This window comes from Nomascus leucogenys, chromosome 15 (assembly GCF_006542625.1).
Source record: "Nomascus leucogenys isolate Asia chromosome 15, Asia_NLE_v1, whole genome shotgun sequence".
NCBI lineage: Eukaryota > Metazoa > Chordata > Mammalia > Primates > Hylobatidae > Nomascus > Nomascus leucogenys.
This window is the reverse complement of record NC_044395.1, coordinates 96,645,137-96,789,315: the sequence shown is the minus strand read 5'-3', so window position 1 is coordinate 96,789,315 and position 144,179 is coordinate 96,645,137. Positions and strand designations below refer to the sequence as shown.

Below are 144,179 nucleotides of genomic sequence, written 5' to 3'. Positions count from 1 at the left end.
TCTTGAATTGTAGCTCCCCTAATTTCCACGTGTTGTGGGAGGGACCCAGTGGGAGATAATTGAATCACGGGGGCAGTTTCCCCCATACTGTTCTTGTAGTAGTGAATAAGTCTGACAAGATCTGATAGTTTTATAAAGGGAAACCCCCTTCACTTAGATCTCATTCTCTCTCTTGTCTGCTGCCATGTAAGACATGCCTTTTGCCTTCCATCATGATTGTGAGGCTTCCCCAGTCATGTGGAACTGTGAGTCCATTAAACCTCTTTTACTTTATAAATTACCCAGTCTCAGGTATGTCTTTATCAGCTGTGTGAGAACAGACTAATATACTGTTACATGAGGCAGCCCTATGTATTGTTGAAGCAAACTACACATGGGCATAAATACCATCTTCAAGGCAGGCTGCCACACACACTTATAATGGTTCTTCAATAAGTGTATTTTGAGTTAATAAATTGTGTCATAATTTTATAATCCAACTTGTAGAGAGCCATCTTATTTCCAAATATTTGGGGAAGTTTTACCTTCCCAGCTCTACTTTCAGCTGTGTAAAAGTATATCCTATTTCATTTTTCAAATAGGATGTGAGAAACAGCAACCCAGGAATGATATTGTCTTAGTTCAATTTGTGCTACTATAACAGCATAAACACTGACTGGGTAATTTATAATGAACAGAAATTTACTGGCTTAGTTCTGGAGGCTGGGAAGTCCAAACTCAAGGGGCTGGTATCTTGCAAGAGCCTTCTTGCTGTGTCATCCTATGGTGGAAGGGCAAAGAGAAGGCAAGAGAGAAAGAAAGAGATGGAGAGAAAGACGGGGCCAGACCAAACTTGTCCCTTTATAAGGAACCTACTCCCAGAATAACGAATTCACTCACATGATAATGGCATTGATCCATTCATGAAGAGTGTCCTTCCATGACCCAAATACCTCTCATTAGGTCCCACCTCCCAAAACCACCACATTGGGGATCGAGTTTCCAACGCATGAAATTTAGGGGACGCATTGAAACTATAGAAGATATGGAGACTATCTTTTTATTCATATTTGATTTACTTATAAGAACAAGTGAACAAAATATTTTAAATTATTAGGTTGGTACAAAAGTAATTGGCATTTTTTCCATTAAAAGTAAAGGCAGAAACCACAATTATATTTGCACCAATCTAATAGCAGCTTTTCAGGAAACCTGATCATTGTGGTTGCTACATATAGGTAACTTTACTAATAGGAATATTCAAATCTTTCCATCTGCGTACGACTTCCTAGTTTGCAAGGTATCTTTCCATATGACCTCATTTGAACTCATATAACAGCTCTGAAAAGAAGACAGGATAGATTTCATTACAACTCTATAGATAAGGACATCTGACCAGGTCCCAATTTCAATGAGAGGCAGAAACAGGAGTAGAACTTTGGCTTTCTTATTTCTAGTATCAGGAAAGAATTCAAGAAAGAACTGTGCATAAAGTAGGCTTAGCTATGCAGCAGAAAAGACAATCCCAATATCTCAATGGCTTAGAATAACAGGCATTTGTTTCTTGCGCTCGTAAGCCCAACGCAGGTGGGTTGACTTTCCAAGACAACTGCCCTTCATACATCAACCGAGTTATACATCTCTTCCCTCTTGTAGCTGCCCTTTGCTCCTTGGTTGCACACAGGGAAAAGAGTCTTGCAATGAAAATAAAACGCTTTGACCTAGGAATGATATGCATCCTTCTTGTCATAGCTCACAGGCCAGAACTAGTCACGTGGCCCTGCCTGAGTGCAAAGGGAAATGGTATTTGTAAGTTTCCTGTGTGCCCAAGGCATGGACGAGCACTAAAACTCTCTCCTATATTGAATAAATTGGATTTGAAGAAGTAGGAAAAGGCCCCTTGAGGGCACTTATGAAAATGATGTAAAGAAACATACACAGAATACCTCATCTTTTTGAAAACCTGGTGCTGGGGTCTCTCACAATAGATTTTTATTATTTTATCCTGACAAAAGCCTGGTAAAGTAGACATTATCCCCTTTTTTATGGTTTTTGGTCATTGTAATTCATGGAAGTTATGTAATCTGCCCCAGAGCTCACATTAAGAAGTGGAGGGAACTCTGATTCTCTTGCTCTTCCTTTTCTCCAGCTCTCAATTTCATATAATGATCTTTTCTTCCATCCCATAAGAGGTTTAATTTTTAAGAGGAGCTTCTAGGGAGGGATACAAAAAGGCTGGCAATGTTTTATTTTTTAAAGCTGGGTGGTGAGCACACAGATGTTTATGTTCTTTTTATGTCTTAAGTATTTCAAAATACAATCTTTTTAAAAGGGGGTTGATAGAAACTGAGAACCAGTGATAAATTCTTCTTAAAAAGAGAAGCATTTTTAATGAATATTGGCAGCCAGAAAGTAGGACATACAGTACTCGTAACATTTATTGAGCCCATGCTAGTGCTAGTTTTGAGTTTGTTTGTTTGTTCCTTGAGACAGGGTCTCACTCTGTCACCCAGGCTGGAATGCAGTGGTGCAATCATGGCTTACTGTAGCCTTGACTGCCAGAGCTCAAGCCATCCTCCCACCTCAGCCTCCAGAGTAGCTGAGACTACAGATGTGCACCACCACACCCAGGTAATTTTTAAATTTTGTGTAAAGATGGGGTCTCATTATGTTGCCCAGGCTGGTCTCAAATTCCTGGCCTCATGTGATCCTCCTGCCTTAGCCTCCCAAAGTACTGGGATTATAGGCATGAGCCTATCTGTGCCTGGCCAGATAGTTTTAAATAATTTCTTTACATATTTTATCTCATCCTTCCAACAACCCTGTGAGGTAGATACTATTATTATCCCCATGTTAATACGAGATGAGAAAACTGAAACAAGTACAGATTAAGTATTTTACTTAAGTCACACATCTATTAAGGGAAAAACTGGATTGTAACCAAGCATTCCGGCTTCAGGATACATACACATGACTACTATCCTGGAAAACCTCCCCTAAGAGGTGGACGATGAACCAAATACGCAGAGGTGGGTGAAAATCTTTTGTGCTTCTCCAGCAAAATGCGTGCTACATTCTCTAGACGTTTATGACCAGTTAAACAGGGAATTTAAAATAGTTTTCCCATAACAGAGAAAGACAAAGGGCTGGTGTTCTTGGCAGGAAATTCAAAGAAATATTTAATGCAAGGGCTGACTCCCTTGGACCGGATGAAGGGGAAGAGCAGGTAATAATAGAGGGTTCTATGGATCGCGGAAACTTTCTGGGCAAGGAGGGTGGAACTGGGGAGGCGTTTATGAATTCCTGAAGGTCAAGCGATCTAGCCCAGCTGGGGTTTTCTCCTGCTTGGATAGGGGTGCTATAAAAGCGCAGTTTGGGATTACTACTGTCGCCACTGCTCACCAAATTAAGTTATTCCGCGAGTGATCTTCTCGTCGCCATCCTCACTCCAACACACACCCATTGACACACTCGGGTTCGGCTGTGTGGTGCAACGGAATTCCCAGGTGGGACGCCAGAGCAGAGAGCCAGGCGGCGGGGCGGGGGCACAGTCCGCCTGGAGGATCACCGCCAGGGGGCACTCTCTCCGAACTCGGCCGCTCTGTCTCCTCCCCGGCGCGCTCCCTGCCCCTCGCTCCCCGCAGCCAGCAGAGAAGGCGGAAGCAGTGGCGTCGGCAGCTGCGGCTTGGCCTGCGGGCGGCCAGCGGAGATGGCGAAGGCGCCCTCTGGACCCAGAGTTTGACGTCCAAGCAGCCTCGTCTCGGCGCGCAGTGTCTGTGTCCGTCCTCTACTAGCGCCTTGGCTGAGCGGAGTCGTGGGGTTGTGGGGGAGCCCTGCCCGCCTGGTTCGGCCTCCCAGCGCACTAGAGCGGTGAGTCTGCTTCAGGCGCCTCCTCCTGGCGGCCGCGGCCTCGCTTCCCAGCCGTCAGGGACGCCGCCCCCGCCCCTTCGCTCTCGGCAGGTCGGGGACGCAGTCCCTGTCCCCTCGTTTCCCACCAGTCGGGGACGCCTCCCCTGTCCCTTCGCTTTTCCCAGGTCAGGGACGCCGCCCCTACCCCCTTGCTTCCCACAGGTGGGGGACGCCGCCCCTGTCCTCTCGCTTCCCGCTGGTCGAGGACACCGTTCCTTGCCGCTCGCTTCCCGCAGGTCGGGACGCCGCCTCTGTCCCCACGCTTCCCACACAGGTCGGGGACACCGTTCCTTGTCCCCTGACCTCTGCTCCCCAGGCCTCCTCTTCCTCGCTCACTCCACCCCCTAAAAAACCCCGCGTCGCCTTCCTCAACCTCGCTCCCCTCAACTCCGCTTTTTCCCCTTCCCAGATAAGGAAATTTTCTCGTGCAGTTTTCCGCTCCTTGGAGCAAACACCTGCTTAAATTTTTAAAAAATCCTTTACGTTCCTGGCGACTCCGTCTGTCACTGTCATGGGAAAGCTATTTTTGGATTCCCTGTTGAACTCGACAGCAGCGAGTTTAAAAAAAAAAGGCTCAGATGACATGAATGTTTCCTCCCCCGCCCCTACACTCGGTAGTTCGAGCGATTGCTCCAGAGGCCGGGTTGATAAAGCTGTTCCTAGTATTTGGCTTAAGGGAAACTCCAGCTGAGTTAGGACTGTCTTGAATGTGAACAGAAAGCACCTAAAGTATTGGCAGCTTCGCTGTATGGTATTTGATTGTTTCTTTCTCTGAGAGCAGATAATTATTACTGAACGTCTTGTTACACAGGTTCCATGTAGAAACGAGAAAAACTGGTAAAGAAATTCTGTGTTGGCCTTGTGAACTTGGCCGCTATCATTTCATTCATTCTCCTTTGATTACTAGGGAAGGGAGAGGGGCTTTTCAGATTTTGAGGTTGAGGGTATAGGTAGGAACAATGTGGCCTCTTTTGTGACTCTAAGAAGGAGTCCGTCATATGGTGGGTACAGGATCACATCAGAGTTTCAGCCTGCATGCACCACAGTATTTCAGAATTGTAATATGAGCTCTTCTCTGTGATAAATTTGGGCATGTGATGCCGATATACTTTTGGCCACTTAGATTTGGAGAGAAGTTCAAATCCTTGCCTCCTGGAGCAGAGTAAATAGTGCCCAGTAAGGGGAATGCCCCTTGAATTTGGATTCAAAGTTAAGGCACAACAGTTGACTATTTTGCAGCATCTCTTGGCCATTGGAGTACATTTGTAGGTCTTCACACTTTAGAAATTTAAGAAGCCGGTAAACAGTTTCTGTTTCTAAAGCTAGTAGCAAATTAAAGATAATTTCTCATATTTTCTTTACATGGTTTTACTTTAATAAGTTACAAGTTTACTCATGTGTGAATTTCAGTTGACTTAAAATTGACTCATTTAGGACATAACTTGTTGACTTCTTTTAACTTGGCACATACCTCCTTAGCATCTGCCTTGGAGGACAAACTTTTTGTAGATTATCCTACTTCCCCCTCCCCCAAGACATGTTACAGTATTCTCTTTTAATTATAATGTACACCCAGATACTAATTTGTGAATTTACGTCATGATTTATGACAAGGCTGTTTTCAATACTACTCATTTTACAGCTGAAATAAGTTAGCAGTAGTTAACATTCCACAATCTTTAAGGTAGTGCTTATCATACTAGATTTCGCAACTGCAAAAGGGAATTACAATCAGGACACTCTTAACATACAAATTAAGGAACAATTTATACTTTGTTCCATCCCTTTATTAATTCCTGTAGAAAGCCACGTAAGTATACTAGTAGAATAGAGGCTGTAAGAAATTTTTATTTTAGGCCTGGCATAATGGCTCATGCCTGTAATCCCAGCACTCCGGGAGGCTGAGGCGGGAGGATAGCTTGAGACCAGCCTGGGCAACATGGCAAAACCCTGTCTCTACAAAAAAATACAAAAATTAACCAGGCTTGGTGGCACACACCTGTAGTCCCAGCTACTTGGGAGACTGAGGTGGGAGGATCACTTGAGCCCAAGAGGTGGAGGCTGCAATGAGCCATGATCGTGCCACTGCACTCCAGCCTGGGCAATAGAGCAGGACCCTGACGAAAAAAAAAAAGTGTGTGTGTATATATATATATATATATATATATATATATATACACACACACATACATATGTATGTATATATATGTATGTATATGTGTGTATGTATGTATATATGTATATATACACACAAATACATATAATACCTGTATACATGTACATATGTATAATGTATATGTATTATACATGTATAATGTATATGTATTATACATGTATAATGTATATGTATTATACATGTATATATGTATAATATGTATATACGTATCATACATATATACATGTATAATACATATACATTATACATATATACATGTATAATACATATACATTATACATATGTACGTGTATAATACATATACATTATACATATGTACGTGTATAATACATATACATTATACATATGTACATGTATACAGGTATATATGTATATATACATATATGCAGGTATTATATATGTATATATACATATATGCAGGTATTATATATGTATATATACACATATATGCAGGTATTATATATGTATATATAGATATATGTATTATATGTATTTGTGTATATATATACACATATACACACAAATACATATAATACATATATCTATATATACACACTTTTTTTTTTTTTGTCAGGGTCCTGCTCTATTGCCCAGGCTGGAGTGCAGTGGCACGATCATGGCTCATTGCAGCCTCCACCTCTTGGGCTCAAGTGATCCTCCCACCTCAGTCTCCCAAGTAGCTGGGACTACAGGTGTGTGCCACCAAGCCTGGTTAATTTTTGTATTTTTTTGTAGAGACAGGGTTTTGCCATGTTGCCCAGGCTGGTCTCAAGCTATCCTCCCGCCTCAGCCTCCCGAAGTGCTGGGATTACAGGCATGAGCCATTATGCCAGGCCTAAAATAAAAATTTCTTACAGCCTCTATTCTACTAGTATACTTACGTGGCTTTCTACAGGAATTAATAAAGGGATGGAACAAAGTATAAATTGTTCCTTAATTATACACGTATTATACATGTATATATGTATAATACGTATCATACATATATACATGTATATTATGTATATATGTATATATGTATTATACATGTATATATGTATGTGTATATGTATTATACATGTATATATGTATGTGTATACGTATTATACATGTATATATGTATAATGTGTGTATATGTATTATACATGTATATATGTATAATGTGTGTATATGTATTATACATGTGTAAATGTATAATGTGTGTATATGTATTATACATGTATAAATGTATATATAAAATATATATATTTTACAAAAACATATTCTTACTTATATAAAATCAAAGTTCTATCTCCAGCCTGCTTTTGTAGCAGCTCCTATGACACAGTAGGAGGTTAAAAAGTAAAAAAAAAATCCTGATAGAGCACAATATTTTCTGCATGCATGCCAGATCATCTTTTATTTACTTCTGTAGCTGACACAAAGCACTTTTTGTTCTTCTCTTAGTGTTAGTTATCATTATAATTAAGTTAGAAAGGTGGTTTTTCCTTAAGTCATTGCAATCCTTAAAACTAAAGGGACAAAATGTTTTACCAAAGAAAGAGGAAACAAAATGCTAAGTGGCAGTCAAGAATTGTTTTTAACTTAATTTTCCCTTTATGTCTAGTTACATGGAACTATATACTATGGACTTAAAGCATGACTATATGAAAAAGTTTATTTGGAAAATAGAAAGCTTCTGAATTGCTTCTTAAAGCATGGAAAGTAATGTGAAACTTGAAGGCAAATAGATTTTGAACATGCTCACTTTTATGTGTCACACTGCATTCCCACAGTGGAGTTCCTTTTAAGGAATTATAACTGATTAGACAGATTTTCTTAGGAACACATTAGCTATAAAAGGTCTCTTCAGACCTAAAGACCTTCAAGCCTTTTGAACTGGACTGGAAGCAGGCAGTGTATAGACTATCCAATAAACTACATTTTAAACTGGACCTTTGGGCAGAAAAGAAAAGATACACCTAGCTTCATAATTTCTGCCTTTGTCTTCTGGCCAGCACTTGGATATATGTCATACAACCAAATAACAAATACTAATTTCTCAAAAGTGATTTTACTTAAAAAAAAAAAATGGTTCAAGACTGAAATATACCTGATGTTGTCAAGAGTAGAGAAAATGGACTCTTGCATATATACTGTGCTTGTGTGAGTGGGAATTATGATGTCTTTGATACATATTGGATAACCAGCATTATCTATCAGAAAACTTAAAAAGTTACATACCCTCTGATCCAACAATTCTACTTCTAGGAAATTTACCTAAGGAAATAATTGGACACAAAAATGTACAGATATACCTCATTTTATAGCACTGGTTTTTTGCACTTCACGGATACTGGTTTTTTTTTTTTTAACATTGAAGATTTATGTCAACTCTGTGTTGTGCAAGTCTTTCCACGCCATTTTTCCAACAGCATGTGCTCACTTTGTATTTGTCACATTTTTGTAATTCTTGCAATATTTAAAACTTTATTATGTCTGTTACAGTGATCTGTGATCAGCGATCTTTGATGTTACTATTGTAATTGTTGTTTTGGAGTACATGAACCACACCCATATGAGATGGTGAACTTAATAGTGTGAGAGCTCTGACTCCTCCACTGACCAGCTGCTACGCTTACTGTCCCTCTCCTCAGGCCTCCCTACTCCCCTGAGACACAGCAATATTGAAATTAGACCAATTAATAATCCTACAATGGCCTCTAAGTGTTCAAATAAACCAAAGAGCCACATGTCTGTCACTTTAAATCAAAAGCTAGAAATAATTATGCTTACTGAAGAAGGCACATCAGAAGCCAAAATGGGCCATTTAGCCAAGTTGTGAATACAAAGGAAAAGTTTTTGAAGGAAATGAAAAGTGGTACTCCAGTGAACTCACTAATAAGAAAGTGAAACAGCCTTATTGCTGATATGGAGAAAGTTGTAATGGTCTGGATGAAAGATCAAACTAGCCACAACATTTCCTTAAGCCAAAACCTAATCCAGAGCAAGGTCCTAATCCTCTTCAATTCTGCAAAGTTTGAGAGAGGTGAGGAAGCTGCAAAAGAAAAGTTGGAAGCTAACAGAGATTGGTTTATGAGGTTTAAGGAAAGAAACCCATCTCCATAACACAAAAGTGCAACATGAAACAGCAAGTGTTGATGTAAAACTACAGCAGATTATCCGGAAGATGTAGCTACGATCGTTGATGAAGGTGGCTACACCAAACAACAAATTTTCAGTGTATACAAAACAGCCTTTTATTGGAAAAAGATGCCACCTAGGATGTTCATAGCTACAAACAAGTCTGTTCCTGGCTTCAAAATTTTAAAGGACAGGCTGATGACTCTCTTGTTAGGGGCTAATGCAGCTGGTGAATGTGAGTTGACACCAGTGCTCATTTACACTTTTGAAAATCCTAGAGCCCTTAATAATTATACTAAATCTACTCTGCCTGTGCTTTATAAAGGTAACAACAAAGCCTGGATGACAGCATATCTGTTTACAGCGTAGTTTACTGAATATTTTAAGCCCACTGTCAAGAACTGTTCAGGAAAAAGAGATGCCTTTCAAAATATTACTGCTCATTAACAATGCACCTAATCACCCAAGAGCTCTGATGGAGATGTTCAAGAAGATTAATGTTGTTTTCATGCCTGCTAATATAACATTCATTTTGTAGCGCATGGATCAAGGAGTCATTTAGACTTCCAAGTCTTATTGTTTAAAACATGCATTTCATAAGGCTATAGCAGCCATAGAGAATGAGTCCCCTGATGGATCTGGGCAAAGTAAATTGAAAACTTTCTGGAAAGGATTCACCTTTCTAGATGCCGTTAAGAACATTTGTGACTCATGGGAGGAGGTCAAAATATCAGCCTTAACAGGAGTTTGAAAGAAGTTGAACTTGAAAGAAGCCCTCATGGATGACTTTGAGGGGTTCAGGACTTCATTAGAAGTCACTGAAGATGGTAGAAATAGCAAGAGAACTAGAATTAGAAGTGGAGTCTGAAGATATGACTGAATTTCTGCAGTCTCATAAAAAACTTGAACAGATGAGGAGTTGCTTCTTATGGATGAGCAAATAAAGTGGTTTTTTGAGATGGAATCAACTCCTGGTGAAGATGCTGTGAACATTGTTGAAATAACAAAGGATTTAGAATATTCTACAAACTTAGTTGATAAAGCAGTGGCAGAATTTGAGAGGATTAATGCTATTTTTGAAAGAAGTTCTTGTGGGGTAAAATGCTATCAGACAGCATCACATGCTACAGAGAAATACTTCATGGTAGCAAACTTCATTGTTGTATTATCTTAAGAAATTTTCACAGCCCCCCCAACCATCAGCAACCACCAACCTGATCAGTCAACAGCCATCAACATTGAGGCAGGACCCTCTACCAGCAAAAAATATTATAGCTCGCTGAAGGCTCAGTTGATCACCAGCATTTTTTAGCAATAAGGTGTTTTTCAATTAAGGTATATACATTGTCTTTTTAGACATAATGCTATTGCACACTTAATAGACTATATAGTGTAAACATAACTTTGGGAAACAAAAAATTGTATTACTTTATTATGGTATTTGGATTATTGCGGTGGTTTGGAACTGAATCCAAAATGTCTGAGTATGCCTGTATATGGGAATAAAATAACAAAGGATATATACCCTACTGTAATAATAATAAAAATAACAAAGGATATATACCCTACTGTAGCATAACAGCATTATTTGTCCTCAGATTTGGAAGGTATAAAGGGGGCCCTATACCGTATTTTATGACCCAGCTGTAGTGACTAGTTCTGCTATTTTCTGCTGTCTTGGCATTGTTCGCTTCCTTTTAATGTGTATGAACCTTCCCTAGGAGTCCACATCAAATACAGCAAGGCTATGGGGGCTATTTTTAACTTCGGGAATACTGTATCAAAACTAAATAAACCACAGCTGGGCTCGGGGGTTCATGCCTTAATCTCAACACTTTGGGAGGCCAGGGCAGGTGGATCGTTTGAGGTGAGGAGTTCCAGACCAGCCTGGCCAACATGGCAAAACCCCATCTCTAGTAAACACAAAAATTAGTTGGGCATGGTGGCGGGCGCCTGTAATCCCAGCTATTGGGGAGGCTGAGGTGGGAGAATTGCTTGAACTCAGGAGGCAGGGGTTGCAGTGAGTCGAGATTGTGCCATTGCACTCCAGCCTGAGCGACAGAGTGAGACTGTCTCAAAAAAAAAAAAAAAAAAAAAAAAAAAAAAAAAACTTAAGTAAACCACATGCCAAATTTCTTTGCAGATTCTTTGGAATTCTGTCAATGTAGTGTAGTAGTGCTGGACAGACCATGTTTAATAGTAGCTGTGGCCAGCACTTTAGTGTAATAAAATAAAGACAAATAAATTTTAAATGCGGCTTCATGGACAAATTGGTCAAAACATGGATAAAATAGTGTAGTACAAAGTGCAAAGCTCCAAGGTCGGGTAGACTTGGGTTCTGATCCCAACTCTGTTACTTATTAGTTGGGTAGTCTTAGGTAAGTTACTTAACCTTTTAAGCTCCATAGTTACCACTTTGAAAAGTGGTGACAACAAAACTCAAATAAAACACTACATAAAGTTGTTGTAATAACTCATTCTTACTGCCTGGCACTGTTGTAAGTGCTTTGCACATATTAACACATTTAATCCTCTCAGTAACTCAGGTGGATTTTATTGTTAGAACCATTTTACAGATGAGAAAATTGAAGCACAGAAGGGTTGTATAATTTGCCCAGCTCATAAATGGAAGAAAAGAGTTAAATTCATATCATTCAATTCCAGCACCTGAGCTCATCACCACTTGTTAGCACTGCCTTTCCAGCCGGAATAGTGCCTCATTGTAGGCGGTCATCAAGTGCTACTCAGAATCTTTGAAAAGAATAAAAAGGTATTTGTAGTGGTAAAAGGATTGAGTACTACTGTCTTAATCCCCAATTTGGTGAAGTGGCAGCCAGGAATTTTATATAAAAGTGAGACAAGCAGGAGAATATAACTGGAGGCCTACATTCTGTTGCTTGAATGACATCTGGCACATACTAGAAATTTTTTTCAAAAGTAATTATTTAAAATACAGATGTGGTTACATGGGCTGTGAATTGCTTTTAAATATTAGCTTCTCTCTTGTAAATACTATAATGGTTTAGAATTTGAAGGTATCTCCTCTGCTCATGAAACCAATAGTTTTCCATAGGCAAACAAAACATCACTTGTTTTTCCAGTCATTAATAATGAAACATAGTCGACCTGACCGAAGGCAGAAGGACATAAAAATACTTATTCAATTCTATTTTTAATACCTAATAGAAATCTCCACACTGAGCATTTGGAACTCCTTACAGAATTTTAGACCTAGAAGAAGAAACCAAGATCTAAATGGTTAAGTAACTTGCACTAAATCACACATCTAATAGTGGCACATGATCACCTGATTCCTTGTGTACTGCTTTTCCTGGCACTGAGCTGCTAGCCATACTATTCCCTTCAGCTCAGGATACTTGAAGGAACTTCAACAACATGGATAAGTTCTTTAGCGATGCTTAGTGAACACTTACTGTATGAAAAATCTTGTGCTAAGTACTGAGGAAATGGAAATTAAAATATTTAGCTCGATCACAGGAAACAAACATGTAACAGATAATTGTGATATAAAAGAGTATTACAACTGAGGTGCTTGTCCTTTTTTAACTTTATATGCTGTCATTCTACTAGATCATGAACTTCTGAAGGGACCCAGCTTTCTTTGTGTGCTCCAAGTGATTTGCACAAATAATAATATATATATTTATTGAAGGAGAGAATCAGGTAACTTACAATAATCATGAAAAAGCTCAAAACACCTTTAAAAGTTTTCTGTAAATAACAATACAGCTGATGTACATGAATTAAAAAGTGACTTGTATAGATAAGCTATGATATATGTGTGGGGTGTGAGTGTGTGTGTTACTTATAAAGGCATTTTTTTCTTGCTATTTCTACAGAGCAAGTGATAATCAAGTTACTATGAGTCTGCTAAACTGTGAAAACAGCTGTGGATCCAGCCAGTCTGAAGGTGACTGCTGTGTGGCCATGGCCAGCTCCTGTAGCGCTGCAACAAAAGATGATAGTGTGGGTGGAACTGCCAGCACGGGGAACCTCTCCAGCTCGTTTATGGAGGAGATCCAGGGATATGATGTAGAGTTTGACCCACCCCTGGAAAGCAAGTATGAATGCCCCATCTGCTTGATGGCATTACGAGAAGCAGTGCAAACGCCATGCGGCCATAGGTTCTGCAAAGCCTGCATCATAAAATCAATAAGGTACGTGAGCATAAGAAACAGTGGTGTCCTATAACAGAACCAGATGCAGAGAACATTGTTACATAGAACATGGAACATCCCAAAAGTAGTCTTACACATAAAAAGCTACTTAGGAAAAAAGAACAATGGACAGAAAATTGAGAAAGTTAGATTCTTATCCCAGTTTCCACTGTTGTGTGAAAAGTGACTTGAATCTCCTCCTCTCTTGACCCTTGGATAAATAAGTAAATAATTTGCTACTTTTACTTAAAGCAATTCTAATGCAGACTGGGGAGTGACTCTATGCTTTAAAGAAAATAGTATTTTTTAAATGTACCTTAAATTATGATGCTACTAGATAAGGATAATCTCAACCACAGAAAGAATACTGACCCTGTAAGTGATCAGTTATTGTGATTTTAGGCATGTTAAATCTTGTCTATTACCTAAAGTGTATGGTCAACTGTAAAATTACCAGTATTTTTAAAGAAAGTATTAACTGAAGGCTCTACCTTCATAATATATCCAAAATCCAGTCCCTTCTCACTTCCTCCCTCTGCTACCACCCTGTTGTGACTCACCACCAGCTCTCTAACAGGCCTCCTGCTTTCTATTCTTGTCTTCTTCCAGGCTGTTCTCAATACAGCAGCCGGAGTGAACCTAGTAAAATAAGTAAGATGATGTCATCTCTGCTCAGACCATTGTAGCAGGGTATCTGGGAGTAAAAGCTAAAATCCTTCTAAGACCCTGTATGATAGGCCCATGATTCATCTCCTGACCCCTTCTCTGCTGCACTCTTTGTCCTTCTACCCGTTCATTCCCTCTTTGCTATCCCTTGAACATGTCAGGCATGCTCCTGCCTTGGTGAGTGGCTTTAGCTCTTCTGTTTGCAACACTCTTGCCACAGCTAACCCCTTAACTCTTCCACTTTGGCTCAAATCTCACCTTCTCATAGGTCTCACCACCCTATTTATACCACAGTGTGGTTCCACCCTTCTTGCCGAACACTCCCAATCTCTCCACCTGGCCCTACTTTTCTTTTTTCCCTTAGCACTTTCTGCCTTCTAAAGCACCAAATAATTTATGTGTTTATTGTCTGCCCCACTGGATGATAAGTTGCTTGAGAGCAAAGTGTTAGATCTGTTTTATTGATTTTTCCCAAGTTCTGGAAATAGTGCCTGACCCATAGTAGATTATCAGTAAATCATGGTAGCTTTAACTGAATGAAAGTTACCATGCAATTTCCATGGAAATAGATACATTTTACTATAATTCAAAAGTACATGGGAATTTTTTAGGTGACGAAGGAGTCCTATACAGGACAAAAAATTGGATGAAGGGGGGCAGATTTTATGTTCTTCAATAAATAGCCACCTAGTTATATTAGTGAATTCATTATAAGTCTGTCCTGGCAATTTGTTAGTCTCCAGAGTTTTTATCTGCCAACTTTTACGTTAACTTTTCTATAAAACTTGAATTTAAGAGTAACTACGTCCATACTCGGGACTTGGCTTAATTTAAACCACAAAAGATAGTGTCTGTTGTTTCAATTTTGGGGAAAGATGTATTACATAGTGCTGACTTAACAAGATCTATTTTGGGTAGATTTTCTCAACCTCGACATTATTTTATTTTATTTTATTTTTGAGATGGAGTCTTGCTCTGTCTCCCAGGCTGAAGTGCAGTGGCGCGATCTCGGCTCACTGCCATGCCCAGGAAGGTAGCTAATCTTCAGCAGCTTTTTAATAGCAAGATGTTCATGAAAGTAGTGGGACAGTGGTCTGAAAAGGAAATACAACCCACAAGAAGTCTGAGGCTTTTTTTTTTCTGTCTCCCTGTAAGCTTTTTAAAAATGAACACTTAGCTCCAGTGTTCTTAAAGGAACTGCTCTGAAATTTCTCATTGAGTATGTTCATTCAAGGAATCAAAGTGCATCTCAATACAATCCCATTTTCTTTTTCTGAGGATAGTTTTTTCCATCATAAGAAAGAATAAACCACTGAGAAGCAGGACATAGAGTTCCTTTAACTTTCTGTAACATTGGACCCTAGACATACAAATAAAGGAAACTTTTGTTGCCTGTTAGCTGGAGTGTTATAGTGACTATTTCAGAGTAAACTTTAAAATATGACCTCATGGAGGTACTGCTAACTGCTTAAATTTTTACTTATGACTGAGCAATTGCGTTATAGACATGTTATTAGTACTGTGAGAAGCATATTCCGTCTTTCTAGTGTATTGTATAGGCGTGACAACACAGAGGCCAGACTGCCAAAATTCCCATTCTTTCACTTCATTTTACACCAATCAAAATATCTTATTCGGCTAATTTTCCTCAAAAAGCTGGAATCTATCCCACCATATAAAAATCCCTTAGCTTTTGATAGGTTATCAATATGCTGCTAGTTGTACTCATTTCATAAAAGAACAGTTTGTAAGCTGTCCATAAAAGGACAGTTTGTTTTGGTGACCTGCAATATAATGTGTTAAATTGTTTTTTCTTATGAAACAGTAAATGGAGAATTTATATATGGTGAATTAAAGTTGTTTGGATTTTCTAATGCGAGTATTTAAATCTAATTGTGTGTATTTTGTTTCTGTTAGGGATGCAGGTCATAAATGTCCAGTTGACAATGAAATACTGCTGGAAAATCAACTATTTCCAGACAATTTTGCAAAACGTGAGATTCTTTCTCTGATGGTGAAGTGTCCAAATGAAGGTTGTTTGCACAAGATGGAACTGAGACATCTTGAGGTATTAAAGTTCTTTTCTAGCTCTTAGCACATGTATAAAAGGAAGTTCCTACAGAATAGGGACTTTTCTGTGTCCATCTGTGTATTGCCAGTACCTAGCATATGATGATTGGTTAATAAATTCTTGCTGAATTAATGCCAGCCCTTTAATTATTGAATATAAATGTAAGTAGAACCCAGAAATATACTGTTTTATCTACTCTGGCTTTGCCCAGCAGTAATTTTTTAAAAAAATCATTATTGTTTCATAAGCTTTTGGTGAGCTTTATCTGCAGTAAACCTGAGGAGCATTTTAAATACAGGTGTCGGCCAGGCACAGTGGCTCACGCCTATAATCCCAGCACTTTGGGAGGCTGAGGCGGGCAGATCATGAGGTCAGGAGTTCGAGACCAGCCTGACCAATATGGTGAAACCCCATCTGTTACTAAAATTACAAAAATTAGCCAGGCATGGTGGCGCGCACCTGTAATCCCAGCTACTCAGGAGGCCAAAGCAGGAGAATCACTTGAAACCAGGAGGTAGAGGTTGCAGTGAGCCAAGATCATGCCATTGCACTCCAGCCTGGGCCACAGAGCGAGACTCCGCCTCAAAAAAAAAAAAAAAATTACAAGTGTCACGTTTTAATTTTACAATTTCATTTTTGTCATTTTGAAATAAGCAGTAATTCCCAGGTAATCACCTCAGTATCCTCATTATACTTTTTTCTCTCTGTTTTTCTAAATTGTGCATTTTTATTATGAACTAAATGGAATACTCCTATTGTTTGAGATTAACGGAAACAATCAGATTATAAAATAATTTGCTTTTATACTAAATAGATCAATTATTAGCTTGGTGATTTTTACCAGAAATTAAATATTAGTGTTATATTTGAAATTAAATGTTTAAGACAGATATGCTACTTGCTCCTTTTACTTATTAGCTCTTAAAAGAGAGTGGCCTTTCTGACACAGTAATAAATTGATAAATAGGAAATCTGACTTCTTTCCAACACTCTTTGCTAATTGGATGCATGGACTTGAGAATTCACATTCTTTGTATAAATTTGCAATCCACGACCATTTTAAAAAATTCACTAAAGATGTTCATATTGTGAATGGTTCTGTGGTGTGCACTAGACAAAGTAGGTTCAGTAGCCTGCTGAAAGAGAACAGTATATGATTAGGAGAGATTATATGTAGAAGACTTCAGAGTTGGCTAATACTAATCCATTATTTTTTTAATTATAGGATCATCAAGCACATTGTGAGTTTGCTCTTATGGATTGTCCCCAATGCCACCGTCCCTTCCAAAAATTCCATATTAATATTCACATTCTGAAGGATTGTCCAAGGAGACAGGTTTCTTGTGACAACTGTGCTGCATCAATGGCATTTGAAGATAAAGAGGCATGTACTAACTTGGATTTGTTAAATTCACTACCTCTTAAAACATCGTTCTTAAATGTGTACTCGAGGGGGTTAGCAGTAGATAAGGATGTGACTCCAACTCTGAGTCTACATTATCAATTTTGGGAAAAATGATTTCTAAGAAAAAGAAGGTTCAATAAGCCATCTTAGTATATAAGTGTAGAATTTGTATTTGCATGTCTTTCTTAAAAAAAAAAAATTTATACTAGTTATCACTATTGTAGATATGCAAGTAACAGAACTTCTAGGAAAGGCATATGCCGATCAGCTTTCCTGTGTGATAGTTTAATAACCAATTTTGGATTGGAGACAAACAAGTAGATTAAGATAAGATGTACACAAAATTATTTTGAAAAAGAGAATAGGTTGTTATAACTATTACGAAGAATAAATCAAACTCACAAAGTATGTTTCCTTGATGATACTTCATCGTGCTGTGTATATAATGTATTTACTTCTCACTTTGTATGTTAAATTTAAAAGTTTATCCTTTTTTTTTTTTTTTTGGAGATGGAGTTTCACTCTTGTTGCCCAGGCTGGAGTGCAATGGCGTGATCTCAGCTCACCACAGCCTCAGCCTCCTGGGTTCAAACGATTCTTCTGCCTCAGCCTCCTGAGTAGCTGGGATTACAGGCATGTGCCACCTTGCCCGGCTAATATTTTTGTATTTTTAGTAGAGGCGAGGTTTCTCCATGTTGGTCAGGCTGGTCTCGAACTCCCAACCCCAGGTGATCCGCCTGCCTCGGCCTCCCAAAGTGCTGGGATTACAGGCACGAGCCACCACGCCAGGCCAAAAGTTTATCTTTTAAAAAGAAATTTGGAGTGCCTAACAGCATCATGATTATAGGACAGTTTTTATATTCAGAAACTGAGATAGATTAAGTAGACTTGTATTAATAGTGCCAATAAAAAAAACTAACACTGAAATCTAAGCCCTTGATCCCTATCCTGTGTATACTTTCATAAAATAACCTACATATAATTTATGTTCTTTCATTCTATTACTTAGATACTTCCTTAAACTACAGTTTTTATAAATTCATGTTGGCAGTTTTTCCCCACCTTGAGATCAAGCACATTATATCCATTACATTGATAAAATATTCAAAAAAAGTCAGCTAACTTGGTATAAATGTAGAGAAGTCTCAGTCGTAGAGTAAAATGACAACTGTTTTTTTTTTTGTTGTTGTTTTTTGAGACGGAGTTTCACTCCTGTTGCCCAGGCTGGAATGCAATGGTACAATCTCGGCTCACCACAACCTCTGCCTCCTGGGTTCAAGCGATTCTCCTGCCTCAGCCTCCCAAGTAGCTGGGATTACAGGCGTGCACCACCATGCCCAGCTAATTTTGTATTTTTAGTAGAGATGGGGTTTCTCCCTGTTAGGCTGGTCTCGAACTCCTGACCTCAGGTGATCTGCCCTCTTTGGCCTCTCAAAATGCTGGGATTACAGACGTGAGCCACCGCGCCTGGCCCGAAAACTCCTTTCTAAACTTTAGTAAATTAGATTGACTTAACCTGGAAGGCTAATTATTTCTCAGCACATCAACTAAAGTCATTATATTCTAGAAAATAAGGCTCACCCTTCTGGGGCATATGAGAACCTGAGCACCAAACCCTCATGTCCTAATAAAAGATTTGTTCTTTAACTCTACTGACAAGAAATTTTAATTAAATCATCATGCTGCTGCTGAAAATTTTTGGAAGAAGATTACCTTTGGAGAATTATAGCCTCGGCAGATGATGTCCAAAGTAGATACAGGTGTACCGCCTCAGGATAAAAGGAAGGGATTTGAAAAATTATTTTTTATATACTACCCTGCTCTTTTAAAGAGCTGGAAGGTCGAATGAATCTCATTATTACACTGGGAAAGAGAAAGAAAATAGCCTTTATATATTACTTTCACTGACTTTTGCTTTGTACAAATTGATGTCCTTATTTGTTTATAGTGAAAAATTGCTTTTTATCAAAATTAGTTGTTTTCACTTTTTCAGATATTCTCATGCTTTAATTATATTTCTCTAATAAAATTCAGATCCATGACCAGAACTGTCCTTTGGCAAATGTCATCTGTGAATACTGCAATACTATACTCATCAGAGAACAGGTATTATTCATTTTCATAAATTATTATTTTCATAAACAGCTTAAAGAAGTGAATTGGGTTTTTTAATTGAAAATTTAAATCAATAAGGCAAAGAAATACAGATTGAAGAAGTATTAGAGCTGTGTGAAAATTTTTTATATAAATTAATATAAGTAATAAATACTTTCAGTGAGAACAAAACATCAAGCCCTTTTTAAGAACTTAAAATTCCTAGGTAATTAATGTAATACCTGTGCTTTTGTATATTCATAAAAGTTCCCAACAAAACCAATTTTAAGATAAAAATAATCAAAAGTAAGGGTCCCCATTTAAAGAAAGAAAAAACTAAGATATATATATATTTACACACTGTGAAATGAGTATCTCAAGTGTCCAGAGATTGGCTGAAAGAATAAGAGGGAACAATGAAATAAAGGAAAGCAGTTCTGTTCAGTAGGAGAATATTATTTGTAGCTGTAATCCCTGAGGCATACAGGGAAGTTTTCAGATTTTCAGGACCTGTAGCCCTTCTGTTCAGTTGTCCTGTAGGCCACTGACCGGGCATCATTAGAAGTGGTAATTATAATAGAAAATTATATGGTGGGTTTTTTTTGTTTTTTGAGATAGAGTCTCAGGCTCACTCTGTTGCCCAAGCTGGAGTGCACTGACACGATCATGGCTCACTACAGCCTCAAATTCCTGGCTCAGGCGATCCTCCTACCTCACTCCCCCAAAGAGCTGGGACTACAGGCGTGCATCACCATGCCTGGCTAATTTTTTATTTTTTTAGATTTTTTGTAGAAATGGGGTCTTGATATATTGCCTAGACTGGTCTTGAGCTCCTGAGCTCAAGCAGTCTACCCACTTTGGCCTCCCACAGTGCTGGAATTACAGGTGTGAGCCACCAAGCCCAGCCCAAAGATTGTTTTGACTATTAGTAGAGAAAGGAAAATTCCATCTGATTGCTATCTTCTGACATTTGGGGAGTTACCCACAAAATATGAATATTAACCATTAAATATTTATATACCCATGAAATCTGTAAACCCAGAGATCATTATTGATATACCTTACTGAGAAGCAGCAAGCAAAACCTGTCACTGGACAAGTTTGTTAACCTTAAAATGTTTTCATTAGTTTGTTAACAGACTCTTAATTTTTCCAACAAAGCCTTAATTCGAAGGTGTTAAACTTCTTTTGCTTAGGAAGTCCTAACTCGTTTTCCTTTTTGCTGTCTTTTAGTATTTAAAGGAAACCATGCAACAAATTAAAACCCAGCAAAAGAAAATACAGGAAAAAACCCTAGGCTAAGAGGCAGAAAACCTGGGTTTTAGTCCTAGGTTTAAACTGTATTAACTGTGGTTTTAACTGTGCCCTCTCATCTTTAACAAGTTGACATTCTAAATAGATCTGGGATCAGCAAACTGGCCTGCCAGCTAGATCTGTCTCACTACCTGTTTTTGTAAATAAAGTTTTATTGAAAGACAGTCATGCCCATGTGCGTATGTCTTGTGTATGACTACTTTTGTATGACAATGGTAGAGTTTAATACTTGGGACAGAGGCAGTACAGCCCGTATTTACTATCTGATCCTTTACAAAAAATTTTATTGGCCCCTGTTCTACACTGTTCCCTCTTGAGAAATGAAGGGTTGAATTATAATAAATGGTCTCAGGTACTTCCTGTTTGAAATATCTACAACTATAGCTACATTAAATTTCTAAAGGGAATTTGGCACCTCTTTGAAAAAATATGATTGAGTATAATGGATCTTAGCTTAGAGAATGTGTCTTAGAGTCCCAAAATCCAGGACTGAGACTTTCTTTAGAGCTTTTATTAATGTGTTTAAAGTACCTTCTAACATCTCAGTCTCCCCATTGTAGCTGAAATATGCCCAGCTTAACAAAAGTTAAGAAGAGTTTTGAAAGGTGGTCAAAGATGATTTTTGAAAGGTGGTCATGAGGTAAGTATGGGTGTAGTCAGTGGCTTCAGTGCATGCAGTTGACTGGTTCCTATTAAATGGCCTAGAGCATAGTGGGAGTCTTAATCCAGTTTGCATTTGTAGCTATTGTCAGGTGTTTTTTTCTGTAAAGTGCCACTAGAGGGTGCCAGTTCCCAGCAAGAGGAACAAATTCATTTTCTTGAAATGAATTTTGAATAATTGGAGGGGATATTATGAGATGTTGATATTTCCTTTCTCTATAACTTTTGGAAGTAGATGTTCTTTTAATTTTTGTGGGTAATGGTTTATGCTGCACCTATTCAACTGCCAGTGTGGTACAAAAGCAGCCATTGACAATATAGTTTAAATGTGATCGCATCAAACTAGAAAATGATATGCAAGGAAGAGATTTTTCAGCCTTTGTTTTGGATTTCAGATGCCTAATCATTATGATCTAGACTGCCCTACAGCCCCAATTCCATGCACATTCAGTACTTTTGGTTGCCATGAAAAGGTAAGGTTTTTTTTTTCTTTTAATTCTTGAACATAAGTAAAAAATACTCAGTTACATCATGTAGTGGAGAATAACAACAAGAATGTAGATGTAGTTGTAAAGCAGTGTAATAAGTTATATAACAGAGTTATTCGTGGATGCTGTGAGCAGAAGCAAAGGCATACTTAGCAATGCCTAAAGCATTCAGACAGACTTGACAAAACATGATGCTTTGGGCTGAATCTTGACAGGTGAAATAGTTTTCCAAGAAGACAAGGGAGAGAAGACCAGTGAGAAAGAGTGAGCATGGTGATTTGAGGAACTAACTACAAGTAGTTTGTTGTGCTAGTTCAACCCAATAGCAATGTAGATGATTTGAGGTGGAGGTGGAGGTGGGGGTACTAGTACCTGAGCTGTTGGAATACCTAAGTGAAGACAGCTTGAATTATGGTGATGACCGTGAAGATAGACCTAGGAGCCAGTACATATTTAGGAGAGAAGATCTGTTGCCTGTGTGACTAAATAAATGTGATGAGTGAAGGAGAGGGAGGCATCTAGAATGACTCTTGGTTTCTGGCCTTTGTCACTGGGTAGATGGGAGGGCCATTCAGCAAAAAAAGAGTGAACACAGGAAGAACTGATTAGAGGTAGAGTTTAAAAAAAAAATCTGTTTTAATGAATTGAGTTACAGATAATGACTTCACCCAGCTAGGGAACAGGTGGGATGACTGACATGCATTATGTGCTGTCTTAAGCCCCAAAGAGAAATTAGGACTCAGGGTATTGCTTTGGGGAAGTGACTTGTGATAATGGAAGGTGTGATTGAGATCATATAGAGTATGTATAGGAAAGAGAAGTACACCAAGGAAAAGAGCCATGAACAAACAGTATAAGAAACAGATGAACCAGGCAAAGAGACAGTATTATTATGGTCTCCAAAATTAGTTTCAAGATTCATAATCAGTACTGTCAAATGTCTGAGGTGGATCATTGTTTATGATATGTCTTTCTTTTTGGAGAGTGCAGTTACACTTTTGCTTTTCCATAATACTTTTTTTTCCTGACTTATATGTAACAAACATACATTTAATAATTTAAAAAATAAAATGAGCAAAATGGTATGGTTATATTTTGTGGAAAAATTCTGTATTGTTGTGCTTAGAGAAAAAGACTTGAAAGAAATAAAATGTTAATGGAAGTTAGGTGAGATATTAGGTAACATACTTTCTTTTTGGTCATCTATATTTTCCAGGTTTTTTAAAAGACTATATGACCTTTTATAATAAAAATTGTTGTATTATGAATGTTTTTCATATAATAGGGTGTTCTTAATGACTTTAGAATAGCATGGTGCCAGGAAAAATTCCAATTTGCAATAGATTTATATACTGGGAATTGCAGACAATATAGGTAGACTATAGTCTTGACTTTAAAAAAAAAAGAAAATAATATTAACTAGAGAGAGACAAAAGATCTTCGGAGAGGTTTGTCCTTTTTTAATGGGAAAGCTTTTAATAATTGTATTCTAAAGGAAAGTGTTAGAGGAAGAGATGTTTGAAGATGAAAAACCACTGAGTAAAATCTCTGGGGTGTTGCAACAGGTCAGGTGACATTTAGAGCACAGGTAGAATGTTAATCTTGGAGAGGACAGGCATCTCAGAAAAGAAGGATGTGTGTAAAGACTGACATTTTTTGTAGGTGGGAGGGAGATTTAAATGAGTGAAAGCTGGGAAAGTAGTCATCAGATAGTCTGTTTTTCAGTGAACTAAGAGGCAGAGTCGCCTCATTGGATCAAGAATCTGTTGAAGGCAAAGGAAAATTGTAGAGAATTGAAGGAAGTGGTGTGACTACTTGAAAACTTCTTATTTGACCTGGCCAGGTCCTTTTCCTACTCCTCACGGTATCTATTCCCAACCTAAGGCTTGTGCTTGATTTTTAGATGCAGAGGAATCACTTGGCACGCCACCTACAAGAGAACACCCAGTCACACATGAGAATGTTGGCCCAGGCTGTTCATAGTTTGAGCCTTATACCTGACTCTGGGTATATCTCAGAGGTCCGGAATTTCCAGGAAACTATTCACCAGTTAGAGGGTCGCCTTGTAAGACAAGACCATCAAATCCGGGAGCTGACTGCTAAAATGGAAACTCAGAGTATGTATGTAAGTGAGCTCAAACGAACCATTCGAACCCTTGAGGACAAAGTTGCTGAAATCGAAGCACAGCAGTGCAATGGAATTTATATTTGGAAGATTGGCAACTTTGGAATGCATTTGAAATGTCAAGAAGAGGAGAAACCTGTTGTGATTCATAGCCCTGGATTCTACACTGGCAAACCCGGGTACAAACTGTGCATGCGCTTGCACCTTCAGTTACCGACTGCTCAGCGCTGTGCAAACTATATATCCCTTTTTGTCCACACAATGCAAGGAGAATATGACAGCCACCTCCCTTGGCCCTTCCAGGGTACAATACGCCTTACAATTCTTGATCAGTCTGAAGCACCTGTAAGGCAAAACCACGAAGAGATAATGGATGCCAAACCAGAGCTGCTTGCTTTCCAGCGACCCACAATCCCACGGAACCCAAAAGGTTTTGGCTATGTAACTTTTATGCATCTGGAAGCCCTAAGACAAAGAACTTTCATTAAGGATGACACATTATTAGTGCGCTGTGAGGTCTCCACCCGCTTTGACATGGGTAGCCTTCGGAGGGAGGGTTTTCAGCCACGAAGTACTGATGCAGGGGTATAGCTTGCCCTCACTTGTTCAAAAACAACTACCTGGAGAAAACAGTGCCTTTCCTTGCCCTGTTCTCAATAACATGCAAACAAACAAGCCGCAGGAAATATGTAATATCTACTAGTGAATGTTGTTAGAGAGGTCACTTACTATTTCTTCCTGTTACAAATGATCTGAGGCAGTTTTTTCCTGGGAATCCACACGTTCCATGCTTTTTCAGAAATGTTAGGCCTGAAGTGCCTGTGGCATGTTGCAGCAGCTATTTTGCCAATTACCTCTTTGTTGTACTTTCTTGGGCTTTTGCTGTGGTGTATTTTATCGTCAGAAAGCCCAGACTCGAGTACTAAACTTTTAATAATAATGGACTTTCCTTAAAACTTCAGTCTATTTTTATAGTATTATATGTAATATATTAAAAGTGAAAATCACTACCGCCTTGTGCTAGTGCCCTCGAGAAGAGTTATTGCTCTAGAAAGTTGAGTTCTCATTTTTTTAACCTGTTATAGATTTCAGAGGATTTGAACCATAATCCTTGGAAAACTTAAGTTCTCATTCACCCCAGTTTTTCCTCCAGGTTGTTACTAAGGATATTCAGGGATGAGTTTAAACCCTAAATATAACCTTACTTATTTAGTGTAAACATGTCTGTTGAATAATACTTGTTTAAGTGTTCCTTCTGCCTTACTTACATATTTCCTTGAGGTTACAAAGTAGCATCTTCCCCAGAGTTTATAATGCTGAGAACCATGTGGACATCAACTGCTATGTAACCCTTTTTGTCTATTCAGTGCAGAGTGAATTTCACAGCTCTGCATATATCTTCATTTGTTTAATGCTTACAAGACAGGAGATGCACACATACAATCAGCAACAAAATTTAAAGTAACCCAAGTAGTCAGCATATGTGGCATCTCATTGGTGGTGACAGAAGCTATGTGAGCCAGAAGCTTTCAGCTCTTTTGAATACCCTCTGGTTTAGTTCGATTAAAAAGAACAAAATTGATTTCCTAAAATCAGAATTTTTTAAAACTTGGGAGATGATTGGAGATAACCTAGGAAGTCACCAAACTAAGATTAGAAGTCATAGTGGTTGTATCACAACTTAGCTTGAGTATGTTGCTGTAGCCTAACAACTGCAGGTTCTGAGAAGGATCCTGTGGAATCCTGGAAGTAGCCAGATTTTCCTAATAGGGAGAGATGATTTTTTTGTGTGCCATCATGTATTTGTTAAAGGCATGTATATAGATATAAAATATCGTGGAATCTAGTTCTCAGGGAGACCTGCAACTAGTATAAGCTTATAAAGGATCTAAAGATCCATCCACCATTTAAAGTTGTCTGGTAATGAGAGATGACATTGTATCCCCCAGAGAGGCCAAATCAGAGTCCCCAGCCAGGGTTCTAGATCAGCCTTAATTTCAAGAGAAAGCCAAGGACCTCATCTGCAGGGGAGTGTGGTTTTCAGCCCCAGCGAGTGTCACTTTGAACTTTCCCTTTGCTTTTTTCTCTCTTCTCCCTCCCCACCCACCCTTAGGTTCCTGATCTGGTGAGTTTGTTATGGAGTGAAAATAAAAGTCAAGCAGAGACCTTGTTTCCCGTGCCACCATTAGTACCACAAGCTCATGGCTAGTTACCACATTATTTCCTGGCAGTTTGTGTCCCTCAGCTCTGCCTTCCAACCAGCGCCTGAGAATCACTGCATACCACCCTCTAGGTAGGGAAACCTACACTGCTGCTGTTCCTGTGATTGTTTTACAATGAATAAATAATTGTCAACTTCCGTTTAAAAACTAAACCGTATTATTTTTGTATTTGCATAGAAAAAGCCTGAAGGAAATATACTAAACTTTTTGTTGGCTTATTTTCCTTTGCGCTTATATTTTTTACATTTTCTACAATAAGTGTGTACTTTTATCAGAGAAAAAAAATGTTGCCACAAAACATTCAATCTCCACGCCCCCAGCTCAAAAAAGGAAATGATATTTAAAAGCTTCCTGGTCAGATTTCTATTAAAAGCATTGGCTGTGCATTAGGTACAAAGAGGAGTCATTTCCTGCCTTGGTGATACTATTTTTTTCTACTAAAGAGTCTTTAAAAAAAAAAAAAAGTTGTTTTGCCTAATTTCAGCTTTTAGCAAGCTTCCCATCTGTAAAATGAGTTGGACTAGATTTTTCTACAGTCCCCTCCAGCCATAACATTCTGTCTCAAATTAAGTTCCAACCAGCAGAACATTGACAATACTTAACGAAAGTATTTTGCCAGTAGAAAATGTCTTTAACTTACTCTTTGCTGACACTGATACTTTCCTCTAATTTAGTGTCTGTCAGCTGGGTCACATCTTAAGTAAAATGAGCAATTTTAACCCCCAACTTTTGGCATTTTGTCATAAACCAGCCACTTACTTTATGCTGGTCATTCATCATGACTACAAAGTAGAATAGTCAAGCTGTCATTCCAAATAGAAAACTTTTGACTTCAATCAGAATTAAGCCTTAACCTGGAAAGTTGGTTTCTTCCTTACATTTTCCCAATCTCCTACTCTATTCTTAAACATGCTAGTTTCACTCAGTTGGGTACACAAGCCTTTGGGTTTTATGTTGTATGTTACTAACCACCTTTTAACATTTTTATCTTTTGGCATCATTCTGGGACATTACTAAATTAAGAAATTGTTTCTTCTTTTTCCGGAGATGTCCAACCAAAGGTTTTTGTTTTGTTTTGTTTTTTGTTTTGAGACAGTCTCGCCCTGATGCTCAGGCTGGAGTGCAGTGGTACAACCTCGGCTCACTGCAACCTCCACCTCCCGGGCTCAAGCGATTCTCCTGCCTCAGCCTCCCAAGTAGCTGGGATTACAGGCACCCGCCACCATGTCCAGCTAATTTTTTTGTATTTTGAGTAGAGACAGGGTTTCACCATATTGGCCAGGCTGGTCTGGAACTCCTGACCTCAGATGATCTGCCTGCCTCAGCCTCCCAAAGTGCTAGGATTACAGGCATGAGCCACCACGCCCAGCATCCAACCCAATGTTGGATGAAACTTGCTGCATGTCATACATTTTGCTATTGGCAAACAAGTCTGAATGTTGATTTGAAGTTTGGTAGTTTATTACCATCTATTAGCAGCAAAGACTGTTTATTGGTGTACTACAATATGATTTAACTTTTATTTTGGGGACAAATAGTAGAAAAAAGTGAAAGAATGAAGGCAGGTGTTTTTTATCCTAATGATGGAATAATACAGAGATATTGGACGATCTCTAGCAATTAATTTTTGTGACCCATATAAAATTATACAGGTCACAGTATAATTCTCCATTACTGTTTTTATACCAGTAAGTCTTAGATAAACTAAGAGCATGCTTATGAATTATGTGTACAGTTAGAATGCATTATTTTTACAGAGGAACAATTGCTTGTATGTACTAACTTGTATGTACTAACAATTGCTTGTATGTTCTCTTCTTGGCTTGCCTCAAGTTCTACTCATTATTTTATATAAAATACCATTAGGCTGGGCACGGTGGCTTACGCCTGTAATCCCAGCACTTTGGGAGGTGGAGGCTGGCGGATTGCTTGAAGCCAGGAGTTCGAGACCAGCCTGGCCAAAACGGCGAAATCCCATCTCTATAAAAATACAAAAATTAGCCAGGTGTCATGATGCATGCCTGTAATCCCAGCTTCTTGGGAGGCTGAGGCATGGGAATCGCTTGAACCCGGGAAGCAGAGGTTGCAGTGAGCCGAGATCACGCCACTGCACCCCAGCCTGGGTGACAGAGTGTGACACTGTCTCACAAAACAAAACAAAAACATCAGATTCTGTTTGTGATGCCTAGTTGCTTACAACCTAAGCAGTGCAATGCCTTAAGGAAATGAAAAGGAGCCCTAAGTAGTCATTTATATTTTTATTTTGAAGTGTGCTTTTTCTAAACTCCCAGATTGACGTGATGGACTGTAAGTTTCTCCGTTTCTATCCTTGTGCTTGTAGAGTGTACTTGGCACTTACAAATTCCCAGTATCCAGAAAGATGATCTGATGAAATCAAATTGGATGGATCTTGGCAGACTGTGACACTCAGTTACAGCCTTCACTTTCAGTCAAAAACGGACACTTGGAAGGAGATGCCTGGTTGTTTCACTAAATGTCACTTGTGTCTGTAATATTTTAAAGCTTTTTCCCCCACAGGAAATTCGGGTTATAAAATCCCAAAAAATAACTCTAGGTGGGAAAAACATTTTAGGAAATGAGAGATGTGGTGCTGCTTTTCCTCTCTCAGAGTGCTTTCTCAGCAGGACACTAGCCCTGCCTTTAAGATGGGGAAGCTGGGGCATGTGCCTCTGCTCTTAATGTCTGCAGCTCTGAAGGTAGGTGCTGTCCCACTCGGACAATCGCCCAAGCAGTAGTGACCATAGTTCTCTTCTATGCAAGTCCCCAGGAGAAGGTAAACTCTGTGTGGAATGGGGATGTGTTCTGGTTGCTGCCGAATCCCCGCTTCTTACCACAGTGCCTGGCACATTGCACACACTCAAATACATAATAATGAACATTTATTGAAAGCAGCAGTTGAAGCTGACCAATTTCTGGTGCCTTAATTGTCATGTAAATTTTAGATGGTAAGGCGCAGATGTTACTTTTTTTCTTCAGCACTTTATGAAATTTCTCAAACATGCAGAAATGTTGAAAGACTTGTATAGTGAACATCTACCACCTAGAATCTGCAGTAATATTATGTTACATTTGCTTTATCACTTGATAGATGTTACTTTTAATGAGACTTCAAGTTTGGTTTCTCTAAACAAAATATTCTAAAATAATAACTGAACAACTTTAATCAATTTGTCTTAAGTTCTTTGGGGGAACTTGGGACATTTGCTTCGTAACTGGAATTGTAGCCCTCACTTTAAGCTAATTTTAAACTTTGTAAATTTGTTATGCTGAATTTCAGTCTTATTTATTTTGCCTGAAGGGGTATTTTTTATAATGGATTTATTTGAAGTTCCTTGATAAATTGTGCAGAATATTCTCGTTGTTATTTTTGCACTTGATAAATTATCTAATTTCTGTGGTGAGAATGTAATTTGGGGCCTATTTTGTTTATACAAGCTTCCAGAATTATGTTCTCAGAGGGATGAAAAGGTATAATTTAGCATATACGTCACTAAATTAGGAGCTAAGACAGATTTTCTCCTGACTGACCATGGGTCAGTCAGTTTTGTCTTCGTGTCCTTTTCCCTGTAAAGTAGAAACTAGAATTTGAAATTTAAATATTAAATAATGGGTAACATTCATTAATGTGTGAATCTATTAAGAAAGACACTGTGAATCCAGGGAGGCTTCTCATAATTCTATAAACTGTATGACAAGCTGTGGAATGAAATCTGACTTTTGAAAAATTGAAACACATCCAATGGTCTTATCACAAAGCCTGCTGTTCCTCAGAACTTAACTATTGCCACGGAATTTGTAAGCAGTTATCCTAATCCATCTGGACTCTGAAAATACATCCTTTACGAGAGGGAGTGAATGCAAAGATAAGGGTGGAGAAACACTAATCATGAAAAGAATGAAAATCAGTGTTCAGTTTTAAGAGCAGGTTGTATTGAAGGAAGGGATTAAAGGAATTATCCAGATTTGAGGCGGCACATCTTCCACCACTCCCCGCACCATCAGCATGCACAGAGCGCATAAAACAAGCCCTGCTCCTAATGGCAGTGAAACCTCGGATGGCCTCCATCACGTCAATACAACTGAATTGCTGGGCTGACTTAAGAGTGAAGGACTCCATTTTAGTAAGTAGAGAAGTGTGACCTTTCTAAACCCAGGTTATGAATGTGGATTCACACTTATCTCACAAAGGCACCTGGAGTTTTAACTTTGTCATGTCTCAGTACTGGTTGCAAGGTATGACCAAAACTTCCTTGAATGGCACCTTTTTGAATATTAATTTAGAAGAAAACATGCCAGACTGACATACCTACCCCCTCCCCACTGTTATTACTTCCTTACCAGCCCTATGGACTGCATCGATGTCTACAAGAAAGCACTCTTTGTTAAAATGAAATATATATATTAAAATATGATAGTCCAAGTGGTTTTTTTTTGTTTTTGTTTGAGACGGAGTCTCGCTCTGTCGCCCAGGCTGGAGTGCAGTGGCGGGATCTCAGCTCACTGCAAGCTTTGCCTCCCAGGTTCACGCCACTCTCCTGTCTCAGCCTCCCGAGTAGCTGAAACTACAGGTGCCCATCACCACGCCCGGCTAATTTTTTTTTTTTTTTTTGTATTTTTAGTAGAGATGGTTTCACCGTGTTAGCCAGGATGGTCTCGATCTCCTGACCTCGTGATCCACCCGCCTCAGCCTCCCAAAATGCCCGGATTACAGGCATGAGCCACCGCGCCCGGCCCAGGTGGTTTTTAATGAGATAACTATACTTTGGTTTTTGCTTCATAGTTGTTCTATTTGGGGGACTGTGTAACTCACTATATTGGAAGAGAACAGTTTCAGGCACTAGTTTTCACTTGAAATAACTAATACTTGCTCCTTCAGGAAATGGTAAGTGAGGTTTCATTTTATTCCTTGGTGTGGGCTGTGGTTTCTGCCCTGGGGCCTTTAAGACTGCATTTTACAAAACAAAATTAGGCCTAAAGAGAGAGGAACTTCCATAACTACTTTAGGTCCAGTGAGAAAAACAGATAAATTGAAAGTGTGAAGCCAGGTAACATGAATTTATTCCCAACAAATAGAGGCAGAAAGGGCTGTGGCTGTCTCTGCCTTCTCCCTAGTTACCAAACTCCCCGATTGGGTTTTTAAGCAAAGCTGCCTCTATTGTGGAGCTATTAACAGCATTTTTAGGAAAACTTTCTGTGGGTCAACCCCTTTCTCTTCTAAAGTAGACTCAACTTCCCTAAATGGAGTACAAAAGCTGGTAAGATATGTAATTACTTTATAAATGCCACCTTAATTTTTAAATTAAAATTCCACTGTTAATTCCAGAGTAAGCAATAAATTTTTAAAAAATATTCCACTTATTATTTTTGGTTAACTTCTCAACACTTCTATCTTCTAGTCTATTCTGTACATGTCTGTTACTCTGTTGTCAGATTTTTAAAATTAACTGTTTTACCAGGGCCAGCAGTGGCAAGAATACTTTACCATGACACTTGTAACCTTGTCAGGGAATGATGCATAATCACAATAATTTTTGCTTCGCCTGGGTAGGGTTTTGCATATTTCCATAGAAAAGCAAGTCTGATTGTCACAGAACTTATACTCCTGAAAGGTAAATTATAAAACCACACTGAAAAATAGATTCCCAAATTCTGAAAAATAATTGTTCCTGTCCTTCCCACTTCCCCACTTGTTCTAATCTGATTGGCAGAGACTGAATTTTGTTTTTAATGTGAGTATTGGGGGTGGGGGACACTTGTCCAGGGAGGTCCGGCCTGTCTTGATCCTAGCTTCATTTCCCCCCGGGTCACTTAACCTGAAGCTAAATAGATAAAGTAGACAAAGCCCCAGCAAAAGTGTTTAAAGTAATAGTGGTGACTCAGCACTTTGGGAGGCCCAGGCATGAGGATCACTTGAGGCCAGGAGTTTGAGACCCCAATATAGTGAGACCCCACCTCTACAGGAAAAAAAAAAAATTAAGTAGCTAGTCATTGCCTTTATAATAAGTAGGAACCTGAAAGTAAAATTTATTTCAGCCCTAATGTGGTATTCCTTTGGAGCCATTGTGAAAGAAGAAAAGGAAAGCTCAGGTTTTCTGAATACAGCTGGGCTAATAGAGTTAAATTTGACTTTTTAAAATGCCTTTAGGGTCAGTTTTTTGCAATTTTTTTTCCTTTGGCTCAGAACCCACAGTAAAATTATATAGATTGATCATAGAAAGAAAATTAATACGCATACTAACTCAGCTGAAACAAAAGGTTTATGAAACACTTCCTTTTACCACATTCTATGCTTTCTGGTATTTTCTGCCCTTTTTTTTAACTTCTAAAATGTAGTCCAGGACACAAATGAGTTTATAAGACTGCAGTTTGCCTCTTGAGTCAAGACTGCCCGGAAGGTTAGAGGCCAAATTTGTTCACACACACACACACACACACACGAACACTGTCAAGGATCTTTAGTCCACAGGGGTCAGCCTGACCTCCCAGGACCCTATTTTCAGGGCCCCCCCAGTGCAGCCTTGCTCTAATTCCATGTGGTCTGGGCTCCAGTCCATCCAGCCCCTGCAGCCTCGCCTCTCAGGGCCTGGTCCTGTTGCTTCTGCCTCTCCCTCCTTCCCCCAATCTGAGGTAATCTCGTTTTCTGGAAGGAAAACCCCATCTCCTCTCTTTTCCCCCAACATTCGGGTCCTCTCCCACTCCACTTCTCTAAACTCTTGGAAGAACTTGAGCTTTAGGAAAACAAAGTCCAGAAAGATTTACAAACTCCTTTGTTGTATTTTGTTAGTTTTGCCCCTGCCTTCCCTGAGGCAATGAGATAGGGTCTTAACTGTTTGAATGAGAGCAAAAGGGAAAAGAGGGTTGGGACATCTCAAAAAAATTACTTTCAACACTGAACATCTCCTTAATTAGACTGTGCACTTTCAAGAAAGGGCCAGACTTTCGTAGTTGGGAATCAAAGATACCTATTTTTGGCCCTTGTTAAAGAATAATTTTCAAAAAAGCATAATGACTCTCAAAACAAATACCAAATGAGCTCATGTGAAAGGTTTTATTTCACTCTGAGGAAATAAGGCACATGTTGTAACTGACTCAAAGGAGATCCAAAGAAAAGATACTCTTATGGACCAGGAATATTGAAATAAATATGCAAATGGAGCCAAAACTAGCTTCTTCCACACTGCAGGGAGAAAGTCAAGAGAACCTCCTGGATAAGACAAAATTTGCATTTCTGGAACAATTATTTTGCATTGTTATCAGTTATGTACAGTACGGAGTTGTAAAATAAGCTCCTTTAGACTCAAAACCAGATAGCCCTGTTATTCTATTCCAACTCTCATTTTAAGCCTTCTTAGAATCAGCTATAAGCTGAAGAGTGTGCATAGACTAGACAATGCATAGTGTGCACAAATTTTTCGCAATAATGCAATTCAGTGTTTGAATTATAAATAAATAGGTTTTTGGTGCCCATTTCAGCCTAGAATTGGACTTCTCTTGTCGGTTGGTGTGAGATGATAGCTGCTTATAGCTCCTACAAAACTCCAAACTGGAGGACATTGACAAGGCAAGAATAGAGCAAACCCAGCTCAAGAACCACGTGGCAGTAGGTGGCAGCAAAACTCTTTCTAAAGAATGCAGCCTTCAGGAAATGCAGCCTCCAAAAAAAAATTGTAAAATAGGATTAACCTCGAGTCCTCGGACCTTTAAGGAGTCCATAAATCCCCCTGAGATTGTATGCAAAAGGTTACACTTGGTGCATTTTTCTAGGAAGAGGATTATTAAATTTTTGCTCTAAGTCTGGTGAAAATTACAAAGCACTTTCCGCAAATATTGGAAATCTTCTGTCCCAACTGTCATATTGATGAGTTAGCCGCCAAATCAGCTTTGAGTTAGAAACAGCTGAGGAGTTATTACGTCAAGGCATATGAAACTGATATTTTTTAAGGTCAATTAAAAAGTCAAAATATCAGCCATGTCATGTGATTCAACCTTTTATACAGATTCCTGGTGGTTCCCAGCCCCACCTGCTTTCTGATACAGCCAATAAGTGGATGAACACCTGAGATCACCTACCACATCCAAACTGAAGTTTACGAAAATGGGTTGTTGGATTCCAGCCCATCCCAGGCCTCAATGTTAAACTTCAGCTAACTCCATCCACTCTGAACAGTGTGAATCCATATGGCCTTAGATCATCACCAGCACCTAGTTTACCAGGCGATGTTCTCAAGTTGTCTAGTCTGAGTACCATCAGCTTCAGAATCTCCTGAGGAGCTTATTAAAATGCAACCACCAAGGCCCACGTCAACCTCCCTGAATTAGACTCTGATGGTGGGAGCTGGAAGGGGGAAGAATCTACATTCAAACAGGCTCCCAGGTAGCTCTTCTGCACCTGAAGAGTAAGCACAGTAGATAGGAGGAGAAAGTATGAGTTGAGGTATATCAGCTATATCAAAGTGTAATTGATAAAATGTTAAAATCGTGACTCTCATTCAAATATAGACATATGTCAAAGGTTTTATTCAGCTCGTTAGCTTATGATGGAGCCATTAGCTGGGAAAGCTGATTCTTGCAAGAGCACTCGAGGAAAAGGGCTTTAAATAATCCACCAGGAAAAAATATTTTCAAAATGAAAAAAGTTAAAATTAGATTGCTAGGTTACGGATGAAACTGGTTAATGTCCTGCAGGCTAATAAAATCATAACCTTTGGAGTTATCTCTCTTACCAGAAAGGAAAATACAATTAACATGTAACTTCACAGTATCTAAATAGCAAAGTCAAACACAGATACATTCTTCTAGAAAATTAAATGATCCTTGGGTGGACTTGTTAAATACTTCTTCAGTGTGACATTGAAAGAGCATGCCACTCAACTTTTTGCCTTATGTTCAGGTTTTAAATAACTCTTTTATACAGTGAATGCAACAGAACATAAATGGGTGGACTCTACAACTCTGGGTAAGACAATTCAGGCAGTTCAGGCTGGAGCAGATACATTCAAAAGCAAGAACCAATTCAGAGGGAGAAGAAAACTGACTAATACAGAGAATTGATAGATAACCTCTTGGATTTATTTTAGACACTTAACTACAATCATTTCCTCCTCCTTTTTTAACAAGCGATTTGTCCTCTTCGTGGTGTTTTATTTATAAGCTAGCCATTCCCTAATGATTTCTCTTAGAAGTTTATCCTAAAAGTTTACTAAATTTTTGAACTTTGTTCTTTTGTTTTTAATCTAAAAATTTGGGTGCTGTGTTTAAACATCAGAAATGTCCTCTGATTTTTATGAAACAGTTACCAATCTGGGGGATTAAACTGTGACCATCAAGAAACATGAATCTAAATAGAAAAACCATGTGTTCCAAGCCAACCTCAATGTTTTCTCATAACTTCTTTTGCCTTTAGAGAGAGATATTAGGAACGAGTATCTCTGTTGTAAATAAACATCTAAAGTTCACCAACTTCATTTCATTTTAATTCCTTCTACTAATTTCAAGTAAAATTAAAATACAGTAATTTTTTGTAAAGTAATCTTGATGGTTATCTCTAAGTAGGATTACAGACGTTTATTTTCTTCTTTGTACTTTTCTGTATTTTTCTTTACCTTTCTGTATTTTTTAACCCAAAAAATAACTTAATTTTTTAGCTAACTTTAATTAATTAGCTTAAGTTAATAAATTAACTTGATTTTTTTTAAAACCTACTTCATTGATCAAATTTACCATTCTTTAAGTTATTGATAATATCAACATCTACCATTTATTGGCAATTTAATTTTTTTAAATTGATGTTTTATTTTAAAATAACTATATTGAGGTATATTTTACATATCATAGAATTCGCCAATATCATTTATACACCAATATTCATAGCAGCATTATTCACAATAGCTAAAATGTGGAAACAAATGTTCATCAGTGGATGAATGGGTAAACAAAATGTGTTATATATATGCAATGAAATATTTCAGCCTTAAAAAGGAAGGAAATTTTGACAAATGGTACAACATGGATGAACCTTGAAGATATTAAGCCAAGTGAAATAAGCCAGATACGAAAGGACATATTTTGCATGATTCCATTTATATGAGGCACTAAGAGTAGCAAAATTCATAAGAGACAGAAAATAGAATGGTGGCCGCCAAGGGCTAGGGGAAGAGGGGATCGGGGAGTTAGTGTTTAATAGGTACAGAATTTCTGTTGGGGAAGATGAAAACATTATGGAGATGGGTGGTGTTGATGGTTGTACAACAAACAACATGAATGTACTTAATGCCACAAAACTACACTAAAATATGGTTAAAATGTTAAATTTTAGCTTTTGTGAGTATTTTACCACAATAAAACACACACATACAGAATGAAATTCTGATACATGCTACAACTTGGATGAATCTTGAAGACATTATGCTAAGTGAAGCCAGGCACAAAAGAACATATACTGCATGATTTCACTTAAAAGAAGTACCTAGGGCAGTCAAATTCAGAGAAAGCAGAATGGTGGTTGTCAGGAGCTGGGGGAAGGAGGGGATGTAGAGTTATTGTGTAATGGGTAGAGATTCTGTTTGGAAAGATGGAGAAAGTTCTGGAGGTGGATCATGTAGTAATGTAAATGTACTTCATGCTACTGAACTGTACACCCAAAACTGTTAAAATGGCAAAGTTACGCTATGCATATTCCACTGCAATTTAAAAAATAACCAGTATCAGGTGTACAATAATTTTTAGTAACTTTACCAAATGGTGCAACCCTCAGCATCAATTAGTTTTAGAACATTTGCATCCCTGCAGTAAGATCCCTGATGCCCATTTACATTTAATCCCCATTGCCATCCAGAGCCCCAAACAATTAGTAATCTACTTCTGTCTCTATAAATTATATTCAGCTCCCCTGGACATTTCATATAAATGGAATCATGCAGTAGGTGGTCTCTTGCGTATCACTTCTTTCATTTAGCATGTTTTTGAGTTATGTTCATGATGTAGCATGTGTCAGCAGTTTGTTTCCTTTTGATTGCTGATTAGAATTCCACTGTATAGATATGCTTTGTTTGGTCTATCCATGCATGTCTCAATTGATGGGCATTTAGGTTGTTTACAGTTTTGGCTATCATACATACTGCTACTATGAATATTCTCATGCAAGTTTTTGTGTAGACATGTTTTCATTTCTCTTAGATAGATATCTAGGAATGGAATTGCCAAGTCATATGGCAGTTTTAGGTTTAAGTTTTGAGTAACTGCCAAACTGTTTTTCCAAGTGGCTCCACTATTTTACATTCCAACCAACAATATAAAAGGGTTCTCATTTCTCCATATCCTTGCCAACATTTGTTATTGTCTATCCTACTGTGTCCATTCTAGTAAATGTGAAATGGTATCTCACACTTGGATTTGCATTTTGCTGATGACTCATGATGTTGAGCATCATTTCATGTGCTTTTTAGCCATTTGTATATTTTATTTGATAACATGCCTGTTCGGCAGAAATAAAGATGTTCTTTGAAACCAACGAGAACAAAAACACAACATACCAGAATCTCTGGGACACATTCAAAGCAGTGTGTAGAGGGAAGTTTATAGCACTAACTAACTGCCCACAAGAGAAAGCAGGAAAGATCCAAAATTGACACCCTAACATCACAATTAAAAGAACTAGAAAACCAAGAGCAAACACATTCAAAAGCTAGCAGAAGGCAAGAAATAACTAAAATCAGAGCAGAACTGAAGGAAATAGAGACACAAAAAGCCCTTCAAAAAATTAATGAATCCAGGAGCTGGTTTTTTGAAATGATCAACAAAATTGATAGACCGCTAGCAAGACTAATAAAGAAGAAAAGAGAGAAGAATCAAATAGATGCAATAAAAAATGATAAAGGGGATATCACCATCGATCCCACAGAAATACAATCTACCATCAGAGAATACTACAAACACCTCTACGCAAATAAACTAGAAAATCTAGAAGAAATGGATAAATTCCTCGACAAATACACCCTCCCAAGACTACACCAGGAAGAAGTTGAATCTCTGAATAGACCAATAACAGGCTCTGAAATTGTGGCAATAGTCAATAGCTTACCAACCAAAAAGAGTCCAGGACCTGATGGATTCACAGCCAAATTCTATCAGAGGTACAGGGAGGAACAGGTACCATTCCTTCTGAAACTATTCCAATCGATAGAAAAAGAGGGAATCCTCCCTAACACATTTTTTGAGGCCAGCATCATCCTGATACCAAAGCCCGGCAGAGACACAACCAAAAAAGAGAATTTCAGACCAATATCCTTGATGAACATTGATGCAAAAATCCTCAATAAAATACTGGCAAACTGAATCCAGCAGCACATCAAAAAGCTTATCCACCATGATCAAGTGGGCTTCATCCCTGGGATGCAAGGCTGGTTCAACATATGCAAATCAATAAACATAATCCATCATATAAACAGAACCAAAGACAAAAACCACATGATTATCTCAACAGATGCAGAAAAGGCCTTTGACAAAATTCAACAGCCCTTCATGCCAAAAACTCTCAATAAATTAGGTATTGATGGGACGTATCTCAAAATAATAAGAGCTATCTATGACAAACCCACAGCCAATATCATACTGAATGGGCAAAAACTGGAAGCATTCCCTTTGAAAACTGGCACAAGACAGGGATGCCCTCTCTCACCACTCCTATTCAACATAGTGCTGGAAGTTCTGGCCAGAGCAATCAGGCAGGAGAAGGAAATAAAGAGTATTCAATCAGGAAAAGAGGAAGTCAAATTGTCCCTGTTTGCAGATGACATGATTGTATATCTATAAAACCCCATCATCTCAGCCCAAAATCTCCTTAAGCTGATAAGCAAAGTCTCAGGATACAAAATCAATGTACAAAAATCACAAGCATTCTTGTACACCAATCACAGACAAGCAGAGAGCCAAATCATGAGTGAACTCCCATTCACAATTGCTTCAAAGAGAATAAAATACCTAGGAATCCAACTTAACAAGGGATGTGAAGGACCTCTTCAAGGAGAACTACAAACCACTGCTCAATGAAATAAAAGAGGATACAAACAAATGGAAGAACATTCCATGCTCATGGGCTGGAAGAATCAATATCATGAAGATGGCCATACTGCCCAAAGTAATTTATAGATTCAGTGCCATCCCCATCAAGCTACCAATGACTTTCTTCACAGAATTGGAAAAAACTAAAGTTCATATGGAACCAAAAAAGAGCCCGCATCGCCAAGTCAATCCTAAGCCAAAAGAACAAAGCTGGAGGCATCACGCTACCTGACTTCAAACTATACTACAAGGCTACAGTAACCAAAACAGCATGGTACTGGTACCACAACAGAGACATAGATCAATGGATCAGAACAGAGCCCTCAGAAATAATGCCGCATATCTACAACTATCTGATCTTTGACAAACCTGACAAAAACAAGCAATGGGAAAAGGATTCCCTATTTGATAAATGGTGCTGGGAAAACTGGCTAGCCATATGTAGAAAGCTGAAACTGGATCCCTTCCTTACACCTTATACAAAAATTAATTCAAGATGGATTAAAGACTTACATGTTAGACCTAAAACCATAAAAACCCTAGAAGAAAACCTAGGCAATACCATTCAGGACATAGGTATGGGCAAGGACTTCATGTCTAAAACACCAAAAGCAATGGCAACAAAAGCCAAAATTGACAAATGGGATCTAATTAAACTAAAGAGCTTCTGCACAGCAAAAAAAACTACCATCAGAGTGAACAGGCAACCTATAAAATGGGAGAAAATTTTCGCAACCTACTCATCTGACAAAGGGCTAATATCCAGAATCTACAAAGAACTCAAACAAATTTACAAGAAAAAAACAAACAACCCCATCAAAAAGTGGGTGAAGGACATGAACAGACACTTCTCAAAAGAAGACATTTATGCAGCCAAAAAACACATGAAAAAATGCTCATCATCACTGGTCATCAGAGAAATGCAAATCAAAACCACAATGAGATACCATCTCACACCAGTTAGAATGGCCATCATTAAAAAGTCAGGAAACAACAGGTGCTGGAGAGGATGTGGAGAAATAGGAACACTTCTACACTGTTGGTGGGACTGTAAACTAGTTCAACCATTGTGGAAGTCAGTGTGGTGATTCCTCAGGGATCTAGAACTAGAAATACCATTTGACCCAGCCATCCCATTACTGGGTATATACCCAAAGGACTATAAATCATGCTGCTATAAAGACACATGCACATGTATGTTTATTGCAGCACTATTCACAATAGCAAAGACTTGGAACCAACCCAAATGTCCAACAACGATAGACTGGATTAAGAAAACGTGGCCAGGCGTGATCACAAGGTCAGGAGATCGAGACCATGGTGAAACCCCATCTCTACTAAAAATACAAAAAAATTAGCTGGGCGTGGTGGTGGGCGCCTGTAGTCCCAGCTACTCAGAGAGGCTGAGGCAGGAGAATGGCGTGAACCTGGGAGGCGGAGCTTGCAGTGAGCCGAGATTGCGCCACTGCACTCCAGCCTGGGCGACAGAGCGAGACTCCGTCTCAAAAAAAAAAAAAAAAAAAAATGTGGCACATATATACCATAGAATACTATGCAGCCACAAAAAATGATGAGTTCATGTCCTTTGTAGGGACATGGATGAAACTGGAAACCATCGTTCTCAGTAAACTATCGCAAGGACAAAAAACCAAACACCGCATGTTCTCACTCATAGGTGGGAACTGAACAATGAGAACACATGGACACAGGAAGGGGAACATCACACTCCGGGGACTGTTGTGGGGTGGGGGGAGCGGGGAGGGACAGCATTCGGAGATATACCTAATGCTAAATGACGAGTTAATGGGTGCAGCACACCAACATGGCACATGGATACATATGTAACAAACCTGCACATTGTGCACATGTACCCTAAAACTTAAAGTATAATAATAATAAAAATGCCTGTTCTGTTCTTTTGCCTCTTTGATTGGGATGTTTGTCATCTTTTTAATGATTTCTAAGAGTGCTTTGTTAATTCTGAGTGCAATCCTTGAACAGGTATGTGTTTTACAAATACTTTCTCCCAACCTGCTGCTTATTTTTTCCGGTTTTTAATGCTGTTTTTTAAACTGCAAAAGTTTTGAATTTTGATGAAGTCTAATTAATGGTTTTCTTTTATGGACCATGCTTTTGATAGCATATCTAAGAAATATTTGACTAAGTCAGTATCTCAACAATTTTCTTCTAAAGTTTTATTGTTTTAGCTCTTACACTAAGCCTGCAATCTATCGTTGATTTTTCTGTATGGTGTGAGGTGAGTATCTAATTGTCCCACCACTAGTTGTTGAACAATGTAGAACAGTTCTCCAATCAATTGCCTTGCATCTTTGTAAAAAAAAAAATCGACTATAAATATAAGGATTTATTTCTGGGCTCTCAGTTCTGTTTCATTGATCTGTCTATCTTTGTGGTAGTAGCATTTTGTCTTTATTACTGTCGCTATAATAAGTTTTGAAATTTAGAAGTGAAAGTCCACCAACTTTGCTCTTCCCTTTCAAAATCATTTTAGCTATTATAAATATTTTGTATTTCAACCTTAATTTTAGGATCTGCTTCTCAATTTCTGCCCAAAAAGCCTGCTGAAATTGTGATCAGAATTGCATTGAATTTGTATATCAGCTTGGGTACAATTGCCATCTTTGCAACACTGAGTCTTCCAATTCATGAACATAAAATGTCTCTCCCACTATTTACATCTTCCTTAATTTCCCTCAACAAAAATGTACACTTCTTTCATCAAATTTATTCTGGAATATTGTATTCTTTTTGATGCTATTGTAAGTGGAAGGTTATTCTTAATTTCATTTTTGGACTATTTATTGCTCACATATAGAAATACATCAATCTTGTATCCTTTGACCTTGTTGTATTATAGTTGTCTTTTCCTTCTAAGAGGGGCTTGTGGGTGTGTGTATGCCTCAAGATTTTCCACATAAAGGATCATGTCATCTGAAATAAAGACAGCTTTGCTTTTTCCTTTTCAAACTGGATGCCTTTGTTTTTCCTTTTTGCCTGACTGCCCTGGCTAAAATCTGCAGGACTATGTTGAATGGAAGAGGCAAGAACGGGCATCCTGTCCTTGCTGCTGATCTTTGGGAGAAAGCATTCAGTCCCTCACCATCACGTATGATGTTTTGCTGTAGGTTTTTGCAGATGTCCTTCATCAGGTTGAGGAAATTCCCTCTATTCTAAGTTTGTTAAATTGTTTTGTTTGTTTTTTTTTATCATGAATGGTGTTGGAATTTTGAAGTTTGTTTTTTAACTCTATTCAAAGACATCACATGCCAATTACAGAAATTAGGAACATATAGACAACTAAAAAGAGCAATATAACATTCAACACTCATGATTTTACCTACTCAGAGAAAGCCTAAACCTTTTCTCTGCCATATGTATGTATATGTGTATGAATACGCGCGCGCGCGCGCGTGTGTGTGTGTGTGTGTACCTGTGTGTGTGTGTGTATTCCTTCTAATCCTGCAAGGTAGGCAGACATGATTAACTATAGTTTGCAGAAGAGAAAAAGACTTGCCAAAGGCCACACAGCTAGTTTAGCTGGGCATGAGAAAGGATCTGACTGATGGCAGTGGCAGCAGAGTGACAGAGAAAAAAGAAGGTGGGGTTTAAACCCTAAATAGTGACCCCTGATTTCTCTGTGAGCTGGTTCCCTACCTTGTGCCCACTGGCTTTCTGGTGGCAGGTTTTGGGGCTGAGCCTCATGGCTCTCACACATTGTGTTGGGGGAACCCACAGAAGGGATTTCTCTTGAGTGGAGCAACTTCCCTGTGGGAAACCAGGGGCTCTGAGGGGCTGCCCAGCAAGCTCTTGCCTTTCTCAATGACTGTAATTCTGCTTGGCAATTGATACTACATTTTCCAAAGAGTGGAGGAGTTTACATTGGAGTTAAAAGCAAAGTCTCTGGAGCTGAACTATGTCTTGGTCCACATTCTGGGGCTGCCACTTATTAATTACTCCATGGCCTTGAACAAGTTAACTTACCATCTCTGTGCCTCAGTTTCTTCATGTGTAAATATTAATAATAATAGTATCTACCTCACTGGGTTGATATGAGGGTTAAAGGAGATAATATAGAGAAAGCAAGGATTATTCTAGCAACTGGCTACAGTAAACCCTAAATAAGTATTAAATGTTATTATTACAATTATTTGCCACAGAAATATCCTTGGAGATCTCAGAAGCTTGGAAAACACACAGGTTTTTTGGACTCCCCCTACATAATTCTAGTTGTCCATCACCACAGCAGATGCCACAAACTTAGCCCATTTTCTCTGGAGGCTTTTCCAATTGCACCTGCCCAGATAGTAAGAGGAGCGGCAGTTGATGGCAATATTCTGAGAGAAAGTGCCCCTCTGGTAGCTCAAGGGCAGATATAAGACTCCATCCCCAGACTGCCCACTTTAGGAAGTGCTTTATTTCGTGGTTTCCTCCATGTTCCCCCACCCACCCTGAAGATGGGCCCATTTGCTTCTCACTCTCAGGGCTCCCAAGCCCCTTCTGCATAAGCCTGCTGCCTGTCCCCTCTTTCAGCCATATTTACATTTGGGGGAAAGACCATGGTTAGAGGTTGCTTGGGAAAGATTATCTGAATTTTTCTGCTCTGGCCACCCACATATGCATGCATGGATTCAGCCCAGGGCAAACGAGTCTCTCTTTATCCCCAAGAACTGCTGAACCCTTCCCCTTCAACTCCAAGGGAAGGACTTAACAGAGGTGAAGTCTAAAACCATGTGAGATGGTGCTCCTTAGAAGCAGCTGGTTGGATCAGGGATGGATTCATGATTCTTGAATCAGACCAGTCAGATTCTTGAGAATTTGGCACAAGAAATTCAAAGAAGCTAGGCTGTGGTCCGTGAATTGGAAGGTTCCTTAGACTCAGATTGGGATAGCCTTTTGGGGATCATGTGTACCCAAAGGCAGAGCATTTACAAAGAAGTGTGTGTGTGTGAGAGAGAGAGAGAGTCAGACAGACTACCTTTTTCAGTCCAGAGTTCCAAGAGTCCCTGCAGAATGTCCTGCCCTTGGGTTAAATAATACTCCTGTGTGCACAGGACCTCTCCAACTAGTTCAGGCAAGCATACCACAGGCAGTATGGTGCTTAGAGAGCACAGCAGCGATTAAAAGCTCTTTGGCAAGAGATCAGACAAAACTAGGTTTGAATGCTCGCTCTACCATTTTCTGGTTGTGTGACCTTAGGCAAGTTGCTCAAGTTGCTCAACGTCTCTGAGCTTTAATTTCCTCATCTAGTAAAATGGGGATGATAATATTTACTTCATAAAATTGCTCAGAGGACTACACAAAACAAAGAATATGAAATAGGATGGTGCTTGGCATATAGTCGATGACCAGTAAATGATAATTTATGTACAGGTTAAGCATCCCAAATCCAAAAATTCAAAATCTGAAATGCCCACAAATCCAAAACTTTTTGAGCACCAACATAATGCCCAAAGGAAGTTCTCACTGGAGCATTTTGGATTTTGGATTTTCTGATTTGCGATGCTCACTTGGTAGGTAGGTATAATGCAAATATTCTAAAATCTGAAAAAACCCTGAAATCTGAAGCACTTCTGGTTCCAAGCATTTTGGATAAGGGATACTCAACCTGTATTACAATTCATATCTTCTCTTTGAATTGACCTTTTATCATTATGAAATTTCCATGATTCTAAATTGGTAACACTGTTTCTTTTGCTAGTGTTTACATGATATATCATTTTCCATTCTTTTATTTTCAATCTTTCTGTGTCCTTATATTCAATGTGTGTCTCTTATAAACAACATATTATTTTTTATCTTGTTTTACTAACTTTGTCTTTTCATCAGAGTGTTTACTCCATACATAATTACTGATATAGTTGTGTTTGAGTCTACTAGCTTGCTTTGGGGCATGACCCTTACTCCCAGACTGTGGCCCTTTGGGGGTCTCAACCAAAGCCCAGGATGGTTGCCAAAGCCCTTCCACCTCAGTAGGACTTGAACCTCTAGCTCCTCAGCATTATGTGGCAGCTGAACTTGGTTCACATATTTAGCATCCCAGTTGTTTTCCTTTCTGCTGATTTCCTCTAGTTCTCACTGAACGCGTGCATCCTAGGAGTCGGTCAACAACTTGAGGGGAACTTGTGTGCATATTTCTCATTCAGCCCTTCCTATCATTTTGCCTTCAAACTCCAGCAGCTCTGGCAGCTTTAAACTCTCCTCTTAGCCTAGTCAGACTGCTGCTTTCTGCTGTTTACTCCCTTGTACCCTCACCCACTCCAGGGACTCGGGGAAATCCTCTCAGGGGAAAAGCCAGGAAGAATGTGGAGCTTTCCTCATGTTTCCTTTCTCTTGGGGATCACAGCCTCTCAGGTCCTGCCTGCACTGGATGTTCTCCAGTTCCTTTCAACAGTTCCTTTATATATTTTGCCCAGCTTTCCTAATTATTTTATAAGGACAACTAATCTGATACCAGCCATTCCCATACGGCCAGAACCAGAAGCCTCATGCCATTTCCACTTATTGAACCCTTCTCAAAACTGCTCTAGACCAGGCAGCAAAAGTTTCTGTTGGCAGTCAAATGACTTAATCCTTACTTCAGCCTACAGAGAATGAAATGACCTCATAATTTGGACCGCAAACAAAGCTATCTGAGATATTTAACTGATATCAGACTGAAATTTAAGCACTTGTTAAGAGTTATGCAGTCCTGAGAATATAAAAGAATTCAGAAGTCTATTTGGTTCAAAGTATTTACATGGCTTAGGATTTCTCTCAAAAGTCATTAGACCTAGGCTAGAATCACCAAGGAAATGAAAAGCCAATCTAATGAGTGACTTGGTGAGAAATGCATACTCTGCTGAAGGTAACTGAAGAACTAGGCAATTGTACGATACAGGAACAAGGGCTCCGAGGTCACTTCTTTTAAGCTATGAAGTCATTGACTAAGCAACCACAAATAGGACCCAGTGTCTCTTGGGGACTCAGACAAGAATCAATCATGCTCCACCTATAAACTCAAGAATGCTGAGAAGCAACCACCAAAATTACTGGAAGGGATATAGTTTTCTTAGGTGGGAGGAGAAGAAGCCGCTCAATGCCTGCAGCTCTGGGTCCCACACCCAAAGGAAATTTCTGGTAGTGATTTGCCTTGGTTACCTGGAATGGTTATTATCTTCTTTAATGGATATTTTTTCAACCCTGGTTCATCAGTCAGTGCCTAGTCAGAGAACAAAGGCCACATCAATTAACAGAGAGAATTTAATATAAAGAATTATTAATCAAAAATTGGACAAATAAAATGGCAAAGAGGGGACCCAGAGGAATCACAGAGGTGGTAACTACAGGAAGCAACTACCACCCTTAGAACTGGGGAAACAAAAAGAAGCGTTAGGGGTTATTGAAATTTAAAAAGTTAGAGGAGGGGCCCCAGACGGCTTCAGAATTCTGAGGAGGGGCCCCAGGCTGGACAGCGCTTATATCTCTAAGAGGAGATGTTGAGGCTGGTTCTGGGAATGTGGATAAACTGCAAACAGTAACTCAACACTGCTGCTGGACCCAGCTGTCTGTGCCAGGTGATGTGGACAAAGACAGGATGAGCCCAACTCCTCTCCCTCCACCAGTCCCCCAGGCTCCCTCTAGAGCCCTCCATTGGCAGAACCTACCAGGGACCCAGCTGACAAAAGCAGCAATGTGGTCTGCAGAATCTCAGCCACAGCATCATAAAAAAAGGAAAAGGCTCGAAACTGAGAGACAATATGTCTCCAACACTTCAGGAAGGTTTAGATTTAAGGGTAGAAGTATTTAAAAGAAACAAAACTATAGCATTAATATTTTATATTAGGAAGGAATATGTGCCTATTTGGTGTTTCAGAATGTGATGTTTAAGCGAATAAAGCCCATTAGACTGACAGTTTTACAACTCCACTTTAAAATGTATAATTGAGAATTAATTTAGACTTGAGATTTTTTTAATGGTGACATCTAAGTTTAAGTAGAGTATAAAAACATTTAAGAGCACTTAGATTTATCTTTTAAGTTAAATTTATTAGCTTCTATAAGAGTTTAAAATTTGGGATGATTTTGCTTGTGGTCAGAAAAACCAAAGCACTTAAAAAATAAATATATTAAATTTCTAAATCTGTTTTAAAATGTTTGAAGTGCTGAGCTATGCTTGTAAATAAGAGCAAACATTATTCAAACACTCCTCCAAAGTTATTGCCAAGATCTGCTAGACGACTTATAAAATAGAAGAATATTTGTAAGCTGAATTTAAAAGCATAAAAAAGTTTAAACTTTGCATCTGAAATGGAATAGATTCTAAAGACAAAATTATATTTATTAAATTAAACTTACTAAATTATTACTTTTTTAAAGACAAATTTTAACATAAGTTTTTTTTTAAAGCCCCAAAATCTTTTCTACATAAGAAATTTACTGCCCAGGATACCAGAGTCCCTACGCCATGATGTTTTCTAGAAATGATTGCAGAAAAGCAAGAGATGCAGCTTTGTTCCTCAGCTTTTCTAGAAACGCTGGAACATCTCTTACCTTGTAGCAAGCTGAGGAGATTATGCACCTGGCTTAGCTGTTCTTCATTTTCTATCAGGCTAGGGTACCTCCTAGAATAGAAAGGGATGACCACTGGACTTGTGGTGAACCTGAGGTCAAGTCCCAGCTCCATTGCTTAAAAGACTCAAGGCTCAGTTTGCTCATCTGCAAAATGGGGGTGATACCTGCCTTGCGAGGTTGTTGTGACGAACAGCATAGTACTCGGCCCTCAAGCTAGATTCCTGAATGCAGAGAGGGTTGGGGCAAGGAGGCTCTCGCCTGAGCTCACTGGCCTGGGACACTCCCTCTTCTTGGCAGGAGAGCTTCTTCAAAGAGATGGCCCTATGGCAAACAGGTGCTCTCACTGTCCTCAGGACTGCCAGGTCCCAAAGCAGTCTCTTACCACAGACAGAAAGAGGGCAGGCCAAGAAAATGAGCTGGCTCTGGGGCAAAACATCAGCCCCGTGAACAGGGTTAACTCTCTGCAGGGAAGTGGCAGACATTGGCTGGAGCAAAGACGAGGAGTTGCAAGAAGGGCTCAGACTCCCACCTGTGTTCACTGGGTCACCTGGCCACACAGCCTCAGTTGGAACATGCTTGGAGAGAGCTGCATGGGGAAGATCCCTACCTAGAGAAAAAGGAGAGAGGTAGTGTCCTTTCTGCACATACCTGGGAGGGGCGGGGTGGAGATCAGAATTACACCATCCCATTCATGTATTCAATGCACATGACTTAGAAACTTCTCTGTATTGTGAGGCCCTAAGCCTGCAAATATAAATCCTACACATTCTTGCCTTCCTGGATTAAGTCCCTGAGAATGTATAGAGGTTGAAGTGCCTGCTTCTATCCGGAGAAGTGGTGGGGAGGGCCCCCAGGAAGAGAGAGCAGTGGGAGCATGGCAGGAGGTGTGGAGATGGAAGGCAGCTTCCTGGGACAATGAACAGTCCTGGTGAAGCTGTTGGTCTCCAACTCGAGGGAGTCAAAGAGCAGCCAATGAGGCTGGGAAGGTAGGTGGGGCCAGCTTCTGAAAGACCTTGAAGTCAAGTTCAGGCATATGGATTATATTGAAAGCCAAGGAAAAGTTTTAAGCAGGGCTTGCATCTTAGATCAAATGGGAATGTCCATAAGGGAGAGATGGAGTCTGTACACAAATGCAGGAAGTACCAAGTTGTATAAGTCCAGACTGGGGATGGTGAGGGCCTGACAGAAGGCAATGAGGCAATTAGAGATTGGAGCCTGGGACTACAGAATCGTGGTCTCTGTGGGAGTCTAGGCCATGGCGGGTGGAGGTCAGGCCATAAGGTCCCCAGGCCATGTCACCCAGTCTCCCCTGGACACTGAGACCAGCACTTGTATGCTGCAGTTTCATCTTCCCAGGCTCCCCAGTACATCCCTTGGCTGGCCTTTCTCCTGCTGGGAGAGAGATTTCAGCAGAGGAGGCAGCAGAGCAGTACCCACAGAAATCTTCAGTCCAGCTGAGGAGGGATGGAGACAATAAGAAGCATGCCAGAGAGGACACGAGTGCATCTCTAGCCAGCTGAGGGGCTCAAGGACATTTAAGGACTTTCAGAAGAGCTTCAGCCAACTTACCACTGCTCCTTAGCGTGAAGGCAGGGTGAGCCCCTGGGGTGGACACTTTTTGTCCATCTTGCTTTCCTTCTCTTTTCCCATCAGATTCCACTGGGCTGGAGGACAAGGAGTTTCCTCAGTAGCTAAGCTGTTCTTTCAGGAGCTTGCTACCCACAAAGAGTAATCAGTTGAAAAAGCAAAAACTAAGGATTATGTGGTAATCATTATTCTGTGGGGCAGAATAAAGACTCCGCCTCTCCCATCAAGGATGTCCACATCCTAATCCACAGTACCTGCGATGTATCCTACAAGGCAAAAGGGACTTTGCAGATGTGATTAAAGATCTTGAGTTGGGAGATAATCCTGGATTATCTGGATGGGCTCCATGTAATCAACAAGAGTCCTAGGGAGGCTGAATGTAGTTTGGAGTGATGCTGTGTGAAAAGGACTCAACCCACCATTCACTGCTGGCTTTGAAGATGGAGGAAGAAAGCCGCAAGCCAAGGAATATGGGCAACCTCTAAAAGCTGGCAGAGGTAAGGAAACAGATTATCCCTTAAAGCTTCCAGAAAGGAATGCAGCCCTGACACCACCTTGATTTCAGCTGAGACCCGTCAGACTTCCAACCGATGAACTGTAATAATAAATGTGTTGTTTTGAGCTGCTAAGTCTGTGATAGTTATGGCAGTGATCGGAAACAAAGCAGATCGTAAGGCTGGCTCCTTGTCACTCAGCTCTTGGATCAATTGACTTGGAGAGTGACCTCCTCTACCCACAGTCATCCTTTCTTCACTCTCCAGTCACTGGCACTTTGCCATTTCATCCAGTGTTGTTTGGTAGTTGTGATGCTTGTGTTGACCTGATTTCCACCCTTCCTCCCTGCAGTGTAAGCTCCATGAGAGCAGGCACCTTGGTTATTTGTCCATCACCGTATCCCTAGTACCAAGAAAAGTGCCTACACACAATGGAAGCTCCACAAATGTTTGATGGGTAGATGGGTGGGTGAATGAATATGATGGTCACTGCTATGTCATGGGCACACTAATGACGTGAAACCTATTGAGGCAGAATGCTCAGTGGTTATTTACCATAGTTATGACCTGCAAAGGCTCAACCAAGACATACACAGTCTCCTTTTACATCCTACAGGATTACTAACCAGTCATACCTCTTCAAAGGCTCTTATTAAGTCTTTAGAGGTCTCAGACTGTTGCTGCTATAGGCCTCCTAGAAGTATTTATGCAGAGTAAAACATTATAAATTTACTCTGCCAAACAGAATCAGAGGGGAATATATGAGATCATCCATGAGTACATATGGTAACTGTTCCCTCTAGGTCAAGTAACTCTGGGAAGAAAGGCCAAGCTGGTTTTAGAAAAAGTGTTGGCTTCTCAGACTTTTTTTCAGTATTTTCTAGCTCCACAATCTGTTTCTCCAGGAAATGAGTTGCCAGTCCAGTCCAGGATTGCAAACAAAACCCAGGGAAGACTGGCTGAGCTAAGGCTGCTGTCTGACTGTGGAGTAGAGGCAACAAGAAAAGAGGAGGCAGAAGTAGGGGCAGGGAGTTTGAGGGAAGGATGCATCAAGATCTAATTTGGGGGAAAAAAAAAAAGATCTAATTTGACTGCTATACTTGCAAATTCGATCAAGACACCCTTGGGGCACCCAGCATAAGAATAGGGTAACATGGACAAAATGTTATTTTGAATCTGTTTTGGAAACAGACAACATGAAAGGTTTCTGTGAGCTCACTCGAAGAGTCATGATTGCTTCCTGTCATCAAATGTCAACCATAAGAAAATCCTAGCATAAATAATGAAAATGAATCTAGGAGACAAAAAGTGGTTAAGAACACCCCAGCTGTCACTCTTCCAACAGCTCTCTGATAGCTAACATGACCATAAACATCAATAAAATTTTTATAAGTACAGTCTATTTACTGCACAAATACCAAATGTGTACATCGATGGTAAAGTTGTAAACTGGCTAACAGTCATCAGCAATTAAGTACACTGGGTCTATACTGACACTCCCATTCTCATTTTAAGAGCTTATATATTTAATTGGTGACTGCTCTCCTCATCAGGGACATTTAAGACATGGAAAAGGCATTTATATACACATGCACGCATGCACATGTGATTAACCTTACAAACTGAAAAAGTAAGCCCAAGCATGATTAATTACTTTGCCTGGATCAATAAATACTAGTCTCAAATGTTAAGTGTACTAATAAGGACAGAAGCTATCAGTTACATAAATCATCATGTTGCTACCTACTGATGCTCCATTTGCTAATGCATGTTAGTCAATCTGCAGACTTTATCCAACACATACATAGAGATTTTTTTTTGTTTGAAATTCTCAGCAGATCACTTTTGGACATTTCTCTCCCCTCACTCTTAGGATGAAAATGAAATAACTCTTAAAATAAAATTTCTGAATTCCCAGCCATCAAGAGCACAATTCTAATCATATTTCAAATCTTCACCCAGAAGGGAAATGCCATCATGAGTTAAATGAGAAGGTCTCATCACCATGGCAGCTTAGACTGATCACCTTCTCTCAGCACCCTCTTGCCATATTGGAAGCCAAGGTGGCTCATCTCTTTGAGATTTCATAAACACCAACAGGAAGGGTCAGAGGGGGAGCCTTGTCTTTTTTTCTGGAGCTATTATCAGTGAGACCGACAACTGCAAAGAGGAGGATAGGGATTCAAGGTGGATAAAAGCCCCCAGACCTGGAGGGAGCAGTAGAAGGATGCAGCACCGTGCCAAGGCCTGCTGCCCCCAAGTGCTTCACATGCTAGAAATTCTCGGCATTTGTTTAACCACAGAGAATAAACATCCTTCCAAAAGGTCCTGCTCACATCTCCCCTCTCTCCCCGCACTGTAAAGCATGGAAACATTCATTTTCCATACTTCCTGGAGAATCCTCTGCCTATGAGGCAAACTGGGTCTCCCTACCCCAATGCAGCTTTTCCTAGAAACCATGAAATTTACAAATTTACGCAAGCCATTGTGGATTCAAGTCCAGCTGCTTCTAGAGCTCTGTGACCTAAGAGCCCTGCCCACCATGGATCTCTTTATCCTGAACCACTTCCAGTCTCTTTTCCCAGGAGCTCTGCTTGTGTTTTTAGTGTGAAGACTCACCCCACTGGAAATGAACAGTGCAAGATCCTATGTGCAAAATTTGCAAACATTTTTTTTGAAACGATACACATTTTAAAAATTCAAGTCAAATCCAGGTACAGGCCAGTTGGTTGGTATCAGTTGGCCCCTCACACCCACCACAGGAAAGCATGATGAGAAAAGTCGGTTTCTGAAATGAGAGAGACAAGAGGCACCAGCTTCTTATCTGGGGGTGAGTTCCTTAAGCTTGAGAGGAAGCCTGAGAGGGAAATGCTGAGGCTCAATGAAAGACAGGGCAGCTCCAGCCTCTCAGCCCTCCTGGGTCAAAAGCCAAAGGCCTCTGTGCAAGCAGCACATAGGATCTGGATGTAGGTGAGGATAGATCCTCACCCACCAGTGGGGTAACTTTCCCAGCAATTCTGAAACTAAAATAAGGAAGGCACATTCCCAGAGCCCTGCTGAGTAGGGGCTGCAGGCTATTTTCACTCTACACAAAATGGGGGAGAGGAGTTCCCTCTCCACTAATTTTTCACCCATAAATCTCCGCATCACAAGGAACCTAAAGGGGAACTCCAAAGGCCAACACATCCTTGGTGGTTGTGTGTGTGGTCCTGACAACCTCCTGCTCCAGAAATGCCAGGGGCATTGGATATGTCATTGTGAGCATCAGGCAGTCCAACATCGGAGGGGGGAAGGCCCAGAGATGAGGATCTGAGTCAGGCTGGCAAGGCTGGAGTCAGAAAGTGACCATTAGGCAATTGGTCACTACAATTGGTGGCTACAAAGAAGTGGTCACAGTCACCAAAATAAAGAGGTTTACAACAACGGTTTTGACCAGGACAGTGCCCTAAAAGAAATAAGGCAGCATCGCATACAGCAAGAGCCCCCCTCGGTAGTCCACAGAGATGGAGGGGTCCTCATGCTGGTTGCAGAACAGGAGGTGGAAAGGCCTGGGGGTGGCGACTTAGCTGAGGGAAGCACAGTTCAGCTCCGAGCCCTCCTGGCTGCCCCTGGCCCCCTCCTCCAGTCCGTCAGGGCTGTCGGTGATGTTGGGCTCACTGGAGCACTGCCGGTGGGGTGGGGGGAAGCTGGGTGGCAGGAGCAGGCACTTGTCCTCACTGCCGGCCTCCTCTCCCAGGCCCGAGTGCATCATGGTGGCCATGGCCAGCAGCTGGATGTCCGAGTGGGCATTGGCCACCGTGTGCCGCCGCACACTGCCACACTTCTCCAGGTAGGCTTCCCCCTCCTGTTCTGTCAGTGGGGTCAAGACCATCTCATTCAGTGGCCGGCTGACTGTGGTTATCGGGGAGGCATAGTTCAGGACAGTCACCTTGGGCCGGACCCTGGAGTGCCGCCTGGCTGCAAGAGAAAAATCAGCAAAGACTGTTATTGGGGAGGGGGTATTGGTGCTCAAAAGCTCCTAATCCAACGGGGAAAAGAACAAGGTGGTGGCTCAACCTTTAGGAGCAGCTCTTAGGTGCAGCCCTGCTACAATGCAAGGGAGGAATCTGGTGATACCTAAATGTTTCTCTTGCAACTTTACCTGTTTATGCCAGATCCTGCCTATAATCAACACTACCCCACATATTAGGTGGTCACCAACAGACTTTCCTTGACAGATAAGAGTCAAGGGAATCTGGTATGTTTCTCAGCTGCTGCCCAAGCTTCATTGGATTTGCCCTAAATTCCCTTTCAATCAATGTCCTCTGAGGACCTGGGCATGGGATGGCCAGCTTCCAGAAGAAGCACCCTGGCTTCCTGCAGGAGTGGCCTCTCCCAATGCCAACAGGTGACATAAAAGAGCCGTCATAAGCTGAAATCCAGAGGAAGAGATAACTGGGGAGTTACCTCAGTTGTCAAACCCAAGGTAGCAGGACTATCTTGCAAATCATACAGAACCACGACTATCAATGGCCCTCATCTCCTCCCAGGTCAAGGGTCTCAGACCTATGTTCTGTTCAAGTCAATTCTCCTGGACTCAAACAGCCTTTAGCATCATCAAAGAACAGGCTAGGTTCCATGGATCACCCCAAGGAGGCAGACACAGGAAGGCTGGATACTAATTATAAAACTGCTGCTTTCTGGTTTTTTTTTTTTTTTTTGAGACAGTTTTGCTCTTGTTACCCAGGCTGGAGTGCAATGGTATGATCTCAGCTCACTGCAACCTCTGCTTCCCAGGTTCAAGTGATTCTCCCGCCTCAGCCTCCTGAGTTGCTGGGACTACAGGCGCCCACCACCATGCGCAGCTAATTTTTGTATTTTTACTAGAGATGGGGTTTCACCATGTTGGCCAGGGTGGTCCTGAACTCCTGACCTCAGGTGATAAAAGTGCTGGGATTAAAGGTGTGAGCCACCACGTCCAGCCTAAACTGCTGCTTTTGAATTCTCATCACGTTCCAGAAGCTGTGCTAAACCTAGACATTTTATCTTTTGAATCCTCCCCAAAACTGAACCTAAGTCATGGTATAGTATCAGTTTCCACTTTCCAGATGAGAAAACTGAGTCTCAGAGAGGGAATAGCTTACCCAAGGACATATAGATAGAAGGTAGTTTAAGCTGGGACTCAAACAAGGTCTGTCTCTCTCCAGACCCTTGCTCTTCTAGCTGCCCATCCAAGGCCCACAGGTAACTAGGGTAGGTGAAATACCTTAAAGGAAGGATGAGCCAAGTGGAGGGGCTTCAAGGGCCGGAAAAAGCACGCCCATCTGGAGATAGGAAACTTGCCTGGAGGATGTACACTGGAGATGGACCTTTAGGATGGCAGAACTCCCAGAAGCGGGAAAGGGGTGACAGAGTTCTGAGCAATGGCAGCAGCCCGAGAAAGCTGCTGAGACAGGTGCACCATCAGGTCACAACCTGGCTGGAACAAACTCCAGGAGACAGTGGAGAGGTGCCCGGACAGGCAGATGGAAGCACCCGTGGTACCAGGTCACAGCAGAGCTGCGGGAACGCAGTTAACATCGAAGGTCATAGGGCAGGATGGGCTGTGCTCAGGAAGCTTCCTTGGGCACAAGTGTGGCAGAATGGGCTGGAGCCAGCGAGGCCAGCAGCGAGGAAAGCCAGGGAGAAGGCTCGGGTATTATATTCTATAATAAATAGGGATCGCATGTGAAATTATCTATTATTATTATTCTATAATATTATACATATATATTATAGTTATATATAATATATATTATATGGTTTCTATATATTATAGTTATATATAATATATATTATATAGTTTCTATATATTATATTATAGTTATATATAATATATTATATAGTTTCTATATATAATATATATATTATATATAGAAATTACTATTCTATAATAAATAGGGATTGCATATGAAAAAAGGTAATGCTAACATCAGTGTCAAAGTGAGAGGTGATCAGGAAAGGAAGTAGATTTGTGGTGATGAGGGTAAGGTGAGGAGGATGGCCGCCGGAGACACTACAGGGACACTACAGAGATACTACAGAACCCCACAACTAAGAGATCGTGGGAGTGGGGCAGGGAGGAGGAGCTGTGGGACGGAACAAGGGAACGGCAGACTTGGGGGAGGGGCGATGGATGGGGAGGATGCAGAGGAGGCAGATCGTGAGACCCAGCGCCGGGTCCTGGCCACATCACATCTGAGATGCTGAAGGGGCAACCTCATCGGCCGACAGACATGCAGTTTTGAGCTGGAAAAAGAAGTTTTTATCTAAAGACAGAAATCTGGTCATTTTCAAATAATATTTAAGGACAGTGAGAAATGATAATATTTGGTGACAAAAGCAGAATATAAGCAACAGTATTATATGCATTTTGTCCCTTTTTAAGCAAAACTGGGGTCATACTGGGTGTTGTATTCACCCACCACAGCGATGCATAAAAATTGGGAAAGGCTACATCAAAATACCTAGTTACCATCTCTGGGTAAAGGTATTACCTGGTGATTTTTAAAATTTCATTATCTTTTTATTGATACATCTTTAAAATTTTCATTCCATATGTGGGCATTTTACGACAAGAAGAAAACATTTTAGGATATGAAAATCAAAGTCCTCTGGAACTTAGTAATGTCTGGGGCCCTCTGAGTAAATGTGACCTCTCTGAAAATGAAGATGGGGTAAAGGACTACATTATTCCCATGTGTACACCTATGCTGGGTGGATAAAATGAGGGGGGCTAACAGCACTACTTTCAGAGGGGCTAAAGTATTAACAGCTAACACACAGGATAGCACTTAAGAATGTTGGGTGCTGATCTGAGCATCTTGTATCTGTGAATAATTAAATCCTCTCAACCCAATGAGGTGGGTACTGTTATCACCACTGCCACTTTACAGATGGGGAAATCAAAGCACGGAGAGGTTAAATAACTTGTTCAACATTGCAAAGAAGAGGCAAAGCTGGGACTGGAGCACAGATAGCAGCCTCCAAAAACCAGGTGAGCCCCATTGCCTTTCCAGAAGGAAGGAAACCCTAGGGTGGGTCAGAGAGGCAGGAGAAGAACCAAAACACTCAGGTAACTGAAGCCTGGGGAGTAGAGTCCCAAGAGAGGAAGCAAATCTGACAGCGACACCCCAGCTCCCAGGGCCTCTGCTGTCCCACCTTCACATGGGCTGCGCTAGGGCAGAAACCTGCACAGAGTTTGGAATAGAGTAAGCACCATGACAAGGCTGGGTCCCTTGGTCCCAGAGAAGTCCCTCAACCCATGCTCCTCTTGAGGCAGTGCTGCCTCCTCTGCCACCTAGGCCTGGTATCATGTCACGAACTGAGCGGCTCTGGACCTGAGAGAGGCAGAAGTATGGGATGGTCCAGCCACTGCAACCGGTCTGGCCGGGATAGAGTGAGTTTGAAGGCACGGCCATGGGAGAAACACAGCTTCAGAGGGCTGGGGGATGGGTGGGTTCTGTTCTGGGCCTTCTCTTCTTTTCAGCCTCCCTTTCTGCCAGTGCACACCTCTCCCCAGCTTCCCAATCACACACATCATTTCACCTGTCCCTGCCTTCCACAGTGCCCATATCTCTGACACCCTGAAGACCCAAGAGAAAGGTGTTCCCTCTGCCAGCCAGGCAGGACAATGCTGTGGGGAGAAAGGGAGCGGGGCCCGATGGTATCAGTATTTCCACCACACTCAGACAGGAGGGGGAACACCCCACTTTCCAAGAGGAAAGCAAACCATGCTGTTCACAGACTGGCCATGGGGACACGTGGCTCATGCTGCTTTAGTTTACTCTCTGCTCTTCCAGTGGATCTGGAGGGCCCTAGACATGTGTGTCAGCCACTTCCAGAGCCCATGCTCCCGGAAGGAGATCACAGCAAGACCTGCCCACATCCGTCTGCAAAGCTCACAGCAGCTCCCATCATCGGACTGTTGTGTGTGTGTATAAATAATGAAGAGAATGAAATTCTAACCCTTTGGACTAAATCTTGAGTCTACTGACTCAGAAGCCCAAGGGGCCTATTTGGTGGTAACAATAACAATGTTTCAAAATCAAAGGATAATACATAGAATTTAGAGTGTAGAGTGTGTTCCCACCCATGATCTCGCTGTTTAGTCCCAATCTCTCTCCAAAACAGAGTTGTTCTCAGTATGCCCACTGATAGATGAGGAAGACTCAGGCTCAGTTCCGGTTCTCTTGGGTTCTAGATGGCAGTGCCCAAACTTTCCCCACTACATGCTGCTGTGTCTCAGGGGACTGCTGCTGCCCTCAGAAGACATGTTACTTGAAGCAGCCCACCTGCTGAAGTCAAGTAATAGCAAACACGGCCCCCCGGCAGATGCTACACAAGAAGCTGACACTGGCGCCCCTCTTTGGAGATAAGAGACAAAACGCCAAGGAGCAACCAAGAATGTGCCAGGCATTGGCAGCGGTTCTTTCTGAAGCATGGACGCTCGCACTCTCCAAGTTCCACATTTCTATAATGTTCCGGCATTCTTATAATAACCTGTATTACTTTTATGATCTCCAAAATCAATAACTATAAAACAGAAGCACCAGAAGAGTTCAAAGCAGCAAGGATCCCATTGAAAAACTGTCCTTAAAAAAAAATGCCCTTCATTTCTCTCTCACTGCTGATAGAAGTACACACTTCAGATTGCTGTTGGGAAACCCATGTTGGGACCCGAACCCTACAACCAGTCTAGCAGGAGACGGGACGAGACCTGTCTGGGGAGCATTTGCTGCATGCAGATGTCTGGGCCTCTGAGACTGGGTACCTACCTGCCAGGAGGGGTTTGTGCAAAGGGTAGGGTCAAAGAGGTAGACAGTAGTGACATTATTTCTAATGTTGCTAGAGATTTCAATGTTTTATTTTGTTTTTTGTTTTTTTGAGACGGAGTCTCGCTCTGTAGCCCAGGCTGGGGTGCAATGGCACGATCTTGGCTCACTACAAGCGCCGCCTACTGGGTTCACGCCATTCTCCTGCCTCAGCCTCCAGAGTAGCTGGGACTACAGGCGCCCACCACCACGCCCAGCTAATTTTTTGTATTTTTAGTAGAGACGGGGTTTCACCGTGTTAGCCAGGATGGTCTCGAACTCCTGACCTCGTGATCCGCCCACCTCAGCCTCCCAAAGTGCTGGGATTACAGTGTGAGCCACTGCGCCCGGCCTCGATAATGTTTTATAAGAGTATGGGGGACTCCTCTCTTTGGGGAAGGGGTATCTGGAAAGATAGAGTATTAATGTTAGATTTGATAACATGGCTGAAACTTGGAAGAAAGGCTGGGACCAGAGAGGACAGAGGGTAAATCGAGAGAACAGGAAATCAACTTGCCTGGCAGACACATGCAGCATCTTTGTAGGAAATGAGAATTCGTCTGATGATTTCCACAGGTCCCAACCCACAGGGATGAGCCAGGGAAAGGTGTCTCCAATGATCCTTGGAGGGCCCAGGCAGCAAATGGACAAGAGAAGCCACTCTGGCTGCTCACAGGCCAAGAGCTGGAGCCAGAGTGAGGGGGGCTGCCCTGGAGGAGGAGACCCCAACACCACCTGTCCCCACCTTCAACAAACACTACTACCTGTACATGCAAAATGCTGCACTAGCTGCAGAGAAGAAAAGAAACATAAATCTGATGTGGGGCCCCCAACAGGGGCTTGAGCCCAGCACACTTGTGTACCTCCATGCATGTATGTTCACATGTCAGGAGAAAGAGTTCTTAGGAGCAGCTATTGGCTGAGCGTCTGTGATATGCTAGGTACTGCACCAAAAAGGAGGCGCTCCACTGATGGCTTCTAGCCACTTTGCAGAAGAACCTCAAGTTGAGATGTGGAATAACTACAGTCATAGTTAGTGATGAAACCAGGACTCAAACCCAGAGCTGAGAGCACAGGCCCAGCTCATGACCCACACACACAAATAACTGTTAGAACAGGTCAGTGTGACAAATGTCAGGTCAGAGATACAGATGACAGCACCCTGGAAATTGAGAGGAGAAGAAGAGAAGTCACAAAGAAAGCCTATTTCAGATGGGCTGTGCTTCTCTAGGCTTGACTTACAGACTGAACCACTCACTCACAGGAGAGGTCTGTGCCAGGTCCTGGGATGCAAAATCCCTGCTCTCAACGAGCAAGCTCAGCGTAAGGGAGCGGCTGAGAAATAGGACATGGCAATACAGCAAGGCAAGGCCAAGGATGTGGTTTGGGATCCAGGGGAGGGATTGGAGAGGTACACACAACCTCCTTGGGGAGTGATTCCACGGGCGCCAGGCCGCCTTTAGCTGGGCGTCCATAACACAGCAGGCAGCTCTACCCGGCCCTTCCCTGAGACAGGGCAGCTTCTTCCTCCTGCTGGCTCTGAATGGAAGGACAGGGCCTCTGTGCTCAGCCCTCTGTGGCTCAGAAGTTGCTCCAGGCCACACAGCTGAGCCCCAGCTCTTGTAGTTTCCAAGGCCCTGCTCTCTCCACAGCTGCCTCAGCCTCTCTCCCCCTGCTGATGACTCACAGAAGAGGCCACAGCTCTTCCTTCTACTCTGGGTGGAATGTTTTCATTCCCAAGATTGGGTGTGGGCAGAGCCAGGACCACAGGGACCGCAAGGCTGTGTTGAGTCCCCCGGGCAGACAGCGTTTCCTTGCTAAGTTCCCGCCAGACTTCAGAGCCAAGCCTCAGACAAGTGCGTCAGCTGTGTCCCCACTGGGAGGTCAGGCCTGCTGGGCCCCTCGGGAGGCCTTAAAACTGAACGCCAGGCCCGGGGCTGGCAGACAGCGACCGACACTCTTGCTTCTTGTTCTCCTCCCCAACCTTTTTCTTCTTTGCTCCCGGGAAGGCAGGGCCCTGTCACCCAGGGAAGGGAATCTCCCACTAAGGGACTGATTACCCTGTGGGTACCCCCTGGGGCTCCAAACCAGCCCTTCCCTTGCAGTGGTGCCCTTTTAGCGGGAAGAGGGCCGGGTCCTGCCATTTCAGCTGGCATCTCCAGGCCACCTCTGCCTCCTCCTCTTCCCTTTCACACGGGGTGAGACCAAGGGGAGGCTTTATTCCCTCCTCACTCACCAGGAGCCCTGCTGAGCACTGGCATTCACTGGCATTCATCCCCTGCACCGGAGCCAGCAAGACCAGCTCCTTTCAGACCCCCAGAGAGAAGCAAAGCCTGGATAAGGCCGTCCTCGGGCCCTTTGTTGGGGACTTGGTTCTCAGGCTTTTGATCTCCCAGGCTCCCTGGCCAGGCCCCACCGGAGCGACCGCCATAATACGGCCATTGTGACCCCAGCACACCAAGCCCGTGGTGGGCGTCCCTCTCCAGGCTGGCACCTGAAAGCCGTGAATGCTGGCTTGTCACGCAGAGAAGTTACAGTATCCTGAAAGAGAAGGGCCCTCCCCCAGGGAGACACAATGGACGGAGGCCTGTGGGAGGCCAGGGCCTTTGTGTGGGAGAAGTCGAGCGTGCTGCTGAGTGTGTGCTTGGGAGGGCCCTGCAAACATCAGGGAAACAGCCTGGAGGCTTCAGGGACTTGAAAGACAGGGCAAAGGCCAGCCTCTGAGGAGTCGGCCTTTTAAAAAAAGTTTCACTATCCTCTTCCTCCTCCCTCACCAGCTCCCACTGTTGCAGACAAGTGGCTGCTTTGGAGAGGGGGGCACATTCTCTCACTCTCATCATGGGCCTCTGACCCATGCATACCCAGGGGTGAGGCCGGGCTGGCAGGAAGGGACACCTCCCGAGAATCCTCGTGCAGTCAAACACAGATGCAGGCGCGTGGGTGCAGTGCGGAGCCCCGGGAATAAACCGCTTCTCTGGCTCTGGTCACCTACCCTGTGGGTGACCTGGAGACTAAAAGCACAACAGTACCTTGGAGGATGGAATGAGTTACGTGCCAAAACCCTGGTCAGTCATCCAGTGTGAGTGGCGGCTTCTGACGGGATGGGTGGCCCCCTACCCCCGGCCCACTGCCTGTGACCACGCCCACCTGCGACCACGCCTACCTGCGACCACGCCTACCTGCGACCACGCCTACCTGCGACCACGCCTACCTGCGACCACGCCTACCTATCCTCTGGCCCAAGTGAGCTGCGGCAAAGCCCTCCCATACGTAAAGGGGTTTATCACCCCCAACCCGACTCCTTAGTTTTTACTTCAGCCAGCGATCTCAATGCTCCCCTCCCACAGGCAAAATAAACCTTTTACTAAGGGGTAGACGGAGGCCCTGAGAGTCCTCTCTTTATCTGGAAAGCAGTGTCCCCGGTCAGGATGGGCACCGCTGTGACCACTTTAGCTTCTTAGTATCCAGAGACATGGGGTGAAATGTCTGGCTTAGGATCCCTCTTGGGCTAAGGAACACCTCCTGGGCTGTCCCTTAATAAAGTCACCTCCTCAAACTTGGCAGCGGTCAGTGGGGGTGGGGGCGATGGTAGAGCATGTGGGGCAGCTGATAAAGTATCCACAGCTTGAGGCATTGGAATCCTGGCTCCATGTGACCTTAATCCTCGCTTGCTTCACCTGTAAACCTGGGAACAGCAGTGTCTGCTCCATGGCCCAGCATCCAGCACCCCCAGCACCATGCCCAGGACGAGGTCTGTGTCCAGTAGCTTCCCTTGCCATCAGCTTCCTTGCAACGCTGAAGCCCTTTCAGTTCCTCTAACGCTCCTTCCTCTTGCTCACCTCCTGTCCTCCAAACCCTCCCAAGGTCCTCCCCTTGGCCTTGGGATAGTCATCCCTCTCTGTTTCCTCAGCTAACTTATATTCATCCTGCAGGTCCCATCGCACACATCATTACTTCCTCCAGGCAGTCTTCCCTGATTCCCTAGTCAAGATGAAGTCCCTGTGCCCCGGGACCCGTGGCCCGTGTACTTTCCCCCTCAGAACATGTGTACACTGATGAGACACTGCCTTGTTTGTGACTTCTTCCCTGGGCTGTGTGCACTGGAGGGCAGGGATGGGTTGGCTTCATTTACGGATGTATCTATGGCACCTCCCAGGGTGCTAGGACAGGGTCTTAGTACACATTTGCTGAAATGATCATTTACAATTAACCAAAAGAGGGTCACATCCTTCCCTCCCTGCCCCTAGTGCGACAACTCTCCAGAGGCAGGGACTGTCCTAGGTACAAGAATAAAACCTTGAGTCTTTGCTTTATAATTTGGCAAAAGTGTGCATTATTCTTATTTTAGTTGGAAAGCTAAAGCTATCCCCTCTTAGAGTGAGTCCTCACTGAACAAATGTCCCAATCGACTCTTGTTCCTGGGATAGGACACCAGAATATGCCACCACAAAATATGCCTCTTGGGCATAAGGATTTATGAACCGAAGGCAGTTAAGAAGCAGACAGAGGAAGCTCTCTGTCCTCCCTCTATTTGCTTAAAGGCAGGATATAGATGTATAAAGACAAACGGTATCCCATCCCACTTCTACCAGGGAGAGCAAAGGTTAACCACTGAAGACAATTTTAGACCCTTATCAGCCAGCAATGGCATCAGAGAAACCTACATGAACAAGCCTCACTAACCAGCGCTTATCTGCCATCTATTTCCCTTGCCACAAGCTGCCACTTCTGAAGACTCAAAGTTGTTTTTCTTTGCCTTGTCACTTCTCTAGAAATTTATTTTTTGTTGTTGAAGATGCTATATAAGCTGGAATTCAAAGCCACGTATTTAAGAACTACTAACCCCCTGGGTGTGACCCATGTTTGTATGAAACATACAATATTAATAAGCTGCCGTTTTTCTCCTGTTAATGTGTTACAGGGGTCTGTCTGTTCCAACTAAGAGCTTAGGAGAGTTGGAAGAAAAACTGTTTTTCTTCCTCTACACTGGCATTAGGCACAAACAATGGTGGCGTTCCTGCCACGGCCCAGCTAACCTGCTGACGTCCTGACAGCTCCCTGGATGCCCCCGTCCCCCAAATTTGGTGAGCTGAGCCAGCAGGAAGGTGGGCTCCAGGGAGACCGCAGCCACGTGGCGCCCAGCTCAGAGTGGGGCTGCAGAAGACTGTTTTCCTTCAGTGTCACTGAAACTCTGGCTCATTGCAGCTCCTGGGAGGAATGAGTGAGGAAGGGAGGGAGGAGGGAGAAGAACCAGCAGGCAGCAGGCTAGGGCCAGCACCCTCCGATCTGTGGTGGCTGTGGTTAAGCTGGTGTCTCCAGAAAAACATGAGCAGGGTGGTGAAAACTGCCAGCTGGCCCTGGCTCTTGCTGTGGTAGAGAGGCCTAGGAAGGGGCAGGAACCTCACTGGAGGACACTCCTTTCTTTGAAGCTCAACAACTACAACTCCATTAAAGCGAGAAGAGGGGGCATCAGGTTCCCAATTTGAGTAATCCATTTCCGCCTCTGCATCTCTCTGTGGGTGCTGGTTCCCCTGGCCCCAAAGTACCATTGCTGCCATCATCTAACATTTTTTGAGTGCCTACTATATGCCGGGCACCATTCCTGGGGACAGAACAATGAATAAAACGTTTCTGCATTTTGAGCGTTTATATTTCAGACAATAACTGGGTTTATTATTATTGGAAGCCTTATCATACAGCTATTTCTACAAAGACTGGTCTGAGAGCTATTTTGTATTATATTATAGAGATATTTGTACTGAACCCATCTAGACTGCAGTGTCACTGAGAGAAGGAACAGATCTGATTCATCTCCAGATTTTCCAAGGTGCCTGGTACAGAGCCTGACACTCACTGATGCTAGGTTTACAGCCATCAAAAAAAGGCCCCAACAGGATTTGTCCCCAAATCCAAGAGCCCCTCTCCTTGCCATGTGGTGGTACCTACAGAAATGGAGTGAGAGACAGCAACTCGGTAACATCTGGCCATACACACAAGTTGGCCTGACATTTCCAGTTGGTTTCAAAGGGAAATCCATCACAGGCGGTTTCTCTACTCAACCAGAGGGAGGGTGTAACAAAGCACAGTTTCTGGTGTCAGATACAGAAAGATTAATGTCCTAGGCACACCAAAATAATCAAAGCCACTGATCAAAGATATGGATCAGACAAGCACCACCACAGAGGCACAGTGTCGGTCCTTGGGGAGGAATCATCAAGGGGGAGAAGGTTACTGCAACCTCCAGAGGCCAGGAACGTGAGTGCTTAAGATGCATGGATTTGCACTGACCCGCACAGGAAGCAAAAGGCTGTGCTCAGTTAAACAGTGCTGGTATCAGTGCTCAGTTAAACAGTGCTCAGTTAAACAGTGCTTGTATCATGATCACTGCGCCTCTTGACAACTTGAGAGCCGCACTCCTTACCCAGCGTGTACGTGGGGCCTGAGAAGCTACGGTCCCCGCTGATGCCGAGGAAAGGAGAAACCACTTGCTTCACCAGCTCCTCCAGTTGCAAATAACTCTCACTTGGGCCTGTGGGCTCGTGAACACTCTGGAAAATGAACAGCCAAGATACACAAAGGTCAGTGTTCATTGCCATGACGAGCAGGTTCGCACTCAACAAATCCTGATTGTCCTCCTCCAATGTACAAGGCTGTGTTGCTGGCAGGCAGCATCCTTGCAGTTAGAATGAAGGAAACTGAGGCCTGAAGCCTTAGTCACTTGTCATGGGTCACTGCAATTAGAACTGTGCATGGTTAGTACCACAGCAGCCTCTCCCATTGGGCCACCAATGCAGTGTGGGTGTCCCACCTCCAAGGCTGGGATCTGGCTGGTCTCAAAGACAATAATCCTACCCATACTGTCATCGTGACAGGTTCATAAACAGCACAGAGACATTTAACATATATTAATGCACAGAGGTCTCCTGACAATGCAAAGAGGAAGGTGCTCTTATTATCCCCCTTCTATGGATGAAGAACTAAAGACCCAGAGAGCTTAAATACCTTGAGTAGAAAAACACAGCCAGTAAATGGCAAAAACCCTGGACTGGAACCCAGGCTATCTGGCTCTGATCCCCTCTTCTGCCACTTGCTAACAGGCTAGAAAAGAAGAGAGGAAAGAATACGGAAAAGTTCAGGGCTATAAGAGAAAGGGATAATTCCTTCTGAGCCAGGAATAGTTTTAGCACCAAGATGAAGAGCCAATTAAAAACCCTGGCATGACAGGAGTCCTCAAAGCGAAGCCCTGAGTAAAGAATGGTCAAAACCAGAAAGGAGCCAGTAACCAATGTTTTCTAGAAAACTGGCAGACTCCTGGGGAGTTCAGCTTCTTGCTGGAAAGGACTCAAACATGCTGTCATGTTGAGGGGCTGCAAAGAAGCAAAGACCACCTGGCAGGAGAGGGGACTGGCCAGGAAAGAAACAAATCTTCGTGGGGCTGTGCCCAGCCCAAGGGGTTAACAAGCAAATTCTTGAAATGGAGTAGACTCTAAATCACTTTCACTTTCACAGTAGACTCCACTCCAGTGCGGTGTTGCAGGGATTGAAGGGGAAGCTGTTCAGGTAATGAGACAGGAACGGCTGACTCCTGCATTTTGGCAATCCCAGGGGGAGAGGTAAGCTGCTAAGGAAACAGGCTCTTCCTTGGCCCCTTTTTGGTACCATTACACCGAGATGGGTGCGGCCAGGGGCTGAGGGAGAGAGGACACAGCTTCAGGAAATACAAGGAGGCTGAGGATGGGGCTACGGTGCAGATTTGGAGGTAGAAACAGGGCCAGAAGAGATGCAGAGAAAATGAGTGGCTTCTCCCCCAAACCTTCCATACATGCTAAACAGGGAGGGACCACAGAAAAAGGAGAAGTGGCAAAAGGTGAGAAGAAAATGGATAATGAACACGTGATTTGGAGCTGGATGGTTTTCTCTCAGAAAAATTGCTGCTGAGAACTTGGCTTGTTCACGGCCCTCTAGGAAGGTGCTGTCCTCAGCCCTTGGCTTGGCTGCCAAACAGCTATGGAATTTGTGTGGTCCAGCGGAAAATGAAAATGCAGGGCCTCGTGTTCAAAAATCATTAAGAATGTCAAATGGTGATGGGAGAAAATAAAACCAAGCTCAGGGTCCTTTGAACATAGGCTGCACACCCTGCCTGGCTGGGGCCCCTGAGAATGCACCATTCTTACGGTGGTCTCAGGACCTGTCTGCATCAGCTGGGAGGAAACAGATCTTCACACTGGTCAATATCTCTGATTCTGCCTCTCACTGGGGCAGTTTGAAGGCAGAGCACATGGCCCACTGTAGGAGTATTTGTACATCTTGGGAAGGGTGGAGTTGGGTCAGGGACATTGTGGAAGAGTGACAGAAAAGACAGAGCTGAAGGCCTAAGAGCTCTTTTCTCTGTAGCAGGGTCAGGTAGTTTTGAAAAATATCAGCCCCAGGTCTCATGGCACTGTGGAAAGTGCAGGTCTAGGGAGAGAATGGACAATTCTAAGTACCAAGGCCTAAATTTCCTGTAGCAGATATGGCCCCAGGGCAGTGCCACCTGGAAGTTCCATTCAGATCCAGAGGCCGTCGCCCTTGCTGCTCAAGATGGACGTGGGCCGGGGAAAGATCCGGGTTCTTCACAGTCACACCCCTGCCCCAAGCCCAGGCTCTAGAGCTCCTGGCGAGGAAGAACATGGGCCAAAGGCACCATTCCCAGGAAGCCCGCAGGGGAAGTGATGCCAGATGCCCTGCAGGAGACAGGGACGATCTTTAATGATCTGTAGGATGCCTGTGGGGCATTTCCGAGTACCCTGGGAGGCTGCAGAAGGGAGGCAGTAGTTGCCTAGAAAGGCTAAGTGGAGGTAGGAAGACAAGGGCTAAGGGATGGGGAGCAATCCAGCTCTCTTATAAATGAGTACAAGACCTTGAGAAAGGTCACCACCTTCTCTGAACCTCCATCTCAGCTGTGAGATGGGAAAAATAATGGTATAGACACAGGAGGAACCATTCCCTTGCCTGACTTTCTGGAAATTCACCATGATCCCAGAGCTTCTTTGACTGTACTTCCCTCTGCCAAGAGAATAAGCCCTACATGACGGTCACCAACATGGGTGTGAGGTCAGGCACCCAGCATCAGTCCTGCTCAACCTTCTACTGGCTGGTGCTATATTCCCTGGACAGTGTTTAATTAATACCTATTATGTGCCAAAGACTGTGCTGGGTGCTGAGGGCACAAGGGCAAGGAGAAAACATTGACCTGCCTTGATTAGACAGGGGCTTGAGGAGCCCAGAAGACAAAGTGTTCTGAGCAGGAGGAATGGTGAGCACAAAGATCCCATGGCAGCCAGGAGAAGCCAAGAAGACCAGAGCAGTGGGGAAGTCAGGTTCTAGGCAGGGATGGAAGGGTGGGAGATGCTGAAGGCCAGGGTGCAGACTTGGGCTGTTTTTCTAAGATTGATTGGAAACCACTGAAGAGTTTGAGGCCGTCCCATGGAGAGCAAATGGGGGCGGGGACCAGAGTGCATGAGGGTAGATTCTCCTGGGCAAGCAGTCTCACCTGTCTTTGGGGACTCAGGGGTATGATGACAGCTTTCTCATATGGTTGCAGGGCTACCTGGCACAGGGCCCGGAATTTTGGAATGTGATAGGCGTTTTTCATTATAGACACAGGCCCTCCTGTTCCAGCAGCAACAGGTGAGAGCCTTCACCTGCAGGACTGGATCAATTCTCCTTCCCACAAAACCAAATAAACCACCACCGCCCAAAACAAAGGAATCACTTCTCAGCCCTAAACTGTTATAAACTGAAATGGGAAGATGGGAGCCCAACTTCCCGAATTTTCCTATCAGAATCCCAAAGGGCTCATTTTCAAGACCCCTTATTCAGGAAGCATATTCCAATTAAGGCTTCTCAGACCCGAGCCCCACATGCATCTTTCTATCCCTCTCCTTCTCCATCTCTTCCATAAAAATACTTGACCTGGCATTCCGGCCAATTACACCCACCCTCATCCTATTAGGCAACTCTTCCTCCTCTCTAATTACAGGAAAGGGGGAGAATGCCCAGAAGGATGGCCCAGCTTCAAGGACTGAAAAAGAACACCAGCTGGGGGATGTGGGGGAAGGATTGGGGCCCCAGTGCCTGACATTCTATAGCTGCTGTGAGGGCAGCAAGGGGTCACCACTAGCCTGATCAAGGATGAAGCCATCTTCCAGCTTCAGAGGGCTCAGAGCTAATGCTGCAGCATCTGAACTTGTTACAGAGGTGAAGAGGCATAGTAGTCACCTCTTGGGGCTGTCCCTAGCCAAAAACCCTACTCTTTGAGAATTGTGTGTCCCCACCCATAGGAATGAGTTTGCCAAGGCCATGTTTATACTGCTTGATCTTATTCAAGGGTCATGGCTGATTGGGCAAAGAGGAATCATCTAGCCCAAGCTGGACCAATTAAATTATTTCCTCTGGGGAGGAAGCACGGTGTGCATAATTCCAAATCTTATTGCCTCTTCCTAGCTGAGGGACCTCAGGCAAGCACACAAACTTACTAGGTTTCATTTTCCTCACCTCTAAAATGGGAATAACAACAATGCCTACTTCATACAGTGATTGTCTGGATTATCTGATTAAGGAAACAACACACTTAAAGTCCTTGCCCTGTGCCTGGCACATAGCCAAGGATCAATAGGTGTTAGCTCAGATTCCTAGTACTGATTTAGAATTGGGATTGAGTGACACTAGGCAGCCACTGGGCAGTCTCTTACTGGAGGCACATCAGCTGTGAGGTGTCACATTCGATCAGGTACAAACCAAACACAGAACATAAGCCTGCAGGGAGAAAAAGACCAAGCCCAGGAAAGATAGGACAAGATGAAGACAGACAAGGCAGCCTAGACAGACAAGGCTAGCCCAAAGTAGAGACTAGGAAGTAGAGAGAGGATGGTGGTTTCATGGCCTGGGACAGCCTCATTCCTGGTTGTAATCCTTCCTGAAGTCCATGTGCCCTGGGAGCTTTTCAGGGAGTTCCTCATCTGCTTAAGCTAGGCCGAAGTGTATTCTTTGCTGTGACTTGCAACTTGTGGCTCCCTGGCATCACTGGAGAGGGGAAAAGGGCATCTACTTCCTGAACGAAAGACTATGCTTCCCTCACTCCCCAGTGTAGTCCTGGCACCAAGCACAGCACCAGGACCTAACAGGTGCTCGGTGAATGCACCTCAAATGAACAAATGAATGAATGAATGAATGCACAAGGGCCAACAAACTAAATAGTAGTAAGCCAAGCTAAGGTGCTCTGGTCACTAGGTTCCTTCCCCCTCAATCTCTTCCCTCACTCCCTCCCTCCACCTTGGGGCAAGTCTCCAGCACAGCCTCACCTGCAGGATGAGCAACATCTGGACAATGGACGAGGGCAGCTTGGACTGGGCCAGCAGCAGCAGGTCACCCAGCTTCACCTTCAGCAGGACCAGGTCTCGGAAGCCCAGCAGGGAGATCTGGCGGATAGTCAGCTCCTGGCCCTAGAGAGGACAGAGAGAGGGCCAGGAGGTGAGAGCTTACTGAATCTGCCACCAACCATGTGGGGTTCAAAACAACACGTTTATATAGCACCAAAGACGGGATGAGGCGTCTGCAAGGGCCAGTGTGTCTTTCAAAGAGCCAAAGACCTGGCTCCTCTAGAATTAAAAAATGTTGTTAAGATAAGGCATGACTCAACCTGCCTACCTAAATGACCCAAAGACAATACAAGACACATATAATCAGGGCCACACTATTATAAGTGCTATGAGTGGTCAGGAAGGAGAGAAAGAGCAAAATGGGAGAAACAAAGAGAAGATCAATACTACCTCCCTACATTCAAGGCTGTTTTCTCAACTTCATCTATAATATATCTGAACACCTGTCATACAAATAAAGAAGGAAAACACAGGACCTCTTAGATTGTTGTATAAATACCGGTAATTTAGGAAGAAAAATAAACAGGAAAGTAGGAGGAAAGGGATTTGTTCAATTGTGGGGATGGAGTAGGGAGAAGAAGGTGAAAATAATAACTATAAATAAGCTAATATGTATTAAATTCTATGGGCCAGGCATGATTCTACATAGTTTAGATATCAACAACACATGTAATCCCCACAACCACCCTTTGAGATAGATACCATTATAAAACCCATTTCACAGATGAAACACCCAAAAATCCAGAGAGTTACTATAATTCAACCAAAGTGGAGCTGTGTTTCAAACCCAAACTTCTTGATTTTAGAGCTGCTCAAGTTTCCCGAGCCCAAAAGAGAAAGGAAGGTGCACTTTTCAGACTCTCCTTTGCACAATACATACAATGCGCACTAAAAATCGGTTGTTCTTGGTAGAGCCAAACCCATTTCACAGATGAAACACCTGAAAACCCAGAGACTTCCAATAACACACCCAAAGTAGAGCTGGGTTTCAAACCCAAACTTCTTGATTTTAGAGCTCAAGTTTTTCAAGAACAAAAGAGAAAAGAGGGTGTATTTTTCAGACTCTCCTTTGCACACATACATACAAATGCATTCTAAAAGTCGGTTGTTCCTGGTAGAACCAAAGACATCATTAGGGTACCCTCCCAAGCTGACCAAGGTTTAAGGATGTTTTATATTTCCTGCAACTCTGTAGAGTTTTATAGAAACATGGTCAAGAGTGGTTTTGCTATCTCCATATCCCCTGGCCCCCACCAACATCCAACAGATACACAAAATCACCACCCGTACCTTTCAATAACATAAAAAATTATAAATAGAGCTCACATTATGTTGGGTGCTTTAAATAAGTTATCTTATAATGAGGGACTTTGATTGGGTTTTATTCATTCAATATCTTTTATAAGTTGGACAGTTGGTACTACCTCTGTTGGATGGATTGATGGACAGAGATGCTGAGGAAACAGGAGAGAGCCAGCATTCGGCAGCATTATTCTGGCCAGGTCCTGGCTCTTTGTCCTGTGTGATGCTGGAAGCAGGGGGGACATAAACAACTTTTTGTTCACTACCTTCCAGGGAAGTGAACAATAGAACTGTCTGATTTAAACTATAGAATGTGGGAAGAGAGAAAAGGGAAGACTGGGGCAGGCAACCTTCTAGAAATTAGAACAGCAATTCTGGTAGGAAGGAAAGACTGCAAGGCAAAAGGAAACAATTCTAGGACCTCCTGCTCCAACAACTGCCAAATCGCTTTCCAGAACTGATTATCTAGGAATTCCCTAGAAGGTCATCAAGGCATCCCGCAGGACTCTTCATTCCCCCGAGCTGCACTCCAAATAGACAATTATTTTGCCCTGTTGTTTTTGGTTTTGTATTTACATTATAAAACATTTAAAGGCAAAGATTAAAACAGATCAGAAAAGGGGCTTAAGGTAAAGTTACAAGTCCTCTTCATCTAATCTCTTATTCTCACTCCACACTGGTAACTGCTCCTTGAGGTTTTATGTTCTGGATTTCTCCAGAAAGTTCCTATATCCACAAAATCACATATAAAACCTTTAAACCTACACAGAGATTATACACCTCCTACTGTTCTGCAGCTTGCTTTTGTTTCACTTTGTATATTTTGGACATCTTTTCATACCAGCACATATTGACCTCCCTCACTCTTAAGGCTGCATAATATCCTACCACTATATGAACACACTCTGTGTAACCAACCATCTCCTGACCAAGATGCTTTCATTTGCACACGTGTGTGTGTTTCAAACATATTTATCCATGCCACATTGGGCATATTTTATCAGCATATCCAGATTATTCTCCTGCAAAGGAAAATTACTCAATCCAAATATGCCTTTAAAAAGTCTTTAAAAAATTCTGCCATGTTGCTCTCCAGAAAGATTGCATCCATTTGTACTCCCAGCAACAGTGCATAAGAGAGCCTACTGTCTTACGCCAACTGGGGGAATGATTTCCTAAGTAGCATGACTAGGAAAATACCGGTCATAACCCCACTTAGGCAACTCTCAGGAGCTGTGCCTACACTTCCATAACAGTGCCAGTCTATGGAAGACACTGAACAGTCACCCATTGTCAACTCATCTGCTCAGCCCATGACATGGGAAAAACTCGTCCAAATAACTGGATTACCTGCTGTGATTCCAACACATTTTATTGTGCAGAGAATAATAATGATAATGATATTGATGATGATGGCGACAATTCTTAAGCCCTTACTGTATGTCATATGCAAAATTAGGTGCTTTTCATGTATTATCTCACTTACTCTTCTTAACACTCCTGTGAAGCAAGTTTTATTATTTTCTAGAAGAAAACCAAGGCTCAGAGAGGCAAAGTTACCTTCCCAAGAATATCAAGATGATAAGTGGCAGACTGACGATGTGAACCCAGGTCAGTGACATGGTTTGGATATTCGTCCCCTCCAAATCTCATGTTGAAATGTTTTCTCCAGTGTTATAGGTGGGGCCTAGTAGGAGGTGTTTGGGTCATGAGAGCGGATCCCTCATGAATGGCTTAGGTGCCCTCCCCTTGGTGATAAGTGAGTTCTCAATTAATTCACATGAGAGCTAATTGTTTAAAAGATCCCGGTGCCTCTTCCCCCATCTCTTGCTTCCTTCTTTCATCATGTGATACACTGGCTCCCCATCACCTTCTGCCACGGTTATAAGCTTCCAGAAGCCTCACCAGGAGCAGATGCTGATACTGTGTTTCATATACAGCCTGCAGGACTATAAGCCAAATAATAAACCTTGCTTTTTAAAATAAATAAATAAATAAATAAATAAATAAATAAATAAATTACCCAGTCTCAGGTATTCCGTTATAGCAATGCAAAATGAACGAATACAGAAAATTGGTGCTAAGCAGTAGAATGTTGCTATGAAGACACCTGAAAGTGTGGGTAATGAGCAGAGGTTGGAAGAGTTTGGAGGGCTCAGGGCTCAAAAGATGACAAAAAGACAAGGGAAGGTTTGGACCTTCTTTGAGACTAGTTAAATGGTTATAACTAAAATACTAATAGAAATATGGACAGTGAAGGCCAGGCTGAGGTGGTCTCAAATGGAAATGAGGAAGTTATTGGGAACTGGAATAAAGATTACCTTTTTTATGCCCTAGCAAATAACTTGTCTGTATTGTGTCCATGCCCTGGGGATTTGTGGGAGGTTGAACTTAAGAGTGATGACTTAGAGTATCTGGTAAAATAAATTTCTAGGGTGGGCGTGGTAGCTCACACTTGTAATCCCAGCACTTTGGAAGGCCAAGGCGGGTGGATCACAAGGTCAGGAGTTTGAGAGCAGCCTAGCCAATATGGTGAAACCCCATCTCTACTAAAAATACAAAAATTAGCCAGGCGTGGTGGCAGGCACCTGTAATCCCAGCTACTTGGGAGGCTGAGGCAGGAGAATAGCTTAAACCCAGGAGGTGGAGGTTGTAGTGAGCTGAGACTGTGCCACTGCACTCCAGCCTGGGCGACAGAGTGAGACTCTATCTCAAAACAAACAAACAAACAAAAATTCTAGGCAGCAAAGCATTCAAGATGTGGCATGGCTGCTTCTAACAGCCTAAGATCAGGAATAGGTGTAAAGGAATGACTTAAAGTTGGAACTTATAATTAAAAGGAAAACAGAGCATAAAAATTTGGAAAATTTGCAGCCTAGCCATGCAGTGAAGAAGCAAAAGGCATTTGCAGGAGAGAAATACAAGAGAGCTGTGGAACAATCACTTCCTAGAGAGATTTGCATGACTAAAAGGGAAACAGGTGCTGATAGCCAAGACCACAGTTTAAAAAAGGCCTTGAAGTCATTTCAGAAACCTCTGGGACAGTCCCTCCCATTACAGGCCCAGAAGCCTAAAAGGAAATAATGGTTTTGGAGGCCATGCTCAGGGGATGCCCAGTGCTACCTCAGGACACTGCTGCCCACATCCCAGTTTCTCTGGCTCCAGCAGTGGCTCAAAGTGCCCCAGGTACCATTCCAGCTGTTACTCTGGAGGGAGCAAGCTATAAGCCTTGGTGGCTTCCACATAGTGCTAAGTCTACAGGTGCACAGAGTGCAAGAGAGAAGGAGGCTTTGCAGCTTCCACCTAGATTTCAGCAGATGTATGGAAAAGCCTGGGTGCCCAAGCAGAAGCCTACTGCAGGGGTGGTGCCCCCACAAAGAGACTCTACCAGGGCAGTGCCAAGGGGATATGTGGGGTCGGAGCCCCTGACACTTCCTAATGGAGCTGTGGGAAGGGGGTTCCTGCCCTCTAGACCCAAGAAGGGTAGAGCCACCAGCTTGCACCCTGAGCCTGGAAAAACCACAGGCACTCAACTCCAATCTGTGAGAGCAGACCCAGGGGCTGACACCCTTCAAAGCCACAGGGGCAGAGCTGTCCAGGGCCTTGGGAGCCCATCCTTTGCATCAGTGTGCCCTGGATGTGGAACATGGGGTCAAAGACTATTTTGGAGCTTTAAGATTTAATATCTGCTCTGCTGTGTTTCAGACTGAAGTGGGGCCTGCTGTCCCTTTCTTTTGGCCAAATTCTCCCTTTTAAAATGGGAATGTGTATCCAATGCCTGTGCCACCATTGTATCTTATAAGTAAATAACTTATTCTTGATTTTACAAGCTCATAGGTGCAAGAAACTTGCCTTGAGTCTCAGATGAGACTTTGAACTTTGGACTGAGTTGATGCTGGAATAAGTTAAGACTTTAGGGGACTATTGGGCAGGAATGATTGTATTTTGAAATGTGAGAAGGACATGAGATTTGGAGTACCAGGGGCAGAAAATATGGCTTAGATATTTGTCCCCTCCAAACCTCATGTTGAAATGTGATCTCCATTGTTGGAGGCGGGGCCTAGTAGAAGGTAGAGTCATGGGGATAGATCCCTCATGAACAGCTTGGTGCCTTCCCCTTGGTAATGAGTGGGCTCTCACTCTTTAGTGAGTTTTCACTATATTAGTTCTCACTCTATAAGTATGAGAGAGCTAGTTGTTTTAAAAAGTCTGCCACCTCCTCCCTATCTCTTGCTTCTTCTTGCCGTGTGATACACTGGCTCCCATGTTGCCTTCCGCCATGAGTGAAGGCTTGCTGTGGCCTCACCCGGGGCAGATGCTGGCAACTACACTTCTTGTTCAGCCTACAGAACCATGAGCCAAACAAGCCTCTTTTCTTCATAAATTACCCAGTCTCGGGTATTCCTTTATAACAACACAAACAGACTAACACAGTCAGTCATGAGCTAACTCTGCATCTCATGCTTTGAACCACTTTGCTCCTCTTTGGTGCTGCTCCCCCTCCCACATTTCTTCCCCAGCTTATTCTGCTGCCATCACTTCTTCACATGAAATACCTGTAGTCATTTGGGTCTAGACTGGGCATGGGTAGTTATAGCACTCACCTGGAGAACATGATGGATTTTGCCTTTGGGACTTCTAAGCCCATGGTTAAACATTACACTCTCAGAAGAAAAGGCCTGGATTTATAAGCGACCAGCAGGGCATACTGAATCAGTTCCTAGTACCTCCTGTGTTTAAAGGTGAGTTGAACCAGGCCAAGGACAGCAACATGCCACCAAGATTTATGTTAGAACTGGCTCCAATATCCCAATCTCTCAATATCTAAATTCCTCCCCAGCATGGGTGAGGGGGAAGCTTTATCTTGAGAACTGCTCACTGGTTCCCAACCCATAAAGGCCTTTTCTATATGCAGAATCTGGCCTTTGATGCAAGCAGAAAATACTTTTAAGGGAGGGTATGGGGTACCCGGTTTATACCAACCTGCCACATAAACAAGTTAATCATTGCTTTCTTAGAGGATCATTTGGGGCCATTAACCAGAGCACTGGCTTGTTACCAGGCCTTAGCCATCTCTTAGGCCCACAATGAGTCAGAGAAGGAATTCATACTAATCTAGAATTCACTTTTCTTTTCTTGTTTTAGGCTTGATAGGGAAAGCATAACAAAACCAAGCCTGTCTCCTAACAAACAACATACTCCAAAAACAATAACAGTGCATATCCCTGTTACCCAAATGCCATCCAGTCTCTCTAAGCTAAGCACAAAGAAAAAGTAAAGCCTAAGAGCATACAGTTCTATAAAACTATAAATATGTGAACCTGGATCAGCTGAGAACAAAAAGGAGGAGGAAGGCACAGTTTGCCTTTTGCTGGGTATGCTATATACCTTTGATGACCATTTGCTACAGATCTTCGCCACCTCCCCAGAATATTCCCTGTCCACAATCTGAATTTGGACACGCCCATCTCACCCAAACCCAATTCAGCTAATTGAATAAAGCAGGGTTAGCACATGTGAATGGCCTCAGGAGTTGACAGGAAAAGGGAAGCCAGCAAGGTGCAGGGGGGCCATGGCAAACTCGAGAAGAGAATCAGAATTCAAGTCAGTCATTGGGGAGTGAGGAGGTGAACAGGGGCAATATTATTTGTTGCCAGATCTTACCATATTTCAAGAGAACCAAAACAGAGCTATCCTTAGACCCACATGTCTGGGTTCCTACCTGGCTCTGAGCTTTTAAACCCCCCCTCCCCCACCTTTGCCCTCTTGACTGTATTGGGGCTATGTCCACCCAGATCCTGCATTCTCCATTCTAGAACCATCTGGACACCTGCACCCTGGAATTCCCTACACAAATGGTCCGAAGAGAGACCCAGGGCCCCTCGAAATGGTGGTACCATGTTGCTGTCCTGGGTCTGGTTCAGCTTGCCTTTAAACACAGGAGGCACCAGGTACTGATTCAACATGCCTCTTTGTCCACCTACAAATCCAGGTCTTTTCTGCACACCCCTTCTAGTACGGTTGCTGGATAAAAACACAGGATGCCCAGTTAAATTTGAAGAGTTTTTCAGTATAAATATGTCCCAAATATTGCATTATTTGCTTATATGTGCAATTCAAATATGACTCAACATCCTGTATTATTTATTTATTTCGAGACTGGGTTTTGCTCTGTTACCCAGGTTGTAGTGCAGTGGTGCAATCTCGGCTCACTGCAGCTTCGATCTTCTGGGCTCAAGTGATTCTCCTACTTCAGCCTCCCTAGTACCTGAGACTGCAGACACAAGCCACCATGCCTGGCTAATTTTTTTTTAATAGAGATGGGTTGTCATCATGTTACCCAGCCTGGTCTCAAACTCCTGGGCTCAAGCTATCCACCCGCCTCAGCCTCCCAAAGTGCTGTGCCTGGCCAACATCCTGTATTTTTATTTGCTTAATCCGGCAACCTTATCCCCATGTCTATCTTCCTGAGAGAAGACTCACTAATGGCTGATGGGTGACTACTGTAAGGAAGCGGAAGGTTTCTGCAGGCTACAGGACAGAGGCTTCTATCTGTACTATCTTACTGGAAATGTTATGGGGTAGGTCTAACATGGAAAATGGAATCTATAAGCATAACCTCCCAGCTTTTAAATATTTGACAAATGTTTTCAGCAATCCAAAATTCCTTTAAAGCACTGTTCAGACCAAACAATCTACGTGGGCCTTGACCTCTGGCATAAGGTCATTCTACCCATTGCTTAATGGCTGTGTTCCTCTGCATACGACACCCACACTTCAACAATACCTAATTACATACGAAGCCTCAACCCCAGCGGGAGGAGAGAAGAGTGAGTACACTGCAGCTTAAGTGAGAGAGACATGTATTTTGGAGAGGAACATCTATAGGTCAACCTCCCTTAGGGGTGGCTTCGACCTGGCAGTGATCATCGTAGCATTAGCTCTACAGAGACAAGGGGGCAAGGGTATCAACACAAATGGTGGAAGGAGTGGAGGACACAGAATAAGAATACTAGAGGTGTCATTCATATTTTATTCTAAATTCCTCGTTTTGAAGGAGATACGATGGAGCTCTGCTCACAGAAGATAAATGACTCTGCCCAAACCCACACTGTTGAATCTAAGTCTACAGATTCCTAGTCCAGTGTTCTTCCTACTAAATCATGTAGGATTCCTTACAGAGGAACACGGAATGTTACTCCTTTTTCATGATTGGAAGGCAACAGCAAACTTGCTTTAAAATTGTGCTTCAAAAAAAAAAAAAAAGGCGGGGAGAGAAGAAAGATAGAGGCAGGGGAGAAAGAAAGAAAAGAAACAAGAAATCTCCCTTCCCCCATCTTCTCTACTTCTGAAAACTAAGAAAAACAAACCACTCCAAGAATATAAAGACATACTCAAAACCAAGAGGGTAACAAGAGCCTACAAATTGCTAGTTCTGCAGGCACTCTTCTTCACTTGAAGTTCGGTACTAAATATAGAACCAGAGAGCCCTTAAATAATCTCTAAACTCCTTAACCAATGCAAGCGCCCAATCTCCAAGGTTTCTCCCATTTACCAGGAGCCCCCAGGCCGCAAGGGCCAGGAGAGAAGATAGATCGCTGAGGATGGCAGGAAGTGGTCCCCAGTGAGACTAACCTGAACTGGATAAAATATTGCCTGCAGGGTAGGGAGAGTCTCAGTGAAGAAGTGGTCCCAGACTTCAGCCAGAACCTCAATGCGATTTTCACCTACAAGAGGGCGAGAAGATGGGAAGGGAGGAAGAAAGAAAAGAATTCGTCATTACTTGTAGGAGAGGCCAGAAGACAGTTCCACATAAAATGTCAAGCTGCACATGCTAAAAAACTTGCAGCCAGGAGCTATCAAAGCCCAGAGAGCAGAGGTGTGGTGCTATAGGATCTTAATTCCAGGCTAAGACCAACAGAAATTCTCAGGGCAGAAATATATTCCATCTCACAAGGGTGCATGTATTGATCCTAACTCTCTGGTCTTACTAATAAGTAATCTAAACTTACTAGTCTTCACTAGTAAGACTCTGAATGGGAGGCGCAGCTTTAGATGTGGGGAGGAAAGACAGCGCATTACGTACATTTGATCTACAAGGTTTTACTATAGTAAATGTAGGATTGGGTGGGAAAACTCAACTGAAAATATGCAAATATGCCTTTCCATCCTCCAATCCAGAAAAGGGAGCTGACATCTTAAAATCACATAGTAATTGTTATTACATGAATGGTTACAACATTATCCAGCACTATGCTAGTTTACTTACCTATAAGATATCTCATGACTAGACTCTAATACCCCTGCTTTACAGGCTCAGAGAGGCCAACTAACTGCCCCAAAGTCACACAGCTCGAAGGCAGAGCTGTGATGCCAGAACCCATGCTCTTGGCCAGTCTTATCCAGGAAGATCATGTGCACAGCTATATACTGTTTTGTTTTCTTACTCATTAAGATACTGGCTTTATTCTGGGTTTCAGCTGTCAATGGAGAGAGACAGAAAGAGGACCTGGAAACTGTTTTCTCCACCCACTTCTTTACAGTAACTGGGAAGGCAGCATTCTCTGAAAAGGCCATCTGCAAAACACAGCACCTGCCTCCTGATGCTGTCCCTACTTCAACCCGAGGATCAGGAAGCCTACGCTATGGCCAAGTGTCCCTGCTACCCCAGGCTGGAGAGCACACAGGTCACCCAATGCCATCGGAAGGCTGTGTGAGGAACTCTGCACCTCCAGGAAAGACGGGCCCTGGCAGAGAGAAGCCTGCACAGCAGTTGCTGTTTAATGACCTAGATATCAGAGCTGATACTGGTCACTGCCTCTGCTTATCCCAGGCAGAGAAACTGGGTCAGCCAAGATTAGACACTGAGAGACGCGTTTGGCAAGACACTGCCAGTTCCACTGAATAAATCTTGAAAGATTCATTTGGCGCCTCCCGTCTATTATTTTAATGGGCAATAAAAGCAGTGGCTGGGGAGAGAGAATAGAACAAGGGCATGACTAGTAGCCAGCAGGTCCAAAGATGTGCAGATTTTGAAAGGTCAGGGTGAAATTCACAAGGGGACATTGCAAATCCGGGGCACCCTCAACTTTCCTGTGCAAACCACTGATCACACTTTATTGGAATGGCTTATTCACTTCTTCTCGTCACTGGAACGGGAGTGGGAATGGAGCCCCATCTGTCTTGCTCATCATAGTGCTTAGCATGGTGCAGCCACTTCAATAAATCAATCTTTTAAAATCTTTGGATGGAAAGTGCCAAGTGTATAGATTTTTGCAGATACTGGGGCTGATGAGTGGAAGGAGGTTACCATTTAACCCAAATATGGGACAGTGTAGAACAGGACTTAATAGTTAGCATGAACATTTTCCTTTGCTCCTAGGATAAAGAAAACCTCAATAATATGATCTACACAGCCCAGGAGAATCCACCTCCTCCTTCTGGGTCTTGATCCTGTCTTCTGTATTCCTGTCAGCCTTTGGGCTCTAATCATCCCTCTTTCAGTCACCCTTCTCTGTCATGCCACAGGGCCTTTGCATGTGCTAGCCCTTCTGCCTTGACTGCTCTTTCTCTCCCTCCTTTACCTAACCTACTTCTGTTTATCTTTCTAGTTGCAGCTTGAACATCACTTCTAGGGGAAAGTCTCTTCCCATCGGTCAAACCACCCCGCTGCAGATTATATTCTTTTTTTTTCTTTTTTTTTTTGAGACAGAGTCTTGCTCTGTCACCCAGGCTGGAGTGCAGTGGCACAATCTTGGCTCACTGCAAGCTCCGCCTCCCGGGTTCACGCCATTCTCCTGCCTCAGCCTCTCCAAGTAGCTGGTACTACAGGCGCCTGCCACCACGCCCGGCTAATTTTTTGTATTTTTAGTAGAGACGGGGTTTCACTGTGGTCTCGATTTCCTGACCTCGTGATCCGCCTGCCTCGGCCTCCCAAAGTGCTGGGATTACAAGCGTAAGCCACTGCGCCCGGCCAGATTATATTCTTAGTACTTGTCCTAGGTACAGTTTTATACTTGGTGATGATTTGATTCATGTGTGAGCTCCATGAGGGCCTGTAACACTGTGATGGTTTTTCTGACTCCTGACTCCTTAGCACCTAGCAAAGTACTGGCTCATCTCATAGTAGATAATCAAATAAACATTTGATTGAAGCAGTCACTATCCTCTTTCAAATATAGGCTATGCTGTTTCACTGCAGGGAGGAGGAGGGGGAAGTCTAAAAGGACCCTCTCAAATACTGAGTCATCCTGGTCCCTAGAACCAAGGTGAACTCCAGCACCTGGATAATGTACCCCAGAGGGCAAAAGATTACTCCGGCTTCTTTGTTGATGTCCCTTATCTTAAGCCTTCTACAACCAAGACAAGCAAAGGCCCTCTTGATCTGAAGGAGGGGAAGAAGAGAGAACCTTGCAGGTCAGCACTGGTGCCTACTTACTCCCCCTTTCAATACCAAGACAGAATGCTCATTGGCACACAAGGTAATTCTGCAACCCAGCAGCAATAAAACGCCTCCCGAGAACCCAGGTCTAATTGCTGGCTGCAAACTTCAGAGAGTAATGGAGGTTTTGGAAAGTGTTCAGAGAAGAACATCAGACAGACACAGACACAGCAACAGGGTAGCCCTGGGGGAGAAAGAGTTAAAGAACACAGGTGCCTTCCCTTCCAGAAACAGCCCATAAGTCAAGAACTTAGCTCCCTGCAAAAATGAAGGGAGTTGGATGGACGGTTCTAGATGACTGTCCTATAAATCTGCCCTCTAATGTAACGCAGCAGTTTAGGTCACCAGAAGTATACAGGTAAGCATAAGAAACTTCCTAAGACTCAAGGTCACTAAGGCTCTAGAAAAGATAAAGTTAACATGGCGTCTTCTGCCCACAAAACAGCAACAAGTGGATATGAACAGCCACCTGCCTTTTCTGCAGCAGTAAAGAAGGGGTGTGTATACATAGACATGTAAGTACCTAAGCAGAGATGTCAGCAAAGAGGAGTTTGTTCAGTGACTGGACAGATCATATTAATTGTTTTCAAACTTTGTTTTATAGCAAGAGAATCCTTTTATCCAAATAAAATTTTTCTTGGAGTTCTAATACATAAAATTAAAAAGTAGAGATGTCTGGTTGAAGATGGCAGAGCCCCTTAAAGGTTCCCCACATGCCCATTCATTGTACAGAAAAGGCCCCAACACCAAGAACCCTAGGACTAGAAGAGACTCAGAGAGAACACCCCAGGCCTGGTGCTCTCAGGCCATGCCAGGGCAGGGGCACAGAATCTTGGATGAACTTTGTTCATCCTGTCTAGCCCCATCTCTGAGTTTTCACTCTGAGTGTATCTATGATGAGGGTTACTTGGGTGAGAGACATTCAACTTCCCCTTTTAAAGGCACTCGAACCTCTGGTTTTATTCAGTATCTTTTTCATAGAGCTGTTTTTCCACATTTCCGGGAGCTTGTAATAACTCCCCAGATAACATACACACAATTAATATGGCCAGGGATAATGTTTCTTTTCCCTCCCTTTACCACCCAGTTGTCTTCCACATTTTTGTACTAGCCTGACTCCAAAATGCAAAAGAGGGCCAGGCACGGTGGCTCATGCCTGTAATCCCAGCACTTTGGGAGGCCAAGGAGGTGGATTATTTGAGGTCAAGAGTCAAGACCAGCCTGGCCAACATGGTGAAACGCCTACTAAAAAGACAAAAATTAGCTGGGCGTGGTGGCACGTGCCTGTAATCCCAGCTATTCAAGAGGCTGAGGCATGAGAATCACTTGAACCTGGGAGGTAGAGGTTGCAGTGAGCCGAAATCATGCCACTGTACTCCAGCCTGGGCCACAGAAGTGAGACTGTCTCAAAAAAAAAAAAAAAAAGCAAAAGAGCCACTAAATTCTTGGTCAAAGCAAGTCACCTAATAAGCCCCTTCCTTTGACACATGAGAGGATAAAGCTAATGTAGAATACACATACAATGGAATATTGGCCTTAAAATAAGAAGGGAATCCTGTCACATGCTACAACATGAATTTGAGAACCTTATGCTGAATGAAACTAAGCCAGTCTCAAAAAGACAAACACCGTATGATTCCACTTATAAGACGCCTAGAGTAGTCAAAGCATGGAAACAAAAAATAAGATGGTGGCTGTCGGGGGCTGAGGAAAGGGGGCAATGTTGGGAGTTGTTCAATGGACATGGAGTTTCCATTTTGCAAGATAAAGTTCTAGAGATCTGTTACACAACAATGTGAATATAATTAACACTACTCAACTGTAAAGTACTGAAATTACAAAGACGGTATATTTTATATTGTGTGGGGTTTTGTTTAACCACAATTTAAAATTTTTTTTCTAAAGGCCTTGGGTTATTGGGTATTTATAAGGTTGAAAAAAAAATGTTATCGATGTATTCAAGGGAAGAATGGCTACAGGTTCAGCCAACTCTCAAATGTGCAAAGGTTAATTTCTAACTTCTTTTCTTCCCAAGGCTTGGTAAGCATTTACTGTATGTCAGACCTTGGAATTTTCCAGTGTCAGTTTCTCATTTTCCTTCCTACTTTGTCTTTCTAGGAGTCCCTTTCCTGGACACACTAGTGTCTTTCCCAGGGAACGGGAAGAAACAAAAGGATGATGACATGACACCTAATAAGTCTGGATCTGGAAGTAAGTTTGATCTACGGGTCATTAGGCTGCCGCAGAAAAAAAAGAAAGGATCCAGTATGTTTGCCTGCTGTGTGCCAGGTATGGTGTTATGCCACTCATGTGCCTTATGTTCCCTACAACCCCTCACCCCAATTTATCACTTCAAAAATGATAAAAGCTGAGACTTGGAGAAACTAGTAACTAACCAAAAGTCACCCAAGAAGGAGGTGGCAAGCTAAGATCAAGCCCCACTTTGGTGGGAGCTAAGAGTAGCCCTTGGTAGAGTCATGGGGTTGGCTAATTCTTGCCTTTGGAACCTGTTTCCATCTCCATTCAGTTCCTTTCTTTCCTGTCAGTTGGACTTTAAACTCTAAGATCAGGAAATTTCCCTTCATCTATCAAATCATACCCTATTGAGTGACTGCCTGCTTAGCCTAATGTCCCCCAAATGGACAGGACTCCTCTCTTCTATGACTCTCCAGAAATATTACAAAGGCCTGTAGGAAATAGCTTGGGACAGACCAGAGGAAATAGCATGGAGGATTCACAGTACAACTTATACCTTCAAAGGAGACCACCAGCCTGCGTCCCATTAAAAAAAACAAAACAAAACAAAAAAAACCCTGAACAAGGTCTCCAAAGAAACCACCCCATCCCACTACATTTTTCTGAAACATAGTTCTGACTTGCACTGCTGTGAGCAGCTGATTCAAACGAAAGTGCTGCCGCCTAGGTAGGGAGGAAACGGACAGGGTGAATCACTCGCTTGGGGCCTGCCCCTTCTGGACAGAAGCATCTCAGCTGTCCAGACATCAAAGGCTGAGTCACAGAGGCCCCAGTCTACCAGGGCTGTCTTGTACTTGCCTTCACACAGCTTGATCTTCTCCTCCACAAAGAACAGTCCTTTTGCAAGAAGCTGGTTCTGCCAAAAGAGAACAAAGAACATAAGAATTTGGGCAACTCCAGAGCGTGAGTGATGAACCCTCTTCCACTTCCAGTGGGCAAGGGCACAGAGTTCTAGGCACTTGTGTTCTAGCCATGACTTGGAGTTTAAGAAGCCTTTTTTCCTCTTGGAAGGCCAAGGCTTCAGGAAAAGACAGTAAGACTTCCCATAGCAAAAGAGCGAGTGAGACAAGAGGCAAACCCAACCGCCGCCCTCATCCCTCAGACCAGGGAAGAGGCATGACACAAACTTGGATGAATTCGCTATTGTTGACACCCAGTGTCCTAGAGGCCCTTAGTGATCTAAACCACAAAAGGGGGCATTGAGGTAATGGGAAACTATGCAGAAATAACATTTTTTTTTTTTTTAAAAAAAGATAAATTTGGGCTTCTCACACTAGCATGAAAGAGACTGCGTGCAAAATCTTAAGCAGCAGTGAATATGCATCTGTCAATGAATGTGTGCATGGGAAATTGTGGAAAGGGGAAGTAAAGTCCTCTTGCAACTGCAACTAACAATTGTTGAATGTCCTGTCTACATCATAAGCTTTATATCCTTCATCTCATTTAATTCAGTCCTATCAAGTTGGTGCTACTTTCCTCACTTTACTGATGGTCAGTGAAGAGACTGCTCAAGGGAGACAGACCTGGTCTTCCTGGGTCTGTAAGCCATGTTCTTTCCACTCCACTTCACTGCCTTCTAGCAAGTCTTCCCACCCAGACCCCTTTCTTCCCTTGAAAGGCTATAGCTGGCCCCCTAAGACTTCTGCAAGTCACAGAAGCTCAGAGATCAATGACGGGCTGGTGTCTTTACACTCATGTCACATTATTAGATTACCTAGGCCTATGATTATGGGAGAGGCAGCTGCAAAGGTGATATGTATATTACCAAAGGACCTAATGCATTCTTTAGCCTTCTCCTTTATAAAACCCTAGACCCTATTGCAATGATAAAAGAAGCATATGGAGCAGAGTGGAAATAACTTAGGTATCAGTTCAAGTTCCAGCTCAGCTACATTCTAGCTGTGTGATTTTGTATTTAATTTCCCTGAGTCCCAAGCTCCTCATCTGTAAAATGGCATAATACTAGCAATACCATAACGTTCTTCATTATAATCATTATAAACACATTAATCATTATAAACACACACACACAGTATTTTATGCCCTTAGTAATCAGCACTGGTGGTAGCAATAGTAATAGCTGCTATCTCAGCCCAACTTCTTCAAAAAAGGAGTGGGAGGCTGAGAGTCAGTAGTGAATGGGCCTTTATAAAATGTACTAATAGAACATTTTATCAAAGGTACTATCCTATTTCTGCAATGGATACACAATTTTAACCAAATTCATACTCCTATTAAGATTTACAAAATATGATCTAATTTGAAAAAGTAACTGGTCATCATGTAGTTCTTTCTTTTGAGATGGAGTCTTGATCTGTCACCCAGGCTGGAGTGCAGTAGTGGGATCTTGGCTCACTGCAACCTCCGTCTCCCAGGTTCACGCAATTCTCCCACCTCAGCCTCCTGTGTAGATGGGATTACAGGCACCATCCACCATGCCCAGCTAATTTTTGTACTTTTTTGGTAGAGATGGGGTTTCACATGTTGGCCAGGCTGGTCTTAAACTTTTGACCTCAAGTGATCTGCCCACCTCGGCCTCCCAAAGTGTTGGGATTACAGGTGTGAGACACCACACCCAGCCACCACGTAGTTTCAAGATGGCAGATAGAACACCAAATCAAAGTCACAGTGACACCATATAGGAATACACCAACTTTGCTAAAGAAAAAAAAAGCAATTCCTTCACAAAGAATTGTGAAACCCACAGGCAATAAAGACAAAGCCCTAACCTGTTCTTTAGCTTCCAGCCGAGTTCATGAATCCCAGCTGGGTCATGGCAAGATTTTCTGGGTCAGAAAGCAAGAAAATACTCTAGCACCAAGTCAACATCTTGTGACAGCTGAGCTTGACATGAGTGGTCTGTTGAGGTGTGTTCAGATGGCAACCACTCCATCTGAATGCTTCTGAGCACAAATGTCAATTGTGCCCTGCGTCTCTGCCTGGTTGGTCCCTTTCACCTAGTCCAGGTGAGGTTCTCAGAACATCCCCTTAGCATTCTGTGCACGGGCTCCTGAATGCCATTCTTCTCAGCACCTCTAGTGTCAACACTGATGTCCCAGGCTTCTATTAAAACAACTTTCCTAACCCTCCCTAATTTCACATTTCTGAGATGCACCTATAGAGGTAATAGAGATTGCCTTTGTGATGCAATTTTCATCATGTTGTTCTATCGCTATAATTATCTACATGGGGGGAGGATAGGGGGAACTGAGGAATGGACAGAAATAAAAACCTAGTCCAGGTGATAGCATGAGTTAACAGAAATTAATTCAAACCATTCATTTGTTAGAATTTTAGGTCCTTAGGAGTGAGAACCATATCTTATTTTAGTTAGTACCCTTGGCTCCTGGTATAGTACCTAGAACATAGTAGGTACCTAATAAATATTTACTGAATATATATACTATTTTAGTGATAAAGATTTTTTTATTTTTAAGAAGCCAAGATAAAAGACAGAATATTTTAAAGAAGAATAAGTGCTATAGGGTCCCTAAGTTTGTTGCCATTTTCTTCATTTGAATTAGAAAATCATTTGAAAATTACATTGTCCATATCTTATGGAATAAACCTCAAAACATGGCCTGGATATTCCTTTCTTCTCCTTTCTAGGTCTTCTCCCTTCAAGGAGACATTAGGAAAAAAAATCTTTTTTATATATTTTCAAGGAAAAGTAATTATTCCTATATTATGGAGAAATGATAAAGAAAATACTCTTTTAAAATTTGTCACAATACACAGCATGGAAATTCTATAGCTTAGACCAAAATAAGAGAAACACAAACTTGAGGTTAGAAGGGGTCTTAAGAATCATCTATACATTCTCTCCTCTCCCCAGTCCTACGGTCAAAATCAATTGGTCACACACATTTTGATGATATTTAGTGGATCCATTTCCATTTTCCATGAGGCTAAAGTACCTTTCAAAGGCATCTTGAAAATCCTTATATAACCCCCTGCCCCCAGGAGTCTGTAGATTTTGCTCTTATCTTATAGTTGTATAAACCGAAGCTAGACGTAGGGTCTCCCTCTCCAAAATTCCAATAAAAGACATGAGAGTGAGGCTCAGTCTCTCTATTACTCATGTTTTATTCAGCACACCCTATCAGAGTAAGGATCTTTTGAGTTAGCCAAGCCCCAGGACTCTCTTCACTGGGGAACCACTGCCATCCACCCAATGGAGCTGTGCCCATTCATTCATGCTCCAACAACCGAGCCACAGCTGCATCTTCCAGCTTTGCTAATGGGTCTCATACTGAACCCCAAATCTACTCTCTAGAGAATTTGAACCCCAAAGGGTCTTGCATTCTTAAGGGCCTTGTACTCTGAAGGCCTCCACTTGCAGTTGGGTGCTCTGCAGTTGATTCTTAGTATTTTTATCTTTGAATTTGTGTTTTATAAGTGAAGTCTGAAGGGATAACAGAATATGCACTGGGGTCTAAAGCCCCAGCTCACTCATGGCCCTGCCTCCTCACCACCTCCCCAGGAGGGATTTTCAGGCACCTACACCTCACCCCTGGTGCCTGGGCTCCACCACCAATGTCACCCTACTCCCAAGGTGCTGACAGAGTCATGTTGGTGGAGGCCTCCGCACCGGTACAGGGAGAGTCAGGACTGGGCATGCACCCCGCAGCGTCTTGGGGAGAGGCATAGTGCCAGCCATCCTGCACTCCCTGGGCTGGCAGTGCTGCAGTGCAATTGCTGCTGACTCGAAGGGGACCTCTCACCCACCCTCCATCCAGGTACCAAGAGTGCCCAGTGCAGACGTGCAATCTCTTGAGATTACCCGCCCACTATGAGCTGCAGTGGCAGGCCCATGGGAAGGGGCCCATGGGAAGGGGAGATTGGCATCCCCACACCAGTCTGGTTAGTAGAGTTGTTTTAGAAGAAGCCAGGGACACCAGTGTTGACATTAGAGGTGGTGAGAAGAATGGCATTCAGGAGTCCTTGCACAGAATGCTGAGTACCCACATGTTCCTTCTGCACTGGGCTCTGCAAATTATGAAGCTCACCCTGTCACTTCACCTAAAGATATGCCAACTTGACATCTGTGGGGCTTAAGACTGCTCAACTGGGTTGAAGGCGGGGCAAAACCCAGCCTTGGCTCAGGCAGCCATCTTGCACTGTTCGTTCTTCCTAAGTGTCCAGTCTTCCTGGACCTCACCTCACAGTATTCCCATCCCCTGATGAATGCCTGACTCCAGAAGTTTCTGAGTGTTTGCTGGCTGTTAAGCTGTTGTAGTGATGGAGCCATATGGTAACAGAGCTGGAGATGACCCAAGTTTCTCTTGTCCCACTCCTTGCCTGATGGCATCAACCCTACCACCTCCCCAGGCGGAAGACTAAGCCAAAAACGGTTACTAAATAGTAACCACCCAGAAAGCAACTTGGGACTTGGAACTGGGCCCATTGTTACTTAATGCATCCTCTCCTCACTCACCCCATAAGTGAACTTGGACACAGTCAAGTCGCACTATAATGAAGTGGCAAAGGAGATGGAAGTGAAAAAGAAAAACAGCTGACATATCTAATTTTCCTAAGACATAGAAAAACGGGCTGCAAACAGAAAAATGACGCTTAGCTAGGAAAAATGTAAACAAGATGTTTGGGGAAAGGCGTCTAAAACCACCCAGTCTTCAGTGATCAGGAAAGACCCAGCTCCTCCTGGGTCATCACAGAGGGCGGGCTGGAAGTGTAGGCAGAACAGAGCAGAGGGTGGCCATGGGTGGTGCGGGGCTACCAATGATGCATGCCTCCTGCCAAGCAGTTACCTTCCCAACCTGGTGGGATGGACCCAGAGGAGATGGGTAACCAAGAAGGCTAGGTACAGGGAGAACCCCATCGTCCCAGCAGGAAGAACTTTCCACACAGACCAGGAAGCAGGAATTCTGTAAACGCTCAGGCTGCTAGCTACCGTCCCTTTTAATGTTTTAGTGGTGACGGTAATGCAGTAAGAATGTCAGTGGAGTCAGTTATTGGTTTCTACTCAGTGTCAGACACTGTCTTACAGTCTTTTCCTGCCTTCTCACATTTTACTTTCGCCACAACCTATCCACTTTTTACAAATAAACAACTTGAGGCTCAAAGAAGCAACTAGCAAGTGTGAGACCAGACTTTGCACCAAGGTTGGTCTGAATCCAAAGCCCATATCTTTCCCCTGTTATATTCTTCTGGTTTACTTAGCAATAGTAATAAAAATACTGATACAAATACTTATCACTTGTTGACTGCTCACTATGTAATCAGGCACTTTGTGTACGTCATCTCACTTAGTAACCACATCAACCATATGAAGTAGTTCCCATGATTCCACCTGGATTACTATTAAGAAAACTGAGCATCAGAAAGGCTAAGTAACAGGGCTGAGAGCACACAGCTAGTAAGTGTTCTAACAAGGATTAGAACCCAGACCTACTGGCAGAAGGGCTGGTGCTTTTAGACATCATGCTCTCCTGCCTTAGAGAGGTTTCTTATGTCCTTGCCCAGAGGAGAAAGCAGATGGGATCCATTACAGATTCAGATACTGGGGCAGTTGGCTTGGCAATCTCAGGCCATGTAACTGGGTTCTGCCACAGGGCTTCCACCCAGCTGGGCCTTCCTCTCGACTATCCACATTCAACATCTAGCAAGGGGAGTGCCTGGCACTCGAGTGGATTCCATTTCCAAATGAGATATTCTTTCCTATCCCAGAGGGGTGGCAGCTGTGTTGCTCTGCCTTCCCAGAACCTGTGTTAACCAGTTTCACTCCAGACATTTGCTTCTGGTGATATCAATGTCTTAGAAGGTTCCTGTTGTTTGGCATAAACCCAGGGCTGTAAATTATAGGCCACTTCCAGTTTTTTTTTTTTCCACTATGACTTTGAAAGGCCAGCCATCACCTCTAATGATGTGCACATCTCCTGTGAACCTGGATGCCTTCCTAGATAAACAACAAAGTCTTACAAACACAACTTACTCCCAGGCCCAGAGAGTTCCTAATAAGCCAATGTTGGTGTGTGTGGGTGTGATGAGACCCACGAGAAGTCCCCAGATGGAGATTGAAGAAGTGGAATTGGTGCTAATGCTAATTCTTCATTTAGCACTGTTTTGGCCATAGTTAAAGTGTGCATTGGGGCCTTTAAAAGGTTATGTTTATAAGCAAGAAGCAAGACAGTCCATGTCTGACTTGCTGAACACTCAAAACAACAACAAATAAAGTAATCCTGGAACTCCTCCTGCCTGCGTTTTTGGATTTTTTCCTGGGGATTCCTTGAGGGCATTTAAAATACAATGCAAGAGATTTTTCTTCTGTGGCCAGATGACCTGGACTGTGTCTTCATGCCACCATTTACTAGCTGTATGTATTTGTATCTTAGACAAATAACCCCCATCTCTGAGCCTCAGTGGCAGCATCTGTAAAAGGGGGATACGTAATAACAGAACCATCCTCATCAGTTATCAGGAGGAATAAATGAGTTAGCCCAGGAGAAATGCTGAAAGCATTGCCAGACTTGAGCATGCCTCACAATCATGCAGGACTCATCAAAACGCAGATCGTGGCTGGGGACAGTGGCTCACGCCTGTAATCCCAGCACTTTGGGAGGCCGAGGTGGGTGGATCACCTGAGGTCAGGAGTTCGAGACCAGCCTAACCAATATGGTGAAACTCCGTCTCCACTAAAAATTACAAAAATTAGCCAGGCATGGTGGGGTGCGCCTATAATCCCAACTACTTGGGAGGCTGAGCCAGGAGAATCGCTTGAATCTGGGAGGCGGAGGTTGCATTGAGCCGAGATCATGCCATTGCACTCCAGCCTGGGTGACAAGAGCAAGACTTTGTCTAAAAAAAAAAAAAAAAAAAAAAAAAAATAGATCACTTGGGCCCTAACCGCAGAGTTTCTGATTCAGTTAAAATTTGCTTCTCTAACAGATTCCCAGCTGATACTGAAGCTCCTGGTTCGGGGACCATACTTTGAGAACCTTCAGCTTAGAACAATGCCCAGCATGTACGTGCTTGAAAATGTTAGCTGTCATTACCATTATCATTAATTCTGTTCTCCTTATAGCTCTTCAAGAGCCTCAGAGAAAGTCACCTTATTGCTTTCCATATTGAACAAAAATTTCCCGACGCTTCCAACTCGGTTTCTACTTCTCATGCCCACTGAATCACTGAGTGCTTCCACTATTTTAATACCACGTTGTTTCCAGCATCTACTCCTACCTTTTATGCCTCCCCCATCAATGCCCTAAGCTTGGCTCCTGCCATTCCTTTCTCATCTACAGTAAATCACCCAATTCCATATATAATGAGTTCCTGCAAATACATACTCGTATAGAATACCACACTTCCATGATTTAGGAGGAATTCTGTCCTCACAGAGCTTGAAAGGATTATAAAATCCCTAATTACACCTCATCTTCAGAGCTCATTTTCGGGTGATATATTTTCAGCCTTTGGTACCCATGTGTTCCTTTCTTCCACAACTGATGTGCAATAACCTGAGTCCAATGAGGATAAAGATTTGCCACTTCTGCAAGCCTATTGATTTTCATCTTTATCTCAATTATATTAAGACCTGTGGTCATCAATTTCAAGATCCATTTTTTTCCACGGAGACTCATAAAGTACGATAAAAGTACAATCAAAATATTCAACTAATTGTACAAAATTCAAATAATTGCTAAGGAGATTAAGAATGGCAAAGCTGCTGAGAAGTGACCTCTGGCAGGCAGCCAGCCCCACAGCGAGTAGCCCAAGACACCCAGGGGTGCTTCTCGAAGCCCCCAGTCTGGCTCCACCTCATTCTCGCCCCTCACAGTGGCCAGTGGGAGCTTCTAGGCCACCCCAAAGCTTATAGATTCCACAATGCTGTTCTTCTCTAAGTACTGGCCAAATCAAAAAATGCAACCTCTGATGACCTCTCACCTAAAAACATAACTTCTCCTCTGTCTTCTCACCAGATCCCTGCTCCACTTGTTCAAAAACCCCCTGTGTAGATAGGCCCCAATTTTACCTTCAAAGCAGAGTGTATGTGGAATTCCTTTTACTACTTTCTGTTCACCCAATTAGCTCTTTTTCCATTTTGGGAGTCCTGCTTGTTAGAGAAGCCTGTCCAGCTGGTCAAAGAACAGCTGAAACTTCTCTCTCCTCCTCAAGTTGGATTCAGAAATCACAAAAGTTACCTTCACTACTCTTGATCTTCTCTCCATCCAGCTTGCCATGAATCCTTGGAAGTCCTAACTGTCCCAACAAAGTATAATTGCTTTTTCTGGGCCTGATTTAAACTCTTTGCCATCCATCCAGGTCTTCAGTTAATGCTACACTCCCTTCAGCTCTCTGCCATATGCTGTAAACTCTAGGGGAAACTGGCCTCCTGGGACTCTTGCAGATATGAGCAGCAAATGGAAAAATACATATATATGCATACATGCACCCACACATACACATACATGCACACAAATGTATCTCACACATTACCAGGTATCCATGACCTATTGACAACTGTGGTAGCTAAGTTTCCTCTCTTCCTAGTATTAACCCATTCAAAGCCACTGACTCTAGCCTGAGTTTCTATATCAAGCAAAATTCCAGTTCCAAAAAAGGAATTGAACTTTCTGGGCTTGGGGGAAAAGGTTATAACACACACAACAAAGCCAGTAGATAGAGAACGGCAGAAAGTGCAACCTGCAAACATGCCCATGCTCTGAACCACCAAGATACCTAATTAGGTAAATAGGAAAATCCAGAACATTTCATATCATCAATTTCAAAAATTACAAGAAACCAATTATCCCTCAAAGCTGTCACTAGTATATAGCATTTCTCTCGGAAACCCTAACTTACCTTACGGGCACAATTCAAAACAGAGGGAAAGGAAAAAAAATCAATACTGGAAATGTCAGAGATTTTTCCAGCCAGTGCCTTATGGATGTCTAGCTGGGCTTCTGCAGATCACACAGCTTGTCTTCTCTGTGTGCAGGCATGAGATAAGCACAATTTTCCTACCTGCTTTCTCTTGGCCTCACCTGGGGTCATTCTCATTATTCCCCACTCAGGACATTCTGTGTTAAGACTCACAGAATGTAAAATGAGAATGTTCACTTTCAAAAGCAGAGTCACATAAAGGGCTGCACGAGTGGCAAGCTCAGACTTGGGGTCAGGGTGAGGAGACAGACTTGACTGCTGAATGCAGATGCCTGGGCATGGCCATCTGAGCCTCTGCAGCGTGGAGCCCAGCACCCAGGAAGCCCATCTTTCACCTTTCCCAACAGCCACGTCCATGGTTTTGGTGACTTTCCTGTCCACCCCCCTGAGTTCCATTCCTCATCTGTCCCCAGGCCTTCCTTCTGCCCCTTTACTGGAGGAACACACTTTCTGGAGTTCCTCCTGACTTTCCCTCCTGAAATGACATCTGACAGTCGAATGTGAAGGCTAAGCTCGCCTCTACAAGCCTTCCCTCTGGGACGTGTCTCCTTATATGGAGATTTCTTCTGTAAAGTGAATGGTTTGAAACCAGCGCATTTTTAAGCAGTGCCTGGTAATGGGCTTTCCAAATCTGAGTCTCTTTTGAACCACCTGCATGACTAGGGCCAGAGCCAGGGCCACCTACACGATTATTCTTTGCATGCTATTTTTCTTATATCAATCCACTTTTTAAACACGTAAACATGTTTAAAACAGAAACCATAGCAACATCATTTACACTAAGTGGAATGGAACTCAATGATCAACTCAATGCCAACAAAATAACGTTAAGAAATCCTAACTAGGATTATAGGCATGTGCCACCACGCCCAGCTAATTTTTTGTATTTTTAGAAGAGACGGTGTTTCTCCATATTGGTCAGGCTGGTCTTGAACTCCCGACCTCAGGTGATCCGCCCACCTCAGCCTCCCAAAGTGCTGGGATTACAGCTACTAGGGAGGCTGAGGCAGGAGAATCGCTTGAACCTGGGAGGCGGAGGTTGTGGTGAGCCGAGATTGTGCCATTGCACTCCAGCCTGGGCAACAAGAGTGAAACTCCTTCTCAAAAAAAAAAAAAAAAAAAAAAAAAAGAAATCCTAACTAGTCAATGTCCCTAGCTGGAGACACTAAGTTCGAGGACTGCTCCTCCTTCTTCAAACAAGGGAGATTGCCACGTCCTGAAGGAGGGGAGAGGACACCATGGTGCAACTCAAGATCCTGTCTAGCACAATTCCAAGGGCAAGAGGAAAAAGAGGAGAGCAGTTTCTAACCACAAGCCCTAATGTTATTTAATGTCATTGCATGCATCGCCTAAAATCATTTCAGTGATCTGTGGCAGAAAATCCCTCCCTCTCTCCCAGGAAGGTTTACTGAGTATCTACTTTGTTCCAGGAACTTTGCAGGGAGTGAGGAACCAAAAGACAAAGAAAGAAAAAAAAGCTGTGTGCCCACATGACACTTAAAATCTACTTAAAAAAAAAAAAAAAAAAAAAAAAAAAAAAAAAAAAAAACTGTATCTAGGAGAGCCTTCTTTCCAGATCAGCACCTTAAATAAACTTCGATTTAAAACTGTGAAAACCAGTCCTCGCCCCACACCCCGGCAAGAGACTCTGTATTCACAAAGCAGCTTCTCTGATTATGTTCCCGATAGGAAATGACAAGTGGTTATTAGTTTTTAAGCATCTGGCATGCTTCGTAAGCAGTATTAACCGCCCCCAAAAACCTCAGGGCTTCCCAGATAAACAAGTCCCCACCCAAACACCCTTTCCTATCTGTCCTAGGGGTAACCCCCAGCGCCAAAAGACAAATGACATTTAAAACCTGATTGAAACCGTACCAGACCATGGAGCTTTTAAATGTCAAGGAGGAAGGCAATTCAACCCAGTAGGTTTCTCCAGGACTGGCTGAAAAACCACTTCTCTGCAGTTAGATTTAAAAAAAATCTATCAGTAGAGACAGCAAGAGAAGAGAATGAGGCCAAGACTGACCTTTGAGTCAAGGGCGACTGCAATGATTCACATTTGTGACTACTTATCTCTCTCTTAATCTTTATGTTTGTCTCTCCCTGAACAGGAGCTGTCTTCCAAGCAGCTGAGACACATGACCCGATTGAATTCCAGGCTTCTGTTGGGTCTTGGTTTGTCCAGATTTAGAGGAGCTGTCCGTGTGTGTGTGTGTGTGTGTGTGTGTGTTTAAACAACTGACATGTCATTCTTTTAAAGTGCACATAAAAGTTTAAGCTTCCTGAATCTCATAAAAAAAAATTATAAAAGGATGCCTGTACTGTTTTCAAAACCTAAAATCTCTTTAAACTGTCTTAAAAGTATGCTCCATTTGGATACAGAATAACATTGCTAACTTGAAACCAAGATGTTACGCATTTCATGCTACTTTCCCATTAAAAGAGATGGATTACACCTTAGAATAACACACAGGCACTTATATAAATTTAATAAGCACTTATTACTGTCTTACTCCCTGCTAGACACTGAGCACTTTTTATAAATAACTTATTTAGTCTTCACGACAACCCTATAAGGTTTGGTCCTATTACCGCTGTTTCACAGAAAAGGAAATACAGAGAGGTAAAGCAACTTGCTCAAGGTCACATAGCTAGTAAGTGGCTATGCTGGGCACTGAACCCAAGCACTCTGCCTCTAAAGGCTGTGATCTTGACCACTACCCTATACTGCCCCCCTACACACTACGTACAGAGTGCTTTACATGTGTTATTTCACATAAAGCATATAATAACCTTTTAAGGTAAGTTGTATTTTTAGTCCCATTTTACAGATGAGGAAACTGAGGCACAGGGAGGTGAAACAGCTTGCCCACTCAGCAAATGAGTGAGAAGTAGGGATTCTGACTTCACTAAGGTGCCGTCCAGTCAGTGACTCCAACACTCCCCATTCCCTCTCCACCATATGCCTTTGGTTAGAGTCACGAAAACAGCCTGTGTCTGTGAATTAGAATCCATCCTCTGACTGGTCCTGGAACCTTAAACTCACTAGCTTTATACCAGCAACGTATAGACAGGGGAGAAGTCTGACTATCTGATCCAGACAATGGATCCAGATGTGGTATGATTCAGGGTCCCCTGGGGGACTCCCACTACCGAAACTCTTTCAAGGGATCCCCATGGTCAAAACTATTTTCTCGGTAAGACTAAGCTATTTGTTTTTTTCCCTTACATTCTCCACGAGTTTACAGTGGAATTTTCCCAAAACTACGTGACATGCAATATCATTACAAATTGAAAGTGAAGCAGATAGAAGAATCCAACTATCTTCTATGAAGCCAGCAATGCAGAGATCTCCTTACTATTTTATTCTGAGAGTTGTTTTTCATAAAAATATAATTAGCACTAGTATGTAATAGGCTTATCACTTAAATACATTAAGACATATTTTAAAGCTCTTCAGGTTTAATTTGTATTATGGTAAAGAGAGGCATAACCCAAATAAGCAATACATTTTACAAGTGTAAAGCGGTCCTGAGACCAAATGCCTGAGAACTGCTGCATGGGACTGTGATCTCCATTAACTGCCGGGACACACAGGCCTGGTGCCCCTCTGCAATGTGCAGCACACAGCGGGGACTTGAGATACCTAATTTTGGCTGTTGAAGGAATGTTCAACTGTACAGTATTGGCCACCCCCTTTAGGTCCATGCCCCCACATGCATGATAATGATGGATGCTCAGATCCACACAGCTTACCTGAAAATAGTCTGTAATGAATGATCCGAGTTCACTCTTCAACAGCCGCCTGGGGAGAAGGGAGAAGAGAAACACTGTCAAGCAGCCCTTGACGGTACAGCTCATGGTGACAATGTGCTCACCAGTGGCACGGGGTGGGGCCAGGTCTGAGATGTTGAGGGCACTTTCTTAGGTCCTGGTCCCCGTTCCCCCATTGTTATCATGGAATTGCAGTGATGGGAATCCTAGAAGGAGATGCATTCCTCAGTTCACTCTGAGAAAGTAGCACTGTGAAGAGGGCAGCTGGCCACAGGAAATCCTAATTCTAGCAGAGCTGCTAGGGGCAGGCCAGGGCATCTGACTTTATATGAAGCAAAAGGAAGGAAGAGAAAGACAATCATTTTGCACTCCTCCACATTTGCAGAGCACTTTATAGTTTAAAACACATTTTTTATATATTCTTCAACTAAGGATTATAAACTGTATGTGGGGTGGAGTAGAAGTAATTATTATTCTTCCTGTACAGATTTTAAAAATTATGCCTCAGAGAGTTCCCCAAAATAAGTCAGTGGCAGAGCCAAGATTCGAACCCAGACTTTCTGCGAATTCGACATCTTTTCCCATAACTCCACCCTGTCTCTCCTCCAAATCCAGAACCCCCTCCCGTCACCCTAACTTAAAATTCAACTTGGTACCATGGTTTGGGTGGTCTTACAACCCATGCCCAATGGACTGAGGCAGTCTTCCCAGGGGACCACAGCAGGGAGAATAGAGAGATTTTATTTATCCAGCAACGAAGATGTATTGAGCGGCTCTTCATGTGTTACATGTTGTTCTAGCACAAGGAGTTCAAAGGTGAATGAGACAGAGACAGACAAGGTCTCTGCTCTCTTCTTGGGGGCTGATGGATAGATAGCACGTTAATAAATGTACTCACAAGATGATTTCAATGAATCTTAAGTGCTAATAAAATACAAATGGAAAATAGGGCTATTGACACCAGCTCTCCTTTTCCCTGTGACAAATAATGGATCCATCCATACTATTCTTTATTTTGATCCAGACAAGGTAAGGGAACAAAAAACAAGAATAACTGGCTCCCCAGATCCAGTTAGTAAACCCTTCATGATTTCAAATGATTTTCTTTACTCATCCCATTGGCTATGGCTATTAAGGAGCAAATGCTCAAGTTTCTGACAACCCTTGCTGAGTATTCACTCCCCCAAAACACGTTCACTCATGTCACTGAAGGATAAACAGGCGGTTACGGCAAGATGTTATGTGCAGAGAAAACAGGCACAATAAAATTAAGACAAAAGAATAGAGAACCACCCATGATTTGAATTACTGTAGCAGAAAAAGCCCTGGAAAGCCACAAACACATGTTGAACAAAGAAAATACCTTCCTTTTCCCATGACAGAATATATGTCTGTTGTGGATGCTGCATTTTGAGGGCCAATTTAAAGGCAGTCTCATGGAGGGCCACCCCGTCAACACAACCCAGGAGTTCTCCTAGATGTGGGCAGGTCTGATCCGAGAGAGGGAAGCCTTCATCAAAAGCCACTGGACTAAGAGCAGGTTGGCCCTCGCTAGTCTTTGAGGCAGAGGCTAGATGTGTCTCTCAGACAGGAAACAGCAACCTAAGGGGCAGCCCCAAGTGGACGGAGGCTTTGAAACAGGAAGAGGTAAGGAGATTGCTTCTGACCACAGGAGGGAGAAACGCCTCCTAACAAAGTCTTCGTGGTCCTTGGGAAGTCTCAAAACCATAGGTGAAGAAGCCAAGCTTTGCGCACAAGTGGAAAAACAAGTCCTACCGATAGGCTACTTAGGGAAGAGCTTCCCAAGGAGATATCTTGGGTACTCATGATGCTGAGGGACTAATGTGGTTCTGAGATCAAATAATACACTGTGGAATTGGTGTCCCAAGGAACCCACAGTGGGAAAACGCTATGCTCATGAAGATGCCATGGGTAAGATTGAAAAAGAAAGAGGTCGGGGTTAAGGGGGCCTTCAAAATAAAAAAATATGGACACCCTCCTGGAGAGCAGCATGCAGGAGGGATCTATGATGGTGTAATAATTGTGAGTTTGGGCTGGATATGATTGAACAAGTAAAGGTTGCCCCGGGCATCTCACAGCGGGATGCAGAAAAGCATCCGGATGCTACCCAGTTGAGGAATCCAAGACATCTCCTCCCCTCCTATCAGGGAGGGCAGGAAGGGGCTTCACTCTACAGGGAGGGTGGAAGCACAGCAGCCTTACATTGCAGCTAGGGTGCAGCAAGCCACAGCCAAGGCCAGAATTCCGCAGTGTCCCAGGAAGAGAAAAGCCTAGGTAGAAATCAGCCAATAACGGGGCAGAAGCTAAAGAGAAGACATGCAAATTCCAAGACAAAGACTTAGCAGAAAGGACCCTGAAGCTAGAAGCAGCTGTAACAGGGGGGATGAGATGGTAATGGGTAAGAATAAAGAAGCAGAACATGAAGAGGGGCCTTTCGCCATGCCGACAGTGATAACCATTTCTTTACTGAGGAGGAACCAGACACGACGTGGTACTGCTTCATATGCTTTAAATGTAATGGGCCATAGCCAGGTATAGTGGGAGAACCACACACTTGTCCTTTTATCAAATCCAGAACGCAAAACCTTCTCCACCAGGTACTGTTCATAGAATTATCTGAACAGAAAAGACCTTTCTTAATCCTTTAAGTCAAGATTCTATTGCTCTACATGGACAAATCAGTAAGCTACACTGCCCTTATCCCTTACAAAATCCTGCCTTCTGTCTGGGCATGATAACATGGTTAGACAGGGTCACATGTTATATATATGCAGAGTTTTTCACTGCAGCAAAATATAAAAGTCAACATAACTATGCACCAATAAAGTGCTAATAAAAAGATTATGTTCATCCAGGCAATGGAATTCTATGCAACTATTTTAAAAAGGGAGTGAAGAAGTGCTCTAAATAATGATATGAAAGATCTAAGTCATAGTAAGCAAAGAAACAATGCAAGATACAGAGCAGTGTGTACATACAACATGTCTACATGTAAAGCCTTGGAGAAGCTTGAAGTTGTTGCTGGAAATTACGTAAGGCAACACAACACTTTAGCCAGCTTGATTCCCTGAAGTTCGAGGAAGACGCTGTCCTGCAAACACATCACCAGACCCCAGTCTAGTCCACAGACCCTGTATAAGGTATCCAGTATCATCAGCTGTGTTTCCATATGTATTCCTTATACATGCATAAAGAAACTCTGGAAGAATACCCAATAAGCTACTGTTACTAATACTTTAAGGAAAAGAGAATGGAAAACTGGTGTCTGGGATACAGGGGTGGAGACTCTGCTGTATACCCTTGCTATATGTGTAAAATTTTCGAACCATGTCAATACAAGCCTATTCAGAAACAAATTTTTAAGATTCTGAAGTTAATAACCACCACCAAGATTACCGCAGAATGGCCAGAAGCCCGAGAAAGAATCGCAGGAGTAAGTCCCTACCAAGGGCACAACATCAGGAAGCAGGGTGTGTACCAGCTAACAGAGAATCCCACAAGTCCCGGGAACCCACCAATCCAGACCTGCCTCAAGCTGGTAACCCAAGAACCCTTGTTCCCAGGACTATAGAGTGAAGAGATGAGGAAAGAGGGCCAGGAGTCCCCAGCAGTGCTGGCTAGGCCAGCCTGTGAGCAGACTGTGGCTGAGTCATGTTGCAAATCTACAATCCATGTCTATACTTTGTTTATTCTGCTTGCATTGGTTTATAAGGAAAGAATGCTTCTGAAGAAAACCTCTATTCTTGTCTCAGCTGAATTGAGAGAAGGGGATTTTCCACACCTCTGTTCCGATACACCATCTCCAGTGGAACTTGGCAGATGCTTCCCCACTTAAAAGCTACCTTCCCCCCACCAAAAAAAGAGGAACTGAGTGGAGACCCCATTCATTAATTCTTTGAATCTTAACCATTTACTGAAAACATAATGTTATGTGCTAGACATGGTGCTGGATGCTAGAAGAAAAGGATGAAACAGAGCTCAATGATTTCTCCTGGGCCCTGTGAGAGAGTGATCTGGGCCACTCTCTTATAGGGCCCAGGAGGTTCATCTTACCCAAAAGATGAAAGCAAAAAATATCAAGGCATTAGATACCTAGGCCAAAATCACAATGGGACAATTCGCCCTGTAGCCTTACTTACTTTTACCAATTTAATTTGTAAAGGACAAGAAAGAAGAGAAAAGCTGGAGAGAGACAGCCAAATTAAAGAGGCTGTGGTTTGTGGTTCCCTAGATGCAGGAAAGATGAAAATCCTGATTCCTAATACCTAGGCCGTAAGCTCCTTTGAGGCTCAGGCCTAGAGTCTGGCAGCCCCCCTTCCGCTTTTCCCACTCTATCCTAGGGTTGCTGCCCTGTCAACAGAAAAGCAATTACACGTTAGAACAAACAATCATCATCATCATAAGGAATAATAAACAAATTGCTCTTAGGATGGAACCCGGCATTTTTTCTCCAATTAAAGTTTATTGAGCACACTGTCCAGTGGGTACTGGACACCACTGTCAACAATGTAGGCATTCCTACATTTAAGCCTAAAACAGAACTGTAAGCAGCAGTAATATCCTCAATTTTAATACACAAGGAAACTGACCCGAGCAAGCACAGGCCAGAGATAACAAGTGTCTTGTTGAGAACAGGGAGCCCAGAGCTGCCTGGCTCTGCATCCTGGCAGCCACTTAGTAGCTGTTGTTAGCCATGACCTGGGAAAATTCACTGGTTCTTCATACTTCAATTTCCTCACCTAGAATGTGGGGAGGATAAGGATACCTACTTCACGGGATTACTGCACAAGTAAAATGGGTTAATCCTCATCAAATTGCTAGAACGCTGCCAGGCCCACAGCAAAGCTTGGCAAGCGTGAGCTACTATGATTTCACCCAGGACTCTGAAGCCCAGGGTCTTGAAAACCCCAGCCCACTGCTTCTCAGCATCTTCCTACAAGTACAGCCACACTAGCATTTCCTACACCTGGGATTGAGGACCCAGGAGAAATTCATAAAGCAGGTAATATGTTAGGTAGGGCCAGACCAGCTGATGAAAGGATAAGAAGGTAGGAAGGTGGAGGCAGAGCTTTGGAGAAAAGAATTGCCGGGACGTGTAACTGACATGAAAGCAACCCCTCAGCCTCAGCAGCCCCCATATGCCATCTGTTTCATATATTGGACTTCCATGCCTGGTTTCATTTGAAAACAGAATTCTGCTGCTACCAACCACCACAAGCCACTGAGCTAGAAAAAGGGAAGCCGGGAGCTGAGGGTAATGTGAAGGGGACACTTACATGGGGCCTGACCAAAATGAGAAACTGGGCATGAAGTTCAGCCAGAAGCCAAAAGAAGCCATAACGGGGAAAATGTGGGGAAGCACTGACTGGTCTACATTATCTCACCCTTTCTCCCTCCTGGGCTGACCAGCTGAGACACCACCCCAGTTGACAGGATTTCCTGTTATTACACAGACCTGCGATCTCATGCCTCACCGTCTTGTCAACTCAACTTCCCACTTCTGTGGGCTTAAAGGTAAAGGAGGCATTACTAAAAGCTGGAATCAAGCTGGTGGAGAGGCACAGGGACAGCAGGATGGCAGCAGAGTGGACAAGCGCAGAAGTGACAGAGGGAAATCACCTTGGACGGAGTCAGTCTGCCTTGCACACAGAGAAAGACCCAAGGCGGCAAAATCCCGCTGCTTGTCCCAATTCTCTTCCCACATGAGGTTAAAGAGGATGAGGCAGCTTGCAAGAAGTGCTGCAGGTTAGCCAAGATAAGTTGGAATAACCATATCAGTAGTTAATATTTCTGCGCCATCTGGCAAGTAGGGTTTGCCCCAAGTTCTCTGGCCCTGCACCCTGGCCCTTTGGTGAGATCCGCCCAGACCGCCTCAAGATCCAGGAACAGCAGGGGTCCTCCAGAGTCCTGTGCCCAATGCTGTAGCTGGTCAGTGCCCATCTAGCCTGACTGCTGAATGCTCTGAAATCACCCACCTCAATTCTGCAATAGGATATGTTTCAAGGAGGCAGCTTCTCTTAAGCAGGAACAGATAGAAAGGCCCCCTCCCCTTCTCTGGTCCATTCCATGGGAGCCCATGGGAGGTGGTGTCCTTGACTCAGGACATGGAGTACTCACACCCTTCGGGTGTCTGCATCCTAGTGGGTGGCAGTGGGAATAGTGAGAAACATGGAGGAAACCGACAGAGCATTTATTGAGCTCCTAGCTATGGGGCACACTATGCTCGGCAGTCTGCACACAGAATCTCAAATTCTCCAACAGCCTTACAGGTAGGAGTGTATCCTCATTTTGCAGATAAGATTGATGCTCAGAGCTTTGCCATTGGTAGATCCCAACTCAAATGGAGGCCAACCTAATCAGGCAGTGGTACCCCCCGTGCTACAGGGGCAGGCGGGCAAGGAAGGGAGGCAAGTGAGTGTGTACTGTAAGGACCAAGAAAGTCCCTCTAAAGCCAGCAGCCAGGCCTCAGCTCCCCTGATAGGCTCCATGCCAGACCATGAGTCCAGTGCCCAGATCTGACCTTTCCAGAGAGGCTGGAAACCTGGAGTTTTAGGTGAGATGTCCAGATTTCTAAACAACTTTTAGGCCAAACCACATGCGCCAACCCCATGGGTTTCCAATCTGCCATTTCTAACAACCCTTCTTAACCTGAAAGCCAAGTATGTTACTCAGCCGTAGCAGGTACAAGGTAGTAACACATCATCAGGCAGAGTCACCCGGACCAAGAAGAGACCTCATCTTAATCCCTCCAAAACTAGGCTCCTCAGAAGGGCAATGCCCCCCTTACCTCATGATCTATTCATGAACCTATGCCCAGGTACATCAAGCCCAAATCTGGATCATGCCAGCTCTGTGTGGCTCTTGCAGCCCACGTACTAAGGGTTTAAGTATGTGGGAAGCTTGGGTTCAAATCCCAGCTCAGGCACTTACTGGCTACATGACTCTGGGTGAGTTATTCCACCTCTCTGCATCTGTACTTCCTCCTTGTAAGACAGGGATACAGTATCTATCTCACAGGGTGTGGGGAGTTTTAAAAGAGTTGACGCATATGAAGCACTTGGAGCCTGGCACATACTAAAGGCTGAGCAAGTGTCTGCAGTTGTCATTACCTCGTGGCATCGGGCCTGGGACTGGTCTACGGTATCAGCCTGTGAGCTGGATCCGGGCTCACCTTCCTCCCGTCCCCTCCCAGCTCTCCCCCGACTGTGGGTCCCCCTCTCCTACAGTCAACACTGTTAACGAGATGGAAAAATGGGAGGTGGATTTCCCTTTGGGTTTCAGGCAACCAACTGACTCAGAAGGAAGATATTTCAACTCAGACCTGTCAGGGATCAAACACAATTCTTGGAACCTCCCCTTTCCTTGAAAATCTCTGGGGTTTTCTTCACACCACCTCCTCCCTCCCAACAAGAACAGAAGCAGGTTGGTCGGAGAGGGAAGGAAAATGTGCGTTTCCTGTCTCAGGCCGGCTGCAGATAACTCATCTCTGGTTTCCGGAAACCTCATCTCTGAGCATTTATTTCTGCAGAGAAAAAGTCCTCCCAGGGAGTTTGAAGAGGCGGGAGGGCATGGAGTGAGTGGTGGTGGCAAGAATGTTAGAGGCTCAACTGCCCTTTCTGCCTGCTCCCACTTCCGATTTCAACTTGGGTATCATTTTCTCCTAGGTCTAATTATGTGCCCATCCTCCACATGCCCCCAGCACTCCAGATTCCACCATCACCCCTCTAAAAGCGTTGCCTGAGAACTACCTGCCCAGTTCCTCTCTCATTCTACTGTAAGATCTCCAAAACACAAACCACCTACTCAATGACCACCCCAGTACACAGCCCAGTACTGGGCAGAGCACTCCACATTTATTCAATAAATAAATCAATGAATCAATGGCCCTTCCTTCGACACACACACTCCAACACTCAAAGACTGAAAGCACTTATAAGAACATTGGCAATCAGGTTCTTCAAAGAACCAGCAAACATCAATCTTGCTTTTTTCACGCTTTTCTAATTCTTCTCGGTCACATAAAATCAGTGGGAGAGTTGGCAGAAAAGACTGTTTAGGGAGAGTGTGCTCCTGTGTCAGCTTAGCGCTCTTGTTCTTGGAAGGGCTCATGAAACCCAAACCACTAACCCAGACTTTTCCTCGCTGCTAAAATGCAGCCACATCAGGGGTGAGGCTGGAGAGGGGTGTTAAAAACCGCACTAACACCCCATTGAGAATTCAAAACAAGAAGACTCCCAGAATCACCCCGAACTCCGGCAGATGGAAATTTAGGGAAGCCAGAATTGTTGATTGTGATGCCTGGGGATTTAGCTAGAATACGTCTATTCTGAAAGGTCATTTTCTTGCCTTGAGAGATATTACAATGTGCAAGCTGTGCCTCCTAAGGCAGTTTCAATAGGAAATATTCCGATTTATGGTTTTCATATCAATAGACCACGTGCCCTGACTTTTACATGGGGCAACATTGGCCGCTATATTGAGGTGAGACGTTTCTGATGGATTTTTTTTTTTTTTTGAGACAAAGTCTCGCTCTGTCCCTCAGGCTGGAGTGCAGTGTGGCACGATCTTGGCTCACTGCAACCTCTGTCTCCCAGGTTCAAGCGATTCTCCTGCCTCAGCCTCCCAAAAATAGCTGGCTGGGATTACAGGCGCACACCATCACACCTGGCTAATTTTCGTATTTTTAGTAGAGTCGGGGTTTTGCCATGTTGGCCAGGCTGGTCTCAAACTCCTGACCTCAGATGATCCACCCGCCTTAGCCTCTCAAAATTCTGGTACTACAGGGTGAGCTGCCGCAACTGGCCTGACGGATTTATTCTTAAAGTGTGGAGAAACCTGTCTTTGGATCCAATACTGTGTTTTAGAATTTGACCGTCCTCAGTCCCCAGTTCTTCCTCATAATTACTTCAAAGTCTATCTGCTAACATTTAAACTAGAGTCTATTTTCAAAGACATGTCTTAAATGGAAAGGCCACTTATAATAATGACTGCACTACAAGACCCAGTTACATAAAATATCTACCTTCCTAGTCATCCTTTGCATTGACTACTATTTAAATAAATTTGTATTTCCCAGGTACATACTAACCCTACAGATAGAAAGTGGCCAGGGTGGCTGGGATGAGTGACCCAAAGAATCTGATTTAGGCTTTGACCCCAGACTTGGACACTCCATCAAAAAGTTTATTACCACTTGGCTTCAGTAGAATGGAGAACTGAGAAAGTCATTTCCTCTTGTTCTTTTCTCTGTGGAATGGAGAAACAGCTGGCTCTCCTTGTAACAACTTAGCCTCACCCAAACTTCAACTCCAGGCACCACTCTTTGTGGATCCTGTCCCAGACTCTCTAGTTCAAAGTGAGCTCACCTCATCCAAACTGCTGGAGAAGTTTTTTCTGAGACAGGATCTTGCTCTGTTGCCCAGGCTGGAGTGCAGTGTGCATCATCACACCCAGCTTTTCATTTTATTTGTATTTTTTGAAGAAACCAGGGTTTCATTATGCTGCCCAAGCTGGTCTCAAACACCTGGACTCAAGCGATCCTCCTGCCTCAGCCTCCCAAAGAGCTGGGATTACAGGTGGGAGCACGACACCTGGCCTGGAGAGGGTTATACACAGCACTATTCATGGGGTAATTCATCACATCGGCCTGTGCTCTCATGCATCATACTCACCCATTATGTATCACTTTAATATTTCTTAACTGTTCACAGTAATAAGAATCCTATGGCTAACATTTATTAAACCTTTATTAAATCACCAGACCCCGTACTAAGGATGCTTTTAGCATTATCTCAATCCTTCCAATGACAATGAGGTTAATGCTATTATTATCCTCATTTCATAAAAGACAAAACAGACTTAGAAAAATGAAGTCACTTGCCCAAGGTCACACAGCTAGCCCAGTCTTGATCCCTGGTCTCTCTGAATCCAGAAACTGCTCTCTTCGGTTAAAAATTTCTATTAAACTTAGCACAAATCCTCTTGCTATAACAGGACTGTCACAACTGAAAAATGGGCTGAAGAACTGAGGCTTCTCTGTTTGCACATCTCTTTCTGACATCCCTACCATCCTGTGCCCCACCCTCTCCACCAGTCCTGCCTCAACCATGTTGAGTTGATAGATCTATTCTGCAAACAAGTCTTCCAAAAGGAAAATCAAAGCCCAAGTGTCTACTTGAATGTAACAGAGAGCAGCCTATTTCAGTGTTTAAGATGCTGGAATAAAGGCAGCTGTGTTTACCTCCACACAGGCACTTGCTGATGTGGGAGGGCTAGCTTCATTCAACTTGGGACATCCAGGTCACATCAATGCCTGGGAGATGCTTCACATTCTCTGTTATATTCTGCATCTCTGATGTGAAAGCCTATCTCCATCCTCTGGCCTTCTCTAAAATAGTGTGGCTAGAATGCAAGGTACAGAAATATGGGGAAGGAAAGCTCTAATTTTTTTTTTTAAGCTTTAGCTTATTCTGGGCTCAATTTATATCTGGGCAAATAGTTTCAAACCTCAACCATATGTATTTCCCACTAGTGTGAAAAATCACTGCAGACACAGAGGAACATCTAGCACCCCTAACCCCAACACTGGAAAGGAGGGCTGGGGGAGTGTCATGCTCCTCAGGATGGTGTTAGTCACAGGATGTGATAAGAGATGGGCTCACAGAGACCTTGGGAAAGGAACGATGGCAGAAAAAAAGATCAGGAACCATCAACTTAATCCTTCTCCCAACATAAGACCTCTCTTTCTGACACTACAATACAGTGCAAAGAACAAAGGTGTTGCTATGAGTCCCCCCAAAATTTATATGTCAAAGCCTTAACCCCCAATTTGATGGGATTTGGAGATGGGCCTTTGAGAGATACTTGGGGTTAGATGAGGTCATAAGAGTAGGGCCCACATGATTAGTGTTGTTACAAGGGACATCAGAGAGCTCTCTCTCCCCATCGAGTGCAAAAGAGGTCATGTGTACACACAGTACACATCTTCAAGCCGGGAAGAGGGCCATCACCAGGAATGGAAATGACCAGCACCTTGATCTTGGACTTCCCAGCCTCCAGAACATTGAGAAATAAATTTTTGTTGTTTAAGTCATCCAGTCAATGGTATTTGTTATGGCAGCCCCAGTAGACTACTACAGGTATCTAAGTCAGAAAGGAGTTCAAATCCTTTTGCCACTGCTCATTGCTGTGTGACTTTGGACAAGTTATTTAATTTCTCTATTGCAGGATTTTCTCATTTATCAACTACTCATAACAAAGGGCTGTGGGGAGGGTTGAATGTGTTGATGTAGGAGGAAGGCACCTAGCATTTTCTGGGACTCAACACCCCAAAGCAGCAATGCCTCCCCAATGCATGCAACAGCTGGTATTATAAAAGGGCAGCTTCTTGGCCATATTCAATCCACAGATGTGTTTTGTTTGGCCTGCACCAATGTTTGGGGAAATTTGGATTATTTACCAACATTTAAAAGTCAGAAAATTTACATAAACATCTCCATTTCCAGTTCTTCTTGAAAAATAAGAGATGTATCAGTGGGCCTGTGTTCTACCAGGGTAATCCTCTTTCGACAGATGGCACGATCTCACCGCCAGGCACCCACGCCAGCTTCACCCATTCAGAAGACCTTCTTGGTACCTGAAGTCTTTTGAGTTAGCAGCCCCGGGCTACCTGAGCTGGTGAAATCTGGCTTGGCCTGTACTTCTCCCAGCTGTCCACAAACAGAGCTTTTAAGTACAATTTCAGGATCAGCCTCCCAAAGTGAAAAACAATTAGCACATTCCTGAGTCCCTGTTTTATTTATTTATACTTCTATTGTGAACTAAAGAACCTCATGGAAAGGCCAGAATTTTAGTTCTTAGAGAAAAATGAAGCTTTGCAACGTGGGGGTTGGCTGACCCTGCTTTGCCCCTGTCACTCAACATCTTGGGGCCTCAGTTTCCTCCTTGGTAAAATGAGGCCTTGGGCTAGATATCTTTTGACTTTTCCCATATTTATGTAAGTATGATGTGAAATTCAAGAACGTGGATGGAAATTTAATACAATTCTGAAGACTTTAATGAAAGTAGAGCTCTTAAAACACCTCAATGACCTTAATGCAGGCCTTAACTAACTGTAAACGGGACCAGAACAATGGACTTGTTTATTGTTCTGCCCACTCCAGGGTTGGGTCTTTAGCCTTGAAGTTCTGTATTTAACATATCCAGAAACAGATGAATACCAGGGCATAAAAAGACCTGATGGAGGCAAGGCATGGTGGCTCACGCCTGTAATCCCAGCGCTTTGGGAGGCTGAGGTGGGTGGATCACGAGGTCAGTTCAAGACCAGCCTGGCCAAGATGATGAAACCTCATCTCTACTAAAAATACTAAAATTAGCCAGGCATGGTGGCAGGCACCTGTGATCCCAGCTTGGGAGGCTGAGGCAGAGAATTGCTTGATCCCAGGAGGCGGAGGTTGCAGTGAGCCGAGATGGCGCCACTGCACTCCAGCCTGGGCAACAGAGCAAGACTCCGTTTCAAAAAAAAAAAAAAAAAAAAAAACCTGATGAATCGATCTCCTGTCCCTAGAAGATCCTGGTGCTCTCAGCCCTGCCTGACTTGCTGCTCTCATTTCACCAAAACATACACCTAACTGCACAGCTACCCAACTTCTGGTGCTCTATGCACGTGGATGGGCCTTCTTTTGGTTCCTTGCTCATTGCAACCACAGGAACTTTGCATGCGCAGTTTCTACCAACTGGAGCCCTGTTCCCCTAGGTAATTTCCATGGATGTTTCAGATCACAGCAGCAGCATCACATCCACCACTCCTGGCCTCCTTGACAAACATCAAGTCATTTTAACATATGCTTTCATCACATCAGCTGTGTTGGAGTAGCTGTCTTAGTTGCACTTTCACATTTCACATGTGTGGCTAGTTGACTAATGATTCTCTTCCCAATGAATATAAATTCCAGGAGGGCAGGGTCCATGTCTGTCTTTGGTCCTTGCTGTCTCTCCAGTGCCTGGCCAACGGAGATGCACTCAAATGTTTGCTAGTAAGTCACTTAGTAAAAGGAAGAACGCAATAAAGCCCCAAACGGTCTGGTTCCAACAGCTAAGCTGAATTACCTGTTATGGTGCCTAATGGTTAGGAAGGGCACAATAAATGCTTACAGAATAAATGACAGCTGCCATCTATCAACCTCTACCCCTTCCCCCACAAAACACACTACATACTGAACAAATGATTCTCTCTGGATCAGAAGTCTAGACAGACACAGATCTCAGAAGGCAACAGCCATGAAAGCAGCATAGCTGACAGAAGAAGCAGTAAGAATCAAGCAGGGGAAAAAAAAAAAAAACATTAAGGCTCCTAAGGGGGTAGCCCTCTGCCCCTGCTCAGGATTATAGGGGAAAATGGCACCAAGTCTGGCCTGCCACATACCTGATGTTTTCATTCAGGGCATAGAGCTCGTTGCTTTGCAAGCCGCCCCCTTTGAAAACGTTGATCACAGCAGTCTGAACGCTACAGGAAAAGAGAATAACCCTTGGTTAGAGAATCTCCCTTCTTGGGCCATTTCAATAGCAGCTCAGGGCTGAAGGTGGGTGGAGTGACCAGGAAGCTCATAGCACAAACCTGGCCACACACTCCATCCATCCTCCATTTCCTCCTCAGTGTCCTTGGAGAGAAAGGAAGACCGAAGCCGAAAGGACTCAAAAGCAGCCCCCACTTTCTTGCAAGCCGGCAGGTCTTCCTCCCTCACCTCGCTGGCGGTCCTGCTGGTGCAGCCACACTCAAGGGCAGCCAGTGGTATCTGATCGCAGGAAACTGCATGGGCCTGGGAGATTCCAAATGGCATTTCCTGCAAGCAGAAGCTGACCCATGCCTGCAGTTCTTTCACAGCCACTGTCTTCACAGGGAAGCTTGGTGGCCTTGAGCTAACATGAACCGGTAATTCCTTTCCTTTTTAACAGCACTTTCCTTGGAAGAATTTCTCGCAGGCCAGCCTTACAGGCCCCTCATATTTCCACTCCTGTGAGGTGTACCGGCAGCAGAGTTAGTCCCTTGAGAGGCCATATCAGGGCTTACTCCACAGCCTCTGGGATGACAGCCCAGTGTTTCAGCAAAGGAGCTGCTTATGATCTTGTCTATATTAAGGGCCCTGGCGTTTTCTTTAAAGAACAGGGATCCATTTAACACCAAAACATTTTGGAGCCCCCTCTCTCCATCCCTATCATCAGAGTCATGCTTTCTGTGTCCATTCATTGAAAATATCCATAATGGGCCAGGCGCGGTGGCTCACGCCTGTAATCCCAGCACTTTGGGAGGCAGAGGCCGGTGGATCACTTGGGGTCAGGAGTTCGAGACCAGCCTTACCAACATGGTGAAACCCCATCTCTACTAAAAATAGAAAATCAGTCAGGTGTGGTGGTGCACACCTATAAACCCAGCTACTCAGGAGGCTGAGGCAAGAGAATCACTTGAACCCGGGAGGCAGAGGTTGCCGTGAGCCAAGATCGCACCACTGCACTCCAGCCTGGGCAACAGAGCAAGACTGTCTCAAGAAAAGAAGAAAGAGAAAAGATCCATAACGATCCAAACTACAAAGAATTCAGTCATGCTTCAAAATAACGATGCATTTAATTACTCCAGCGTCTGCAAAGATTTGAAAAACAGTAGCCCACAAGCATATAAGACATAGTGCTGATTCAGTCTGCTCAATTCTTGGTGCACAAAAGGTTGGCGAGACACCTAACAAAGCTCTGTGCCTCCTCTTCCAAGCACCTGTGGCTCACAGGTCTTCATAATCTTGGGTTTATGCCAATCATTTAATTTTTCACAGACATGTTTCATCTTCCCAAGTGGGAAGTAGGTTACTTAAGGTTTCTTAAAGAAGCCCACTCTCGGATACGCTGACAGTTTCAGGTGTGACTAATGAGCTTGAACAGTGACTGTAAATTCCAGTGCAACTGTCCCAGTCTGGTAAACTGACTCTCCTGACAGGCCAGAGGCTCTCAGTGGTCTATTTTCTGGCTACTGAAACAAAGAAAGCTAACAGACACACTGGATATAAAAAAAACTTGCTCTCTTGGCCAGGTGCGGTAGCTCACACCCATAATCCCAGCGCTTTGGAAGGCTGAGGTGGGAGTGATCCCTTGAGGCCAGGAGTTCAAGACCAGCCTGGACAGTATAGTGAGACCCCATCTCTTTAAAAAAAATTGCTTTTTTAATTAGCTGGGTGTGGTGGCATGTGCCTGTAGTCCCAGCTACTGGGGAGGCTGGGGCAGGAGGTTCGCTCGAGCCCAGAAGTTTGAGGCTGCAGTGAACTATAATTGCACCACTGCACTCCACAGCCTGGGTGACAGAGTGAGATTCTGTCTCTAAAAAAAAGGAAAAAAAAGAAAATTTGCTCTCATCATTATTTACCCCCATAATCACGGCCTTCCCAGAATCAGCAGAAACTCAGTCAGCCCCCGGATGCCTGCCTCCCTGCCATGGCCCTTGGCAGCCCTCCACCCCACATCCTGCGGCCTCCTTCACCTGTTCCAGGCTGAGCTGGAGCTCAGCTGCAGAGCCTGCCGAGTTGCTTGGAATCGGGGAAGGTCGCTGAGCACAGGGGAGCTCATGAAGCGCGGTCTAGGCCTGCGGAAGGAGCCCATCTTGTGGAACTCGACGGGCAGAATGGGAGCGAAGCCGCGGGTCATAAGTCCTGGTGACAGTTCAGCTTCACCTCTAGGACCAGAAGGTTCCGAACGCCCTCAGAAAGGGCTTCTCCAGGGGCTGCCTTCAGGCCCTCAGGCTTTCTTAAAACCACAAATAGCCAACACCTGAAAAGAGAGGGCAGCTTTTATTGAGAACTCCTGGCCTGAGAACACCTCTTAGAGGAAGTTGGCTGGGACTTTCCAGCCTAACTACCCCGAAAACAACTGCGGGACCCAGCAATAGCATCTATTCCCTTGCAGGTTCCCATTCACAAGTTTGTACAGGTCTCTTTTCGGTTGTAACAGTGTGGTCACCCTCAAGTGGGAAGACAGTGACCATGGGGCCAGCCTAAGGCCAGTCCTGCAGAAAAATTATTTCTAAGCTGTGCTGGACTCCGGTTCCAATATGCACCCATCAGCTTGGGCACTGCCTGGGTTCCTGTGGCCCACGATGTTGTGCAGTAAGAGATGGATTTTTAAAAAATGTCTCAAGGAGGACACAAGAGCTCCTCATCCTGGCATTGATGACCTTCCATGATATGCCCTTACCATGCCAGTCTGCATCTATTGCTCAGTTTTTCTCAAAGTATCAGTGACTCTTCACTCGAGCACATCTCACCTTCCCTTACCTGCTGTTCCTTCACTCATTTCATCAGGACACACTCACTGAGTGTTTGCTATCTATTAACCACTGTGAGTTGTAGAACATCCAAAGATTTCTAAGACCAAATCCCTGCCCTCAGGGTACTCAGTCTATGGAGAAGATAACTGTCTTTTTAAGCATTCTCTCATGCAATAAATGTTTATTGAGCAGCTACTATGCACAGGCACTTAGGCACTGGGAGGTATAAGATGGCTCCAGAGGCCCTGGTGCCCTGCCCCATGGAGCTCGCAACCAGCAGGCACTCTTCTATGTCATGCACAGTCCTTCCCCCACGCTTTTGCTCTTACCAACTACTCCTCTTGCCCAGAATTCTCTTCCTTTTTCCCTCTGCTTATTTAAACCCAACTCGCCCTGCAGGGTTGGGTTCAAGGACACTGTCCCCTTGTAGCAGTTGCTGGGAGACTTCATGGCTTCGTGGTTAAAGGCAGTGGCTTCAGGTTTGAGTCTTAACTTGGCCACTCCCAAGTTGTGTGACTTTGAACACACTGAGTCTAAAGTCCTCAGCTGTTACTAATGCCCACTTTCCAGGACTGGAGGGACGAAGTGAGATCATGTGACATGGCTGGCAGAATGGCAGAGCCATGGGCCTCAAAGACTGGCTATTTCTATTCAGATGAATTTCTTTCTTTCCTCGACACCTTTGGACCTGGAATTTCAGTCTCTTATTCTTTAGTGACTCTAAAGTCTAAATGAATGACTTAAAAGGTGAATATTAGAGTTCAGCAGAGTGAAGGACAAAAGGAAACACCACGAATCTCATAGTCACTTTTTACTTGAGGGTTTAGTAGTAGGTTTAGCCCAGAAGTATTTTCACTGCCATCTCTCTCACCAGCTAACTCTGCTATGTCCCAAAAACACTAGTGATGCAAGAAAAAGATATTCTAGCCTTAAGTCAACCTTCAGGTTGCCAGGGGAGAAGGTTTTGCAGCTCCAGCTGGTTAGCATTTGAAGAAGGGGGAACCGAAGTCTCACCTCCAAATCAAACATGCTGTTGTGGTCAGAAGAGTGAGTTAAGCCACTCAGATGGGCACGGAGGCAAGCCATCGAGAGGGCACAGGAGGTGTTAGCAGCTATCTGCAGGCAACAGGCATAGCAACAAGGAAATTGTAATACGAAGAGGCAGAAAAGAAATGGCTTGTCCTGTCTCTTAAATTTTTTCTTTTAAGGAAAGCAGACTTACGTCCTGTTTTCCTGGACAGTCTTTGCCCCTTCACCCCCTGCTCAGAATGAGTTCAACAGTTTGTTAAACTTTATTAACAAAAGAAGCATAACAGGCCTGTCAAGTTTCAGAAGGCCTCAGCAGCTTCATAAATGTCACTGCAACATGGAAAGATCTACACAAACCAACAAATGAGGTGACGAAGAAATAAAAAGCCACAGAAGGTCCTTCCGTATCCTTAAACTGGCTAGCTTTGAGATTTAACTTGCCCAGTAAAGGTCACACTACTAAGACAGGATCCATTTCGCTGCCCTTCTTCAAATGGGCCTGCTAAGTGCAATTCACCTGTGTGAATTAACTCCCTTTATGAGGATCTTAAACGAGTTAATGGAGCTGCCTCTCATTCCATGGCACTGGTACAGGGAAGTAGAAAAGTGAGCAGAATGGATCGTTCCAGGTGTTTACCCACCACCTTCCTGCCAAAACACCCACTTCTCCAGGAAACTGTAAGACACTGAGGATCGCAGGCTGGCTTCTGTCCCCGTCCACTTCTCAGTTAGTGTCCCCAGGCTGCCTAGTCCAGCAAAGCACCTGGCCAGCCCCATCCACACACTCAGCTTCTCTTAAATAAGGGTCATTTTCAGCCTATGACTGTGGCTCCTGTGGACTCAGATAAACCGCAGAGTCACACACAACGAGTTGCCACTGACTCATTTTTCTCCTCCAGAATTCGCCACTCTCGATCCTGACAGCTGAAGAGAATGTGAAGCTTTCTTTGTCTCCACCGTTCCCACTGCTGGGCGGAGCCAAGAGACCTCCCCAGAGCAGCACAGGGTGGAAGGAGGAGGCCGTTGGGAGCACTGACAAGAGTGGCCTAAAGGGAAACGCTGATACACCCTGGGTTCACCTGCTACAGCGCTGGCCCCACAGGCGCAGGCCTGTCCTGACCTATATCTGACAAGTCAGAAAATGACAGAACAGATGGGGCCTGGGAGTGGGGCCAGTCCAGGTCCCATTTACAGATGACAAAGGTATAGCAAAGCAGCAAAGAAACACGTCCAAGGTGCTCAAGGCGGGAAGACAGCCAGGACTGTGACAGCTGTTCCCCGACACCTGTTTGAGCATGTTCCCCAGCTCCCCCAGGCCATTTTGCAAACTCCTTGAAGACAGGCGTCGGGCTTTATTCACCTCTGTATCCTCAAGACTAAGCTCACTGCTTAGCCTGGAATCCCAGCACTTTGGGAGGCCGAGGTGGGTGGATCACCTGAGGTCGGGAGTTCAAGACCAGCCTGACCAACATGGAGAAACCCTGTCTCTACTAAAAATACAAAATGAGCCAGGCATGGAGGGGGCGCATGCCTGTAATCCCAGCAACTCGGGAGGCTGAGGCAGGAGAATCACTTGAACCTGGGAGGCAGAGGTTGCAGTGATCTGAGATCGTGCCACTGCACTCTAGCCTGGGCAACAAGAGCAAAACTCGTCTCAAAAAAAGAAAGAAAGAAAGAAAGAAAAGACAAGAAAACAAAGAAAAAGATGAAGGAAAAGAATTAAGAAGGCTGGGCACAGTCCCTCCTCGCATCTGTAATCCTGGCCAAGGCAGGCAGATCACTTGAGGTCAGGAGTTCGAGATAAGCCTGGCCAATATGGCAAAACCCTGTCTCTATTAAAAGTACAAAAATTAGCCGGGCATGGTGGTGTGTGCCTGTAGTCCCAGCTGCTCAGGAGGCTGAGGCAGGAGAATCACTTGAACCCAAGAGGCGGAGGTTGCAGTGAGCCGAGATCGCATCACTGCACTCCAGCCTGGGCGACAGAGCAAGACTCCATCTCAAAACAAACAAACAAACAAACAAAAAACAAACAAACACACACAAAAAAACTTGAACATCAGAGATGTTAAGTAACCTAGCCAAAGTCACACAGCTAGTGAGTGGCAGATCAGTGACTGGTGCCTCATTCTCCAGCCCATTCCCACTTTTCCATGCTACCAAACTCAGCCAGAAAACCAGAATCGAAGCCACTAAGTTAGGAACTAAATTTCCTATCAAAAGTTCAGTCTCATGCTGAGATAAATAAACTGGCATAAGGAACTCTATGACCAGTTCCTTATGGAACTGGAAGTGGTGGCAAGAGGAGTGGTGAGAAAGGATGAAAGGAGAAAGCACAGCTGCCTTAGACACCCACTCCCTACGAGCTGTGTGACCTTGATCAAGTTACTTGACCTCTCTGAGTCTCAAATTCCTCCCACATGAAATGACCCTGAGTGACTACCTGAGGGTTGGAGGAGGATTAAATGAGTAAATATTTGTCAAGCACTTAGAACTGTACCTGGCAAAGAAGTGCTACATAAGAGCTCATTCAATAAATAAAACCATGTTGTCGTAGTTATTTCTAAATTGCCAAGCCATGGCAGCAGTAGGGATACAATAGCAGCTCCCTCTGCTTCTGGTGACCCAGCAGCGTCTGGAAATACTCCACTGAGGAGCAGACAAGTCCTCTGAGCCCCCATCCCCATCACAGTGCACCCAGGCTTGCCTCCTTAGCCCTTCGATAACTCGTGACGTTATTTACTGACCTACACCTCGGTGTAGCCAGTTCCTCAGCTTGAAAGTGTTCTTCTACACATGGTGTGCTTCTAAGTCTTACCTCAGTCCTGTAAGGCAGATGGAGCAGACTCTGTCACAAATTAGGAAACTGAGGCCTGAGCAGGTGCCTGACTCGGCCATGGCTGGAAAGCTATCAGGTCAGGGATTCAGCCCTGGCCGGAAGTCTCCCAGCCTCACGCCTGGCTCACTGTTGAGGCTGCCAGGAGATTCCTTTTTTCTTTTTTCCTACATATTTCAAAATATTTTCATTACGAAACATACTTTTAAAGTTTATACACACACAAACATACATTTTAAATAATAATAATAGGCCAGGCATAGTGGCCCACACCTATAATCCCAGCACTTCGGGAGGCTGAGGCGGGCGGATTGCTTGAGCCCAGGAGGTTGAGACCAGAATGGGCAATGTAGTGAGACCCTGTCTCTACAAAAAATGAAAATAAAAATAAATTATTCAGGCATGGTAGTGTTTGCCCGTATTCTTAGCTACCCAGGAGGCTAAGGCAGGAGGATCGCTTGAGCCCAGGAGTTCAAGGTTACAGTGAGCTGTGATCATGTCACTGCACCCCACCCTAGGCAACAGAGCAAAACCCTGTTTCTATTAAAAAAAATAACTAATAAATAAATAATGATGAACTAGTACCTACTTAAGAAATAGAATGTTACCTTGGAAACTCTATGTGCCCCTATTTTTCTGATAATAGCATACTTGGTCAATTTTTATAAAAAACATAAGCATTCACATAACTCTATAACAAACATAGTGAAAGGCCTCTTTCTAGCCACTTAGCATAGAGCAGCTCTATCTTGTAGAACTTCGAGATGACAGAAATGTTCCGTATTTGTGCTCTCCAATGTGGTAGCCACTAGCCATACATGGCTATTGAGAACTTGAAATGTGGGTAGTGCAACTAAGGAACTGAATTTTAATTTTATTTAATTTTTAATAGCTGCACACATGTGTACACACACATTCTTATTAATATCCTAATAAGAATTAGTAATGTTTTTCTTTCCTTTTAATAACACATCATGGCCATCTTCCCATATCACTACATATTGATCTGCTTTATTATGTTTAATGGTAGCTTGACTATTCCATTTAGGAGGTATTACGTTTTATTTCACCAGTCCCCTATGGGTAGATATTTAGGGAGTTTCCCTTTTTTTTTGTTACTAGAAAGAATGAGCATATCTGTGGGTCTTAGGGATGACATGAGCATGTTTGTAAGGTGCCTTCTCAGCAGTGGAACTTCTGAGTCAAAGGGCCCAGAAATTCTTAGTTATGACTTAATACCCACCCCCACCAGAGCCTAGCGTTGCAGAAAAGATGTTGAGAAGTATAATGCTTATAGCTCTGAAGGATGTAAAGCCACAAGTGTGTATCACTCAGAGCTTTGGGGGCAGATAAACCCTAAAATCAGTGGTCACTTTGACATTCGCTCACTGTGTTAGGCAGAAAAACATCTCCCCACCCCCCACAAAGATACATTCACTTGTCACCAAAACCTGTGAATATTATCTTATATGGCAAAAGATGTGATTCAGTAAGAATTTTGAGAAGAGAAGCTGGTCCCGGATTATCCACGTGGGCCATAAACGCAATCACATGTGTCCTTATAAAGGGGATGCAGAAGGTACTAGAGACAGAAGAGGAGAAGACACAGACACACATAGAGAAGAAGGTGATGTGGAGACAGAGGCAGAGACTGGAGTAATGCAGCCACCAGGAGCTGAAAGAGAAAAGAAGCAGATTCCCCCCTAGAGGGAGTACAGCCCTGCCCCACCTTAATTCTGCACTGATGGCCTCCAGAACCATGAAAGAATATATTTCTGTTGTTTGAAGCCATGAAAGCTGTGGTCATTTGTTATAGCAGCCACAAGAAACCAATACACACACAGTGTGACCTTGGACACCTCTGAGCTGCAGTTTCTACATCTGAAAAGTGGGAATAGGAAGAGTTACCTTGGAGAGTTGTAATGACTAGAAAGATTGTCTATGAAGTACTTTGCATGGTTCCTGCAACTGTATAGGTGCTAGACACAGGTACAGTGGAGGCTGAGAGAAAAGGCACCCAAGGCAGGCTGGTGTCACCACTTCCTGTGGGGCATTGAGCAGGTAATTTAGGATTTGCAAGGTATTGGATGAGATGACTCAAGTAGGGCTTAGAACACTCCTTGAACACAGCAAGTGCTTGATAAATGCTACCTATGGTTTCTTTAATTGCCTCCATTACTACTACCCCTGTATTAGCCTGTTCAAACTGCTATTACAAAATACAGCAGCCTGCATGGCTTACACGACAGAAATTTGTTTTCTTACAGTTCTGGAGGCTAGAAGTCCATGATCAAGGTGTCAGCAGGGTTGATTTCCTTTGAGGTCTCTCTCCTTGGTTTACAGATGGCTGCCTTGTAGCCATGCCCTCACATGGTCTTTCCTCTGTGCACTCATGCCCTTGATGTTTCTCTTTATGTCCAAATTGCCTCTTCTAGGACACACACACAAAAATGGAAAGACATTCCATGTTCACTGATAGAAAGAATCATTATTGTTAAAATGTCCATACTATCTAAAGCAGCCTACAGATTGAATGCAATTCCAATCAAAATACTAATGACATTCTTCACAGAAATAGGAAAAAAAATCCTAAAATTTATATGAAACCATAAAAGACCCAGAATTGCCAAAGTCTCCAGAGCAAAAAGAACAAAACTGGAGGAATCACATTACCTGACTTCAAATTATACTACAGAGCTGTAGTAACCAAAACAGCATAGTACTGGCATAAAAAACAGACACACAGATTAATGGAGCAGAGTAGAGAAACTGGAAACAAATCCATACATTTATAGTGAACTCATTTTTGACAAAGGTGCCAAGAACATACACTGAGGCAAGGACAGTCTCTTTAATAAATGGTGCTGGGAAAACTGGATATTCATATGCAGAAGAATGAAACTAGATCCCTATCTTATATATAAAAATCAAATCAAAATAGGTTAAAGACTTAAACCTAAGACCTTATACTATGAAACTACTAAAAGAAAGAATTAGGGAAACTCTCCAGGACATTGGACTGGGCAAAGATTTCCTGAGTAATACCCCACGAGCACAGGAAACCAAAGCAAAAATGGACAAATGAGATCACATTGAGCTAAAAAGCTTCTGCCCAGAGAAAGATACAAATCAACAAAGTGAAGAGACGACCCACAGAATGGGAGAAAATATTTGCAAACTATCCTTCTGACAAGGGATTAACAAAGAGAACATATAAGAAGCTCAAACAACTCTACAGGAAAGAAATATAATAATCGGATTTTTAAAATGGCCAAAATACCTGAATAGACATTTCTCAAAAGAAGACCTACAAATGGCAAACAGGTATATGAAAAGATGTGCAACGTCATTTGATGTGGTTTGGCTCTGTGTCCCCACCCAAATCTCACACTGAATTATAATCCCCATGTGTCAGGAGAGGGACCTGGTGGGAGATGATTGGATCATGGAGGCAGTTTCCTCCATGCTGTTCTCATGAAAGTGAGTGAGTTCTCATGAGATCTGATGGTTTTAAAGTGTGTGGCAGTTCCAGCCTTGCTCTCTCTCTGTCTCTCTCTCCTGTCACTATGCTTTCCCTTTGCCTTCCCCCATGATTGTAAGTTTCCTGAGGCCTCCCTAGCCATGCAGAACTGTGACTCAATTAAAACTCTTTGCTTTATAAATTACCCAGTCTCAGGTAGTTCTTTACAGCAGTGTGAAAATAGACTAATACATCATTGATCATCAGAGAAATGCAAATCAAAACTACAATGAGATATCATCTCCCCCCAATTAAAATGGCTTTTATGCAAAAGACAGGCAATAGCAAATGCCGGCGAGGATGTGAAGAAAAGGGAACCTTCATATACTGTTGGTGGGAATGTAAATCGGTGCAACCACTATAGAGAACAGTTTGGAGGTTCCTCAAAAAACAAAAACTAGGGCTACCATATGATTCAGCAATCTCACTGCTGAGTATATACCCAAAAGAAAGGAAATCAGAATACAAAGGAGATATCTGCACTCCCATGTTTATTGCAGCACTATTCAAAATAGCCAAGATCTGTATGCAATCTAAGTGTCCATCAACAGATGAATAGATAAAGCAAATGTGGTACATATACATAATGGAGTACTCTTCATCCATAAAAAAGAATGAGATCCTGTCACTTGCAACAACATGGGTGGAACTGGAGATCATTATGTTGAGTGAAATAAGCCAGGCACAGAACAACAGACTTCACATGTTCTCATTTATTTGTGGTAGCTAAAAATTAAAATGATTGAACTCATGGAGATAGGAAAATGATGGCCACTAGAGACTTGGAAGGGGTAGTGGTGGTGGGAGGAAAGGGAGATGTTAAATGGGTAAAAAAATATAGTTAGGTAAAATGAACAAGATCTTGTATGTGATAGCACCATAGGGTGACTACAGTCAACTGTGTTTTAAAATAACTAAGAGTGGGCCGGGCGCGGTGGCTCACACTTGTAATCCCAGCACTTTGGGAGGCTGAGGCGGGCGGATCACGAGGTCAGGAGATCGAGACCACGGTGAAACCCCGTCTCTACTAAAAATACAAAAAAAAAAAAATTAGCCGGGCGTGGTGGCGGGCGCCTGTAGTCCCAGCTACTCGGAGAGGCTGAGGCAGGAGAATGGCGTGAACCCGGGAGGCGGAGCTTGCGGTGAGCCGAGATCGCGCCACTGCACTCCAGCCTGGGCGACAGAGCGAGACTCCGTCTCAAAAAAAATAAATAAATAAAATAAATAAAAAATAAAATAAAATAACTAAGAGTATAATTGGAATGTTTGTAACATGAAGAAAGGAGAAATGCTTGAAGTGATGGATACCCTATTTACCCTGATGTGATTATTATGCATCGCATGCCTGTACAAAAATATCTCATGTACCCCATAAATATACACACTAAGTACCCACAAAAATTAAAAATTAAAAGAAATGTTCTATGCCCAATGTCTCTGAGTTAGAGAAACTAGAATTTTGGTCCATATTCCTTTCTGAAGGACCAATGCCATTTACATTAAGAAAAATTCCCTTCAAAAGCAACTTAAAAGTTTTGGTGCTGAAAGGGTTAACTTCAGTTATCTGGAAAGCCCAGGCCCTGGGTCCAGGAAATTCGGTGGCAGTTACAGGGTTACTGGGAGGTGTCACAGGCCTTGCTAACACTCAGCTTATATGAGTTTCTTCCAAAACTTCCAAGATGTGTTTCTTGGAGAAAAAGAATGTGTCATCTCACTTTCTCCTCGCAGCTGTCACACCAGGGCATGGAGATGGGGCAGAGCCCTGCCTGCTGGGGCAGTGGGTAGAGGAAGATGCTGCACTTAGTGGAAAATGCAAATGAATTCCACTAGGGCTCCAACCTTTGACTCTGAAAAGGGAAGTAGAATCATGGCCCAACAACTTAAAATAAAGAAGTGGGTGGCTTATAATAACTCTGAGGCTTCCAGGAAAAAGCCATTCTGAGTGTGAATAACAAAGAAGTCAAAGAAAACAGCCATGCCATCTGATGTGACTGCCTGGAAAACAAGGAGAAACTAGTTCCCAGGGAAACAAGAGAGATGGCCTCTTTTACACATAACCCTCGGAAGCTTCTGCAGTCAGAAAGCCCAGCATGCCAATCCTTCCCTGGACCATGAACACAGGAATGACCCAATGTCCTTCCACACCACCAGGATTTAGATAATGATCGGTCAAACTCAACTGATCCATTCTCTAATTGCAGTCAGAATGGTCTTTCTAATGACAACCTTGATGATCATGATAGCACCATTTACTGACTGCCAACTGTGAGGCGGGCACTTGACATGTATTATCTCAGCATTTTAAAAATGAACTTACAGGGTCTTGACTTTTAGTGAAATAGAATAGAAAATATCGGAGTGCATCACATTTGGAGAAAATACACTTATTCATGTTTACTGGGTTAAAATGCCTCATTTATTTCATACCTCATATGGCACTCAAAACTACATGAAAGCACCTGTTTGGAAGCACCTGTGTCTGATCTTACAACCACCAGAAGGCAGGTGCTATTACCAGCCCCAGCTTACAGAAAAGTAAATGGAGGTACCGAGTGTTTAACTTGTCTCAGGTCACACAGCTCATGAGAAAGATGCTGGAACTAGAACCCAACAGTCCATAGCCCACAATGCTTATGTCACTGTTTGCTGCGATGCCTTCAAATGTTCCCCACGTCTTAGAATAAATTCACAAACTCCATCCTCACAGGCAGCCTTCTCACCACTCTGCAGTTCTGCGCATTGGCCTTCCTTCATGTCTCCCACCAGCACCTGCTCTGCCCCGCCTCAGGACCCTTCCATGTGCTGTGGCCTCGATGTGAAATATTTCCCACCCAACTCTCCAGGTTCAAACCTGCACCCCCGTTATAGCCCACCTTCACTTGCTCAGAGACACCTTCCTTTCTCCTCACCCCTGATTAGGTTCCCCAGAGAGCACCCTCCCCACCTCCTTTGTCGTCTTGTCATTATCTGCCTTAATAAATGACTACAGAATTATTTGTTATAGGTTTGTGAGGCCCATAAGGGCAGGCACTGTCTGTCATGTTCTCAGGTACATCTCCAGGGCTTAGCACAGGGCTTAGTGAAGCAGGAATTCCATAGATATGCTCTGAATGAGTAAATGAGCCAGCTGTGTGTGAGGCATCATTGCTGAGAGACAGGAACCATAAGCAGGTGTTGGCTCAGAACACCAACATTTAAAATTACATGGACATTTTGGGAGGCCAAGGCGGGTGGATCACCTGAGCTCAGGAGTTCGAGTTCAGCCTGGCCAACATGGCAAAATCCCATCTCTATCAAAAATACAAAAACTAGCCAGGCATGGTGGCGGACACCTGTAATCCCAGCTACTCAGGAGGCTAAGGCAGGAGAATTGCTTGAACCTGGGAGGCAGAGGTTGCAGTGAGCCAAGATCGCACCATTGCACTCCAGCCTGGGTGACAAGAGCAAAACTCTACCAAAAAAAAAAAAAAAAAAAATTACATGGGGCTTCTCCATGGATAAACACCATGGTATTGAACTCTGACTAACTTGGCTTCAAAGCCAGCCTCTACAGCTTATTAGTTGGATGACCTGTGTACGTTCCTCATAGGCTCTGAATTTCAGTGTCCTTGTCTGTCAAATGGTTGTAATGCTTATGTGCATGTTGTTAAGATGAAAATGAGATAACCTAGATCACGGCCTTGCCCTGAGTAGGGGCCCAAAAAGCTATAGTTAGTATTAATATTTTTATACAACGTTGTGTTCTTCACAAAACCCTCTTAGGCTTCACAAGGTGATGGGTGGTGGGGTTGAGGGAGACAGGCACTCAACGCATCGCCGGAGGGAGAGCAGTCTGAATTGACTGCTGTGGAAGGAAATGTGACAAGATCTACCGAAGTGACAAAGGCCATACCCTCTGACCCAACAAATCTATTTCCAAGAATTTTATTCAAGGCACATCAAGTGGCTTATGTAACACGGGTTTTTACTGCAGCCTTCCTTATAACAACAATGAGCTGGAAATAACCTAAGTGCTCACCAACAGGGAACTGGCCATATGTAAACTATGGTGTCCCATATACTGGAAGGCGATGCAGCTCTAAGCAAGAGCCGACCTTGGGCCGATCGCGGTGGCTCACGCCTGTAATCCCAGCACTTTGGGAGGCCGAAGCAGGCAGATCACGACGTCAGGAGATCGAGACCATCCTGGCTAACACGGTGAAACCCCGTCTCTACTAAAAATACAAAAAATCAGCCGGGCTTGGTGGCAGGCGCCCGTAGTCCCAGCTACTCCGGAGGCTGAGGCAGGAGAATGGCGTGAACCCGGGAGGCAGAGCTTGCAGTGAGCCGAGATCCTGCTACTGCACTCCAGCCTGGGCGACAGAGCGAGACTCCGTCTCAAAAAAAAAAAGAAAGAGCCGATCTTGAATGAAAAAAAGGCTAAACACAGAGCCACGTGTACATTATGCTACCATCTATGTAAAAAAGATAAAAAAGAGCATTTACCCTTTTCATTGCATGTGTGTAAAATGTCTCTGGAAGAGCAAACCAGCAACAGATAACGCTGGTTTCCCCTACGGCAAGGAGCTGGGTAGCAGCAACACGGTAGGGAAGTCTTTTCTCTATAAGCCCTTTTGGACTTTTTGAATTCAGAAACATGAAAATGCCTTACTTCTTCAAATACATAAGTGTAAAGGCAATAGTGACTCCCCTAACCTCCTTTCCCCAAAAGGAAGACAACAAATAAAGGTCATATGATTTCTTCAAAGTCACCAGCTGTTACGAGGAAGTCAGGATTCAGCTTCTGATCCCAAGTTGGGCTCTAGCAATGACAGTTCATTCATTTGACACAAATTTTATTTATTCAGCATTTATTTCACAATAGGAGTGACCCTGTGCAGGAACATATGGGCTAGCAAATAAACACTGGCAGGAAAAATAGATGAAAGGAAAAACCGATATCTTTTCTTTTTTCTGCACTATGCATCATAAATGAGCCAAAAGGGCCAGGCTGGGACCAGCTTAGGGAGTGAGGCAGGTGTGGACAGTAAGCTTGCTTTACTACCAGCACCTGCCCTGGCTAAAGGAGGCAGCCACTACTCAATCCGATCTGGTGTTTGCCATCTTAGGATATAAGCCCGGTTTTGCCAGATCTGATTTTTCCCAAGAAAAGCCAAAAATCCAAATTTTTAGAAATGTGAAAATCACTGGATTTGTAAGTGTTGGCAACTAATTCACCAGGCCAACCAGCACTTTGAAGGCCAAACATGGAGGTTTGTGACCTTTATTCTACCCCATCACAGCTACAGCCTCCAGCCTTCTCAGACCTTTTATGCAGAGCCTAAGCCAGGTATAAGGTAAGCCTGCACTAATCAGTCCCTGTGGCCTTGGGCAAGTCACTTCACTTCTCTGGGTCTGCTGACTCACCAGTTAATTAACGCTTTGGCCCAGCTGATGGCCACGATGATCTTTCACCATCTCTGGCTGTGCCTTCAGCCCCTACCCTGGGAGCCACACACACTGAGAACCTCTGAGAGAGGAGGCAGGGGCGGATACCCTAACACAACACAAACTCAGAACCATCCCTCAGCCATGTTTGAACTCCCACCTACGACATCATCTAATTCACCAGCCTCTTAACTTAGCGGCTGTCTGTCTTATCTCACTGTCAGCCCATCACCAATTTTTTTTTTTTATACTTTAAGTTCTAGGGTACATGTGCACAACAAGCAGGTTTGTTACATATGTATACATGTGCCATGTTGGTGTGCTGCACCCATTAACTCGTCATTTACATTAGGTATATCTCCTAATGCTATCCTTCCCCCCTCCCCCCACCCCACAACAGGCCCCAGTGTGTGGTGTTCCCCACCCTGTGTCCAAGTGTTCTCATTGATCAATTCCCACCTATGAATGAGAACATGCGGCCCATCACCGATTTCCGATGAAGCCTTATGTATGTATATAATACATACTCCCCTATGTATTATATACACACCCAGATACAGGATAAGCCAGCAGCACCCAAGGTACTGCTAAAGGAAACACACAGAAGGCAGAACCCTCCAAGCCAGCATAGGAGACTAGATCTGGACCCCACGCCTGCCCCTGCACCAGCCCATTGGATGGAAACCAGGTCACAAGCAGATTTTTCAAAAGTGGTGGGGCCATTTGGTCAAATCAATTGTCAACCATGACTATTTTGTTATCATTATGACTGCTCATTAGAATAATATTAACTATCATCAGAGGCTGGCCATGATGGTCAGGACTGTGTCAAGCCTCCATTTGCATCTATTACCTCAGTTAATTTCTACTCTAAACCAATGAGGTAGGTTTCATTAGGCTCATTTTGCAGATGAAGAAACCGAAGCACAGGGATTCACTTGCCCAAAGGCAGAAGACGAAGAGGAACCAAGAGGCAAATCCTGTGTGATTCCAGAGCCTGAACTCCTGACCCCTCTGTTTTAAACGATGCTCGTGGGTGCCACACACAGAGCCGAGAGATTAAACGCCACCCATTGCTTCCCTTCATAAACATCACCCATAGCTTCTTACCTTACAGCAAGAGGACTCTGCCCCTCAAGGAAGGAGTCTCTGTTTCCTTGTGGCACCCAGACCAGGCTGCAGTTGTTGTTTACTTGTTCAGTGTCTGATGAGCCCTGACAGTATGGAAGCTCCTTAAAGGCAAAAATCTTGCCCGTCTTGTTCACTATTATATCCTGGAGCCTAGCACAGTACTGAGCACATAAAAGGTACCCAATAAATATTTTTATTTTATTTATTTTTAACGTATTTTTAATTATTTTTATTTTTTTTTTTGAGACAAGGTCTCGCTCTGTCACCCAGGCTGGAGTATGGTGGCACAATCATAGCCCACTGCAGCCTTGACCTCCTGGCTCAAGCAATCCTCCCACCTCAGCCTCCCGAGTAGCTAGGACTACAGGTGTGTACCACCACACTCAGCTAATTTTTTGTAGAGACAGGTCTTGCTGTGTTGCCCAGACTACTCTTGAACTCCTGGCCTCAGGTGATCCTTCCGTCGCGGCCTCTCAAATTATTGGGATTACAGGTGTGAGCCACCATGCCTGTCCAAATATTTTTAAACGATGGAATAAAAGGTGCATTTCCAAGCCACCAGGAAGAGTGGCCTTCCCATTTCTGAGAGATCAGAATAATTTTCTTTGCTGCTGACTAAACTTGGGTCCACCTAGACATTATTCTCCACAGGAACGTAGACCTGGGCCACATGGGTGAGCAATCCTGAGTCTGTTTGCTGGTCAGTGGAGCCTACAGACATAACAGAGCAGAAGTGCCTGCTACATAGCATAGCATATTTGTTTCTATTAAGGACCAATCTTTGCAACTCTTAGGAGACAAAAGCCGGCCAAGGAATGAACACTGACTCTTAAAAACAAGAAAATGTTAAGGGTCAACTGTGAACTATGGAAAGGGCTCAACAGGAAGCAAGAGACAACTTTCTCAGGCGCTACTGGAAACCGAGTGCAGACAGAAGAGTCTGAGAGTCCAAATTTGCGCAACAATAAATATTAGGGCAAACAGGATACACGCTCAAGTGTTTATCTCTGTTTAACAGTGTTCACTAAATGTCCACAGGATTCAGAAAGCTGACAATTTAGATGCACCTAGAAGTAATTATATCATCACATCATCATCACATTGGACTGCAAGTCACTGTATAATCACCAGAAAAATCCCCTTCTGTGGTACAAGTTAAGCAAAGTTGTGGGAAATAACCACACATCTTATTTACTCATCTATAAGCCCACTTTAAGTATCAAGTTTCTTGGAGTGCATATTGTCTGGGTGTGACCCCCAAATGTCATCCAGAGTGATTCTGCAGCGCCTACCAGATGGTAAGCCAAAAAGTCTAGACACAAGCAGTAGCTAAGACTGACCATTATGTGGGTGGGCAATTACATTTCTGACATGTAACATATATCAAACCCTGGTGAGTGAAAGAGTAGTCAAAAGCTACAGTCTGGCGGCCAACAAGAGTTTTAAGTGTGGGAAAATGTGCTCTAGATTAAAATGTGCAACTTACTTTAAAAAATTAGCTCCACTCTCTCATTTTAGAAATAAGATAAAATGTTTTTTTCATAAGAAAAGGATATGAGGCTGGGTGCAGTGCCTCACGCCTATAATCCCAGCACTTTGGAATGCCAAAGTGGGAGAATCCCTTGAGGCCAGGAGTTTGAGAGCAGTCTGGACAATATAGCCAGATCCCATTTCTAAAAAAAAAAAAAAAAAAAAAAAAAAAGCCAGGCATGGAGGTACATGCCTGTAGTCCTACCTACTCAGGTGGCTGAGGCAGGAGGATCCCTTGAGCCCAGGAGTTCAAGGCTGCAGTGAGCTATAATCACGCCACTGCACTCCAGCCTGTGTGACAAAGTGAGACACTATCTCCAAAAAGAAAGAAAGAAAGAAAGAAAGAAAGAAAGAAAGAAAGAAAGAAAGAAAGAAAAGAAAAGAAAAGAAAAGAAAAGAAAAGAAAAGAAAAGAAAAGAAAAGAAAAGAAAAAAGAAAAGAAAAGAAAAAGAAATGAAAGGAAGGGAAATTTCTTCTCAGGTAGTATAGCCAGGTAAAACAGGCATTGAATAGAGGCTCAGAAAACTGATGGAAATATCCACATATGATCATCTCATGGAGGTAATGATTAATTCAAGTCCATTTAACTCAACCAAACATTAGAGTGTCCACTGGATGCCAGGATCTGAGTAAAGGAAGTTACAGGGTGCAAAGAAGAATAAATTATCTTCTTCCAGGGAGCTCAGGGTTTCTAAGGAAATATCCAAAAGTAATACTATAAATGCAGACACCAAGGGCTGTAATTGAAGATGGACAACTGAGACAAGATTGAGGCAGAAAGGTTAACTAACATTCTGGAGTTACGAAGCAAAGCTAATGAAAGGTCAACTGAAAACTACAGGTTCTCCACTTCCTTGCCCCTAACTCTAAAGAATATGGGGCCTGGAGACTGGAAAGGAAATTTTGAGAAGGAAAAACAAGCTTTCATAGGTAAGAAGCTTTAAAAGTTCAAGGTGTATCCAAGGTCTTAACTATGAAAGATCAGGTGTAGGATGAAAATATCACATTTCAACAAATATCTAGGGAGTACCTACTACCCTTGCCACAAAGATGAGCCAGATATGGCTCCTACAATAATATAATAATAAAAGGGAATAGTAATTGGTCATGATTAAAGAAAAAGACAGGGGAGGCTGAGGCGGGCAGATCACCTAAGGTCAGGAGTTTGAGACCAGCCTGGCCAACCTGGTGAAACCTCATCTCTACTAAAAATACAAAAATTAGCTGGGCGTGGTGGCAGGCACCTGTAATTCCAGCTACTCGGGAGGCTGAGGCAGGAGAATCACTTGAACCCGGGAGGCAGTGGTTGCAGTGATCCATGATCGCACCATTGCACTCCAGCCTGGGTGACAGAGCAAGACTCCATCTCAAAAAAAAAGGAAAAGAAAGAAAAAGACAGGAAAGCCTAATGCTGGGATGGGAAACAATGCTTACAGCAGACCGAAGCAGAGAACATGAACAAGATTAGCAGGCCAGGTGGGGAATGTGGCAAACTAAAGAGAGTCAGACTCCTTTCGGTTTATTACAGAAAAGCTGAAAACCTGTGTTCAGATGTCAACTCTCCCAACTTTTAAATACTGGAAAAAATCATCTTGTTTTCTTCTTTTCCCCAAAATACAATGCAAGCCAAACAGTACATGTCTGATGCCAAAGTTTGGCCCACGGGCTGCCAGTATGCGACCCTTGCATGGGACTGAGTGGGGACAAATGTACACAGCTGTTGACTGTGAGGGCCAAAGGAATGATGAAAAGAGATATTGTGAAGGTTACAGAGCTAAGCCTCGAGAAAAAGAAATACAGCCCCGGGAAAAATAAATAAGGTAATTGAACCAAAAAAATTAAACTCCAGAGGCCTGTAGTATAACACTTGCCACTAACATCTGCACAGCACTTTATAGTTACTAAGGCTCTTCCTCATGTTATACTACTTGGCCCCCAACAATCCTAGAAGGTAGACACTATTATTATTCCTATTTTAGAAGTGGAGAGTTTCTGGTTCAGAGCATTTAAGCAACTTGCCTGTGTGGTCCCATAGCTATAGAGGGATAACACCAGAACTCAGGTGTAGATCTTGTACTTTTACAGACTCTCAAAGAGAAGAATTCCAGGCCATCTCTATCACCTTATTTTTAAAGAATATAGATTCCTGGGCCCTCCCCTAGTCATTTTCATTCACTGGGCCCAAGATACCTAAATTTGTACTTCCCAGATATCTTCCAAGTGATTCTGATGCACAACTAGGCTTGATAACACTGGTCTAGACCAATGTCCTCAACTAGGGGCGATTTTGTCCTGCTACCTGGAGACACTTTCTGATAGTCATAACTATGGGAGTGGAGGGTGCTATGAGCATCTAATGGGTAGAGGCCAAGGATGCTGCCAAAAATCCTACTATGCACAGGACAGCCCCCACCACAAAGAATTATCCACCAAAACCATCAATAGGACCAAGGTTGGGAAGCCCTGACCAAGGCTCTAGTGCCCTGCTACCCACATTGTAGTCTGGGAATCAACAGAATCAACATGGCCTGGGAGCTTCTTAGACACTCTGGCCCCAGCCCAGACCTACTAAATCGGATTCTGTGGTTTAACAGGATCTCCAGGTGATGCATGTGCGCTTTCAGAAGCACAGCTCCAGACTACGCTTCCTTGGCCATCAGGGAATTTTAGAACAGAATGGAACCTTAGTGGTAGGCCAAAGTCATTACTTTGTAAATAGGGAAACTGAGGCCCAGAATAACTGAGCAACTCACCATGGTCATCTCCGCTTGCTTATGGCAGAGCTGAGATCAGATTCCAGATCTCAATTCCTCGACCTGTGTTGTCTCCATGATGCCCGTTAGGACCAAAATGAGGGCTCATTCGACAACCCTGCCTCTCTGAAAAGTTGATACTAACCTTGGTGGGGGAGGTTTTCTTTTGTTTGAGATGGAGTCTCACTCTGTCACCCAGGCTGGAGTGAAGTGGCACGATCTCGGCTCACTGCAGCCTCTGCCTCCCGGGTTCAAGCGATTCTCCTGCCTCAGCCTCCCAAGTATCTGGGACTACAGGCAAGTGCCACCATGCCCTGCTAATTTTTTGTATTTTTAGTAGAGACAGGGTTTCACCATGCTGGTCAGGATGGTCTCGATCTCCTGACCTCATGATCCACCTGCCTCGGCCTCTCAAAGTGCTGGGATTATAGATGCGAGCCACCACGTCCAGCTGGTGGGGAGCTCTTTTGAGGCCTGAAAGGAATCTATTGTCCTGTTGGTGAATAATTTAAAAAAAAATTATCCCAAACACCACAAAAGAGTACCATGTTTACCCACTAATTCAGCCTGCGAGATTTTTTACAAGGAAAGTGGCCATACTGCTCCCATAGTGGTGGTGTCCGGGAGCTGGCATGATGAAACAGTTCTCCAAAATGATGGCAGCAGTCAATGTGGTCTCCTCAAAGACATCTGGGGAATGATATTGAACCAGTTCCAGAGAAGCATTTAGAATTAAATGGCAAGCGTAAAAGGGTTTACACCAAGGATTTATGTGGCTGAGGTCACAAGCAGGTTGTGACAGGGTTTGAGGCAGCTTAGTTCAGTCTGATACAGACACACATCACAGCCAATGGTAGATTTTTCTTCCCCTCCCCACCCAACCCTACCCTGCCCCCTGTCCTTGGGAAAAAGACAAAAACAAATCCTTTCAGCTATTCTTCCAGGCTCAACTTAAGCTAACATATACTCCAGTTCCTAAACAGCTGAGTCCATTGCAGTCCCTTAATCCTAGTATTTGCTGGAAACCCAACGGCTGTCAAAGATGCCATCAACAAAATACAGGACGCGCCCTGTGTCAAAAAGAACCAGCAAAGTTGGAGAAAGTACTGTAATAGGTAAAGTAAGGAGAGAACGGGAAAGTGGAAGTGTTGCCGGCATTTGGCAACCAGCTAAAGTGAAACCAGAATATTCATGTGTGGGTGAGGGAAACATATTCGCATCTCAAAATTGAGGGGAGAAAAAGAAGAATGAAAGCTTTGCAAGTTTAATACATGAGTAAATACATAATTTTATGTAACATATAATTATATGCTAAATAAATTGAACAAATAATTAATGACAGGTTGTTTGGAGGGGGTAGATGTTTATGAGGTCTTCCCACAGGCCACGGTCAGATGGATTTCTACCGCTCTCCACAAACCCTTCTAGCTGAGCCTAGCTGTGAGCTTCTGCTTTTTAATGAAGCTAGTATATAGTGATGTCATTTATTATCCTGCTCCAGAAATGCAATAGTTTTTAAAAGGGGGGGGAAGCAGAGAATGTCCTCTACACATTTGAAGAATATATAAAAGCCTCTAAAATCTCAGAATATGTTACAGCTGGAAATTTCAGGGAGTTTTAAAAAAAAGTCAGCTTAAATTTAATAGACTGTTTAAATTCTTAGTTGATGGTAATTAGGGAGCAAGCGGCATTTCTTTAAGCGCTGCTAGACAGAACTTAATCCAATTTAGGTAATCACTAACCTTTGCTTTTTTTCTCTCTTTCTCTCTCCCGTACATGAAATCCGAGGATTGATCTACAAAGGCCATAAACTGGCAAAGCATAAAAAAAGAATATTTAAAGAGGGAGACTGAGTGACTGGAACCTCAAAGGGCCAAGTCTAATTAAAATGGAAACAGGTCCCACAGGCTCCCTAATTTATATTGACTATAAAGCCAACACTGGGCAGCAGAAGGCATCGGGAGGGAGGTGGAGACACTTCCCCACTCTTGCCTTCTGGGAACCTCATCTGGTGTGTTCTGCAATGTGACAGCCATCCTCACCCAGGCCAATGCTAGTAATTCTCTATATTCAGAATATCCACGGGTCTGACTTTCCTTCTTCTGTGGCATCACTACTGTCAGAATTATCCAGACTATCCTTTCAGGCTTCACTGTTCACCCACCTCCTGTCCCCTCATTTTAGAGTCCCTGAATAGCTCCGGCCTTGATTTCTGATCCAGAAACTTCCATGTGAACCACTAGGATTTTCTTGAGAACTTGGGACCCTGGGTTCTCCATGGAAGGCCTTCAAGGGTAGATATCAAAATGTACTGAAAAGAACAAGACGCTTGAGTTCATGGCTGTGTGACACTGGGAAAGTAACAACCCTCTCTGAGCCTCTGCTTTCTCATCTGAAAACAGAGAAAATACCTTCCTACCTGAGTTGTTGGGAGGCACAAATACCATTACCATAGCTATACCTGGCTCACAGAAGTTGCCCAATAAATAAGTCAGCTCATTTGTTTTCACTGTACAAGTTTCAAAGTAAATCTTGGATCCCCAGGTACTGACAAAAATGTGAATTAACTCAAGTTCACCTCTGATGCCCCATCACTGCCATCCATCCCCCTCCTTGGCTCCATGTGAAATCTTCTCTTGTAAAACAGTGCTTTCTGCTTATCAAGGTACCACTCTCTTTGTTCCCCAATTCCAAACCCCATAATATTCTGTACAAAATCCACAAAATATTTTATTCCTATATTTCAGCAACTAAAATATTAATTCACACCGACTTGTTAACAAAAGGTCATTTCTACAAGCATTGCCTTTAACACGTATTTACATTTTACATACAGAGAGGCAGCTCTTGAGAACAAACCTTTAATGATGAACATCTGACATTGTAAGGATCTTTCAGAGAAACTCACACACTATTTTTCAAATCAATTCTGTATTGGGTCTAGCTCTGCAAAAAGAATGAAAAGGAAAAAGGCTGCAATTTAAAAGAGATTTCAGCATATTTTACCTTATACGAAAGGAACAGCCACAGGAAAACAGACACATGCATACCTACAAATCATTAGTATGGAGAAATCTGAAAAAAACTAAGTAATCCACAAAGTCCTTACTGAATTCAATTTTCTACAGATAAATGGCTTTAATGTTGAAGATACATTAAGTCAAGGAGCAAAGTGAGGATTATGATTTAGGTCTGGACTATCAGCAAGAGATTTTCAGATAATCAGTATAACAGTTTTCTAAAGACAAGATTAGGGCTTTTTTCCCCAATAACTGAGCCAATCTGTAACATTCTGTGAAACTTTAAAAATAAATAAAAAGCCATCAATCTAATCAACTATAACGTGAGCTAATCAACGATGGAGAATTGAAGGGAAAGACTTGTCCAGACTATGAGTCTGGAGTAACAAATCTGTAATCCATTCTCAGCTCCATCCCTGCGTGTAGGGCCTTAGACAAATTACTTAAATTCTCCAAGCCTCAGTGGGCTCATCTATATGATAGGGATATGATAGCACCTGTATCATTGTTTGCATGAGGAGTATATAATATTATCAAAGTCTCTCAGTGCAAAGTTTAAGACATCATAAGACCTCAAGAGGTGTTTGCACCTTTCCCCTTTTTAAAACAAGTGGCACATATTTGTAATGTTCTAAGACAGAACATTATTGAAATTTCACCCCACAGAAATAAATATATATCCATGGCCCTCTGGACCTGAAAGAAATGAGGTCCCACCCTTGAGAAACAAACCAGTCTAAACTAAGCCTTTGAGAAATAAGCTAGTTAGACTTTCTTATTTCTAGCGCCTTTCTTCTTTTACATATTAATGGTTCCAGTTGTTAGAAGCATCAGTAACAGACTCAAAGAACAATGGTTGCAGTTGGAAAAACTGAAGACAACTTTGTGGATTGACCAAGCATCACTTCCCTTATCTGCAAGGCTACATTCTACAGAAACCGCTCTAAACAGCACCCTTGATCCTGATTCTAGGGCTGCAACCAGAGAAGACTAACCAGCCAGGTTCCACAGACAGGAGCCCTGCACCTTCCTCAGTCATACTGGGAACCTTACCAGGGGCTAAATTTTAAATGTGGCTAAATTAGTTTCTGCAAGCTCCATTTCCCCTCCTGACTCGCTAGCTGCTTCGTGTTGTCAGTAACAGCGCCTTCCACCCCAGAGCAATTTACCACAGCTCAGCACTTTGAAATTTTGCAGTATGTAGGGCAATGAAATGTCATGACTGCAAATTTCTACGGTGGTCAGGATCACCAAAGAGAGGTCAAAAAGGGTAGTCTCCCGGGCTTGATCAGCAAGGGTCCCTTGAGGATGGTGGGGGATGAAGGCAGTCCATTGGGCCGGTGGCATCCCTTTGGTCCTTAGCATGGGTCACCTAAATGTGCACGTGTCGTCTGGGCAACAGGTCCAGAATTCTGCCCAAGCAGGGAAGCCCAGAGATTCCAGCCCAGAGCTTTATCCGCGCGGGTCTCCGGGGCAGACGTGCAGCTCAGACGCAGCGCGTGAACCTTTCGTCTTGTGGGGCGCATCGCAGTAATTGAAACCTTGCACACCGCAGGACTGCTGTGGCGTCTATAAATACTCAACGCCTAACTGCTGACAAACAAAACGCGGGCTCCTGGCACCGCGGGGGAAGAGGCGGCGGCAGCATGTGACCGAGGACAGGGGCTGGGTAGAACTGGGGGAAACCCCTTTTGCCAGACAGGAAGGCATCCCTGAGCGGATTCCTGAAGCACAGTTAGCAAGCACACAGCCTGGTCCCACCCGGGGCTGCGGCCTCTAGGAAAATGGGCCGGAGGGTTGGGCAGGCAGGGTCCCAGCTGCCCGGGCGGGGTCCCCAGAGCGCCCCCGGCGTGCAGCGAGCCCGGCGTGCGCGCACAGTAAGCGCGCAGAGGAAAGCCTCGCCGAAAGGAAGGCAGGCAGGAGAAATAAAACGGAAAGGGGATACTGCGGGCTCCCAACGCGGGGTCAGCAGCCGGGCCGTCCCAGGGCTTGCTCGCAGCCGGTCCCGGCGGGATCCCCACCAGCTGGGCCCTGGCCCGCCCTAGTCCGCAGAGCGCGCCCGTGCAGCAGCGCACGGGACAAAGTGGCTCCCTTCCCTGCCCTTCTCTCCCATGCCTCCCTCCAGAGAAAGGGGGACCGCCGGGAAAAGGCTGCTGCAGGCGCGACATCACCCGCGCTTAAGCGGGGACAGCTCTTTGGATTTGCCCTCCAGACCCAGGGAGAACGGGAGAGTCAAACAAGCGACTTTCTTTTTCGACCTCCCGGCTCAGCCTAGGTCCCACGATCACCAGCATCCCCATCCCACCCCACGGCGGTACCTCAACCACCCTAAACAGCAGACCGGGAGCGTGGCCTGCCCACCGCCCCACCATGGTGGTCGCGAGTAGGATCCGCTACGCCTGCCTGCAGCGTCCGATCGGAGGATCCTTAACCATGCAGGAGTTCCCACCTGGTTGCCCCCCAAATGTGACACTTTTCCCCAGCTCCTACCCCCGCCACGCCCCGCCCCGTCACATTAGTGCGCGGTAATTTTCTGCTCGATCCTGCGCGGTTGCTGAGCCTATGACTCCGGCCCCTCTCAGAGACGCCCCCCACCCACCACTCACCTCCTTGGGGTCTCCGGCGTGAATCACCCCGAGTCGCGCACACCCGCCGCCCGCCTCCGCCCCAGACTCCGCGCGCCTAGGAAAAAGTTTCCGGTCTTCCCGAGGAAGTTTTCTCACCGGAGGGAAATGAGCGACCTGGATGGTTCTCCCCGTCGCGCTCTGCCCAGCTCTCCCTCCCTCCCTCCCTCCTCCCCCAGCTCTGCCTTCCGATGGGGTCCCGTCCAGCCTCGGTTCCTCTCCAGCGCGAGTCAACAAACGCTTCGGCCGCGGAGCTCCCACAGCCAGGCTGGTGACACGTTTCCCTCCTCTCTCATCTTACGGCCTCCTCCTCCTCCTCCCCTCTTCCTCCTCCTCCTCCCACTTTTCCTGTCCCAGGCACCTCGCTTTAGTTTCTCTCCAACAGCCCCCACCTCACTTCACCCCATCCCACTCCTCCTTCCCTTCAGCAACTCTCACCCTGCTTGGGAGAGCCAGAGAGGGGGGCCCTGCACTTACATCGAGTTCAACAATTTCAGGAAATCCAAGCTTTTTGACTTAAAAAAAAAAATGCCGAGGAGGATGCAGCAGGTCAAGGGAGCTCCGTGCTTGCGTTTCTCTCACACAAGGGGAGATCTGCAGCCCCCACCCCGGCCCCGCTGCCCCGCTGCCCCGCGGTGGGAAACTGCCAAGTCAAGAGGTGATTCTGGGGCTCACTTAAAAGGAGCAGGGCGGAGCTGAACAGAGGACTGGAGCCTGGAACTCTTTTTTTTTTTTTTTTTTTTTTTAAGGAATAGTCCCTAGGGCGATTCCAGAAGTTGTTTTAAGCGCATTGATGAAAATATAATGTAAGTGAAATCTTTCCCTTGTTTGCAAATTCTTTTAAAGCTCCCAAACTCATTTTCTAACTGCAGGTTTAATGAATTAGAGGGTCCTTCAGAATTTGAAACCACAGAAAGCCAACAAGCCAAGAATTAAAAACAATGCATAATTATTTTGAAAACTGTTGGTGTGTGTGTGTGTGGTTTTTTTTTTTTTTTTGGCAGGTGTTAAGAATTTAGTGCAGCTGTTTGCAGGACTCACTACTTGCATCATTTCACCCTATGGTTGAGCAGGAAATACTTTTAAAATGCTGCCCGATCGCACATCACACACAGGCTTTGAAACCACAGTGACATTTGTTGAAGAAAAAGATGTGCATGTCCTTTTATCTCAAAACTGAGCAAGACTCATTTTCATTTTTTGATTTGGTCATTGCGACCCTACAAAACCTATGTGTTAGGGTGGCTGTGGGCATGCGAGCGGGTTGAGGAAGTTCTGGGTGTCTCATTTGTCCTGCGATATTAGGTAAAGTTAAAAGATCCTCAGCAGAAGCCCTAGAATGATGAAGGGCTTTAAATTTCATCCCAGGAATCACACACAATGAAAGAGACTGGGCATGGGACACATGCCTGGGAAACAAAATCTTTTTTTTTTTTTTGAGACAGTTTCTCCTCTGTCATCCAGGCTGGAGTGCAGTGGCATGATCTCGGCTCCCTGCAACCTCCACCTCCCCGGGTTCAAGCAACTCTCATGCTTCAGCCTCCCGAGTAGCTGGGATTACAGGCATGCGCCACCATACCCTGCTAATTTTTGTCTTTTTAGTAGAGACAGGGTTTCACATGTTGGCCAGGCTGGTGTAGAACTCCTGACCTCAAGTGATCCACATGTCTCGGCCTCCCAAAGAGCTGGGATTATAGGCATAAACCACCGTGCCTGGCCAGAAACTGAGAAGACAATGAGCAGGGAGGAGACCTAAAAGAGGCTGGTCTGAGGGATTCAGAGTCAAAGCCTGGAGCCAAAATGGCAAGGTCTCTACAGCAGCTCCTCTTCTTCCCATCCTCTGGTTATTAGCCAAGTTACTTAACTTTGCTGTGCCTCAGTTTACTCATATGAAAAGGGGATAAAAGTAGTAGCTATGTCTTAGGGTGGCTATGAGGATTTAGTGAATTCACACAGAAAAAGTGCTTAGAATCCCTGCTGGGATTCAAAGGATATTAAGCTATTATTATTCCTATCATTATCTCTAGGGCCTGGGAAGTGGAAAGGGAGCTAGTTCTATCCGGCTGCAGGGAGATCAGTTTGGGAACATCCATTCTACATTGCTAACTCTCTCAATCTCCTTCAAGTTTTATTTCAATGAGACCTACCCTATTCCACCTATTTAAAGTTGTAATTCGCCCCTCCCTTCTAGCCTCCCTCATTCAACTCTGCTTTTTTTTTTTTTTTAATAACATCTATAACCTTGTAACATATTGTATGGTTTACTTTAAGAAAAAATTTATGGCCGGGTGCGGTGGCTCACGCCTGTAATCCCAGCACTTTGGGAGGCCCAGGCGGGTGGATCACGAGGTCAGGAGTTCAAGACGAGCCTGGCCAACATAGCGAAACCCCATCTCTACTAAAAATACAAGAATTAGCCGGTGCCTGTAATCCCAGCTACTTGGGAGACTGAGGCAGAGAATTGCTTGAACCCGTGAGGTGGAGGGTGCAGTGAGCCGACATCACACCACTGCCCCCCAGCCTGAGAGACAGAGCAAGACTCGGTCTCAAAAAAAAAAAAAAAAAAAAAAAAAAAGGAGAGAGAGAGAAAGAAGAAAAATAAAAAAAATTATGATCTCTCTTTTACCACCTCCTACTTTCAGGGTAGAACATCAGCTCTATAAGGGATCGCTTTAGTTAAACAAATCCGATTTTTTAAATTCACTGACATTGCCCAAGTTTCTAGAACAGTGTCTGGCACGTCGTATGTACTCAGCAAATGCCATAGAAATGAACTCATTTAGCGTATGCTGTACTGATTGCCTATGGTGGGCAGGGAATTGTGCCATAAGAAAAAAAAGTTAATCATGAGGCCTATCTAAAGATGAAAGAGGCTCCTCTGGAAGAAGTGGACTTCCTGGTAAAGAGAAGTATCCACAACATAGCAGCATGCCATAAAAAAGTATTGAAGGACTGAAAGGGAAGTTTAAAGAGGTTAAATTCTTTTCTAACCCTAAGAGTTTCTCATTTTGTAAGCAGATATTTTTTCTTTCTTCTTTTTTTTTAAACAGGGTCTTGCTCTCTCGCCTAGGCTGGACTGCAGTGTCTTAATCATAGCTCACCATGGCCTCAAATTTCTGCGCTCAACTGAGCCTTTGCCTCAGCCTCCCAAAGCACTGGGATCACAGCCACCATGCCAAGCTAGAATTTTCTTAAGATGAGAAGTAGACAGTATTTCCATGGAAATCAGAGCTTCTCCTTAAGGACCATTAATGCCAATATATGATGCTTGTCACCACCCAAATTCTAACCAAAATTCTACGTAAATGTCAATGGGACTTTGCTTTTTCTTATTAAGAAACAGAATCTTCATAGGAGAAACCAGTGTTGGTCATTCTATTTAAACATTAATTTATGAGGAGGAAATTCTAGGTCTTTATTAGATATACACACAGCTTGCCATGTCCACAACCTCTGAAATGGAAGTCAGTCCAATCAAGGCTCCTGTTGAAAGAGTAGCTATCCCTTAGGCAGCCCCCTTTAAGACTAAGGGTGGGCACCTAACCCAGGTGCATCCAATCCATAGATTTGTCCTGTGAAAATTTTGGCCCCAAAAAGTACACTTCACCAGTAAGATTACACTTCAGGAATGTGAACACACACACACACAACTATTAAGCAGAGCAAAAGCTGAAGTTTGTGACTTTATCTGAACTCTAGATTCTAAAAGCTGCAGACTGGCTGTGGGCTCGTTAAATGTTATATATTAGATTGTATTGTTTGAACCTCATGAGGCCAACATTGTTTGAATTACTTGCCAATATTTTAAAATTACAAAACGTCATGCAAAAATACAGATTTTTCAGCTTGCCTTGAAAAACCTAGGGGACCTGGCATCATTCTTGCTGCAGGCCTGCACTCCGTAATTGGCTAGTTCTGCAGTGCTTTTTCTCCCTTTTAGGGAGAACAAGCAGTTTCCAGTTTGCCACAATCCCAGCCACTCCCTGCTTCTCTTGTTACCAGCCTGATCACCCATTTTCCTGCCACTCTGAATGCAGCTTGCAAGGGATGCGGACACATAGTTAGAAGGGTCCACAGCTATGAGCAAGCAGAAATTATGCAATAGAATGGCATGGGTTCAAACCATTTTACAAAGAAAACCTTGCTTGGAACCACATAATTTGAACACTATTGAGATAAAGGAAGCAGTAGAAGACAATTGGACATCAAGACCAGGAGAAGCAGAGGCCCTCCCTGAGAGGCTGCCTTGTGATCAAAACCACCTTTCAGATTCTGTTCTTCCAGAGGTCCGTTGTTCTACTTTTGCTTTGTTCCCATGACAATGCCTGCCCACCCCATTCCCATTACTCATTTCTACGCCACGCAGAGCCTAATCAGACCAAGTTCAGGCAGGGTTAGGTGACTTGTTTAAAGTTATACACAGGCAAAAAAGGACAGGACAGAGATCTCTGTCCACTCTCTCTTCCTCTGATTAACTGCTTCCATCTCTGAGTAATAATGAAAATTACTCAATTTATGCATCATCGCATTTATTTATTCATTTTATTATTATTTTTTATTTTTTTATTTTTTTGAGACGGAGTCTCTCTCGGTCACCCAGGCTGGAGTGCAGTGGCACGATCTTGGCTCCCTGCAAATTCTGCCTCCTGGGTTCAAGCGACTCTCCTGCCTCAGCCTCCCAAGTAGCTGGGATTACAGGCGTGCGCCACCACACCCAGCTAATTTTGTATTTTTAGTAGAGACGGGGTTTCACCATGTTGGCCAGGCTGGTCTCCAACCCTTGACCTGGGGTGATCCACTCACCTCTGCCTCCCAAAGCGCTGGGATTACAGACCTGAGCCACCATGCCCAGCCCACATTATCGCATTTAATGCCTTAGGGGTCTGATATACAATAGGTGTGAAACAAATGTCTCCCAAGTTTAGGTGTTTAAAGTTTGATCTCCCTCCACAATAACCCCAATGTCTCATACTATGATATAAAAGTATGAAGTATGAAGAAAAACATGTATCTTCCCATAAGTTTTCTCCTTTTGTAGATGGAAAAAAGGAGGCCCTGAGAATCCAAGATCCTTTGTTAATGCCTAGCACAACTTGTGAGGAGCACAGGTAGATCTCCCAGCCGCGTGCAACATAAGAACACACAGTTTTTCAGGTCCTCAGAGCTCAGGTAATAAAATGAGTTAATGTAGTTACTCATGATAAACACCAATCGAGATATAAAACTTGCGAAAGCACTCAATATACCACCACAGCACTGTACTATCCATAAAAATGGGACCATTTGAGAAATATGCTCAGCATCTGATCTAACACCAGGGTGCAAAATCAGTGACCTTTGGTACAGCATGGAGATTTAGCACACAAATGATAAAAGTCTGCCCTCCTTCTGCCTTCCTTGTAACTTCCACAGTAGAAAAATTGAGAACCCTGAAGTCTGCTTTTTGGGAGAATTTTGGATGACATAAACAAAATAATTTTTTTAGTCCCTTTCCTCCTTCTCTTGTTAGCAATGGGGTATTTCTGGTATGTTTGGTTTTATCATCGTTTCTGTCTTTTGGTATTGGGGAGTGTCTGCCCTCCATTCTAAAGTGGCTCGTAGTGAATTAAATCTGACTGTCTTTTGAGAATAATTTGAATAAGCAAATCTTAACAGGGGAAAAAGAAATTTGGTGATCCTACTTGAATTTTTCTTGGATCATTTTCTTCTTGTTTTTTTTTTTTGAGATGGAGTCTCACACTGTCACCCAGACGGGAGTGCAGTGGCGTGATCTTGCCTCACTGCAACCTCCACCTCCCGGGTTCAAGCAATTCTCCTGCCTCAGCCTCCCAAGTAGCTGGGATTACAGGTGCCCGCCACCACACCCAGCTAATTTTTTGTATTTTTAGTAGAGATGGGGTTTCACCAGGTTGGCCAGGCTGGTCTCAAACTCCTGACCTTGTG

General features: G+C 43.5%; 2 protein-coding genes across 4 annotated transcripts; one reads left to right on the top strand and one right to left on the bottom strand.

Moving 5' to 3' along the window:
* The first annotated feature begins 3,589 nt into the window (after positions 1-3,589).
* Positions 3,590-30,819, top strand: TRAF6 (TNF receptor associated factor 6). Of its 3 annotated transcripts, none has more exons than XR_004033658.1 (8): positions 3,590-3,849; positions 13,027-13,344; positions 15,928-16,078; positions 17,307-17,465; positions 19,521-19,592; positions 21,950-22,027; positions 23,946-24,869; positions 26,281-27,440. XR_004033658.1 is itself a non-coding variant. In XM_030829452.1 (8 exons), the coding sequence occupies exons 2-8, from the start codon at positions 13,049-13,051 to the stop codon at positions 26,286-26,288; spliced, it is 1,416 nt and encodes a 471-aa protein (XP_030685312.1). In that variant the 5' UTR covers positions 3,590-3,849; positions 13,027-13,048; the 3' UTR covers positions 26,289-27,440. The 3 variants fall into 3 exon arrangements, 2 of the variants coding, with proteins under 2 accessions (XP_030685312.1, XP_003254483.1); XM_030829452.1 differs by having other exon boundaries at positions 23,946-24,597; XM_003254435.4 differs by having other exon boundaries at positions 23,946-30,819.
* A 21,951-nt stretch (positions 30,820-52,770) lies between these two features.
* PRR5L (proline rich 5 like) lies at positions 52,771-113,873 on the bottom strand. The gene is made up of 8 exons (XM_003254434.4): positions 113,587-113,873; positions 111,490-111,570; positions 98,028-98,076; positions 85,170-85,227; positions 79,310-79,401; positions 70,295-70,435; positions 65,374-65,500; positions 52,771-54,078 (listed from the first exon to the last, which is right to left on the bottom strand). The coding sequence occupies exons 1-8, from the start codon at positions 113,748-113,750 to the stop codon at positions 53,684-53,686; spliced, it is 1,107 nt and encodes a 368-aa protein (XP_003254482.1). The 5' UTR covers positions 113,751-113,873; the 3' UTR covers positions 52,771-53,683.
* Between the last annotated feature and the right edge of the window lie 30,306 nt (positions 113,874-144,179).

Excerpts from the sequence above, each read along its gene's own strand:
- TRAF6 (XM_003254435.4), top strand. The coding sequence starts at position 13,049 with ATGAGTCTGCTAAACTGTGAAAACAGCTGTGGATCCAGCCAGTCTGAA. Across the intron at positions 19,593-21,949 it reads CTATACTCATCAGAGAACAG|ATGCCTAATCATTATGATCT; the intron begins GTATTATTCATT and ends TTTGGATTTCAG. Across the intron at positions 22,028-23,945 it reads CTTTTGGTTGCCATGAAAAG|ATGCAGAGGAATCACTTGGC; the intron begins GTAAGGTTTTTT and ends CTTGATTTTTAG.
- PRR5L (XM_003254434.4), bottom strand. The coding sequence starts at position 113,750 with ATGACCCGCGGCTTCGCTCCCATTCTGCCCGTCGAGTTCCACAAGATG. Across the intron at positions 85,228-98,027 it reads TCATTACAGACTATTTTCAG|AACCAGCTTCTTGCAAAAGG; the intron begins GTAAGCTGTGTG and ends CTCTTTTGGCAG. Across the intron at positions 65,501-70,294 it reads AGATGTTGCTCATCCTGCAG|AGTGTTCACGAGCCCACAGG; the intron begins GTGAGGCTGTGC and ends TTCATTTTCCAG.